The sequence below is a fragment of the Drosophila nasuta genome, chromosome 2R (assembly GCF_023558535.2).
Source record: "Drosophila nasuta strain 15112-1781.00 chromosome 2R, ASM2355853v1, whole genome shotgun sequence".
Lineage (NCBI taxonomy): Eukaryota > Metazoa > Arthropoda > Insecta > Diptera > Drosophilidae > Drosophila > Drosophila nasuta.
In genome coordinates this window covers 25,313,881-25,435,609 of record NC_083456.1, presented here as the reverse complement: position 1 = coordinate 25,435,609, position 121,729 = coordinate 25,313,881, and the positions used below count along the sequence as shown (strand labels likewise).

General features: G+C 39.6%; 30 protein-coding genes and 1 pseudogene across 44 annotated transcripts; 12 read left to right on the top strand and 19 right to left on the bottom strand.

The window, feature by feature from the left end:
* Positions 1-7,851: 7,851 nt before the first annotated feature.
* Positions 7,852-8,537, top strand: LOC132786473 (C-type lectin 37Db-like). The gene is made up of 2 exons (XM_060793011.1): positions 7,852-7,946; positions 8,008-8,537. The coding sequence occupies exons 1-2, from the start codon at positions 7,880-7,882 to the stop codon at positions 8,379-8,381; spliced, it is 441 nt and encodes a 146-aa protein (XP_060648994.1). The 5' UTR covers positions 7,852-7,879; the 3' UTR covers positions 8,382-8,537.
* A 163-nt stretch (positions 8,538-8,700) lies between these two features.
* Positions 8,701-9,324, top strand: LOC132786541 (C-type lectin 37Db-like). Its single transcript, XM_060793088.1, has 2 exons — positions 8,701-8,784; positions 8,851-9,324. The coding sequence occupies exons 1-2, from the start codon at positions 8,730-8,732 to the stop codon at positions 9,234-9,236; spliced, it is 441 nt and encodes a 146-aa protein (XP_060649071.1). The 5' UTR covers positions 8,701-8,729; the 3' UTR covers positions 9,237-9,324.
* Positions 9,325-15,724: 6,400 nt separating this feature from the next.
* On the bottom strand, positions 15,725-16,802 carry LOC132784267 (uridine diphosphate glucose pyrophosphatase NUDT14-like). Its single transcript, XM_060789768.1, has 2 exons — positions 16,330-16,802; positions 15,725-16,259 (listed from the first exon to the last, which is right to left on the bottom strand). The coding sequence occupies exons 1-2, from the start codon at positions 16,731-16,733 to the stop codon at positions 16,019-16,021; spliced, it is 645 nt and encodes a 214-aa protein (XP_060645751.1). The 5' UTR covers positions 16,734-16,802; the 3' UTR covers positions 15,725-16,018.
* Positions 16,803-16,815: 13 nt separating this feature from the next.
* Positions 16,816-17,603, bottom strand: LOC132784268 (uridine diphosphate glucose pyrophosphatase NUDT14-like). Its single transcript, XM_060789769.1, has one exon. It carries the CDS (start codon positions 17,601-17,603, stop codon positions 16,908-16,910), a length of 696 nt encoding a protein of 231 aa, XP_060645752.1. The 3' UTR covers positions 16,816-16,907.
* A 19-nt stretch (positions 17,604-17,622) lies between these two features.
* Positions 17,623-20,910, top strand: LOC132784266 (pyruvate dehydrogenase E1 component subunit beta, mitochondrial). 2 transcript variants are annotated; one of them, XM_060789766.1, is made up of 6 exons: positions 17,634-17,752; positions 17,832-18,081; positions 18,408-18,569; positions 19,757-20,168; positions 20,289-20,408; positions 20,473-20,910. In XM_060789766.1, exons 2-6 carry the CDS (start codon positions 17,887-17,889, stop codon positions 20,667-20,669), a joined length of 1,086 nt encoding a protein of 361 aa, XP_060645749.1. In that variant the 5' UTR covers positions 17,634-17,752; positions 17,832-17,886; the 3' UTR covers positions 20,670-20,910. The 2 variants fall into 2 exon arrangements, with proteins under 2 accessions (XP_060645750.1, XP_060645749.1); XM_060789767.1 differs by lacking the exons at positions 19,757-20,168; positions 20,289-20,408; positions 20,473-20,910 and adding an exon at positions 19,121-19,655 and having other exon boundaries at positions 17,623-17,752.
* Positions 20,911-21,713: 803 nt separating this feature from the next.
* LOC132784424 (beclin 1-associated autophagy-related key regulator) lies at positions 21,714-23,579 on the top strand. The gene is made up of 2 exons (XM_060790043.1): positions 21,714-22,159; positions 22,224-23,579. Exons 1-2 carry the CDS (start codon positions 21,831-21,833, stop codon positions 23,443-23,445), a joined length of 1,551 nt encoding a protein of 516 aa, XP_060646026.1. The 5' UTR covers positions 21,714-21,830; the 3' UTR covers positions 23,446-23,579.
* A 932-nt stretch (positions 23,580-24,511) lies between these two features.
* On the bottom strand, positions 24,512-29,309 carry LOC132784417 (yemanuclein). The gene is given in 7 exon segments (XM_060790030.1): positions 24,512-26,299; positions 26,358-26,597; positions 26,665-26,812; positions 26,871-27,648; positions 27,650-27,730; positions 27,791-28,012; positions 28,070-29,309. Coding segments are annotated over 7 exon segments (3,495 nt in total). The 5' UTR covers positions 28,319-29,309; the 3' UTR covers positions 24,512-24,522.
* A 296-nt stretch (positions 29,310-29,605) lies between these two features.
* Positions 29,606-36,623, top strand: LOC132784418 (choline transporter-like 2). The gene is given in 5 exon segments (XM_060790031.1): positions 29,606-29,696; positions 30,020-30,333; positions 32,522-32,665; positions 32,667-32,873; positions 32,943-36,623. Coding segments are annotated over 3 exon segments (2,373 nt in total). The 5' UTR covers positions 29,606-29,696; positions 30,020-30,333; positions 32,522-32,548; the 3' UTR covers positions 34,992-36,623.
* LOC132784421 (augmin complex subunit dgt6) lies at positions 35,263-38,442 on the bottom strand. Its single transcript, XM_060790039.1, has 4 exons — positions 37,430-38,442; positions 36,917-37,369; positions 36,347-36,855; positions 35,263-36,284 (listed from the first exon to the last, which is right to left on the bottom strand). The coding sequence occupies exons 1-4, from the start codon at positions 38,304-38,306 to the stop codon at positions 36,129-36,131; spliced, it is 1,995 nt and encodes a 664-aa protein (XP_060646022.1). The 5' UTR covers positions 38,307-38,442; the 3' UTR covers positions 35,263-36,128.
* Positions 38,443-38,727: 285 nt separating this feature from the next.
* LOC132784416 (zinc finger matrin-type protein CG9776) lies at positions 38,728-44,627 on the top strand. Of its 3 annotated transcripts, XM_060790027.1 has the most exons (7): positions 38,728-39,638; positions 39,774-39,983; positions 40,712-40,899; positions 40,962-41,654; positions 41,716-41,867; positions 42,173-44,235; positions 44,424-44,627. In XM_060790027.1, the coding sequence occupies exons 1-7, from the start codon at positions 38,861-38,863 to the stop codon at positions 44,432-44,434; spliced, it is 4,095 nt and encodes a 1,364-aa protein (XP_060646010.1). In that variant the 5' UTR covers positions 38,728-38,860; the 3' UTR covers positions 44,435-44,627. The 3 variants fall into 3 exon arrangements, with proteins under 3 accessions (XP_060646010.1, XP_060646011.1, XP_060646012.1); XM_060790028.1 differs by lacking the exons at positions 38,728-39,638; positions 39,774-39,983 and adding an exon at positions 40,383-40,612; XM_060790029.1 differs by lacking the exons at positions 38,728-39,638; positions 39,774-39,983; positions 40,712-40,899; positions 40,962-41,654; positions 41,716-41,867 and adding an exon at positions 41,990-42,103.
* Positions 44,628-44,891: 264 nt separating this feature from the next.
* LOC132784419 (myb-like protein Q) lies at positions 44,892-60,066 on the bottom strand. Of its 6 annotated transcripts, none has more exons than XM_060790032.1 (10): positions 59,543-60,063; positions 53,541-53,726; positions 49,074-49,552; positions 47,783-48,012; positions 47,499-47,725; positions 46,963-47,133; positions 46,767-46,851; positions 46,624-46,705; positions 45,982-46,565; positions 44,892-45,643 (listed from the first exon to the last, which is right to left on the bottom strand). In XM_060790032.1, the coding sequence occupies exons 2-10, from the start codon at positions 53,722-53,724 to the stop codon at positions 45,490-45,492; spliced, it is 2,196 nt and encodes a 731-aa protein (XP_060646015.1). In that variant the 5' UTR covers positions 53,725-53,726; positions 59,543-60,063; the 3' UTR covers positions 44,892-45,489. The 6 variants fall into 6 exon arrangements, with proteins under 6 accessions (XP_060646015.1, XP_060646016.1, XP_060646018.1 ...); XM_060790033.1 differs by having other exon boundaries at positions 59,547-60,063; XM_060790034.1 differs by having other exon boundaries at positions 45,478-45,643; positions 46,010-46,565.
* Positions 60,067-60,415: 349 nt separating this feature from the next.
* On the bottom strand, positions 60,416-68,603 carry LOC132784425 (UNC93-like protein MFSD11). Its single transcript, XM_060790044.1, has 4 exons — positions 68,141-68,603; positions 61,929-62,098; positions 61,410-61,867; positions 60,416-61,349 (listed from the first exon to the last, which is right to left on the bottom strand). The coding sequence occupies exons 1-4, from the start codon at positions 68,225-68,227 to the stop codon at positions 60,766-60,768; spliced, it is 1,299 nt and encodes a 432-aa protein (XP_060646027.1). The 5' UTR covers positions 68,228-68,603; the 3' UTR covers positions 60,416-60,765.
* A 260-nt stretch (positions 68,604-68,863) lies between these two features.
* LOC132784433 (retinol dehydrogenase 12-like) lies at positions 68,864-70,453 on the bottom strand. Its single transcript, XM_060790055.1, has 5 exons — positions 70,361-70,453; positions 70,053-70,304; positions 69,831-69,987; positions 69,513-69,775; positions 68,864-69,455 (listed from the first exon to the last, which is right to left on the bottom strand). Exons 1-5 carry the CDS (start codon positions 70,369-70,371, stop codon positions 69,218-69,220), a joined length of 921 nt encoding a protein of 306 aa, XP_060646038.1. The 5' UTR covers positions 70,372-70,453; the 3' UTR covers positions 68,864-69,217.
* Positions 70,454-70,748: 295 nt separating this feature from the next.
* LOC132784434 (retinol dehydrogenase 12-like) lies at positions 70,749-72,154 on the bottom strand (annotated as a pseudogene).
* Positions 72,155-73,100: 946 nt separating this feature from the next.
* On the bottom strand, positions 73,101-82,010 carry LOC132784430 (acyl-CoA Delta-9 desaturase). 4 transcript variants are annotated; one of them, XM_060790051.1, is made up of 5 exons: positions 81,878-82,010; positions 75,940-76,265; positions 74,651-74,987; positions 74,403-74,588; positions 73,101-74,337 (listed from the first exon to the last, which is right to left on the bottom strand). In XM_060790051.1, the coding sequence occupies exons 2-5, from the start codon at positions 76,250-76,252 to the stop codon at positions 74,019-74,021; spliced, it is 1,155 nt and encodes a 384-aa protein (XP_060646034.1). In that variant the 5' UTR covers positions 76,253-76,265; positions 81,878-82,010; the 3' UTR covers positions 73,101-74,018. The 4 variants fall into 4 exon arrangements, with proteins under 4 accessions (XP_060646034.1, XP_060646031.1, XP_060646033.1 ...); XM_060790048.1 differs by lacking the exon at positions 81,878-82,010 and adding an exon at positions 79,327-79,509; XM_060790050.1 differs by lacking the exon at positions 81,878-82,010 and adding an exon at positions 77,063-77,135.
* Positions 82,011-82,422: 412 nt separating this feature from the next.
* LOC132784444 (uncharacterized) lies at positions 82,423-83,164 on the top strand. Its single transcript, XM_060790066.1, has one exon. It carries the CDS (start codon positions 82,681-82,683, stop codon positions 82,939-82,941), a length of 261 nt encoding a protein of 86 aa, XP_060646049.1. The 5' UTR covers positions 82,423-82,680; the 3' UTR covers positions 82,942-83,164.
* LOC132784431 (acyl-CoA Delta-9 desaturase-like) lies at positions 83,150-86,091 on the bottom strand. Its single transcript, XM_060790053.1, has 5 exons — positions 85,873-86,091; positions 84,312-84,614; positions 83,918-84,254; positions 83,665-83,850; positions 83,150-83,602 (listed from the first exon to the last, which is right to left on the bottom strand). The coding sequence occupies exons 2-5, from the start codon at positions 84,610-84,612 to the stop codon at positions 83,287-83,289; spliced, it is 1,140 nt and encodes a 379-aa protein (XP_060646036.1). The 5' UTR covers positions 84,613-84,614; positions 85,873-86,091; the 3' UTR covers positions 83,150-83,286.
* A 586-nt stretch (positions 86,092-86,677) lies between these two features.
* LOC132784428 (probable enoyl-CoA hydratase echA8) lies at positions 86,678-88,214 on the bottom strand. Its single transcript, XM_060790046.1, has 4 exons — positions 88,196-88,214; positions 87,981-88,108; positions 87,126-87,914; positions 86,678-87,067 (listed from the first exon to the last, which is right to left on the bottom strand). Exons 2-4 carry the CDS (start codon positions 88,078-88,080, stop codon positions 86,799-86,801), a joined length of 1,158 nt encoding a protein of 385 aa, XP_060646029.1. The 5' UTR covers positions 88,081-88,108; positions 88,196-88,214; the 3' UTR covers positions 86,678-86,798.
* A 333-nt stretch (positions 88,215-88,547) lies between these two features.
* Positions 88,548-96,241, top strand: LOC132784422 (glutamate dehydrogenase, mitochondrial). Of its 2 annotated transcripts, XM_060790040.1 has the most exons (6): positions 88,548-89,088; positions 93,428-93,862; positions 93,922-94,241; positions 94,305-94,509; positions 94,989-95,027; positions 95,500-96,241. In XM_060790040.1, exons 1-6 carry the CDS (start codon positions 88,686-88,688, stop codon positions 95,769-95,771), a joined length of 1,674 nt encoding a protein of 557 aa, XP_060646023.1. In that variant the 5' UTR covers positions 88,548-88,685; the 3' UTR covers positions 95,772-96,241. The 2 variants fall into 2 exon arrangements, with proteins under 2 accessions (XP_060646023.1, XP_060646024.1); XM_060790041.1 differs by lacking the exon at positions 94,989-95,027 and having other exon boundaries at positions 88,549-89,088.
* LOC132784432 (uncharacterized) lies at positions 95,892-98,194 on the bottom strand. Its single transcript, XM_060790054.1, has 5 exons — positions 98,027-98,194; positions 97,786-97,959; positions 97,305-97,673; positions 96,969-97,237; positions 95,892-96,899 (listed from the first exon to the last, which is right to left on the bottom strand). The coding sequence occupies exons 1-5, from the start codon at positions 98,058-98,060 to the stop codon at positions 96,630-96,632; spliced, it is 1,116 nt and encodes a 371-aa protein (XP_060646037.1). The 5' UTR covers positions 98,061-98,194; the 3' UTR covers positions 95,892-96,629.
* A 158-nt stretch (positions 98,195-98,352) lies between these two features.
* Positions 98,353-99,412, bottom strand: LOC132784439 (uncharacterized). Of its 2 annotated transcripts, XM_060790061.1 has the most exons (3): positions 99,039-99,412; positions 98,603-98,984; positions 98,353-98,542 (listed from the first exon to the last, which is right to left on the bottom strand). In XM_060790061.1, the coding sequence occupies exons 1-3, from the start codon at positions 99,306-99,308 to the stop codon at positions 98,409-98,411; spliced, it is 786 nt and encodes a 261-aa protein (XP_060646044.1). In that variant the 5' UTR covers positions 99,309-99,412; the 3' UTR covers positions 98,353-98,408. The 2 variants fall into 2 exon arrangements, with proteins under 2 accessions (XP_060646044.1, XP_060646042.1); XM_060790059.1 differs by having other exon boundaries at positions 98,353-98,984.
* A 261-nt stretch (positions 99,413-99,673) lies between these two features.
* On the bottom strand, positions 99,674-101,656 carry LOC132784423 (cytochrome P450 307a1-like). The gene has a single exon (XM_060790042.1). The coding sequence runs from the start codon at positions 101,275-101,277 to the stop codon at positions 99,694-99,696; it is 1,584 nt and encodes a 527-aa protein (XP_060646025.1). The 5' UTR covers positions 101,278-101,656; the 3' UTR covers positions 99,674-99,693.
* A 126-nt stretch (positions 101,657-101,782) lies between these two features.
* On the top strand, positions 101,783-103,402 carry LOC132784429 (26S proteasome regulatory subunit 4). Its single transcript, XM_060790047.1, has 2 exons — positions 101,783-101,922; positions 101,994-103,402. Exon 2 carries the CDS (start codon positions 102,128-102,130, stop codon positions 103,310-103,312), a length of 1,185 nt encoding a protein of 394 aa, XP_060646030.1. The 5' UTR covers positions 101,783-101,922; positions 101,994-102,127; the 3' UTR covers positions 103,313-103,402.
* LOC132784443 (uncharacterized) lies at positions 103,089-104,103 on the bottom strand. Its single transcript, XM_060790065.1, has 2 exons — positions 103,962-104,103; positions 103,089-103,757 (listed from the first exon to the last, which is right to left on the bottom strand). The coding sequence occupies exons 1-2, from the start codon at positions 104,049-104,051 to the stop codon at positions 103,395-103,397; spliced, it is 453 nt and encodes a 150-aa protein (XP_060646048.1). The 5' UTR covers positions 104,052-104,103; the 3' UTR covers positions 103,089-103,394.
* LOC132784437 (probable DNA-directed RNA polymerase III subunit RPC6) lies at positions 103,935-105,253 on the top strand. Its single transcript, XM_060790057.1, has 3 exons — positions 103,935-104,068; positions 104,254-104,652; positions 104,717-105,253. Exons 2-3 carry the CDS (start codon positions 104,260-104,262, stop codon positions 105,203-105,205), a joined length of 882 nt encoding a protein of 293 aa, XP_060646040.1. The 5' UTR covers positions 103,935-104,068; positions 104,254-104,259; the 3' UTR covers positions 105,206-105,253.
* Positions 105,254-105,524: 271 nt separating this feature from the next.
* Positions 105,525-107,257, top strand: LOC132784435 (zinc finger protein-like 1 homolog). Its single transcript, XM_060790056.1, has 5 exons — positions 105,525-105,895; positions 105,961-106,072; positions 106,126-106,319; positions 106,379-106,571; positions 106,634-107,257. Exons 1-5 carry the CDS (start codon positions 105,794-105,796, stop codon positions 106,927-106,929), a joined length of 897 nt encoding a protein of 298 aa, XP_060646039.1. The 5' UTR covers positions 105,525-105,793; the 3' UTR covers positions 106,930-107,257.
* Positions 106,993-107,966, bottom strand: LOC132784438 (transmembrane protein 199). Its single transcript, XM_060790058.1, has 2 exons — positions 107,378-107,966; positions 106,993-107,315 (listed from the first exon to the last, which is right to left on the bottom strand). Exons 1-2 carry the CDS (start codon positions 107,964-107,966, stop codon positions 107,026-107,028), a joined length of 879 nt encoding a protein of 292 aa, XP_060646041.1. The 3' UTR covers positions 106,993-107,025.
* Positions 107,967-107,993: 27 nt separating this feature from the next.
* LOC132785169 (biogenesis of lysosome-related organelles complex 1 subunit 5) lies at positions 107,994-108,925 on the bottom strand. The gene is made up of 4 exons (XM_060791161.1): positions 108,881-108,925; positions 108,558-108,699; positions 108,225-108,496; positions 107,994-108,164 (listed from the first exon to the last, which is right to left on the bottom strand). Exons 1-4 carry the CDS (start codon positions 108,923-108,925, stop codon positions 107,994-107,996), a joined length of 630 nt encoding a protein of 209 aa, XP_060647144.1.
* A 1-nt stretch (position 108,926) lies between these two features.
* On the top strand, positions 108,927-110,728 carry LOC132784426 (bifunctional arginine demethylase and lysyl-hydroxylase PSR). Its single transcript, XM_060790045.1, has one exon. The coding sequence runs from the start codon at positions 109,051-109,053 to the stop codon at positions 110,302-110,304; it is 1,254 nt and encodes a 417-aa protein (XP_060646028.1). The 5' UTR covers positions 108,927-109,050; the 3' UTR covers positions 110,305-110,728.
* Positions 110,729-111,276: 548 nt separating this feature from the next.
* Positions 111,277-114,888, bottom strand: LOC132784442 (GTP-binding protein SAR1b). 2 transcript variants are annotated; one of them, XM_060790063.1, is made up of 6 exons: positions 114,794-114,888; positions 113,720-113,869; positions 113,237-113,356; positions 113,112-113,177; positions 111,737-111,972; positions 111,277-111,671 (listed from the first exon to the last, which is right to left on the bottom strand). In XM_060790063.1, the coding sequence occupies exons 2-6, from the start codon at positions 113,760-113,762 to the stop codon at positions 111,555-111,557; spliced, it is 582 nt and encodes a 193-aa protein (XP_060646046.1). In that variant the 5' UTR covers positions 113,763-113,869; positions 114,794-114,888; the 3' UTR covers positions 111,277-111,554. The 2 variants fall into 2 exon arrangements, with proteins under 2 accessions (XP_060646046.1, XP_060646047.1); XM_060790064.1 differs by lacking the exon at positions 114,794-114,888 and adding an exon at positions 114,635-114,760.
* Positions 114,889-115,489: 601 nt separating this feature from the next.
* Positions 115,490-120,382, bottom strand: LOC132784441 (farnesol dehydrogenase). The gene is made up of 5 exons (XM_060790062.1): positions 120,147-120,382; positions 119,917-120,082; positions 119,721-119,847; positions 115,848-115,983; positions 115,490-115,712 (listed from the first exon to the last, which is right to left on the bottom strand). Exons 1-5 carry the CDS (start codon positions 120,282-120,284, stop codon positions 115,539-115,541), a joined length of 741 nt encoding a protein of 246 aa, XP_060646045.1. The 5' UTR covers positions 120,285-120,382; the 3' UTR covers positions 115,490-115,538.
* Positions 120,383-121,729: the final 1,347 nt, after the last annotated feature.

The following is a 121,729-nucleotide window of genomic DNA, read 5'->3' as shown; positions in this document are numbered from 1 at the left end:
TTCCTGTTAATTTGGTTGCAATCACATAAAGATTGAAGAAGTTATTTATAGAGAAAAGGCTTCTTACTACGGTTTTTAGTTACCTTGGCTATCAATCTGGTATATTTTGTGCTCTATGGTAGATTTTGAATAAAGAACAATATCGACATAACAAAAATTCTCGGTATTTAATACATAATTTTGAATGCAGTACTACATAAAAAATATAACAATTGGTATATTTTAGTATTTTGTTATATGAATTTGGTATATTTTAATAATATTACCGCAACTTTTTTACTTTTATTCAAAAGGCGTAGCGGGTATAACACAGTCGAGCACACTCTAATGCTGATTATTCACTTGTTTTAAAGTCTCTTCAAGTTCAAGATTATGATATCAAGTTTATATTAGTTGGTCACTGAACTATAACACCCCTTTAGCTTATAGCCAGCGGGTATAACAGCAACAGCGTGCCATGCAAATAGCGCAACGGGCGAGGTTGCTGCACCCTCCCACTTGCCCCCCTTTTGAAGCTTCCACAAACTGCAGCTACTCCCCCTACAGCGCCCCGTCTTGTGCTTGAGGTCCGACGCGGCGGCCTCGCAGATAGTCTGGAAAATCGTTGTTATTATTTATTGCCGCCGATATTTTTATGTTTCGCCGAAGTCGTGACTTGGCCAGGTCACCGTTGCCAACGACGTCGTCGTCGGCGTCGCTGTCAGCGTCGCTGTCGACGACTAGACAGAAAGACAGCAGGAGCTAGTAGGTGTGTTCACTAGCCACCGACTGCTGCTGTTGCTGCTGTTGTTGTTGTTGTTGCTGCTGGTGAACTGACCATTTGATGGACACTCGATGAGCACACTTCTTGGAATGCTTTCGAAAAGCATAAAGAAAACGTTACGCTTTAACTACGCAAACGTTTGAATCGATTCGAACAACGCATGCAACCGGAAGTTGCTGCCACAAAATATATATCGAAAGCAGCGAGCTGACTTATTGTTTGTTATCCCCAATGACCAACAACATGAAAGCAGCTTGTTAACTGTTAACGCGCTTGACACAGGAAAGCCTTTAGACATCATCGATGCCTATTAGCTATTCCAATTATTCACATACAAATGCAACACGCATAAAACACACACACACACATATACACGCATGCTCATAAGCATGCAGAGGCATGCCCCAAATGGATACGAACAGAACCATCGAATGACAGTAACTGTTGAGTAATGCGTTCGATTTGGAGTCGAAAGCCAAGGCAAGTCGAATGTTTAATACTCTTTCTGAGGTAGCATTCAAATTCACTTGATTATTGCATATTTATACAGATTTCTTTAACTAAAGCCTAGAATACAGATAGTTTAAAATATTATTGAAACTTATTTGATCGTTGGGATCATGATAAATTGAGATCATTATAAAAAAAATCTTCATATATTCACAAATTTTAAATAATTGTAATAATTTAATTTGAAAAATCTTAATATATTCTGAAATTTTAGTTGATTATTGCATATTTAACTTAAAAGTTTAGAATATAATCTCTCACTTTAAACATAAATATTTTTTAAATTTATATACCAGAAATAAACACAAAGTGTTTAGAATATGTTTACAGATTATTTAAAATATTCCAGAATCTAATTTGATCGTTGAGATCATGATAAATTACATAAATCTTGATATGTTCACCAAATTAATCAATTTTTAATAATGAGCATATTTTGGTTTGCCATTTTATATATCAATTGAATTTAATTTGAATCGATAAGTTATATCAATCCAAAAGCGTTAATAAATTACACAAAAACTTGATATAATCCCATTACTAAAAGCAAGCACACACACCCATCAATTATAATACGTTTTAATGCCGCTAAAAACTGAACTCGCATAAATTACTTCAAAAATAATAATCTTAATTCGTAAGAATCGATAGTAATCGACATAGGAGAACTGCTCGCGTATCGATTAGTGTATAAAGACATCGAGATTTGGATGTCGTTGACGTTGTCGCGTCGCTGGTTGGAGTTCGATTTGCTGGACACGATCGAGACAAAGTCGCTTACTTTCGCTTGGTCATGAATATTAAAGACATTAAGTAGGAACAATAACATCTACCGACTACAAGATTGTGGAGGCAATAGGGAATAGGGAACAGGAAGCAGGGAGTAGTCGACGGACACACAGCACATGACTGGCGAAACTGAGAACAGGAACAGCCCCCAAAATAAAAAGATACAAAAAAATTGTTGTTGTTGTTGTTGGCAGTTGCACTTGATGCTCCTTGGCTTTATGGGCTTGTGAAAATGTCTGAGCATGTCAAAAGCATCGCAGCGTCATACAGCAAAAAGAAAGAGCAAGAGGGGGGGGGACAACAACAACAACTGGGAGTTGTAAGGAAGGCGAATGCTGAAAAGGATTTCGTGTCGTTTTGTCATCGCATGTTCCTTGTTTCGATGGGCTGGCTGGCAAATGAAAACGTGAGCCGTACTTTCAGCATTTGCTGTTTTTACTTATAAATATGCATTTCTCGATCTTTTTTTCTGTTTTTTGTTGTGCTTCCCCCTGCCATATAATTTAAACAACGAAACCCAATAAACAATGCCGCAGTGAGGTCGACAACCAAAGAAACTGAAGTTGCCAACTGAAGTTGCAATTTTGTTGTCAACAAAACGCCGTCGATCGAGTCGGCAGATGCCATCAAATACTTGAGAGAGATAGAGAGATGAGAAGCCCCTGTGGATGCTTGATGATCCTCTGGCTCCTCTGGATCATTTGAAGTTCACATCATTTTGATTTAAACTTTCATCCACTTCAACTCTCCAATCATCATCATCATCTGAACATCATCAACAACAACATCATCGACGTTGCCGCCGACTGTGTCAAGTGTCCAGACATTTGCCGCTTTCCTTTCAGCCACATTTGCTACATTTAAATCATTTATAAAAACGAAAATCAAAAAATGATAAAGAGCCCGAGTTGGTGGGGGGAATGTGTAAGAAATTTAAATCGTTTAGTTTTGAACTTTGTAAACTACGCATAGTATTTTACATATGAGTAACAAATTCCTCGATCCGATCATTAAACCCAATTGCCAATGGTGCGATCCCTTTTCAGTTCGATTATTAATGATTTCCGTTCAATTTTTCATAGATCAATGTATAGTGCAAGGTCATCAAAAGACGTGTTGATTACCAACAACAATAATATAACAACAATAAATTAATAGCAGACGAGCCAGCTCACGGAGTTGGACAGACAACCCGCGGTTACCGACCGATCAACGGATCGACCAAGACCCAAAGGCCTTTGTCTGCTTATATACCCGAACTGGGGAAGTTAAGAAGGGGATGATGATGAGTTGAGTTTATAGTTTGTGAAGCAAATAGTTTTGGAACATGTTTTCTTATTGATAATGAATCAATATTTAGAAAAGTTATTGAAATGTTTCTTAATTTCAGGATTAAATAAAAGTTAGAAATTTACTGTACATAAAAATCTTGTAAATTTATTGAATTATTCTAACATTTATTATATCCTAAAGTTTAGAAATATTTTTATATTCCATTATTATTATTATTCTAACTTTTATAATACCTAAATCAACATTCAGCAAAGTTATTGAAATATTTCTTAATTTCAAGATTAAATAAAAGTTAGAAGAAAGAAGTTAGAAAAGATCTTGTAAATTTATTGAATTATTCTATTATATTTCAAAATTATATTTCAAAATATTTCAATATTCTATTATTATTATGGTTCTAACTTTCATTGTAACTTAAAGTTTAGAAAAAATTCTAAACCTTTACTAAAATTTATTAATTATCAACAAGAAAACAGTTTTTGAAATAAAATATATTTTATTTGATATATTTTTTATCAATCTATTTCAAAGTCACCCCAACTATCACCTTGAAAAGTTTTTTTAAGGAATGTTAACTTTCAGCTCAGGTATTTTCAAGTCGTTACAAATTGAATTAAAGTCTTGGACCCTTTGATCGATTGCGCTTTGGCAGACAAATCTATTTTCCATGTACAACACATTTTACATACACAATTTTGTTTACCAAACACACAGAGAATGGGCCAAAAGATAAATCGCATTCCGTTTATTTATCACAATTTAAGAGGGCATCAAATCGTACAGTAATTTCCAACACACACAAAATTTGTCGATTCATTGCGCATTAATTTCACAACAACAACCAAAAATTTAAATAATGAAAATTGTGATGCTCGATAAATGGGTTAAATAATGAAATTTGTGATGAAAATTAAAGTTGCGGATATCATTGTAAAATCGTCGCGTGCAAAGCTGTTGAAATGATTAAGAATAGCTGAATGGTTGAAGTGAATTTGTTTGTTGAATAGTTTAGCTATTTTAATTCGCTTTGATCAGATCGGTTACAATTTGTGGCTTAAAAGATGGCTTGTAATTTGGGTTAAAAACCTTCTTCCTTTGGCAGAACTTTGCATTGAAATGTTTGTATATTTTATGGTGTCATTAAGATACAAAGCATTGTCAGCAGTAAGTTGCAAGCTTATGCCAATGAGTGGCAAATGTAATGCAACACTAATTGGCCGCTCATGAGGCGTCTAATGCCAAATGCAGTCAAGCTTGGCCAGACAATGGCCCAAAACCTGAGCCGAGACTGAAGCTGAGCTTTGCTCGCTGCCAACAGCAGCGTCAAATGCAACTCGTTAAATATTTATGAGGAGCACGAGGTGCATGCATACCACATACACACACACACACACTTGGACACACACACACATACTCAGGCAGCTTGTCCAGATGTGTAGTCCATAATTGTGCACAGATTTTGATTTGGAGTTTGCCAGCAGCCACAGTAGTTGCAGTTGCACCGCTGACGTTGCCTTGCCCCTGGCCAGGCAACACCTGCACACACACACACATACATACATAGAGACAGACACACACACACAGAGAGGCACACACACCCAGCATAGCTGTAAAATGCAAGGCAAAAGGCAAAGCCAAAGCCAAAGTACGTGGCACATAGCTCTCGGCCATGCACGAAAGGCGCAACACTTGAGCGCTGTTGCACGGACTCCAGGATCGTTGTTGCCACAGCCGCTGCAGCAGCAGCAGTCGAAGTCGAAGTCGAGTCGAAGTAGCAGTCAAAGCAAAGCAGCAGTGCCAGTGGCAGCCAAGCAACCTGTTTCGTGGGAACATTGCCTACTCTGGGGCCCTGACTCCACCTCTGACTCCCGACGTGGTTGTTGTTGTTGTTGTTGCTGTTGTTGTTGCATGCGGCTCGCGCTGCAGCAGCAGCAGCATCAACGTTGTCTGACCATTTGCTGCCCCCTCTACTGCTCTCTCTTTGTTTCTCTATGGCATTCAGCTTCGTCTGACGAACTGCGGCAAGATCTGCTGCCTCTTCTTCTTCTCTGCTGCCTGCTCTGCTGCCTCCTCTGCTGCCTCTGCCGCTGCTCTGCTGTGTTGCCGCTGCTCATAAATGAAACCTGTTAAATGAATGAAATAAAGTGTTATTTGCTCGACTCACAAATGTTTCTTGCTTGCTTCGTTCTTTTTGGTGCTGTGTGTGGATTATGCGAGCCAAGGCGCGTCTCTATGTGTGTGGATGTGTGTGTGTATGTGTGTGTTTTATGTGCTTGTTGTGCTCCGGTTCTTGGACTTTTGTTAGCTTTGGAACGCAGCCTCAACATGCCGCAACCTGTATGAAGTTTAATTTGATTTTATACTCTTGCCGGAGAGTAATATAATTTGAGTAGCAAATATGTAACGACAACGTCTACAAATTATATGTGCCACTATCTGTCTGTCTGTCTGTCCGTCAGCTTCAATTCCAGTTGGTCTTTTAGTTTTATAGTTCATCTGAATGAAACTTGTTGTATAGACATATTTTTAAAGTTCCTTCAGCTATCTGTATAAATTTGTGCTAGAAAATTCATTAACAAACAATAAATTTATATACATTCAATTCAAATGAAAAATTATTAATATTAAACATAATATATATTAATAATATTTAACATAAAATATAGTTATAATTTAATAATTTAGAGCAACATTCAAAACTCTTTTGTCAACTGCATTACAAAGTTATAAAATACAATTTGATAAAGTCTTTCAATTGCCTGTATCACAAAATTATCAATTAAACAATATTTGAAGAGTAGAATTTAATATTCTATTAAATTCACAGACTTTGACCTGATCAAAAAGTTCTTTTAAACATTTTTTGCATTTAAATCCTTGAACCATAATTTAACAAATGTAAAGAAGTTTGCAATGATCTTCATGTTGTATAAAAATATTTAGAAAATATATAATTTGAAAAGCAAAATATAATTTGTAATTCAAATACTTTTACCTAAACAAACAATTCTTGAGACATAAAATAAAAAAATTTAAATAATTAATTAATCTTAATTAATCTTCTTTATACGTTGGAATATTTGCAATTATGGAATTCAAAATAAATATAATTAAGTATGTATTTGTTTTTTAAGTAAAAGTTAAAAGTTAGAAGTTAGAAGTAAAGAATATTTACAAAATTTAAAATATATTAAACTTTAAAAGAATATTATCATATATATCAAATACAATTCTTGACATATAAATTCAAGAAAATTTATTTAAATTTAGAAGATTGTTTTAGAAAAATATGCAGCAAGTGTATAAAATCTTCACCGTATTGATAGGCATTTCTTTATAATTCTTTTTTCTCCTTTTTATTCAGAGCTCGCTTTGCAGCCCTGCCCCATGCACAGGGCTACCAATGACTTGTAAATTTTTGTATTGTTATTGCTGTTGTAGTTGTTATTACTGTTGTTGTTGTTGATGTTGTTGTTTTTGCTGCTGTTGCTGCTGTTGTTTTTGTTTACCTTCCAGTAGTTGTAGCTGCATGTTTTTTGCTGTCTCTCAAGTTGGTCTTCAACTTGAGTTGAGTTCGAGTTGGTTTTATTTTTAACTTAATTTCTTGACTCTCTCGGCCAATGCGTAATTCATATTTTTTTTTTAGTTTAAGCTCCAAGTTCCCCCATAATTCGCAACTTTGGCTGCCAAGCATATAATTTTAACTCGTCTTGGCCCCAAGTCGTAATTGCCTTTAGTCGCCGGCTTTAGGCCAATAAATGCGGGCTTTACATCATTTAAAGTCACTCGCCAGTCGTTTATTATTTTGGCTCTCGTCTCGTCTCAACTCTGAGACTGCGTCTGAGATTTACATTTTATTGTGTATGTTTTAATTTAAATTTATATGTATTCCGCTCTTCTTTCCTTTCTCTCTCTCTCTGTCTGTCTCTCTTCTCTCTTTGTCTTGGCCAGCTGTTAAAAATGTTGGCTTAATTCGACAATTTAATTTGGGTTTATGCCGCTAAATACGAACACAATCTCAGTGGCCATTGATCGAGTTTTGGCTTATAAGAAATGAGGAAGCTCTTCGGGGCGTGTTGACCGATTTTTTTTATATTTTTGGTTTTTGGGTGAAATCTTTTGAATTTGCTCATCTTATTTTATTGCGCCTTACACAACTATGAATTATGAAATGTAATCTTGGCAAATTGTTTACATGCAAACATCAAAATTGATTTTTTGCAACATTGTTTCAATCCTTATTCTTGCATTGCAAAATAAGTTTATTATAGTTATATATTTCTAATAAGTATAAATAATAAAAGTATTACTCTTTATCATGAATAAAACGGCTCTAATAACACGTTATTGTAGGTCAGTTTCTAATCTACAAGAGCAAAGCTTAAAGTTGTTAATCTTGTGACTTTTTGACAACATGCGATTAGTCCAAATATCAACTTATCAAAACGAAATTGATAAGCTGCATCCATTTATAATTCGCTGCCTGCTATTGAACCTCATCAGTTGTCATTAAAATATTGCAAGATGAAGACTTTGTTACTGCTTTTCAGCGCAGTTTTAATCTGTACATTGGCAAGTTCTGTCGCTGGAGGTAAGTTACAGATAGAAAAGATTAAAGTAAAAGATTTATATTAATAATGACTTTACCTCAGAAAAAATGTATCGCATATTGCATGACAAGATAACTTGGATGCATAATCTTCATGTTTGCCGAAGACTTGGCGGAGAATTGGTCGTTATTGAATCCCATGATGAATTAATTAGACTTTCCAATTACCTAAAACAACAAGGATATGGTGCAAACGATTGGTTCTGGACATCGGGCAATGATATTGTCGCTCCTGGTCGCTTTCTATCTGTGACTACTGGCAATGATTTACCCTATAAACTTTGGTCACATGGCCAACCCGATAATGCCGGTGGAAATGAGCATTGTGTGCACTTGTGGCTCAAGGATGGAGTATTCAAAATGAACGATTGGGGTTGTCAGCAAAATGCCAAAGGCATTTGCCAAATGAGAATATAGAAAAAAAGGTCACATATTTTGATAAGTCTTTGATCTTGTCAATTGAACTATTCTGAGAATTATACGTGAACATATAGATGCTTTCTTTAAATATTGTTTACGTTAATTTCAGTAAATAAGTAATAAATGAATCTGTTGTATTCTTGTGAAATTATAGCTTGGTCTTCTTATCAATAAAAAGCAAAGCTTAAAGATTGATTTTGTTGCTTGGCAGGCATTTGCTTATCAATTCTCTTTTAAATATAGATAACATAACATGTTATATGTACTGTTTGTTTAAACTTTTCACTATATATTTTGCCGATGCCGATTGTGCATCGTCAGTCGTAATTGAAATATTGAAGAAAGATGAAGATTTTATTTGTGCTCTTAATTTTTGCATTAGCAAGTTCTGCCTCTGAAAGTAAGCCACAGATTAAGAGGTTTCAATGAGAGAAATATAATATATTATTGTTTTGCTTTAAAATAGTAAAGTCATATCGGATTATGAGTGAACGTGCAACTTGGATTGAAAGTGTTCACTATTGCCGAAGAATGAGCGGAGAATTGGTCGTCATTGAATCCCAAGATGAATTAAATAGGCTTTCCAATTACCTACAAAACCAAGGCTATGGTGAAAGCGATCTGTTCTGGACATCGGGCAATGATTATATTTCACGTGGTAAATTTTATTCTATAACTACGGGAAATCTCTTGCCGTTTACGGAATGGTGTCGTGGCCAACCTGATAATTACGGTGGTAATGAGCGTTGTGTGCACTTATATTTTCAAGATGGATCGTATAAAATGAACGATTTGGTTTGTGAGGACAAAGCTAAAGCCATATGCGAACGCTATGTTAAAACTTATATCTAGATTAAAAGTGCAGATGCGTAACAAATTTTTGTGTAATCTGGTTAATAAAGATCTTTGGCCGCAACGCATATTAATCAAAGCAACAAAATGATCGTTTTCTCAATGTTTTACGCTCCAACAAAAGACTCCAATTTGTGTTGCGTTCTCTTCTCGCTCGCTCTCGCTCTCGCTCTTGTTGTTGCTGTTATTCTTTGCGGCAATGAAGAGATAGAGAGAGAGAGGGAGGAAACTGGCGCAGTCGGCAGACAAGGCGCCATACAATTTAGTTCCACCTCAAGGCGAAGGCGAAGGCAAGGCAAGGCCATACACTAGATAATTTCTCTATCTAACGTGTGTATCTGTGTGTGTGTGTGTAAGATGATGACTAACGGTCCCGTTTACATTTTGTTCCCATGAAAAAAAATATTTAATTTGATTGCGGTTTTTATGTCTTCATTAGCAAAACGCTACAAAAGCAATAAATTAAAGATTTTCGTCTTCGACTTGGACTTTTACACACACGCACATGCGTATGTACATGCGTATGTATGCATATAAAAAATACGTTTGGCTTATTCACTCCATGCCTAAAGATTAACGCTTGATTAATGAACACGATTATTCATAATTTGTTGCCGACTGTTGTTATCATTAAATAATTGAAACATTTTGCCCGCGTTCCTCTCTCAGAATGAGAATGTAAATGTAAATGCGAATGTGAATGTATCCAATGCTAATTCCCATTCAATTTGGATTTAACGATCATTAAAAAAAAAGTGAGCAGAGCGCGAGAGTGATCGCGACATTGGACATGCACAAACATGCGCTTCCTTTGCTGCCATTATTGATGTTACTTGTGCTGCTTCTTCCTCAGCTCCAGCTCCAGCAGCAAAGCAGAGAAGCACCTGCATACTTTTCTGTGTACATATATATGTTAGTGTGTGCATATGTGTTGCACGCAGCTCGTCAATCAATTGAAGAAGTCCAAACGCAACCGGTTTGTATTCAATTTTTTATAGGGTATCTAAAAGAGTATACATACTTTGATTGTAAAATCATATCGCTTTACTGCCAGCTAGATTGTAAATTAAAATGTTGCCGGCTAGATTATAAATATCAAGTGTTTGAATTGACAGCATTTGTGATACATAGCATTAGTGTTGCTAACCTACCTGCAAAAACGATCGAGTTTAGCAGCCATTTTAGTTTAGTGCTGCCAACTGATTGCAAATTGTAAAATGCACATACAGATTGGCAACAATTGTTAGTATTGCCAACTAGATTGCAGTTTTAGGCATTCACCGTGTTGCCAACGACAATGTAGATTGGCAACAACTTTTACTATTGCCAACTAGATTGCAGATTTAGGCTGCCAAAGTTTTTCTGCTAGTGTTGCCAACGACAATGTAGATTCGTCATATATTTTACTATTGCCAACTTAATTACAGTTTTAGGCTGTCGCCACTGATGTAGAAATGGAAATTTATATTAATTGGCAACAATTATACCTATCATGAAGGGTATTTGAGAGTGTATCAGTTGCCTTTTTGCTACACTTGTTCTTTAATAATATTATCTAAGCATGTGTTGATTTTTCCTGCTCAACGAGGCGGCGCTTTTCCAACGCTGACAACGACGACGGCGCGCACAACTCGTCGAATGATTTGCAGATTCTGTTTGACAGTCGATCCGGTTTTTCATTAATGAACATGGAGACACATGGCTGGCGACTTCAAACCTCAGAGGAAGAACACACGCACTTTTTTTTTGTCGAAGGGGGACCGAGGGGGCAACAAGATGTCGCCAATGGTCTATGGCTATTTGATTTATGGGCCTAGTTAAGGGGTTGCTTTGCAGCAGCAGACAGTAACAAATACTAAGACTGCTATTCTTCGAAAAATTCGAAATTCGAATGCGCTTAGTCAGTCAGTCAGTCAGTCAAAGAGTGAAGAGTATCAGCTGCAGCAGCGAAGACTCCCCTAATGAAGATAATTTATTATGCGATGCCGTTTAATTAAAATCAGATAAGCAAAGATCGTTCGCTTGCTCTCAACTCCTTCAAACTGCACACACACACACACACACACACTCTCACACACATGGGCAGCCATGGCCATCAGCATGTCGAAACGTTTCGGCAAGAGAGGTTTTGTCATCCCCTCCTTCTACTTCTCCTCCATCACATTCCCAGACGAGAGGAAATGCTGATGCTTGGAAGTTGCTGCTGCTTTTATTGTTGTTGTTGTTGTTATTGTTAATTTCCCAGGCGCAGGCCAACAAGATTTCGCGTTAAGTTCAACAACTTGAAGGCAACAAAGTTGTTGCCGGTCAACGTTGCGCTGTCGTCGTCGTCATCGACATCAACGTCGGTGGCAACTTCGGCTGCCCCTTTTTAATTTTTGTTTTTGTTTCGGTTTCGATTGCCATACATGATTGCTATTGGTTCTTTATCAGGATCTTGTTTAGGCCATCGCGCGATGCTTTGTTGTTCGACTGTTAATGCGGCTTGCTGTTTGGTCCAGTCTCTCGGCCTTCATTATCGTCTGCCGCCGTATGCAAATGATTTTTAATTGTGTGGCTTGTTAACCCTGCGGAAATCTCTATTTAAACGCTTGTCGAAATGTCAATAACGACTAAATGACGACTCAAGTCTCTTTTGGACCACACACAAACATATACAGGATGACACCAGCAGAAGCAGCAGCAGCAGCAGCAGCATGACTCACACACAAAAGTGTTTGGCCAGCTCATAAATATTAATTATAGCTGGTGCTAAAAAGTTAGCGCCCATTTTTGGCACTTTTCGCTACATTTAAATAGACACCCAGTTGCTAAAGGTAATTTCACTACACTTAGTAGGCGGAGCATTACATTAAGCTTAGAAACTTAAGAGCGCCATAAGCTAACGCTCTTAACGAGCTTCTCTTTAACCGCAATCCACAAGTCGAGTGCTAGAAAGAAAGAGCAACATCGGGCGAGCGTGAGAGCGACTTTGCTCGTGCAATTGCTTTTTTGAAGAGCGTGGAGTAATTAAACTCGCTGGGCAATGCAACTGCAGAATCAATCACAGGTGCAGCCATGCATGTACAGTTTGACAGTCACTGGAAATGCGTACAAGTTTCCTTGCTTGGCCACGATGTCGACGACGTCATAAATCAAGTCGAGCAAGAGTGTGAAATTTTTACCGACCAAGCTTGCAGCTTTTAATGTGTGTCGTGCGCATTTTTAACCATTTATGACTTAATTTCAATTAAACGTATTTGGCCAAATTATTTGTTGACACTTGCAGGGCAATTAAAATGGCAACACGTGCAGGATGCTAGCGGCTTTTTAATTAAAAGCACCACATTTGATGGGAAATGGAGCAAAATACATACAGCACTCAAAAATGGTTAATGAACGCTTAATATCAATTAAATATTCAGAGTTTATGGTGACACTGTTTTGTGATTGCGTGTTGCTCCTAATGGTTAACGAAAAATATTAATATTCTGAAATTGTGGTAACACTGTGACCAAGTGTTGCCTCAAATAGTTAATAAATAACAATAGTTAGAGTGGTTACACTGTTCACTGAGTGCTGTCAAATTATTTTTTTGCATTGTTGAACACTAGAGCAATAACTTGTTCTAATTTGAATGGTTCATAATTAAATATAGGCAAATTGGACAATGTGGCGCACCTTGGAATCAACAAGTGCCACAAACGAATGCAAGGTGCAGTTGCCTTGCCGATCGCAGCGACTTTCAAAGTGAACAACGCCCCAAAACCCTGCAAACGGTGGCATTGTGGCATCGATTTTAGAAAGTCGCTTAAGAAATTAAATTAATTAAAATTAAAAAAAAGAACGGTTTTAAAGCGCAAAGCCTTTTTTACAGGAGCGGAAAAGCGCAAAGCAAAAGCGAAGCCGACATCGCAAAAGTCTCTCCTCTCTATATATACAAGGTATATAACTCATTGCAGACATTTGGCCTTTTATTAATTGTTTGACGGCGCCCGTGCCCATGAAGCTGCTGCTTGCTTTTGGCTCTCTCAGAGAACTCCACTGCAGCCAAGCGCCCGCGCCACCCCCTTAAGCTCCCCTTGGTCGGGGCGTGATGAGAAATTTAATATTGGCAAACGGATAAAACCGCCAGATAATTATACATTTTGAGTGGCCCAAGCTGCAGTTGCAGTTGCTGCAGTTGTTGTTGTTGTTGGTGGTGGTGTTGTTGGCCCTGGCTATTTGGCTTACTGGCCAGCAGTAAGTCTGCAGTCTACAGTTGGCAGTTGGCAGTTCATGCGGCTCATGATAGTATAAGATTTCATTTCATTAAAGTGCATCACGACGGACGACAGACAGACAGACAGGCTGCTGCTGCTGCTTTGCTGCCTGGCTGGAATCAATGAGTGCTCCGCTACATAGTTCAGTCGGCAGTCATTGCCCTCACTGCCCCCTCACCCGTCTATAAGCAACAACATCAACCTTCCATGCTTACTTTTCTTCTTATTGGCAGATTACGGCGGCGGGGTGGCCGCTGCTGCTTCGAGCCAACTTATAATCAAATCCGATAAAAAATTTCATTATTGCTCCACAGCAGCAGCAGCAGCGGCAGCAACAGCAACAGCGCCCATAACTGTTTTGCAGGTAATCTTTCGTTGTAGTTGTTGCTGCTGCTGCTGTTCATTTTATTTTTTTTTTTCTACCGTTGTTGTTGTTATGATTGTTGCTGGCTGCACTTAATTTTCGCATGCGCACTGAACTCATGATCGCGATTTCTTCGTTTCATTCCGCTCCGGTTCCCGTTCCTTTTTGCCAGCCCTCGTGTGCGGACGCCATTTTGAGCTTTGGTTCTCAGCCATAGCAACGAACTGGGGTCAGCCAACAACAGCAACAACAACAACAACAACGGCGTCCAAGGAATAGAAAGAAGCTTTGATTTGAAATAGATGGCGCTGCTGTTGCTGTTGATGTTGTTGTTATAGCCGTTGCTCTAGCTACATAAATTGGGACGTGATTATGAAATAATTGCAGATCTCTTTGTAGTTTGTACTTTTGTTGGACTTGCACAACGTAGTAGAGCCAATCAGTTGTTGATTTAAAATCGGTGCAAGATGAGAACAACTCGACGTCTCGTTGTTGCACAACACCTTGGGGAGAGATCACGGCACCACGCACAGCAGCAGCCGTGACAGGCGTCAGTGAGACAGACAGTTGGCTGCTGACAGCCATATTCCCAATACCAATCGCAGCAGGCGCCTTTGGGGAACAACAACAAAAAACATTGCAGCGGAAACTTATTGATAAAACTGCATTTACGCACAAAACTAAAGCTCGGCCAGCTGCAGCTTTCGCTTGCTGATAAGGACGGCATTTGCATACTTGCTGAAGCTGTTTGATTTGTCACTCCTTATAGCACATACTTGCTAAAGCTCTTTGGTGTGTCACTCATTGTAACGGTCAGTTTAGAATGGTTTAGAATATCAAATACACACCTGATTAATAAACAGATCCCACTACGAGATTTGTGTGCGTCATGCGGCATATAAGTCATACACACACACACGCGCGCTCGTATGCAAATGAAATATAATTTCAACACTCGGATTTCTGTTGATTCTTTTCCTTTTTTTTCGCAGTATGTCCATAATTTACATGAGGTTAACACGCAAAGCGGGCGAGACGTTACTCGGCTCTCCTTTTGGCCTTGATTATCCAGCCAGCAAATCGAATGCACGCACACAACAACAAACAAACAAATAACAACAACAACATCAGCAGCAGCAGCAACAGGAGCGCAAAAAGGAAAAAAAACGGAAATCAACTTGGGGGTTAAAAGGTAAAAGAAAGCAAGCAAGAAATTCTATTGCAGAGTGTTGAATGTTGAAATATTGCCAAATCATGGCTTTGAAGTAAATAAATTTCCACGCTCGCCGCCGCTTGCCGTGACCGCTGAACTTCAGATGCAGCCACAGGAGCAACACCAACAACAACAACAGCAACGGCAGCTAAAATGTTTGGGCCGTGTATAAATAAGTAACCTGAGCTCTGCAACACGTTGCCCAAAAACGGCACACGGCTCAGCTTCGGATCGCAGCATCGCAGATCGGGATGGGATCGTTCCTCAACTTGTTGTTGCAAGTTGCCTGCCGAAGCAGCAGAAGCTGCAGATTGTTGCAAGCAGCGTTGCTGCAGCTCGCGTGTGCGCTTGGCGGCTTTTTGATTTATTTGCGATTTATACACTTGGCTTGGCTGTCAGCAGCGCAGAGCAGTTGCTTTCTTGGCAGCCACTTGACCGATTTCACAGCTGTAAACCTTACGAGGTGCAGCAACATCAAAGTACTATCGAAGCACTATCGATTATTTAACATTCTTTGTAAATCAGCGAGGTAACAACGAAGTATTATCCATATTTTAATATTTCTTCTCAATGCAACAAAGTACTATTGAATCTATTGATGCTTGCTTTGTAATGAAATGAAGCACTGTCAATTCTTCTTCCTTTCTTACTATCGATGACTCCAAACAACGCTGTTTTCGAACAGTTTATTCTCGATAGATGTGGAAGAATATAATAATAGTGGGTATGTCTCTATGCGTAATGTATTTTTTTGTTGTTGTGTAGACTCGGAAAGGCAATCTAATTGTGGTTGACGCTGTGCGCCAGTTAACTGTAGTGATTATGGGCAGGGAGAAGATAACTGGAAAGCATACGAAGTTTTGTGTGTCAACATTTCTTACGCTCGAGTGTTATCAACTGGATAATGCAGATAAAACGATAACACAGCTCTGTTGGTGGTTATTGAGCGGTTGGCGATTGGCGGTTAAGCGCTGGCTGCCTCAGCTGGTGCCTTGTTTGCCAAGAACCACATGAGGCCCATGAGACAACTGGGTGGACTGTTGTTGACGGCGCCCTGTTGCACCATACGCTTGACCTCGGGCAATGACAGTTCCACCACTTCGATCATTTCATCCTCGACGCCACCGCCACTGTTGGCTTTATCGGCATCAGTCACCTCACAGTAGTACATCGCTTGCTTGGCACCCGATGAGCCAACGCCAGATCTGCAACGAGGGAACACATTTAAGAGTTGCTTTCAACTCTCTCTGGGCAACTCTCTGCTGCTCCGCTCACCTGTAGACCATGACTTGCTCGATGCGCTCAACGCTAACATCGTAGCCGCATTCTTCCAGCACTTCCTCGCGAGCAATTTCACTCCAGCTTTTCGATTTGTCCACAATACCAGCACAAAGCTCCAAGGTCACGCCAATGGCGGGTGGAAATGCCTTTAGGTCGGCCTTGTCAAAGGTGCCCAGCTCGGTGGTGATGACACCGTGATAAACAGCCGGACGAAACTGTTTCACCAGCACGAGCTTCTGCCGTGTTGTGTTATAGAGGATGATGGCAACGCTGTCGTGCACCTTGAGCAAATCCCAGTTCTTTTCAACGCCATTCTGCACGTAGTACATGCGATGCGGTTGGACGTAGGGTGAATCAGCGGGCAGTGGACCCAGCCAAACCTTTGTAATGTTTTCCATCGCGAAACAACACAGCACACACCACTTTGACTACAGCTGACAGCTGATTGCGGCAAAACACACGACTGACCAAAACAGATGACACCCGAAAGCACAAATGAGCTTAAAGCTTTCACATTTTGACATTTAATGCACGCTACTCTAATGGTCACACTGCAATTTGAAAATTCAAATTTACGCCTTGTTGCTGAGAAACCAGAGCGTAGCCAACAATGTGCTAGGACCGCCTGAAACCGTTGCGCCTGTCTTCACATATTCCTTGGCCTCTTCTATCGATAAATCTACGACCTCGATGACTTCGTCATGCACTCCCCCACCGGCATTAACTTTTTGCTCATCGCATACCTCGCAGTAGAATAACGTTTGTGCAGCACTCGAGGCACCAACACCAGAACGATATTGGTAAATAAGCTGCAAACTTTCCGTGGGCACATCGTAGCCACATTCTTCCAAAACTTCAACACGTGCCGATTCCTGAGGACTCTTGTTTATCTCCGCGACCCCAGCACACGGCTCCAATGTCACAGCGATTTCGGGTGGATATTTAACTAAATCAATACAGCCCTTGGGCATTTCGAATGAGTTACCTGTTATTAATCCGTGGTACACTGCTGGCCTAAACTGTCGCACATAGATGAGTTTTTGGCGCGACACATTAAACAAAACAACCATTACTCCATTGAATATTTTGACGATATCACGATCTTTCTTCATCCCATTTTCAATGTAGTGCATCTGAAGTGGAGCAACCCATTTTGCATCCTTGGGCAACGGCGTAAACCAAACTTTTGTAATGTCACTTAAGGGCGCGCTTTGGCAAACATTTGTCGATAAATATCGAGATGCCCGCGCAATCAAATATTTAAACATTTTCGATGAACGATAAAATGCGAACAGCAGGTTGGCAGCACCAGCGTCAACAGCTGTGCGTGTTGGATAATAGTCGTGAAGAAAAACAGTGCTGTAAATGACGAAAAACTATTCTGACATTTCTGTTGAGGGCGAAAAGTCGTCTGTCGGTGTGTATTAAATTTTTTTTTGTTGCTTCTACAATTTTGCTATTAGGTAATGTTTGAAATTAATTGAATAACTTCACAGCAAGTTCCCGTTTGCAACAATTGTAAGAATCGGTCCGAACAACAAGAAGTGAATAATGCTACGCTCCAGACTCACACAGGCGGCTTGTGCCGCTCAACGAGCCTTCTCCACCAGCCCACGAGTGTTGGCCGCCGTCAAGCAGATGACGGTGCGCGATGGACTCAATAGCGCCTTGGACGACGAGCTGGCTCGTGATGATCGCGTGCTGCTGCTGGGCGAGGAGGTGGCACAGTATGATGGTGCCTACAAGGTAAGCAAATTGACTTTTGCAGCAGCAGTGACGATTACGTAAACAGCAAGCAGCAGCAGCAGCAAACCTGAAGTGACAGTTTGCCAACTGACAGCTGATTGCAGTAAAGAAGGGGGATGGAAGAAGAGCATAGCGGGGGTAGTAAACAGTTGGAACAGCTTGCGCTGATTCAGCTCGTTCTATGCTCTCCGCCACTAGCAATTTTTGCGTAGAGGTCACTTTGGAAGATTTACACGGCGATAACGCACATAACGATAAGACGCGTAAATCAAAATTCATTCAGTAAATTCGTGATAGTAATCATATTATTGTTTGTGTTTTTGCAGGTATCACGTGGACTGTGGAAGAAGTATGGAGACAAGCGTATCATCGATACGCCAATCACAGAAATGGGTTTCGCTGGCATTGCCGTTGGCGCTGCGATGGCCGGTCTGCGTCCCGTCTGCGAGTTCATGACCTTTAACTTTTCCATGCAGGCCATCGATCATGTGAGTAGCATGCCACCCCCTCCACCTGCCACAATCAACTTGCCACACCACAAACACAATGCCACTTCTACCAAGCAGTAGCTTAACTACAGTATAATGTCGGATATTGCACATCCAAGATAAATGCATTGCAGTTAAACGCACAATCGATTTAATCACTCAACAAGCAAGTTTAAGTTAAAAGCACAACAACTGTTAAGTTGCAGATAAATATTTAATTACTAATTAATTTAGCTTTTTGTGTAAAAGACGTGCATTTATCGACATTGTACTGTACTCATATTATCTCATGTACTTCTATTACCAAAAGAAAACGTATTGTAAATTAGCCAAATGCCCCGCGATACCAATTCAAGTTTGCCTCTTCCCCACAATCAACAACAAATTGCCTTCATTGAAACGTAATGGGATAATATGGGTCTAGAATCAGTTTGAGCTGCTGCTGCCAACAAATTCTCATAGATAGCAAAACAAAAAAATTATAGACAAAAAAAGAAAATGCTGAACGATTGAATGACTAATTTCCACCCATATTATCCAATTATGTGCAGGCAAACTTGCTTAAATCAGCCACCAACAACAGCAGCAGCCACAAGCTAAAGCCCTTCATCGGTGACCTGCAACTGCCACGCAACAAAATCATCATCGAGAGTCCACGCTCCACCTGGCTAACGGAGATCAACGATATACTGAATCGCGATCGCGTGGGAGAAATAATTGCACCACCGCTGGACAAAAGTAAACCCGACAAAATGGAGGCAGCACGTCTCATTGTCATTCGTCGTCGCAAGATGAAGAAGCATAAGCTAAAGAAGCTGCGTCGCAAGATGAAGTTCGAGTGGGCCAAGGTGCGACAGCGTCGTGAAATGCGCAAGGAGAAGGCATTCCAGGGCAAACTGCTCGCTCAGATCAAGCAGGCGGAAAGCTTCAGTGCCGAGCAGCATGTGGCAGAGACATTGCGGCAAGCAAACGAAGTGCCACTGCCACGCTACTGGAAGGGACGACGATTGCCGGCATTTATTATTAAGCAGAAACTAGGCATTAAGTAGAGCGAAACCCAAATAATAAAAAAGAAAAACAAAGCGAGTGCACAAAACTTGAATTGGTATCGTGAATCCGAGTGGCGAGTTTCGAGGAACAAATCCTCATTAATTAATCATTGTCAAAATCTATTTGAATTCCATTAGGTCATCAATTCGGCTGCCAAGACATTTTACATGTCCGCCGGTGCCGTCAATGTGCCCATCGTGTTCCGCGGCCCCAATGGAGCTGCCTCTGGTGTCGCCGCCCAGCATTCGCAGTGCTTTGCCGCCTGGTACGCTCACTGCCCTGGCCTGAAGGTTGTCTCGCCCTACGACACGGAGGATGCACGTGGTCTGCTCAAATCAGCTATTCGTGATCCCGATCCAGTTGTTGTGCTGGAGAACGAACTGATGTACGGCACAGCATTCCCTGTGGATGATAAGGTCACGGATGTTGATTTCCTAGTGCCCATTGGCAAGGCCAAGATCATGCGTCCCGGCAAGGACATTACCATTGTGGCGCATTCCAAAGCTGTGGAAACAGCGCTGCAAACTGCCGCCGAGCTGGCCAAGAAAGGTAACCAACATTTCATATACCATTGGGACTTAAACAATTTAAATCTATATTTTGTAATTGTGTAGTGTCCCCCAATGTATTTAATCCAACACAATTAATAATTTTGTATCTGATTTTTAGGCATCGAAGCTGAGGTCATTAACCTGCGTTCCATTCGCCCACTGGACATGGATACTATTTTCGCCTCCGTTCGCAAAACCCACCATTTGATCACGGTAGAAAATGGCTGGCCACAACATGGTAAGCTTGCACATAGAAATACCCGAATTTGTAATCAAAATTAATACGTGGTACTCATTTACAGGTGTGGGTGCCGAGATCTGTGCCCGCTTTATGGAGAATGAGGCGTTCTTTGAACTGGATGCGCCCGTCTGGCGTTGCTGTGGCGTCGATGTGCCCATGCCATATGCCAAGACATTGGAGGCGCACGCACTGCCCCGCGTTCCTGACGTAACTGAGGCTGCTCTTAAGGTGTTGGGTGGCAAGGCTAGGTCTAAATAGGCAGAATAGACAACCAATCGCTTACTAAATTACTTGTCATTGATAACGATTCGAAGATCCCCGCTGGAGGTCGTCTCTCAGTTGTTCCCAAATTGTGCAATCCGTTTGCAAAATCGAAAAAGTAAATTTTTTATATATTATTTTTGTCATACGGCGGTTGTTCATTTTTACCAACATTTTAGTTGAAATATTTGATTATCGAAATCTCTGCGAAAAATAAAAAATATGATCTAAAAATAAATTCGTACTATTTTTATTTGGCTTTAAAAAGGATGAAATTTATTGAAAAAAGAAAAATTCCGAATTTTGTGTATAGAGAAATTCAAATTTAAACGGTCGCTATCATTTCAAGCATATTTAAACTCAACGGTCACATTTCAATTGCGCTGCTAATGAACATTTGCTGCCTGCTACAATTTCTGTTCGCCTGATACTTCAACTGGCATTTCAGACTTTTTGACGAGCAAAATGCGAGCTCAGCGAAACGCACACACACACGCTCGACACACGTGCACATGTTCTCATTGGTGCTTGCATGGTAGTTGTTGTTGTACAAATTGTTGTTGTAGTTGTTGTAATGATTAATGTACAAGCAATTATATTGTTGTTGTTGTTGGACTCGCGATTGCTGTCGCGAACGGCTAAAAAGTGATAAATCAACGGCCGAAGTACCAGGCGAACAGAAATCAGCAGCAAGCAAAAAACTCATTTTGGCACCGCACTGAAATCACTTGAGTGAGAATGTGACCAATGAGTGAGAACACTTCCAAGCGATCGTTAAATTTGAATGCACACCAAACAGCTGACGATAAATTTTAATTTTTTTAAATAAAATAAAGTGTAATGCCTTTTTTAAATATTTATAATTTTTTTTAGAATATTTAACATATATTAAATATATTTTGCGCTCTAAACAACAGCTTTTTTACAAAGCCATTCCCATCGATTAGACTAAATCGAAATTGGCGCGCAAATCGTAATGCAGCCCTGGAATGGTAAGAGACATCTAACAACACTTAACACCAAATTAGTTTGTTAGTCAGCACTAGTCGAACGAGTGAGTGAGCTAGTGAGCAGAAGAGGGAAAAAGTATCAATAACAAAAACAATTATCAATGAAAATTAACGACTACGCATATTAAAGTGCAATGATTTGACTGTGATGGCAAACAGTTCCAGCTCCGATGAAAGCTCCAAAGCACCTGAAAACTTTCAATTATCCAGCGTCTCTGAAAACGATGACGACGAAGATGTGGTCGATGTCTGTGATGTTGGCGTTGTAGGCTACAATAATAATGCCACAACAAAGAAACAACCAAAAAACGTAAATACAGCACTAGCAGCTACAACAGCAGCAACAGTAAATACAACAACAACAGCAGCAGCTGGATTGCGATGCCCGCTATGTTGCAAGCATCAGCGTCGGCTGCATTGTCGAACGTGTGTTAAAAATGGCAACATTACTCATAGCTCTGCTGAGCGAACGGAAAGGTTGGTCAACACACAAACACACACATGTGGTGACAATAATAACTATTCCGTTTGTATTTTATAGCCTAACGGAGAAGCAACAGAAGTACATCAATCTGCAGGCGGGCCTGAAGAGTTACAGCAGTCGCTACGAACATCTCATCCAGCAGCACAAATGCAACGAGAATCGCATGATTGCCATACGCGCCAAGCGGGAGCAGCTGCAGCTGCTGCAACAGCTGATCGGCAGCACAACGCAGCGACTGCAGCGTTTGAACGAACAGCGCGATGAACTGCGTCAGGCGAATGCTGAGAAGCGCAAGAATCTGCCCAAGTATCCGACAAAAGTGAAGATGCTTGAGGACTATGTGATCGATCGCTCAATGCGCATCGATAAGCTGCGGCAACAACATCTCGGGCTGCTGGATAGCATTAAGCAGACGGCACGTCGAGACATACAGCAGCTTGTCACCTACATATTCCCCATCAGCGAGGTTGTACTCCGTGATGAACAGCAACGCAAAGTGTGTGCCGAACGCAGCGAGGAGGCGGAAACAATTGCAGCACTGGCGGATGCCAAGAACACATCGTATATTCGAGGCAAGTGGGTGTTTCATGGCAGCGGCATCAGTGAGGTGCAGTATCGCATTGTGGGTCCATCGTTGCCTGCCAACGGGGATTACTCGGCTTATCTGGACTGGTTGTCCGACAACAAAGACGATGTGCCTAAGGCGACGGCCAATGAGATTACCCCAAGTCGCTTTGAGGCCTATCGCATCGTTGGTGCTCTCACCTATACGGCCCAATTGACGCAGCTGCTCAGCTTCTATTTGAATGTGCGACTCCCACATAAGCTGGCCTATGGTGACTTCTGTCGCAAGCTGCTCAACGAGGAGCAATTTCTGCGCAAAGTGTGTCGCGTCAACAACAATATCATGTATCTGGCCTACACACAGCAGGTGAAGTTGCGTGCGTTGAATGAGCAGCATACGCTGGAGAATATATTGGCCATATTGGATTTGGAGCGCAGTGATTTGGGGCGTTATGGCCATTTGGATGTGAACAATGCGCCGTTGATGAAATCGGTGGATTCGCTGCTCATTGGGATTGAGACGGCCACCGAATCGGAGTCAGAGGATGAGAGTTCGCTGCGTTTGGACTGGGAGGCGGTGCCGAGTGTGAACAGCAGCGCAACGCAGCAGCCGGAGGAGTTGCAAGAGTCCCATTTAATACCTGCGGTGGCACAACAGTCCACCATTGCGATGGCCGCCAATCGCATCACCTCAATGCTGCGCTGGATCAAGTAAACACTAATGTACACATTACTTTTCATACCTGTCTCTTCACACTTTTAACATATTAAATTTTAACAAAACAAATTAAGTTTAAGTTGAGAGAGAAAGTTTCCAATCACAATATACTTATCATCTTCAAGTAGAAAAGTGTGGATTATTCAAAATTTTGCATTAATTTTACGTTTTATTTTTGTATTATATATATATAACTTATTTTGCTTTTATTTAATAAAAATTGGTTCACTATAGATAACTAGATACAACTAGATTGATACTTTTTTCATTCTTCCAGTTTGGTGGACTTGATGATTTTTGCTGTCATGCTCAACAAATTGTTTTGAGTCGAAGCATAACACCGACAGCTGGCATGCCCTTTCTTTTCATTTCTTTGCTTTTTGCATACACTGTACTGTACAACACACACACATGTAAATATATATATATTGAACAGGTTTCTTTCACTCTCTCTCTCTCATTTTAAACATTTCCCTTGAGTTTTGGTGGCAGTGATGCGACGCACACAGATCAACTGGTTATAGCTGGGATTTATAATGTACATATTGCCAATTTTGAGGAGTGGGAATTGGGGAGCGGGGAGATTGCAAAACGTAGTGAAAGGAAAACGGGCCTCTCGACTTAATTGTAATGAAACCTATAAACTATACGTCATTGTCGTCTTCAACTCTAGGAGATATATCTTGCATCTGCAGAGGAAATTTAGGACTTTATGTACTAGTTGTGTAAGATCTAAACATATTTTGTGGGCAGCTGTGCCGCATGCGCACTTGTTGCACCTCCATCGACGACAGCAGCAGCTGAAGGCGACGGCGGGGAAGGCTTCAAAAATACTTGTGGCAGTGTTGTTGTCGCTGTTGCTCCTGCTGCTGCTGTTGATGTTGCAATCTGCTGTGCGGCAGCCAGCGAGCCATTCAACAGACCCAGCTGCGCATCGTAGGCATCATAGCGTCCCGATGCGCTCATCGATGAGAGCACTAGGGCAGCAGCCACCGCCTGTTCGTGATTGTAGAATGCCGACATCGACACCGCTCCTGGTGGAGGAGGCTGTGTGGCAGCGGCATTCAGCGAATGTCATTGATGCGACGATGTTGTCCCACGACCAGCTGCTGGTCCGGCACCCGCGGCTGCATTCGTTCCAGCATTCGCGGCAGCTGCATTAAGCAGTGCATTTTGTGACCAATTCATTTGCTTCTCGAGTGCGGACAGCGTTTTCAATATCTGTGGATTGCTATAATCGTAGGCAGCCGTTGGCAACGAAGAGCGTATGACGCCAGCTCCCAGCTTGGGGCTGCTGCCATTGTTATTATTGTTGTTGTTGCTGGTGGGACCATAAGTGAACTTCTTATCCTGCTGCCGATGGCCTCCCACCGCCCCATTGAGTCCGTTAGCCACAGTGCCCGTTGTGCTAATCACAGACGTCGCTTTGCTCTTCTGACTCGCCTTAGAGCGCGGTGCCTTAGTGTTGGAGTGTATCACCTTGACTGCTGCTGGATAAACACACACGATTTCCACGCCATCCGATTCGCTGCTGCTCTCGCAACGCACAACAGCAGGCGGTGGCGCCGTCGCCGTCGTCGTTGTTTGCCATTTGTTGGCTGCCAGCTGCTGCGATGTCTGTAGTATTTCGCTGGGACTCTTGTAGTAGTCGAGATTGATGACATGCGACAAGGGTTTAGACGCTGCTACAACGTTGCTCGTTGTGGAATGTAATGCTGCCGCAGCACCACTGAGCAGTGCATTGCTATTGATGGCCGCCACATTGAGATTTGCTGCCGTCATAATGCTGTTGATGCTATGATCCGTTTGCTTGGTGGGCGATGCCAACTCCAGCATGCTAGCGGCAGCTGCCACAACAGCTGCATTCATTGCCGCTGCCTGCGCCGAGGTTGATGGCTGTACCATTAAATTGTCGAGCTGCGCCAAAGGTTGTTGCGAAACTTGCTGCTGCTGCTGTTTCTTCTTTTTGGGCGGCTTTGCAACAGCTGTGACCTTGGACGTTGTGGGTTTGTCCAACTTGCGTTTCAGGCTATTCGATGAGGCACTTGCAACCGAATCTGTATCGGAATTGGCACGCGATCGATCGATCTGCTGTGCTGTCACCGTCACATCATCCAATTGCTTCAGGTAATTGTTGACAGCGGGCTGTTGCAATAAATCAATTGGTTGCGGTTGCGTTTGCGTCTGTTGTTGTATGCTTTGTATGCTGTTCGCTTGTGACATCTGTGCCAGTTTGGCCTCCAATTGTTTTTGGAACTTGATTTTGGGTGGCTTAACTGTTGCCGGCTGCTTGGGCGCTCTTGATTGCTGCTGTCCATTGGCAGGCATTTCAAGTTTGCGTTTGAGACTACTTGATGAGGCACTTGTAGCTGAATCCGTATCGGAATTGGCACGCGACCGACTCTGTTCGATCAGCGTCAGTTCATCGTATTGCTTTGCATAATTGTTGCCTTGTGTTGTTGCTGCTGCTGCTGCTGATGTTGTTGGTGGTGCGGCAATTACACTCGTTGCTGTTGGAGTTGCGGTGGTGGTTATTGTGGTTGGTGTCGCTGCTGGTGTTAGTGACAACTTCTTTGCCTTCTCTTTCTGCTTTTTGCTTGCGTGCTTGTGTCGTTCAATCTCACGCTGCAATTCCTCGTAACGCATCCAGCCCGTGGCCCACACATCAACGACTTTGTCTTTTAGGTACCCATTGATGAATTGCTCCAGCGAATCCTTTCGCTTCCCCAGCACAGCATACGATATCCAGCGTGCTTGGTATACATCGTAAAGCAGTTCGCGCAATTCATTGCTCCACTGGAACTTTTTACGAGGCATCTTTGGCGGATGCTCCGAATTGACATCAGCCGCACTGTAATATTTGGAATAGTAAAAAACATCTCAAAACTATGTAATCATTTTGAGCTTACGCTAGTTCCGCAAATCGATGCAATTCGATCTCGTAGTTTGCAATGGCCTTGGGCATCAATTCGGCAACCGCTTTGCGCAGCTTCTCCAATGCAGCTGTAGTCTTGTTTTTCTCCTCTCGGGCGCGCAGCGCCTTCGCTCTACGCAGTATAAAATATTTGGGCAGTTGCAGCTGGTATTCCAGATGGGCAAATACCATGTTCCGTTCGTTGCGCTCTGAACACAGCAGTGTCTCGTAGATTCTAGAACAAATATTTGTGCACACAGATTAGTGAAGCTAGAAATAATGAAAAATTACTAATTACTCACTTTAGCAGCAGCGCTGTTAGCTTGCTGTCAAAATCAAATCTTCTGCCGCACAAATCTCTGCTTCTGACCATTTCCTTAAAGCTGTTGATGTTGCCCAGGATCTCATTATCCAGACTGGCCGGCAGTGTAGTATCCGCAGTTCGTTGATCTACAAGAAAATTTACGTTAAACCAACTTTGAATAGGATTCCAAACTGCTTTACTTACTGTCGTTTGGTTTTGATAACTTTTCGACTTTGCCTTGCTCGCTGGCAGAGTCGCTGTCATCGTCTTCACTGCTCGAGTCCACAATCAATGCTGTCGTAATTTTAACTTCGCCATTCACCACGCTCTTGGACGGTCCATCGACCTGACCCTGCGACTTAAGAAAGCTGTCTCGTTTCGCCTTTAGCATATCCTTCACAGTTGTCGTTTTGACCACCTTTTTGAGCGCCTGCGATTGAGCTTGAGCTTGCTGCGTCTGCCGCTGCTCTTCGGTGTCTGAGTTGTCGATGGCATTGGGACGTGGTGAATTCGATGATGAGGATGAGCCAATCACATTCAGTTTGCCGCTGGTGCTGCTCGTTTTCTTACTGCCTGTGCTCGCTCTTGGTTTCGCATCCGCACTGGATTTGGGCAGTTTGACAGTATTAGGTTTGAATTTACTCTTTACATTCGTGTTGACAGACTTTCCGCTCTCTTCATCATCTTCTAGGCTGTCGGTGTCACTGTCGGAGCCATCAATGCTTTCGCTATCGCTGTCTGAATCATTGTCATCATCATCGTCGTCATCCTCCTCGGCTTCCTCGTCGTCATCATCGTCGTCGTTGTCGGCATTGTTGTTAGTTTTAGATTTATTATTGGCCGCAGCTTCCTGTTCGTTTTCACTGGACGACTCCGACGTTTCCGAGGAATCATCTGAGCTTGTGGATACCACACGTTTACGTGATCTTTCTGGCATTTTAATGATGGCATCGGTGCGTCTGGTATGTGACTTTTTTGACGGGATTCTTAAATTCCAAGGTGCCGCTATTAATATAGAAACCACCCTCCAAAGTCTCCACCTCCTCGGGCAGTATTTCATCGTACTATAAAAAGAAATACGTTGACAAAATAATCAAGCAAGCAATCATCCAATTGCAGCTTACCGCCTCGGTGTTGTCGATAAACGAATCGGACTCGTCGTAACCCATTCCAATGTCGACAAAATCATCCTTCTTGCGACGTCCACGTCCGCGTGCATAAGAGTTGCCATATTTGGCTTCCAGCTCCTTGGCAATGCGCGCAACATCATCATCGTTGTCGGCGAAGGGATCATTATTGTTGCCATTGTTGCTGGCCGCCTTCTCTTTCAGCATTTTTGCCTTTTTTTCTAAAGATTACGAAATGTTAATAAGGAATGGTGGCAGTTTGTTGGTCAAACTTACCTTCTCCAGATGCAACAGTTTGGAGTAGTTGAATTCGGGATAACGATACGAATCCGTTTCAAACAATTCCAGCTGCAGACGTATCGTTTTGTTTGAGTTCTTGTTGCCCTTGCTGTTGGACTGCAGCGCGGTATCGGTGTCGAGAAAGTCGCCGAAGCGCGACAGCATCGGAGGCACAGCATTATGGCTGCTGATGCTACTGCTGATTGTGGTGAGTTGCACACGCCTGTGCTCGCCCAGCTTTGACATTTCTTACGCCGCCGTCGCCCCCCAATCGTGAGGCTGATGGAATCGCCACAATGCCACGCGGTAAAATGCAACGAATAGTTTACACACACACGCACACCGAAGGAATTGAAATAAATAAGCGTAAATGATTTTAGTTTGCCTTCCCGCCCTTTTCGCAGACTGCTGTACGCCGCGTGTTCTTTTTTTTTGTGTGTGTGACAAACAAAAACAACGCACGGAAAGGCAACAACAACAAAGAGACGACGGTAGTGACGACGACGCGACTGCGACAGCGACGGCGATGTCGGGCCCCACCTCCTGTGCAATGTCTGTTTGCTGTTACTGCTGCTGGTTCTCTGCTCTGCTTGTTCTTCTGCACGTACACCACAAATACTCTTTACCAGCTTCCTATGCACTGTTTTCACTTTCTGCTAATAAAACAAAAAAGTGTCCCGACGAACTGCTAAAAAAACATTTGCGTTAATTGCACGCTTCAAATGTGCAGCACACACACACAGACTTTTCTTTCTCCTATTTTGTCGTCACTTCACTTCACTTTTTTTTTGCAATTGAAAATAAATTTTTGCAGTTTTGGCGTCCAGCCGGCGGCAACAAATTCAAATCACATTGGCCAAAACACAGTTAGATTGGCGAGCTTTTTAATGTATTATTTGCACACGCGCTTCTTTAATTGCATTAGCTGTGTGGCCTTTGCATAATTTACGCACAGTTTTTTACAATTGTTAATCAAATCTTTGCTTGCGCTGTGCCGTCGTCTTCAACGCTAAACATTTTCACTGCACTCATGCCGCCGACCCCGCAATTAATGCATTGGCGCGCTTCACAGCACTGGGCAAAAGATTTGCAATATGTTTGTCTCGCTTTTATTGCTTCCGCGAGCCGTTCACACTTGGTGCTTGAAAGCGTCTAAAATTTAATTTTAATACAAGCTTCGACTTGCAAAAAAATAATGTAGGACTAATTTTGTTCCTAGTCTCGTAACTTGAATTTATAAAGCTATAAAACACATGACCCACAGTGTTTTACAATATTTAAATTGTTTTATTTAAAGTGTGTACATATTGCTCATTGCAAATTTTTTTAATAAAAATTATTGTACAATTGCTGTTTAGGTTATTCTTTATTGGCATCTATTTATTTATTGGTGACAAATTTGTTAGCCGGGCTAGGCTTGCGGTAAAAAATATCCCAGCCGCAGGTCATGTTTCAGTGTGCACTACACTTTTTGGTTTTGTTTTGACTACCTTTTGAGCGCTGCACAACACTGCGCATGAAACAGCTGAGAGCAAGTGGGGAGCTGCTGTCTTCAGTACCAGTGTCTCCCCTCTCAGTGTTATTGCGTGCATCGGAGCTGAATGCTTCGCAAAGTGTACGCCAAGTGAGTGTTACAAATTATAATTAATTGAATTTTCTTTTTTTGGTTTATAAGTGTCTGCGCGTGTGTATGTGTGTGTGAGAGATACTCTATTTATGTATGTATGTATGTGCATGTCAACTACAAAATATAAAGTTGCATGTTAAGCAATTCGAGTGGAAAATTGCAAGCCAGCCATTAACAAAAATCGTTGGTCTTATCAGAAAATAGTGTGCAATAAATAAAAGTGTGCCACCACATGAGTGTTTAAAACTCGGTAGCCTGTGGTTACCTGCTGTGTGAATGTGTGTTTTGGTATATTTATGTTGTGCCCTTTGTGCTTGCAGTTACAAACAACTCATTCGACCCCCCTCTCCATAATTGTGCCCGTGTTGTTGACATCGAGTGACCGAGAGCAACGTACGCGAAATAAACTTTAACAAAGGCAACCAGCAGCCACTTAGTCGTTAAGTGACTTTCGCCTGAGACGCAGGAATCGCGCGCCTTGCAACGCAGCAGACAAAGTTACAGCTCACCCACACATAACGGTAAACATAGATATGTGGAGACAATAAAGAAGAAAGAGCCACCTTGTTCATTGTCTCAATACACAATAACTGTTGCCTGCCCAACTGGGAGTAAAAAACACATACGCACGTAGGTGAGTAATAGTGCCATTAGTAATTAATATGAACAGTGCTCGTGTTCATTACTATAAAAACAAATAGTCGAAGACAATTGTCAATTTGCGATAAGGACCCGAAGAAAACAGCGGCAATTACTTTTTGACTTTTATCTGTTTGCTATCTCTGGGAAATTTAAATGACTATTAAATGATTAAAGGCAAACAAAGATGACAGTACTTTCCAGCACTCTCTGTCTCCACTCTTTCCACCCACACTTCCGCTCAGCCTCTATTGCACTGCATTTTGTACAAAACAGTGTTGCAGAGCTGCGCTCAATGACCTTGAATAGTGTCATAGTTGTCGTCGCCTTGTGTTTTCTCCCCATTTCCAAATGTGGTGCAATGAATTTCAATTTCATTGGAAAGCCAAAGGCATTTCAATGAAAAATATCAGCGCTCATTTTGAGCGGCACCCGTTTTAGGCCCCAAAAAAACAAACTGGTTTCACATCACTTTTGTTTTTTGGTCAACAGTGGCAAGGCAGACAACCACACAGAGCAGTAACAAATTACAACAATCGCAATCACAACAATCGCAACATACCAAAACGTGCAACAAGTTGGCTTGTATGCGGTCACAATTCATTTAAATTTAACTCACTTTTAATGCGTCATTTTATTGTCAATTTGCGCAATGCTTTTTGCGCTATTCTTGCTCTTGCTTTGTATGTTTCTGTATTTTTGTTTGCTGCTTTGTTTTGTTTGCTGCCGGTAGCTGAATCGGCTGATTTTCTCGTGGATCACGTTTATTATTATCGTAGAGCAGCACATCATCAAAAGTCATCTATAAGTATGTATGTATATATGTAGATATTGTTTGTCTATTCAGGTTCATTTGTTCCTAAACATAAACAAAAGAAAATCGTTGCATTTTGTGCGCCGAAATTTGAATACCCTTTCTTTAGTTATTTAATCACATGATTTTTATGCTAGCCCAACATCGAGATGAAGGTTTTGTAATTTGTAGATAAAAATAACCACGAGATTGCTTAAACTTCTAGATGAGTAAGTAATACTAAACCTGCTTGACAGGCTATGATTTAGTATTTGTTGTAGTTTTAGCATTAGCGATAACATTGCTACAGTACAGAGTGTTTAATTTCTACACTTAATTCTTATGTGCAATTAAGTGTAGAGGCTGCCAATGAAACTACTCAAGTATTTATTTTAGGCGATTCAATTTTATTTAATTAAGTTAATTTCAGCTTTAGGTTTTTTTTTCCAATTTTAGTTGCGGTAGTTGCATTAGCAATAGTGTTACTATATTAATATATAATATTCATATATAAATATAATATGAAATATTTTAATTTGAGTTTCTAATAATTTATATTATAGCTCTCAGAACAAGCGTAATCAGTATGTACTATATATGTACATATGCTGACAGCAGCATTAGCATGATATTATAAGTATTATAAATATATATTCTGAAATTCCAGGGAAAAATAAAAACCAAATAATATACATATATATATAACGCGTAATTATGATTCAAAATGAACTTTATTCGCTCAGCTGTTCAGTATGCTCAGCAAATAAGTAAATAAATCCCCCTGTGCGGTGGAGAATGAGGTTCAACTGCGTTTTTGCTGAAATTGCATTGGCTTCGCCATCGTTGTGGATGAATCATCAATGTAAAGTATCTTTTTATCATATCGTTTCGAGAAGTGGTCTTACAAGTGCAGACATATACAGATATCTATGTATGTACATATGTATGTACATATAGTATGTGTATTGTCAAAGAACACAAAAATAATATCGTTTAGAGCATAAATAGCGTAGACGAAGCATTTGTAGTATTTTATCATTGAAATGAACAAGTGACGCAAATCCTAAAAAAAATCTAAATTACAGCAAACAATATTATACTATAAAGTTTAATGTTGAGAGTAGTTTTTGAGAACATTTTTTCTACAAAAATTCAATGAAGATTGTTCTACCTTCATTATCACGATTTGTTTTTGTTAAAAAAAACCCAAAGAAAATATATACATATATGTCTTATATTAATACATCTAATATATATTTACATTTCCAAACATACATACATACTTGTGCCATCAATTTTTGTGATGATGGAACACACAAGAAACGTTTGACGTGTTTTCGTTCAATTCTAGAGACTAATGACAGCTTTTCAATTCTATATTTGACTCCAGAGAGCGACCAACACGACACAATACACGATGACTGAGAACGTAGAGCTGATGAACAAATATGGTGAACCATTGCGATATGATCGTAATTTTCAGGGACCACGACAACGAGATCGCGGCTGCACCGATGTTCCATGTCTAATTATCTTTTTTGCTCTTCCTGGGCGGCTGGGCATTCATCGCCCAGTATGCGCTAAGGAATGGAAATCTCAACACTCTTATGATCCCAACGGATATGTTCAATCAGAAGTGTGGCAAAGACTCCAGCGTGCTGAAGAAAAACTATTTATTCTTCTTCAATCTGGACCAATGCATCGATCCGTTGGTACCCATAACGGGCTGTAACACACCGCAGGCAAGTGAAGAATTAATAAATAGAATCGAAAGGTTTCACTTAGTATAAAATTTATTTATTTTTTTGTAGGTTTGTGTTGAGAAGTGTCCCTCGGAGACATTTGTGTGGGATAGCATGAAGAATACAAAGACTTTCGAAGACCTGAAGCAGCGTCTTATCTGCAAAACAGATGCCGATAAGGCGGCCATTTACTCCAAGACAGACATACAACGAGCCATTGACGACAATCGTTGTGCTCGCTATTACATCAAAAGTGAACCGTTTCTCAATCGTTGCATGTTCGAGTTCTCGGATCAACTGTGTGAACTGCTGCCTAGCGTATTGTTTCGCAATCGTCGCGACTTGTCATTGCTGCTGCCGGGAAATGCGAGCCAAAGCCAAGAGCTGGAAATGCAGGCAATGGCATTGACTCTGCAAAGCGATCCACAAGCTCTTGTGGCGCCACAAACAAACCCACGACAGGTGGCAGTCGATGAGCAGGTGGGACAATGTCGTCGCCAGCAATTGAATGGTGCTGTCATCAGGGAGAAGATGATGCAAACGGACACGCGATTTGCCAAAATGGTAGGCAACCTGGTGGCTCATTTTTACAATGGCACACACGATGCCCAACGACTGGGCGAGGAGATCGTTGAGGATCTGGTCAACTCGGCAACGATTGTGCTCACCACTTTGTTGCTGACAATGATTGCTTCGCTCATCTTCATTTCACTGATGCGTTGGCTGGCTGCACCCATACTTTGGTTCTCCATCTTTGGCGTGCTCATAGGACTGCTGGCGGGCATCTACTACAGCATTAAGAAGTACACATTCTGGAAGAATACGCCGACGGTGCCGCACCACGCCTTGAATTTGCACAGTCAGATTCAGAATCTGCTGCAGAATGCCAACAATTGGTTGTATCTGTCCATATTTCTGTGCGTTTGCTTTGTGATCATCCTGTTGCTTGTGATTGTACTGCGCAAGCGCATTCGCATTGCCATCGCACTGACCAAGGAGGGCAGCAAAGCGGTGAGCACCGTCATCAGCACCGTTTTCTTTCCCATCTTCTCGTGGGCACTCTACATCGTAGCCATTGCGTTTGCCATTGGTGTTGGCCTTTATCTCGGATCCATTGGCGATCTATCGTTTCGCATGGTGCGACGCATTGGCGAAAATGGCGAAGTGACCAAGGAGCAATGTGTCTGCAATGGTCCAGCCATCAACTACACTGTGGGTGCAGCCTGTAATCCAGAGACATTCCAGCAGTATTGTTACATCAACCAACGTCTTGAGTCGTGCATTGAGACTACATGCAGTTTCAATGAAATATCCAATCCACCGAAGGTGCTCTGGTCGATGGCATACAATATCTTTGGCTTCCTCTGGCTGAGCTTCTTCATTTCGGGCTTTAGTGACATGGTCTTGGCAGCCACATTTGCCCGTTGGTATTGGACATTCAAGAAGCGAGATGTTCCATACTTTACGCTGACGCATGCCTTCTGCCAGACAGCGATCTATCATCTGGGCACTTTGGCATTTGGCTCGCTCATTTTGGCCATTTGCCGGGCGATTCGTATAATACTGGAGTACATCGATCAGAAGATAAAGAAGTATGATAATGCCGTCACTCGGGCCATTTTGTGTTGCATGCGTTGCTTCTTTTGGCTGCTGGAGAACTTTTTGCGATTCCTCAATCGCAATGCGTACATTATGTGCGCCATTCATGGCAAGAATTTCTGCTCCAGTGCCAAGGATGCATTCAATCTACTAATGCGAAACTTTTTGCGAGTCGTCGCCTTGGATAAGGTCACCGACTTTCTATTCTTTCTGTCCAAAGTGCTGCTCACGGGAGGCGCAGGTGTTGCTACTTACTATTTCCTGGACAACAATCCGTCTGTAATCCAATTAAATTACAATGCCGTGCCAACGACAGTGGTGGTAATTGGCGCCTTTCTCATAACCAGCGTCTTTTTTGGCGTCTACTCGATGGCCGTGGACACGCTCTTCCTCTGCTTCCTGGAGGATTGTGAACGCAACGACGGGACACCCGAGAAACCATATTTCATGTCCAAGCAGTTAATGAAGATATTGGGCAAAAAGAATAAACTGCCACAACGTCAGCGACGTAGCAAATAGAGCGGAAATGAAGAATGGAGTAAGGAGTTTAGCAATAGAACGCACCACCAAAGCAATATGCAAGGAACCATTGAAAATGACAGTGCAAAATGTAGTTGAAGAGTTGAAGAATGAGAAAAAAGAGCTTTGCTTGGCCGACATACGAGTATATAAGACATATTTCTACAAACATATATAGATATATATATATATATACAAATATTTATTGTACGTTATAATAACCAACGGGTTGTGCGCGATTATTGCTCATGATAAATTTTTGATTAGATGGTGGCAACATTTGATTAGGGTCAGCTGCAATTCAATTTTTTTATATTACATGCTACATGTAAACAAAATGTAAACCATCTTATGTTCCACATTTGCCAATATGTATTCAAAAAGAACAATATCATTTGCATCATCTCGTAAAGTGTAAATAGAATAACGAGAAATTAGTAATTCATGCGCATATACATAGTAGATTAACTCATATACAAATGTTTATGGCTCAGCGCGATCATTGAAATTGGGTGCTCAACAAATGAAAAAATGATGTGATAGGCGCAGAAGAGGCATAAATCTAAATATATACAACATACTATATATATATATACAAATTCTAAAGACAACTAAAGCAATATTGTGCAATTCGTTGCGAAGAACTTAACTTAAATCTCAGAGATATCAATAATGAAACGACTTGAAATGAAATGAATTATAAGGCTAAGCAGTGACAAATTGTTAGCGAGATAAACTTGAAGATTGAAAAAGAGAACATACCATAAGGTATTTATTTTTGTTTAACTTTTACAACTATTTATGCACATTTTAAATTTATTTTTGAGTTTCTCTTATTTTTTGTGAGCATAATACATACTTGAATTTAATAAAATTGAATTCAAACTTGAATCACATTCATAAACATAGTACTATATTTTATCATTTTGCTAAGCAAATGTTCTAATTATATAAACTGGTTGAAAAATTGATTTAAACATTAACACAATGGCAGTAAACAGCGCAAAGTAAAACACATATATTCATACACAAATTATATGAATACATACTACTTACTACTAATTAGAACAATAAGTTTTACAATTTTCAATCTGATATAATAATAAACATGAATGGAAAACTGTGTGTTGCGGACAATTATATTAATATATCGTTGAGCACGCTATCGCTAATGTTCTGCAAGTCGTCGTTATCGCCAAACGCATCGAAGTCATCGCCAAATTTGGAACAGTTCAACTGATTGAGCTGATTGCCATCGTTTTCGTTGCTGATGCACTGCGCTGGTTCCGAATCCTAAAATAGAACACAAATCATTAACAATACAAGGGGAAATGACTAGCTTTAGTTATGTATACTAAATCGTTGAGCAGTATAATCGGTGTAGCTGCCTTCGGCTCTATCATAGGCACCAGTGCCTCCAATCGTCCCGACGGCGAAGTGCTGAGATTCTGCACATTGAGCGATGCATCCAGTACTTTCATTACGGCAGCGCTTTTCTTGGAATACAACGAGTTGTTGCTGCTTGTATCAGGCAGTCTTTCAATGCGTGTATTATCGTTGATATTCAACGGTGTGAACGGTGATTGTGGCATGCAGTTATTGGCCTTTGGCGAGGTTGGAACAGCTGTGACATTGACATCTTCAAAACCAAACGACGCTTGCATCTGTTTCCATTTGCTACCCAAGCTTGAGAGATTGGGTTGCGCAATTGTTTTGGGTTGCGCGGACTTCTTGTTGATGGTGCGTAACAGTCGCATGGGATCGAGTATCTTGGAGCGATTTATTGTGTTGTTCATGTCCGTGTTGTTCATGTCCTCTTCATTTTGTTGCTTTATCTTGCGAGCTGAACGTGGCGGCACTGGCACTGCAATATATAATAATGTTTAGCAAAGTTTATAGATTCATATAGGGTTGCAATCGTTTACCCAACAAACTGTTGCATGTGGTATCGAACTGTTTGACATTGAAGTCGTCCTGCAAAGGCAACCGCACCTGAAGGCTGCGCACTCCACTCGCTGCATCCAGTTTGATGGGTGGTGTGGATACGAATTTCATCAGCAGCGTATGACTATCGATGTTAGTTGGAGGCTTTAGTGAACGCAATGGGGTATTGGGAAAGTTCTGCATCGTGTGCTGCATTTGTGATGCATTGCCGCTAACATTGCCGGTCTGCTCTTTAAAACGCAAGTTCAAGTTCTTGTTTACTTCGTTTACTTGTTGTTCGATCTGTTGCAGCTTATCGCGCAATTCTTGTAATTCTGTAGTGCGAAACTCATTGGATTCGTGATCATAATGATTATTGGCATCCAACTGCTCCGCAATTGTTTCACTGATATCATTTAAAGCGGACAACATGGTGCCAAGTCGCATGCCATTACCTGCAAGAATTTATTGTTGGTTTACTGCTACTTAGATTAAAGTTCGAGTGGGCTTCTCACCTAATGCGCTGCCAGCGTCTGGTGCAGCACCAAAGAACTTTTGAATGTTGCGCAGCGTACTGTCGGCAGCTTCTTTGTGGAGTTTTTGTTCCGTCAGTCTGGCCAAGAACTGTTCCATGTCCTCTTTGAGCTGACATTGTGGTGCCTCCAGCATTGAGATTCTTTCCAGGGGCATGCCTATCTTTCGCTTGCATTTAAGACGATTGTATGTTTCGAAATCCTCCAAAAACTTATCATGCAACAACAGCGTTTCGTCGACTCCAGTTTTGTTGGCAATCTCAGTGAATATGTTTCTGATCTGTTGAGTGTTTTGGCGTAATCGAACTGTTAACTGCTTTGTTTCATCTATATATGCCGAGATATACTCTTTCATGAAGACATTTTGCCTGGACATGCTTTGCACACTCAAATCCCGCAAATTTGCCATGTCGCTGTCCAATGACAAGGCTTTTTCCCGTTGCTTAATTAGTTCTTGGACAACAAAGCCTACCAGATCTAAGAGGAAATTGATGAACTTCATGCCGCCAGGCATAACAACCAGATACGATTTGATATTGGACCAATTGAGCTGATGCTTCTCATTCAAATGCTTGAGATAATCCACAGTACTGGCTCGAAAATTAGCTTCGGACTTCTTGTCCGTGATGGGCCAATAGAAACGGCGTTTAAACTCAACGGCATCGATGATGCGAAACAGATAGTGCATCACTTGAAAGAAGGCAGGTTGATTCGACTTCAGAAACATATCCCAAGATAGCAACTTGATCATTTCGTCCGTCATGGGACACAACAAAGACAAGCCTTGAAGCTTTTTGTGTAGCTTTTCACTTTGTTCCTTTTCTTCGGCCTTCCAAGGCGCAATTGTTGTGCGATCCATGTTTCCAATTCACTAATACTATTTTACTACACTGTAATTACTTTATTTACTCAATTATTTAGTAATTTTCGATAAGGTAATAAAGTGGCGCTACTATTTCAAGATGACGGACTTGAAGTGCAACAACAAGCATAGTATATCGATATACAAGGAAATCGATTTAGTCTGTTAATTTGAATTTAAAAAAATAAGGTGTGGTAGCACTGTACTCAATCATATATATATCGATATGCCATTTACAATTGTTTGATTTTCGTAATTAAAATAGTATTAAGGTAGTGCGAATAATTTATTAAATAGCCTTTTCAATTTGCTTACAATATTATAAAAAGGCAAACAGTGGTATTTAAAAATATTGCAAGCCATGCGTGTTTGTTATCGATATTAGTATATATGATAGCGCACAGCCTATCGATAATATCGACATTCTTTTTGCAGCTCTACTGCCAATTTCGTCGGAGAAAAAAAAGACAAAACGTATAAAAATCAAAAAGTGTACGTCCGTTTGCAGCGACAAGTGACTAAAGTGGAGTGTTTGCGCCACTCTATACAAAATGGCTGACGGCATTGCGTTAAACCAAGCAGCAGCAGCAGACAAGCGAATGGGCGCTCCGCTGGACGACGGGCCGCCCGGCGTCGATGGCAATGATGCGAGTGAAAAAAACGAGGAGGCCGCTGCCGCTATCGACGGCGCCGCAGCGCAGCGCGCATCATCACGCAAGAGCAGCAAAAGCAAATCAACGTCACGTCGACGTTCAACATCACGACGACGCTCAAATTCGCGCCACGGTGCCTCATCACCTCCACCCATGCGTCGCCGACGCTCACATTCATCTCGTTCCCCAACACCTCCGCCCGCGCATCGCCGCGGTCGCTATGATTCGCCGGAATATGGTCGCTATCCGCCACGACGTCGATTCGATCGACGCCGCTCGCCGGATCGCGACCGTGATCGTCGACGCTCGCCACCACGTCGTGGTCGTGGTCGTTATGGACGCTCCCGATCTCGTTCACGCTCCAGATCACGTGGCGGCCGAGGCATGAGTCCGTCATCGCGCTGGTCACCCAAAAAGAAGCCGGCATCGCCGCCAATGCCAGCGCCACAGCCACAACTAACACATCCAGCCCAAGCCGCCGGCTATGGCGTCATGCCTACGGCGATGTATGCTCCGGGACCGTATGGTGCGCCCGATGTGTATGGTCATCAGTATGGAATGGCACCGCCAAATGCGTTCACGCAGCAAGGACCGCCCCCAGGCTATGGAATGCAGGGCCCGCCGCCCACGCAGGCGACTGACTTCAATACGGGCTATGGAGCCTGGGGTGTTAATGGTAAGCAAACAGCGTGTGTGTAGCAATTAAATGAGCTCGAAATTAAACCTATAGCACAAGGTTTAGCAAAGTGCTGCTTGTGCTTTATTGAATTGCATAATTAACTTAGTGACATTTGCCTTTTTTGCTCTCTAGAATATGGACAGCAAGTATGGCTACCGCAGACGTTAGCAACCGTGCCTCAAGCAGCGCCAGATGTCATGGGACAGCAGCCACCACCGCAGCAACAACAACAACAGCAGCAGCCGCAACAACAACAGCAGCTGCCGCCACAATCGGGCATTATGGAGGAGCAGCAAGCAGCAGCACCGGCGCTTGAGGGCGCAGGTTTGCCACCACAAGATGGTAAGTGTGGAAATGAATTTTAACTTGGCTACTTGGCGACCATTCTCACATACAAACCTCTCACATTATATATTCTATTATTGTTGTCATGGTTACTACGCGTCCCTAACAAAATGCAAAACAAAAAAAACAACTTGTAAATGTAAATTTGTATACTCGTTAATTGTAAAACGCGCTACAACAAAATAACAGGAAAAACAGACATTAATATGCATTGTAAAGACATTCAGTATCTAGCTATAAAATCACAACAAGAGCTCACACCAACAGCTCTTAATATATATACTACATATTTATTGTATTCGTTAAATTACTTAAACAAAGCGCAACAGTTTTGTCGTTGTTTTTGTGTATCGTATTATTGTGTCTAAAGACTAAAACACACACTTCTCGTCCATCGCGTGGTGAGCGGCATTCAGTCACCAATAAAACGTCGTCACCGTCAGCCCCCAACCAAAAGCACGCACTACAATAAACCCAAGAGAGGAGACAGCAGATACCCATAGAGCCCATCAGACCCGCATTTGCGCTACGATCCGATCCGATCAGTTCCGGCAAAACGCATCCGCCAACGTTGGTTGTGTGTGTGTGTGATACTTGGCCGTGAAATGCACTCGAGATTGCATTTTGTAAATGAAATTTGAACTTTTTAAATCCACCACTGGGAATATGCATTAATTCATTTCTCTTTCTTTACCCCTCGCAAAATCTTCGATAAATCAACTCAGCTGTGGCCCAGGAAGCGGAGAATCAAAAGGAGGAGCTGAAGAAGCAACGCACCAATTACGTGAAGAAGGTATCGCTGTTGAAGAAGGAAATGAAAGTGCTGAAGGAGCAACATGATGATTTAACAGCTGGTGAGGCGCCACCATCGCCAACCACTAAGAATTTCATTGAGGAAAACGATCGTCTGCAGGTCAGTATCAATCATGAGATACCATTCAAGTCTACATACTAATTTCAACATCTAAATTGCAGGTACAAATCAAAAAGAAATTGGATACCATTGAAAATGTCATCGACATGTTGAGCGGCATCATTGGTGATGAGGAGGCCGACGAGGAACACGAGGAGACGCCTAAAAGCGAACCAGGTCCAGCGGGCACAAAAAGCGGAAATGCGGCTGCAACTTCCACAACGAGTGAAAGCTCTGGCGACAGCTCCGATTCGAGTTCGTCTTCAAGCAGTTCCTCGGAATCATCGACGGATGAGGAGGGTGATGAGGAGAACGGTAATGGCGATGGCAGTCCAACAAATCGTCTCAAGAATCGAGCGATGAAGTCGATGAAAGCAAAACAGCGACAAGCTGAGGCTACAGCCAAGACAACGGTATCTCAAACCCAAAGTTACAATTATGTATTTTTCGATTCGGAGAAATATTGGTGTGAGAGCTGTAGCGTGTTCCCAAAGACGGCACGCGACTATCTTAAGCATCTGCACGCCGAAGAGCATATGAATCGCGAGACCATGGAGACACCTTGGCATGTGGGCATTGATCACGATCCCTTCCCTACCATCGAGAAGGCGCCGACAATGCGTGTGCCAGTTCGTGGCCTACAATTTCTGGTGCCTGCCAGCGCCTGGTACTGCAAATTGTGCAGTGTCTGGATTGGTGACTTGCACTGCGCCTCATTGCATCTCAGGTCCCGCACTCATGGCAGCAAATACGATGTACGTGTGTACTCAATTAGTGTTGATTGTTCTATGATTGCTAATTCGAATTTAATTGCAGGCGTTCGTTAAAAAGCAGATAAACTATGAAAGCGAATGGCTAAGCAAACGTGAGCGGGCACAACAGCAACAGCAGAAGGAGGGCGAGGAGGCGAAGCTCAAAAAGGCCAAGAAGGATGAAGATAAAACAACCAAGAAGCGCAAAAAGAAGAGGTCTGTATTACCAAGAAGAGTTGTTGCCGCACCTAAATAGATATTATTTATATAGAGTTAGAAAAGAAACACGTTTCTTAATATAACTAAATTAGTTAGCAGTGAACACTTTCCTATCGACTACTGTTGTACCTAACAATTTCGATTAAGAATTTTGGCTATAAATTTTGATTGGTGTTCGATTTGAGACTGTTTTGAATTACAAATGTCAAAATGAGGTGGGAAACCAATCGTTGGTCAGTTTATATTTCATTATTGATTTTCATAAATGTCTATATCTTGCATATTTTCTCTTAATCTTTCAGTGGCGATAAAAAGAAAAAGAAGCGCAAGCATAGCAAGAAGCACAAGCGGAATGCGAATAGCACATCTTCATCAACGGACAGTTCGTCATCAGATGAGGGCGAAGATGGGCAGTCATCAAAGAAAGCGGAAGCTGCGCCGGCAGCCAATGCCGCCTCGATACGTGTAGCAATGCGTAAGCAGGAGGCACCCATCGTTGGCAAGCCGGAGGTGGTTGCTCAGCAAGTCGAGGCACCGCCGCCGCCCAATATTAAGGATACGCTTGGCACAAGCGAGCGCGGCAGATGGACACAAGCGTCGGGCGGCAATGATGCGAAAGTGGAGGACGAGAAGAAGCGCGACGAAGCGATGATGCAGCAATGGAACACGGTGCAGCCGGTGATTAGTGAGAGTGAGAAGAAACTGCTCGAGCAGCTTAAGGGCAAGCTGAAAGGAAAGCCGCGCCCCACGGAGGAGCGAAAGAACGCATTTGCGGTAGCTGATGAGAAAGCGAGTCGACGCAACAACTCCAAGCGACGCAGTCCCTCGCCGCGAAGTGGCAGCCGCGGTCGCTCTGATCGTGATCGACGCGACAGGGATCGGGATCGTGATCGCGAAAGGGAAAGAGAACGTGATAGAGATCGTGAACGCGATCGCGGCCGTGATCGTGACCGAGAGCGTGAACGTGACCGTGATCGCAGGCGCTCGCGTTCCAGATCACGCAGCCGTACACGCAGGAGGATCTCGCGTTCGCCAGTGCGTGGAAACAATCGACGCAGTCGCTCACGGGATGCACGCTGGCGTCGCAGTCGCAGCCATTCGGAGGAGCGCGTGGAACGGCCCGTGGTTAAGCATTCCGAGTTCCGGCCACGCACGGTGCCCGAACGCAAACCGAGCGAGGTGAAGCGGGACAAAAAGGACGTGACCGCGAAGCCCAAGTCAAGCAAGACAAGCACCACAGCGAGCACAACAGCAGCGGCTGGCGGCAAGAAGTTGCCGTTCATTGGCAAGATGCCCGTACTTAAGAAGCAGCCGCCTCCCGCAACGACTGCGTTGACGGCAGCCGGCTACAATGAGGCGGGCATCTATACCAATGGCGGCTCAGTGGATGGCATGGGCGTGGCTCCGCCGCCACCACCTCCACCGCAGATGGGCATGGCGCCGTCGTCAGTGCGTCAGAATGCCCCAACAGCGGCACAAATTCAAATGGCCATGATGGAGGATGCCTTTGGCAATGCGCCACCGTTTCATCCCGACGCTGGCATGATGATGGACTACGATGAACTGATGCCCGATCCTGTGCAGTTTGCCAACCTCATTACCCATTGTCCGCCACCACCGCCACCTGGCGAAAGTACAAATGCAGACGGTTCGGATGGTCTCGATGGTGATCAGTTGGGCAACGAGGACCATGGCGAAGAGGATGTACTACCGCCGGGCATTGACGAGGTCGAAGCAGATCTGGAACCGCAGCCATTGGTGACTGGCGCCCCATCACAGGGCGGCGAGCTGCCCAAAGATCTGGCCGAAGCCCTCAACATTATATTCCCAGCGGATAGACCAGAGGAAGATGCCGCCGATGATAACAGTCAAGTACCTGTGGTGCCGCAGACAATCACCACCATTGTGAACGATGAACCGGTGCTGGACGAACAAAATCTGCATTATCTGGCCAGGCAGGGCATACATATGGTGACCATTGAAGAGACCACATCAAGCTCAATGCCAGCTTCTGTGCACGAGGATACCTCCAAGTCAGTGGACTCGCCCATGCCGATCAGTGGCGATGAGGTGTCTCAGGGCGCCTATTCCCAGCTGGCCAATGGTAATTCGGATAATTCCGTGTCGCACACAAACAGCGTGAAACAGATGGCAGCACAGGACATCCCAATGCCCTGTTCTCCGCCAGCAGAGTTGCCTGGCGACGCTGTCGAGATCAAATCAAAGACCAGTGAAGTGCTATTGGATGTGGCCGATATACCACAACCGCCTGCTTCACCCACAGACAGCGAGAAGCTGCGACGTCAGGCAGAGCTGGACGAGCTGGCCATGCTGGGCATTGACACCAATGACATGGCCGCACAATGTATGTAGTTAACGAAATGGTGCATCCTTCATCACACAACGTACATTCATCACATCCATAAATCGCATATCGCACCCACATCTTCATAAACACCACACTCAGTACACATATTCTCAGCTCTTAGAATTTACATAGCATCCGTTCTAATCTCACAATTGTGTACTATATATATATACTATTATCCATAGATGCGTTGTAAGCTGCGATTTGACATCAGAAGCTGGGTGGATGAAGGATCATTGCGGCTGCAGTTTGGGTGGCGCGTCCACAAAATTTCATTCACTTTTTTATTAGTTTTACTTTATGCCTATGTATGATTGTGTTTATGTGACGAAATGTTCTTAATAAATGCACATATATGTATGTAATATATGTATGATGAGACCACACAATTGTTGTCACATTATTAAATGAATAAAAAAGATTCACTGCGGAAAATCTAGTAAGTTATTTTTTGTGTAAGATTAAAATAATCACATTTAATTTTGTTTTTCTTTATTATCAAATGGCACCTAAAACTGTTTTATTGTTAATTTAATAGTTAATAAAAAATAGTGATGCTACAACAACAATTATGGATGAACGATCGAACGTACGTACGTATTTGTATGTATATAAAGTTGATTGATAAACCCCTAACGAAATTTCCATTACAATTGCTATTTAAATATACACTATATATAGATATATTTTGATTTCTCGTTTGTTCTTTTGTTATAGGTACACGAATTTCAATATTAGTTACAAATATTTGCTCTTGTCAGTATGTGTATGTATTTATATGTCTGTATGTGTGTGTGCATTTCTATTAGTAACAAATTTGTGCGGCCTTTTTTTGGGAGGGGGCTAGAAGGTAAAAGGAGTCACAGTTATCGAAATGCTGGGCTCGGTTTGGACTTTTGGCTATGTGGATATGTTTGTTGTGTCGCGTCGGTCCATCATGTCGTATACTTAACATACCTAATACCACATGACTTTTGGCTTAATATGCGTATACAATATATATATTAAATGTATTAAACAATTGTTAAATGTATAGTCTGCTGATGTTTTTCTCCTCTGCTATGCAAACGTCAGTGAGTTATAAATAATTTTGAAGCGAAATATGTGCAATCGCCGCTGTTGCCGTTTGCCCCGAGGATGCGCTGTCTGCTATAAATGTGTAACGCGATAACACTTCGATGGGCCACAATCGTTATTGGCCACGACGGGGACGGGATTGCAGCTTGTGCCGCTGCCGCCGGTTAGCTAGAACTATAAGTCCGTAATTGGTCCGCCGGCGACGCTGAGTTTGTTAGTTGTCGCTGTCGCTGTTGCTGCTGAAGTTGTTGTGGTTGTTGTATTTGGATTCCAATTTGTTTGGCTGCTGGCCACCTGGGCGCTTAGGTCTTTAACCAATTTTTCGAGACTAAATCGTGTAAGAAAACACGCGCGTCGCAGACACAGAGTTACACAGAGAAAGAGAAGAGCAAAGAGAATGCAAAAAAAAAAAGAATAATATACTGGTAAGTGAGAGAAGAGTTACGATAATGTTTGTTGTTTAGTTCTTGAGTTAGTCACATTATGCAGATATGCCGATGATCGGAAATATGGGTTAATTGGTGTTGCATGCAGAGCGAAATGAAATGTGCGGTGCTGTGTGTGTGTTCCCGTTTAGGATATATCACATTGGACATCGTATATACACATAGGTATGTAACATAGATATAGAGATAGAGAACCATATAGAGCATAGACTACACCCACGCTATGATACGCTGATTGGCCTCCTTACGTGCGCTGGTCGCTTCGCTAAGTTCTCGCTTCAGTTGTGCATGCTCCTTTTTTCGCGGCAACAGCGGCGGCGGCTGCGCTGTTGCTGCTGCAATCGCCACCTGCTGCTGCTCCGTGATTAGCGCAAACTTGGGCGGGCTTTGTAGCTGCTGCTGCGGCTGTTGTGGCATTTGCTTTGTGGTGCCATTGGTGCGGGATTCATTGCTGGAGCTGGACAAGCGTTTAAGCGTGCCGGTCAACTGCTCGTTATCGTCATCCTCCAGCTCCACTTCATCGTCCTCGTCCAGCGATTGCGTTGCCTGCGCCGGTGCCTGATGCACAGTGCCATAGTGTAGATTCAAGGATTGAGAGCGTCGTGCGGCGCCATTGGGAAACGGCAGCGGTGCCTTGCGTGCGCTACGTGCGCGATCATTCTCGTAGATGATGTCATGCTGCGACAACTGCCGCTGGTTGTACAAGCTGGCCAAAGCCTGACGCAGATATTTGTTCTCCGCCTCGAGATGATTGAGACGCTTGTTCGTGTCCTTGCGCTCCAGGCGCAGCTGCATCACATGTGACTACAAAATGAGAAGGTGTTAGAAGCAGAAGACGAAGATAACTCTATCTACGACTCACCTTCAGCTCATCGATATCACGTAGAGTGCGCACATTGCCCTCATTCATTGACCACTGACGCTCCTCCACCATTGATTTGACACTGCGAAATAGGTGAATATATCTTAGTTGAAACGAAACATGTGATAGTTGACTTCACTTACCGATTGAGCATGGCATCTTCACGCACGCGCGCCGCTTCCTTCACCTCACGCACCACATCCGTCATCATGCCGGGCGTGTAGGCACCTGCAAACAGCAAAAGGCCAAAGATCATTGATTAATTACACAGAGAGAGCGCGCGATGAAGATAGTTTGAAAGAGAGAAAAAGTTTAAGATATATCGATAGTTGTGTGTACCTGAATGAAAGGTGGGCGCTGGACTGTGTGTGCCACCGAATCCGCCGCCGCCAAATACCAAGGGTTGACTTTGTGTGCTTAATCCGCTCAAGCTATCTCTACGGTGACGCATGCCCCCGCCTCCAGCCCACAGCTGGCCATTGGGAGCGTGCTTCAAAGCTTCAATATCGACTATGTGTGTGTTGTGTTGTGTAGTGTAGTGTGGTGTGGTGTGGTGTACAAAAGTGTGCAAAGTGTGTGTGTGAGTCAAGAATAGGAAGAGGCGGAAAAAAGGTATAAAATGAAAATACGCCACAAACAAATACAAATACAAGTCAACAAATTACAAAATTACACAATAATACAAAAGTACTTTAAACAATAATAATCAATCAATCGCAGTGAGAGTATACAAAGATAGTTACAACAATAGGCAATAGACAGAGGGGAAGAGCATACAGTGATGCTGTGTTGACTTTACTATTTACTGTATATACAAAAAAGTAAACCCTTTATAGGATCACAAATTGTTGCTCTGTTGCTCCTGCTACACGCACCTTTTGTCTCGTGCAGATTGCGACAAATCTTCGAATTCGTTTCGTGCAATATGTTTATCTGCTCCATCAGCGCGGCAAAGAACTTGTTCTGATGATCCAGATCCCCATTTCCATTTGTGGTGCCATTGCCCGAGGCGTTGCCATTGCGACACTCTGGTGTATTTTGGCCACTCAGCTTCGAGTCATTATCCGAGGGATTCAGCAGACAGGGATCACTAAACCGAAAGCTGTAAAGCACGAATGAATTAGTAAGTTTCTATGAATAACATAAAACAAAAACTTACCCTCGACTAATGTTGGGATTACTGCCGCTGCCATCGAGCACATCCGTGGAGTTTTGATCTTGATCGGAGCCAGCGCCAAAGCCTCCCATCATATTGACCAGCGGCGGCAAACTGGCGAAATCCTGACCCCCATCCGCATGCATGGCCGGCATTCCAAAGCTCATGCCATAGCCATTGGTTTGGGCCGGAAACAGCATCGGGTAGCGATAGCTAAGCGGCGGCTGCGTGTGCTGTGCAACAATAACAATAATCATAATAATAACATTAACCGGTCAGCAAGCTAAAGTCTAGTGGGACCGACGGCGAGATACCCGCAAAAGTATTTTAAGCTGCACCTGATTTCTAACTATGTTTTCTGAACGGGAAAATGCTGCTTGCAACTATCAACTATCTCTGATGATTATAGAATAATCTTACAGAAGTAAAGGATTCATTTTTTTAATAATTTCAAACTATACTCTACAATCGTTTGCCTTAATATGGCATTAAATTCTAAAAGAGACTTAGTCTGCTTGCAACACTCTGAGGTATTATTGAGAAGGTTAAATGGAAAATAATAAAATTAAATTAATTATTGATAATTAATTATTAATTATTGATATTAATCTGCACATTATTTCTATTGTATAATATTTATACTGAAACTTTATACTTTTTTTACCTGTTCATTAAGAAGTCAGTAGAAACCTTGCAAAATAAAGCGATTAATATTTTGATTTCAAATTGTACTTGCTTAAAAACAAAATTATAACTTAAGGCGATTACAACTCTCAAAAGAATTATGCATAAATAAAAAAAATTTTAGCTCATTTCAATCCTTAATGAATATCTTTTACGTTTAAAGTCATAGTCATGTTCATAGTGAAATTTTCACAATTAATGAAGAAAAAATGAACTTATTATCACTTTACAATATTAATAGCTATTATTGTAAAGTGATAATAAGTTCATTTTTTGTTCTCTCTCTCTCATTTTATGTCCCAATTCTAAAACAAATGTGTTGTATATCTAACACAGCATCTGCCTATTCTAAAACAAACTAAAGCTGTTTACAAAACACAGAGCTATAATGTGTTGGATATATCTGACTACTAGCTGTTTATACAGTCGGACAGATGACAGATGTAGAGACAAAACATGTCACTATTATCTCTAAGAATAATAGATTCACTTAACGCAGCCTCTTCGTGATTTTGTTGTTTGTCACAAAGTGCAACTACCCTTGTAATTTGTATGGAGTGCGGGTATAATAATAGTGTACGCATTTGCTGCTTTAATGGCAATCACTCACGCGTTGTATGCCCAGGCTAAAGGGCGGTGCCGCGCCCATATTATACGGCTGCGATTGCGAACGCATGAGAAATTGTTGTTGTTGCTGCTGCCGTTGTTGTTGCTGCTGGTGTTGTTGTTGTTGCTGCTGCTGTTGTTGCTGCTGTTGTTGTTGCTGCTGCTGTTGTACTGCTGCTGCCTGCGCTACGAACAGCGATTTGTTGGCAGTCGTTGTTGGATTAAAGTCGAGAAACTCTGACGATGACGAGAGCTGTGCATTCGTTGCATCCCTCAGGCAATTCTCCAGCCATGCATCTAAATGATCCTTGGAATACTGTTCTCGTGTGCTTCCATTTGTACTGCTGCTGCTCTTTTGCTTGTTCAATGGCAACGTTGCGGTTGCTGCTGCTGTTGCTGCTCTAGTTCCAGCAATTGTTGCCGCTGTCGCTGTTGTTGCACTGCGTGATTTTAGCTTCTTGCGCTTGGCGGCGGCTTCCGCAGCTGGAAATGACAAAAAAGCGACATTCAATTTAATTAAATTGGCGCTCTCAAAACAATGCTTACCACTGTGTGTTTTTTTTTTTAATTAGTGACTAACAACAAAATTGTGCTTTTGAGTATTGTGTGTGTGTCTGTTTTGGGTTGATCTCTCATTGACAAACTGCAATCGCGCGTTGCGAAAATACAAATGAGTCAGACTGTTGGCCAGGCTTAAAGCAACTCACAGCTCAGCTCAGCTCAGTTTGCTCGCCAGTTATTTCGCAGCCCACAAAAAAAATGTCGCGAACCGCATTCTCAAAACAAGTTTCTCAGCATTGACTCCTATATTATTGTTGTTATTGTCAAGTAAATATTTGAATATTTTGTTGGTAATACGACTCTAAACGGTTTCTCTCTCTCTCTCTTGGCACTCTCTTTGAAGCTGTTATAGTTTCAAACCGGTAATTATATGTGGGCGAAATCGAGCGAGAGAGAGGAAAGGGAGAGATTCCCATTCAATATTCAATTGAGTCGCGCTTGTTGGAGTCATATGTCCCGCACATTCCACAGTCATGACTATTCCAAGTATTACCCTAGGGGTTTCTTATGCCACTCAACTCCCCAGTTTAAATTTAGCTCATGTGGTTGCCTGTTCTTGTTGTTCTTGTTGTTGTTTGCTGTGATCAGAACAGGGGCGTCAACACTTCTTTTGGCGGCTCAGGGTGGGTGCTATAAATAGCATGTGAGCGAGTTATTAAAGCGGATGTCGAACGACGGACTCAAAAAAAACATAAAACAGAACAAGGAGCAGCCTTGAATGCCTGTTTTTGCTTCTGGCTAGCTGCTTGGCCACAAGCACATCACAAATTTGCAGTACTATTGTGTTTAGTGGTGGTTGTCTGTCCAGCTGAGCTAATTCATATGTATGCGCTTGCCTTAACTATAAACACGAAGTACATTCGACTGCTCAAGACCCTTTTTGCTACATTTATTAACCAAATTTTATTTTATATAGAATATAGTAATACTTTCTAAAGAACATATTCAGTCTTAGCTATCAGGAAAATACGCCTACACTAACTTTAAACCCGTCACACATTCGACTGCACAAGACCCTTTTTGGTATATTTATGAACCAAAATTTACTTTTACTTTCTCATAGAAATTCTTTCTAAAGAACATATTCGGTTTTAGCTGTCATTTTATTATAAAAAACTAAATAAAATACACCCACACTAAATTTAAATGCGTCGACTTTCGACTGCACAATACCCTTTAGGCTGCAGTTTAATACACTACAATTTTGAAGTAAAGAAAATGTTTTTTTCACAGTATAGATCATGTTCTGTCCTTAGCTTATATTTATTTATGAAAAGTACAGTGAAATGCGATTCTACTAACTTTGAACATGGTGTACATTCGACTGCACAAAACCCTTTATGCTGCTACGCTATAAATTTTAATTAAAGAATATGTTTTTATAAGAGTGATTATTTGTACAGACAACATTCTTTTTTTAGCTTAATTTCATTTATGACTGCTTTAGGCCCTGTATGCTGCAATTAAATTAAATAACTTTTAAGTAACAAATATTCCATTTCACTGAAAGAAAATACTTTCATCAAATATTTCTACTTTATTAATACTGTGAATAAACCTTTTCTAAGTATTTATAAGAATAAATTTCTTTAAGAATTGCTGCCAAGAATGCGCACGTAACGAAAATATCAAATGAACGTGATCAGCATATAAAGTGTACATCAAACTTGGTGTTCTACGCTTTTGTTGCTGTATGAGAACAGTAACTTTGCATAGATGGAAAATGCTGAATCAAATTCATTGTTGAAGATAATGAAGAATACATCAAAAATATGCATATTTAATTGGGCGTAAACACTAAACAGTTTAGCTCAACGTGGATAATTATGGAGATTAGGGAGAAAATACGAAAAAGAAGTCGAACCAAATTTTTAATTTGCTAATGTTAATTTTTTAATTAAAATCGATCTATTAAAGATGGCAACTTTCTAAAAGAAATATAAAAAAACTGCAATATGAAATCAATGTAAAGTAAAAGAGCAAATATAGATTAGGGAAAGAAAATTCTTTCTTCATTACTTCATTAAATATTTATAGAAGAACTATTTGCTTCCCCATCTTATCTGCAGATATATTAGAGCGTCTGTGAGTCTTTTAAACACCTGCTCGCCATTTGCTATCGCATGTACAGTGCCATTTTGTGACTTCCGTGCATTATCTGCGCCTATAATCATGGGCTAATGGTTACACCATCATCAAGTATCAAGTACCCCGCGAGCGACCTCCAATCGGATTTAATTAGCATCCATTTAGCTCATTGTTCCAAATTCGAATTTCGAATCGCATTCACATCGCTTACCCAATTTCAATGTCAGATCGCGTGTATAGATTTCATAACAGTCCATCCGAAATTAAATCAATCACTGACCGTGAACTCAGTGCCCACCTGGCTCTTTGGCTTGCACCTCTCTTAGCCTTCCCCATATGGTGCCCCTAATCACATCAATTAAAGTTGGGGAACATTTTTGTTTTTTTGTTGAATGCATCGATACAACTTCGGAGCTATCATTTGCATTCGAATGTTGCACAATTAAATTGGCAAATCAAATGTTTGGGAAAAGCAAACACAACAAACAGATTTTTATCTGGCTGGGGAAATTGAAAAAGGAAATGAAACAGCAACAAACAGAAAGAGTTAATGAAGAGCAGACAAATATGCTAATTTCACTAATGAAACTAACGAGAAATGGGAAAACTGACAATAGCCTTTTTATATAAGCAGCAGAAGATTCCCTCCTACTGAGATACGCGTGTGAAGCGAAAACTGTTTTGTCTGGCAACAATAAAAAAACCAGAGTCAAGATTGTTTTTCATTTAAATAAATTAGATGATCCATAAATACAAGAGAGACAAAAAAAAAGAGTTGAGAGTCTGCAGAGTTGTATTTTAAATCAGTTCAAGGCTAAGTTTGAGACAAGCTAACAAAAGCTTGACTGTATTTTCATTTAAAAATATCTGAAAGGTACACTTTAATCTTATCACAGTGTTAGTCACGTAAAAAAACATATTTTTAAAGATATTTAAATCGATTTCCTTTTTGCACTCGGATGTTATTTGAACTAATTTAAGTTGAAATAGGTAAGAAAGCTACAATCGAGTGTGCTTGATGTCAGACGTTCTCAATAGAAACAAAACAATTCGGTATTATCAATTTAATATACCAAATTAATATATCGATAAAGTACTGAAGAATACCGAAATATATATTTAGTATATTGGTATAATATGTGCTGTCAAAAAAATTTCAGCTCTAACTCTTATAGTCTCTGAGATCTATGTATTCATACGGACAGACAGACAGACGGACAGACAGACATGGCTTTATCGTTTCGGCTGTTGACGCTGATCTAGAATATATGTGTACACTTTGTAGGGTCATATATTTCCTGTTGGCTCAAAGTTAAGACACCCATCTACCCTATTATCTTTGCCATTTTTCCATCCTCGACAATTACAAATAATCTGAGGCTTAAATTGCAGCAATTTATATCACTTTAAAGCTATTACTCTCGATGCGAATGATCTATATAATTGGGAGTCTTAATTAATGATTTATTGTGACAAATGTTACGCGTCTACAGAAACGCTTCTCTATCTTTACAAATAGCTCAACTCGACTCCAATTTATATATATGTATATTCTCCCAAATATATTTGGCGTTTCATTGACAAATAGCTTCAGGCTTAAGCAGTTGCTTGGCGTGTTGCGTGTGGCCAACGATCCACCTAAAAGATACTAACTACTTTGTTAGTTGCTCAGCTAAACGATGTATTAATCTAGCGTTTTTCATTCGTTTTCGTTTTTTTCTTTTTTTGGGTTGAAACATATCGCGTGTGTGCTTGCCACAAAATGAATGCAAGTAGTTCGAGTTGGAAGTCATTCAGTTAGTCAGTCCACTTGCTTGCTTACCTCTTTGTGTGCCTGCCACGCCCATGGCGCCCACATTCTTTGGCATTGCGTTGACCGTCGTGCTGGAGTTCGTTGTGCTTGTTGCTGTGACGGCTGTTGCAGTTGCAGTTGCAACTGCATTTGCCACATGCTGATGGTCGTTGCCATTCGTATTAATCTCTTGCGTCTGCGTTGTGGTTGTCATTTCTATATATGCAAAAATGGTAAAAAAGAATGAGTGAGTCGAAAGAAATTCGTTTTATTTTCTTATTGTTTAGTTTACAAAAAGGTTCCCCTTCTTCTCTCTGTCTCTCTCTGTGCACAAAGACAGCAGCAACTCGTCTGCATTTCAAGGCTTTGGCTTTGGCTTTGTGTCTACTCAACCCGTTGGCATTCGACCGTGAAAAACTTGCTAAACACAGTAGAACAGCTAAAGAATGCCAAGAAGTTTATCGAAGCGAGTCGACTTTTCAATACTCTATCAGCAGAAAATAATACTAAGTTCAATATGAACTTTAAATGTAGCTAAACAATATGAAGACATGAATTGAAAGTTTTCTTTAAACAAGTTGGAAATTAAGGAGATTTTTGTATTATAAATTTGGCACAAAAAGTAAATAATTTTGAACCTACACTTTATTAAGTGTATTAATGATCTGGTATACTTCAGCATGATAAGCTTATAATATATTGTAGTACATCCAACTTTTTTGATAACATCAATTTATAGTTATCAAACATTAAATTCTAAATACAACAGTTTGAACAGATGAACAGATATTAGCAAAAATGTAGTATTCAATTTAATTGTGCAAAATGAATATTTCGTAAAAGTCCCATTACTAAAATAATGAATTAATCTCCTTCATTTCAAATTATGGAGACCCCGAACAAATTTTCGAACTTAAATTAAAAAATCTACACATTTTCAGCTGTCTTCAGAGAAAGTTCCATTACTAAATTTAATAATATGATTTTAATGAATTAATTTCCCTCATTTCATCTTCATAATAAATTCAATTCAATAAAATTATGAAGACCCTAACAAAATGTTAAATTAAAAAATTAAATAATCTACAAATATCTCAACAGTCTTTCCGAGAAAGTTCCATAATTAAATTAAATAATATGAAATAAATAAATTAATTTCCTTTCAATTTATAAAGAACCTACAAAATTTTAAAACTGAGTTAAATAATCTACAAATATATCAAAAGTTTTTAAGCATCGAGCTTTAAGAACTTTAGGGTTTTTACAACAAGATGCAGCTCTCAATTATAGAAGAAATAGAAGAGAGTTTGCTATCTATAATAAGTCTACTTTTTACCCCTCATGAACACTAAACTCCTCTACTCAAAAAGTAAATGATTGAAATGCATTCACACCCACTACTCTCTGCATTGTTAGGGTATAACGGGTCTGGTAACTGAGTAGATACGCTGTGTTTACGCTGAGCGAGAACTCAGAGTTGGGGATTAGAATGCGCATATCTCTGTGACTGAGACGGATCGGAACGGAACGCCACGAAAGACAGTCGCCAAGAAGAAAACGCCAATGCCGGAAAACACCTGTCTGTGTTTTTTTCTTTCTTTCTTTTTCTGACTTTTGCAACAAAGTGAACCGAGCTGAATGCAGGTGACGTTGCTCGTGTTGTTTTGGCTGTTTGATTGTTTGCGTAGCCGTGGTGCTGCACAAACATTTTATTGATGAAAAGTAAACAATCATTCATGCTTCACCCGTGTGTTGTGTGTAAACATATCGCGGTCTCTAGTACGTGTATCTAGGAGACAGCCAAGCGATAAACAATTTGAAATAGTTGAGGGAGGAGTAGGGGCAATTGCATTGTGTAGATAGAGGGCAAGTGAAATGCACTTGAGCATAAGTTGTCTTCTAACGATAATGAAGTGCCCACTTCAATGCAATCCACATTCTCATGCGCACATTAGAGAACTCTAGTTGAAGACCGCTTTATGCGGTAGATCAAGATAATAATTATATAGAGCGATGAGGTTTTACTTCCCAAATTTAATTTCCGATGAAAGAGAAAGCAAAGTTATGTGTTTAGATATTAAATTTACATTTCTTTTTTAACTAAAGATATGAAAATAGTATACATCTATATTGTTTTAATATTAATAATAATAGAATTTTAGATGAAAAACAACTTTTGCTGAAAGCAAAGTGATTTAATCAGTAATTAAATTGAAATTTTGTTATGCTTAAGATAACTTTAATTTATATAAATTGAAAGATTGGTTTAGATATTAATATATTTCCTGAATAAGGATCAAACAGAACTTTTATTGAAACCAAAGTTGTGTCTTCGAAAATTTAATTTAAATTTATTTTTACTAAGAAAATCGAAATATTAAATAGCTATATTATTTTAATATTTTTAAATTTAAAGCATAGTTTAAGAATTATAATATACTTCTTTAATGGACAACTTTTGTTGAAAGCAATGTTTTTTCAGTCAGTAATTAAATTGTTTTAGATATCAATATAGGATCATAGAAAATAAAGTTGTTTATTCAGAAATGTGAAATTTAATTGTGAGAAATAATTTTGTATAAAACATTTCGTTGCTTTAAAATGTACAATTTTGATATATTTTCCAAATCTGTTTTGGGATGAAAGAGAACTTTTCTTGAAAACGAAGTTATTCAGAAATTTGAATTGAAATTTCGTTTTGTTAAAGTTCAGTTATCATTTTTTTACTCGAAACTATCAATAAATTATTTTTTAATATACATACATCTGAAGATGTTTTTATTAAGATTTCGAATTGAAAATTGCCACTGTTGATATTAAATTAAATGATGTTGTATTAAAGACGCCTTCATCGACTTTTCAAATTGAATCCCCTTTTTGCATTAGCAGTCAAAAGCTAGAGTCCTCACATCAGTACAGTTGTTAGCTGTCAGACAGCTAGACAGACAGTCAGGTGGACGGACGGACAGACAGATAGGCAGTCAGGTGAGTACATATGAGTGGACTGCATCATTAGCTTAATGGTTTAACTGCAACATTTGTTGTTGTAGTTTTTTCACTGAATGCTGAGTGTTGAATGTTGGTTGTGTTGCTTGGCTGTTGTTTGTGGGGGCCTTAAAGTATGAGAAAGTTGAAGGTAAGAAACATTTGCATGCCATTAAGAGTGGCAAAGAAGAAAACTTGAATGCTTGGCTTGTTTTAATGTAGCTTCCTCATTTATGACAACATAATTGCCAAGCAGCCGCCGTTAGTTGTAATGTACAAATTTACATACATATATGTGGTATATACTTTCATATATTGTATTCCCAAGTGGTGTTCGGTTCTGTTACAGAATTAACAGAGCGATGCTACGGTTTAACGCTTCGCTAACAGCAATTATGAGGCAACAAAATGCAAGTTACAATTGTAAGCACATTCATAAAAAAAAACCTGTGAACAAGTACATATATAAATATGTCTATGTATGCAATATGTGAATGTATCTTTCTAAACAACAATTGGAAATGCCAAAAACTTGTTTTTGTTTTTTTCTTTGTACATACATCAAAGTGCCAAACTAGGCGCAACGAAAGTCAAGCGACGCTTGCCACAGCTCGTTACACAGCCAAAGATAAAGACACAGATAGTGCAGATATAGACAGACAGATAGCGAGACATACAAATACAGATACAGCTAGAGATGCCTTTTGTGTGTGGGATCCAATGCCAAAAAAAAATCCGTTCATGGAGAAAACAAATTAAAAACTAGCAAAAGCAGACAAAGAGAGCAAGAGAGAGAGAGAGAGAGAGATGTGGTTGTGGGATCGGCACGTTTGCCCATTAAGTACATGTATCTATAAGATACACATTGCCCATTCACACACACACACACACATACACATACTATATAATGTATCTGTATCTGCTAACGAGCGAAAAAGCTGACTTTGCTGTGAATAATGCTATGATTGTGGTTGCTGTTGCTATTTTTTTTGTTTCGTATAAACAGGCCGGCAAAAGGCCTTGCCACTTCACAGTCAAGTTGAAAGTGAATTAAGTTTTTGCTTTTCTTTGACGCCAAAAAGGCAGGCGAAAGGCAAAACAACACAGCACAACACAACACGCAGACAACAACAACAACAATGGGAGCAACGGCAACGGCAACATAACAACCTAACAACGTTTGGCAACCAACGATTAATTAAATTAGCGATAGTGCGCAAAAAATGTTTAATATCATGCATTGATAAAAATACATTTTTCTGTAAACAACAATTCCCAGATATTTTATTGCACCTAGCACCAAGTAGTACTTCTATCACAATTTCCAGATACTTGCACTGCCATGATATACACATATGTATTTATCATTATATATTGCAGCTGTAAACAATACACTAATTAACAATTCATTACGTCGCACTAATTGAATAGCAGTCAAGTGGACAGTCAGTCAACCTTAATCTGCCGTAACCTTTGCCTACTTTATGCTTTGATTAACAGTTCACTGTTAAGCTCTACAGCGCTGCCTACAGCTGCTAAGCCAGAGAGAAAAGTAATCGATAATTAACGCAAGATCTGTGTACGTTGAATGTGCATGCGATAATTATCGCTAGATCTGAGTAGTGATGTATGTTATCGCTGTTTCTCAGTTCTGTGAAGTTATTAACAGGGTATTTCGCTGTCGACTACAGTTATGCTCACACAAACAGTCGAATCTAATCTTGGTTAGCGGTGCACTTAAGTTGGCTAATAAATTAGGGTACTACGCCTGACAGACTTGACGCAGTTTTTGTTTCTTTGAGCTCTTGTGACTCCTCTCCCAAATTAACACCAATGACAGCAGCGAGCTTTGAAGCTTGAAGTTTTTGTTGACGTTTTTTTAGTGAGGTGGCCCTGATTGCCTTTTGGCGAAGTGAGCCGGCAACAAAACATTCATTACTGGCAAATATTTTGGCATCTCTTTGGGCTTTGGCTTTCTTTTTCTATTTTTTGCTCAAGTTCTAGGCTATTGACACGATGCCAAGAAAAAACAAACAAAAAGAGAACTGATGACTATCTCTCTGGGAAAAAGAAATCGCTATACGAACTTCGGGAATTGCAAAATGTTTGTCTGTGATAATATTGGGGCATCAAAACAATAATAAAACAAAATACCGGTTTTTTCTAATAGTCAAATCTCTCTTGCACCGAATGTGAGTGTGTGTGTGATTGACCTTTCCCATAACAAACCCAACAGCAGCAACAACAAGCTGAGTTTTTAATGACACCAATAAAAACAAAGCAAAGTGAAAAAGGCGACAGCGACGTTGCTGCTGCTTCCCCAACTACCAAATCACCGGACGCGATCAATGACTAAATACATAGAAGATAAACAGACACATACACGTTCGCTCACAGGGGGAGAGACAAAGACAACAACTACGAGGAAGAAGCAGAAGACAAAGTCATTTGGTTTGTTGACCCAAGCATAGAGCAAGCAGTCAATAAATTGAAGAAAATGAATGAAAGGAGAAAGACACTCACGATGATAGTCGCTCACACACACAAGCACAGATGCGCAGCAACGAGACACAGATGTAAAATCGTAAAAGCAGCGATGACCAAGCAAAAGCAACCAAGGAGCAGTTACTCACACGCATACAGGCGCAGAAGCAGCGGTCACATGGGCACAGTTTTGCTCAGTGAGCGAGAGACAGACAGACAAACTATCGAGTGTTTGTGCCCCCTTCGCTTGCTCCATCACAACGACAAACGGCAAACGAACAAGCACAAAATGAAAAGCGAAATGCGTTCAGATGACGTCGTCGCTGGCGTAGGCGTCGCTGCTCGCAGTTGCTGTCAGCTGAAGCAGCTGCTGCTGTTGCTGTTGCTGTTGCGTTGTTGTTGCGCCTGCATGAGTTTGGAATTGGAAATGCTTTTGTTTTTATGCTGGCACTTGGGTTTTTTTGTTGTGCTCATACCAAACAAATTCCTCAAGGTTTAAGCACACACACACTTATTGTAGGTGTATAAATAAAATATTGCTAATTATTGAAACTGTGCTTTACCTACTCTTCGTTTGCAATTGGAGCAGCAATTATTGAAGTGCAATGTTGTTGCTGTAGTTGTACTTAAACTTGTCCCGCTTCAAGTGTTTTATAAGTATTGTTCACTGGGCTGTTAATGCTAATTTTTTATTAGGAACACATCTGTTGGCAGCCTTTTTTTTTGCTTAGCCATTTCAAATTTGCACAGACAATTTACACACACACACAGACACACGCACACATTGCTGTTGTTGTAGACGCTACGCGCACAGCGGCAACTTAAAAATTCTCGACGTCGATATCGCACGCGCGTTTAGTAGTTATTGAATTTTTTTGGTTTTGTTTCGTTGGCTCTTTTTTTTTCAATGAACTATGTCCGATTTTGCAGTAGTAGTTTTATTTGCAATTAGTTTTAACAACAACACAGGCGCAAAACACCCGCAATGCGACGACGTTCGAAAGATCTGCGCAGCAACAAAATAAAACGCGTCCGCTCTCGACAAGTGTTGCTCGACAACAACATTGAAACGGCGAGATGTGAAACAGCAGCAACTCAACGAAACAGTGGAATGCGACCAAGCGCAACTTGACGAATTCGTTGCGGCGTTAGGTCGAAAACAGTGTTGAAGAGCGCGAGATGATTTGGCGCGCATTGTCTTGAATTTAAAAATGTAACTGAAAATTGAATTTAGTTGAAAATAGCTACTTAATTGAAATTGTAATTTTGCGAGATAAATCAAACTGCAACTTGTTCAATTCAAATACATTGTATATATTGTAGAAAATATCAATTTACAATTGCACAATTGGTGCTAAAAATAAATAAATACACACATACACACATATTCAAATCGTATATATATAATATAGTATATCGTATAAGTAAAAACTGAATTAAAACTAGAATTTATAATTACGTTTTGGAAGTTCAACTTTTAAAATACAATACATTCATACAATATCTAGCAACATCTTCTGTGTACAACATTGCCCAACAAACAATTAACTATTATTGCATTATTACGCATTACGCATTAGGAAGACGCCCCCCTCATGTGTTGGGTGAGTTCAACAAACAATGGACACGACGCGACACGACACGACACGACAAGACACGTCACGATCTCTCACTTTTTGTAGAAAAAACAACAACTCGCTATGTGTGTGCTTGGTGCTTCGCTTCAGCTAATACTAGAATTACTCTCGTACATGTTGGTATCAAAAAAGTATGACATTTGCATCTTCTAATCCTCCAGCCGGTGCTGCCGCTTGAAACTCCTCTCGACAATCACAAATGCAATGGTGCCAATGGTGCCGGAGACAACCAAAATGCCCAATTGCACATAGAGTCCAAGGAATGCCGAGTAGAAGAAACTAATTGCCGCGGCCACCGACTGCATGAATTTGAAGAGTGCAAATGCACCAACCGCATTGTTGACATACTCGCCACCCAGCATCGAATAGACCTGGGTGTTAATGCAGGCATCGCCTAAGCCGAGCAGGAATGCACAAATTAACGCCATCGTGGCGCTGGGCGGATCCAAGTATGAGATATCGGTGGTATCCTTGAATGGTGCACTATTCGGCAGATTGAGGAATGTCATGAAGAAGGCAGCCATGTGCATCACATAGCCGGCAATGACAATGGGATCGCGACCATAGCGCGTGGTCTTCGATGCCAGAATGCCAAAGAAACCGCCGCCAAACACTTCGCCAGCGCCAATGCAAATGCCCACAAGACCAACAATCTCCTTGGGAGTGGCTGCAATCTTGGTGGTGAAACCAATCGACGAACCAAAGACTCCGCTAAAGAAGGAAAGCTCCAAACCTGCAATAAAAAGTAGTTAATAAAAAATACTTTAATAAAGTTACAAAATTCTGTTCATACCTGTGTAGAAAAATGCCAAGCTGAGCAGCAACATTTTCTTGGTCATAAACAGTTTGCCAGCGGACTTTAAAGCATAGACAGCATGACCACAAGCAGTTTGCTTTGATTCCAGTTCGTTGTCCTGCTCCGCATTGCTGGCCATGAAGCGCAGGGCCAGCAGAAACACAATTCCGAGCACAGCAACCGCTGTGAGTACGCCAATGACAAGATCTCGCGTCTGTTTGTCAATGTGCGTCTTGTCCTGGAACTGATAGTAAACAAAGAGATTGCCAAAGAACATGCTGCACTGCAGAAGCGCCCAAAAGATGCCCGAGTTACGGGAGATCGTATCCGCATTGCTGCAACGTGCCAAATACGTGCCCTGCCCCGTCCAGGTGAGTGCGGCACCAACGCCAATGATGGCACTGGCCACATAAAGCAGCGTTGTCGAAGGGAACAGAAACGATATCATGAATCCACTGTAAATCAGAAATGGAATTAGTAAAGGCTTTAAATATTCTTTAATCATTGTTAACTTACACGTAGGTCAGGGCGCCCACAACGATGGAGACGCGTGGTCCAGTCACCGACATAAACGAAGGCGCCAGCCAATTGGAGAGCGCAAAGAACAAATAAATGATCGCCAGACTGGTGTAGCCCTCGCCCTTGAAGCTCTCATCGTCCTTAGAAATGCTATCCAATATGGTTTTCTATAAGGAGAAAGAAGAAACACAGTTGTAGAGGAATTTGTGCAATTCTATAGTACATTTTAAGTGTGACCAGAGCTGGTAGAGTGTTGCAGTCACATTTGTTTGAAGCCCTGGTCAACCTAATGTACAATTGTAAAGACGTGTAAAATTACTATTATTCTTTTCTAAGCTAGACTTGAAAGAAATAAACGCCAATTCACACAAACTAATTTAACACAGAAGCATTGTGCATTCATTCTTTCATTCAAAAATTTTTGAGTCGTAAAGTACATCAATAAAAATAAAGCAAGCAGCATTTTCAGTTGTCAGATTAAATTGCTGAAAACTACACAGTTTGAGAAGGATTTACACAAGTTACGGCCAGATTCAAAGTTCATCCTTCAACTGTCAAAAGCAAAGTCCAAAAAGCAGATGAAACATATCAGCAAGGACAATTCTAAGACCCACTCGAAGACCAGAGTTTAAAAATTAACTAGAGTGGACAGATTAACGTCACCAAATCGTTGGAGGATAATCGAGTCGATCAGATACTTCAACGTTTTCAATTTCTAATAATAAGCTGCTAAAGTTAATCAATGATAATAAGATTGTGACGATCAAGGATCACTTACTATATAGCCTGAGGTGTGGACTATAGGTTATATTATTTATCAAAGAACCAAGGAAAGCAAAGAAAAAACATTATCATCACTTGAATGAAAACGTTACTAAATTTATCACATGATTTAATATAAAAATTCTAATGACTATATTAATTTTCATTTGTTTGCTTTTAATTTGTTCCTGTTAAATATGTTTTGTTTAAACAACTTTTCTTTAACTAATCTCACATAAACGACGTCACGCTTATTTTGCAATTTTTATTAATTCCCTCCAAATCAAAATCATCATAATTGTTTTGGGTTGCACTGCTTTTTATTTTTGGACTGTGAAAATAATAAGCACTTGTCGATAATAATAATTCAGTTTATCTCGAAACTTGCAAGTTTTTATTGCGATCGTAAATTATTAGGATACATTCTAAATGTTGTTATTGAGTCGTATACGTAATCTTTGTTGGGAATGTTTTAGATTTACTCGTATATATGGGGTGTATTCAAACATAGTTGCCTAATTTAAAAAAAAAATGTGACTTGAATACATTTATTATTGTTATTTTATTTTAAAACGTTATACAGAAAACGTGTTGAGGTCTTTTAAGCATTTTGTTCAGGGTCAAATAAAGTGAATAAAGCGTTTCCTATGCGGATGCGACAGCGCTATAAAGTAACTGTATATTTTGGAGTATATAAAAAAAAAAGATATATATAATAATATCGATTGCATATACAAGTATCGAACCAAGTCTTGCAGATAACCAGTTCAATGCAAAAACTTGTAATGAGTTCAAGTGCAATGACAATCGACGTAGAGCGAAGTTGTAACTGGAAATTCTTGCATGTCCAGAATATTTGCATAAAATTAATGCGAATTAGCATGGAAAACTACGCACACGAAAAAAACGTGTTTTCGATTCGGTTTTTTCCACAAGGTAATGCGTAAGGATGTCCAGATGCGAATCGATATCGTTATCTGTGCCAACTTGACTCTGACATCAATTCGCTGCATTTTGATTGAGAATGCAACTCTGGACGGTCCTTGAGCCCAATATAAAAACTAGAGTCGCATGCTTGCTGTATTATCAGCACTCAGCAGCAGCTGTTTATAGTAATTGATATAATAAGCTCAAAACTTGCACTCGGACTCCAAAGCGGCATCATCATCAACTGTTTGGTGCCTCTTGAGACTTGCGTGAATGGTTGTGGAGAAGGTGCATCAAACCCAATGACAGCTGAGAAAGTGAAAGCAAACATAAAGCCAGATAGCGAAAACTTAAGCAACTGAGAGAATACTAAACGACTTGGAGATACCCTGTAAATAAAATTGAGTACTGAAGGGGGTTGACAAATTTAACTTAAATAATTATAGTCATTTGTAAGTATCATAGGTACAATGATTTCATAACTTTAAATAAAATATAAACAAGAAAAAAATGGAAATATTAGGGATCTTTTTTTTAAATAAGATTCCTTGTAAAATTAAAATTAATTAAAATTTACTGAATGTGTTTTAAGGATTTTAAGGACATTTTTTTTATATTTAATATTTTTATTTAATTTTTCCTATATTTCATTACAACCCTAACCGAAAATTTTACTCAATTTGATGTAGTATAAATCATAATGTATTGTCATTTTAAATTTGTTACCAACCTCTTCAAATCAATCAGATATAATTTAAACAGTGAATATAAATTTATTATTTAATAAAGATTTATTTAGTTAGTTAATGTTGTTACCAACCTCTTCAAATCAATCAGATATAAATTAAACAGTGAATATAAATTTCTTATTAAAATTTATTTAGTTGATCTTTAAGTTCTTCAGAAAATAGTTAGTTCTTCATAGTAATCGAAAGACTTTATTAGTCAAATTTACGTCGACGACAATTAATCAGTACATTGTAAATTCCTGGCCATAAATCCATGGGAAACAATCAAGCGATAACACATATTACCACTTTATCAGTAAAAATCGCAAGTGTTTGAAGAAAATACGAAAATAAAAGTAAATAAAATGCTGCAGTTGCAGGCCGTTAAGTGAAACTGGGTCAAAATGATATTTCCTGAGCATTTCTACAAAAGTCAATGGCCAGCTTAAACCCGATAACCATATAACAGGGAAATCGTAGGCCAAAATTGCAAACCTATAGACTTGGAATTTCTTTTAACTTTTTTTTCTATTACGCAAAATATCAACTGGTACCACAACTCTCAATCTCGATCGGCATGAAGTAAAAAAACAAAATAAAAATGCAGAAACAAGTTTCACTCACTTTGTTTTGGCCAACTTCACATTTTAGTTGAACGACTAAGGATGGCAATGGGGGTAAGAGGCAGGGGTAGTAAGTAGTAAAGCAGTCTGGGTGGCTTGTGGGCTCGTCGATAGCACACCCACTTTTATTTTTTTGTTGGTTAGGTAATGACGTCGTTGTTGCCCAGAGGCAGCATTTGAAATGGCAGCGACGCGACGTTGGCGTCGACGCTTGCCAAATATATTGAGACATACATACATACATATGTATTTGAAATGCATATGTTGGTCAGCTTGGCCTTGAGACAGACATTGATGCATGTGTGTGTGTGTGTGGAATGAACTTGCAATTGTAATGGCATTGAAAGACCTGACGTTGATGCGTTTACAACACACGATGCAGCGCCAGACAATTTATTGCGTTTGATTGCGCAATCAGTTGGTAAGCTAAGCCAACAAGCTATTACAATTTTGATCACGGTGCCCCTATTAAACAGGATAATCGATAACTCACTGCAAACTAGTTCAGAAGTTAATGTAAATTAACAGTGCGGCGTTAACAGTAGTCCACATTTCGATAGAGATCGTTATGTTATTGTAATGTTAACAGCAAAGGTTTAACAGCGACGCTTTGTTTACTGGGATATTTGGTATTTCCGCAGGGATATTTCAAACATTGACCCACATGTGATTATACATGGATCTTTGAACCCCCATGTGAATCACATAGCATATCTTGTTTATAGACAAATGCATATTCTGTATAAATTGTGGAGTGAACAAAGCTTATAAGTGTGTCAGTTTTTTTTCCAGAAATAGCAAGATAAGTGCGCTGCATAGCGCTGGACTATTGGATTGTAGCTTAGTAAATAGTAAATGTAGATAGATTACGACACAAGCCAAGGCCTTTTGCACAAAGCAAAAATTGCGCTCTAATGGGCCATACTGATATAGAGACTTAAATATATATAGTATATCGATCGCATGGTATTGGCCGGCTTCAACTTGTCGATTGATCGCGTTTCGTTTTTGGCCAACAACACGCCCTGTTTGGAATTCCAGCTCACTCATTGACTTGGCTTTAAGTGTGCGCGGGGTATTAAATTGTTAAACAAAAGCAAACCAATTGCAGCAACAAAAACAACAACAACAACAAACTAACCATCTTGAGGGCATATTGTGTAAAACACCAAAACATCGAAACAAACTTTGTTGAAAGTGAGAGTGCATTAAAATGAATAGCATTAATTGGAATCTGCTTAAATAACGGCGAAAATACAAACAGCAAAACCAAAAAAACAACAACAAAAAAACGATGTATAATATTTCGATACTGAAGCGGACGAAATTGTTAATGTGTCGCCAAGGTTCATTGAACCAAATAAGTTATGAGTATACATTTATTTCAAGACTGGATAAATCGGTATTCAAACAGAAACAATTACACTGAGAACAACGCTACGATCGTTGAAAATGAAATGCTTAGTATTCACAATACGCACAAAAACCTGAAAGTAAAACAAAACCACAAAAAACAAAGCTAAGTTTCCCACTTTAAGATCGTCGAAACTTGTTTACTCTTTCCTGTTTCAAACTATAACCTACTTTTATGTATACTATATCTCATCTGACTGCAATATCAATATAAAATATTTATTGAATGTAAACTATACTTTTTCTAAATTTAATAGCTTCTCAAATACATGCTTTACTAAATCTTGATATACTCGTATACATATGTATATTTAGCAACAAAATTGTTTGTTATTTACTAAAGGCATTTATTAACTGTTATGCATATTTAAAAAAAAAAAACAAAAAGACAAATTATTTAACGTCTCTACCATATGATTACAGATGCTTGCTTACGCCATTGTTTTTTTTATGTTGTTTAGTTATTTATTTAACACCTGCTAAACATGATTCTTCAATTTGCTACATTTTAATACTTTTATTTTGAAAGTATAATTGAATACGTATAAATTAAAAAACACTCTCAATTTCTAAAATTACCGCAATTTCAGCTTTTTATAAAATGATTTTTGTTTTGTTTGGCACATGGCAAAAAGATCATTCATTAATTGATTTCTATATAGCCTATATGCTAAACATGTTTCTTCAATGTTATTTTAGAAGGCTCTACAAGCACACTGACACTGACTTAATTTCAAGTTAATTCGCCAACCGGTAGAAGACACACAAGAATGTCATTCCAGTTCCAACTACGCGATTAATTTTTGCGTAGATGCGACCTTCAATCTTAGCTCTGAGACTCTGATAATTATAAGAAAGGCAAAACCCGGACAAAAGCTCAGAAATAATACGGTAAAAACGAAGGCAGTGAATGAACGCACACAGAAAATAAACACACACATGTACATATGTATGTACGCATACAGTAAGCTTTTTAATCATTGTAATTATTGTTGTTGCTGCCGACTAGGCGAGAAAACACAAACAAAAAAGCACTCGAATCTTATTTTGAAATTGTGTGGGCGTTGTCTGAGATGATATCGCTCATTATTTTATTATGGTATTATTTGCCTATCATAAAAGAAGCTACCAATTGCCCTTTAACAAAGAGAAGTTAACTTTGCTGGGCAATAATGTAAGTTGACTTTTGGGGTCATCAATTCAGTGGAGTTGTTGACTTCAATTGCATTAATCAAATTGAATTATGGGCTGGCTGCGTTACTTGCTGATAAGGTTACTAGCCAATAAACAATTGTTATCAGCTGTTTGAAGCTGCTTCAGAACTAAGAAATAAACACAAACACACATACATATACATATAAATGCCAACTACTGCAGTGAAAGTAGTGAAGAAACTGAAATCAGTATAATTTACTCAATTGGTAATTGAACGAAGCTTTTGCTGCGCTTTGTTCGCTAGCAGAATAAACACACACAACACACAGTCAGAAACACATGTAAGGCAATGTAATGTGAATGTGTGGGTGCGTCTAAGTGGGAGAAAGAAAGGGGCAGAGCGACAAGCGACAATAACGACTACGTACATACGTGTGCCAAGGCTACTACAACGTCTATTGGCAAGGACAAGGACGAAAATAGCCCTTCCCCAATGGTTGGTCGTGGGATGTCAACAACGCCCACGCATACACACACATAACACACTCATACATACATGTAAGCGCGGACTCGCAGTTAGAAAAGACCCGCGCGTACTCACCTCAATATTACTCATTGTTTGAAATGCAGTGAAGACAAACATGAAGCCAAATCCAAGAATTAATATCATTATAAATTGACGATCCATTTTGCTTGATTTTTTTCGTTGTTTGTTTGTTTAGAACGTGTAACTGTTGTTTGTAATTTGTATTTATTTATCTGTGCATATTAAGAGACGCGCCACAAGCACACAAAACAGATGATGCGACAGCGGGGGTGTTAAAAGCGATGCCAGAGATTGTTTTTTTTATGTCAAATGCGCGAAAACTTAAAATCACATCAACCTGTTTGTAACTTAGTTGGATAAATTTATAATCTTGTAAAAACACTTGATTAAACAATATAAATCAACTCGAAAGCAAACTTTGCACGAAACTTAAAACCGAAACGAGCAAAATGCTTGTTTGCGTCGACGGCAGACAGGTTGGTGTGAATGCGATGAGGTCTGAGAGTGGATTAAAAGAGAAATAATCATAAATGGCCACAATTGCAGTTGTTTTTGTTTAGTAGCGCACAATAGAGAGCGAAGCTTTCTTGAAAGCTTTTCAATTTAAGCATCTGTTTCGTGGTGTGACCGAAATATACACTTATTCGTCGATGAAATATACCAACGTATAGCAGCCCTGATAATACTAAACTGGTTACACATAATTGAAATTTGTTATCTGGATACCTTTTGTTTCTCCACATTCCATTAAAAAATATAATATTTTTAGAAATGGAGAAAAAGAAAAACGGCTTTGCTTTTAATGTGGGCAGAAAGGATGCTGAGTAGTTTTTGTATACCGAAAAAAACCATTTTACACAGTTTACAGTTTCATTGTATTGCGACACATTACTTAAGATATTATTTCTTCTCGAAAACCATTGATGTTAGTATTAATAAAACTTGAGAGTAGATTGAAAATAGAAGTAATTTTTAATGACCATAGCGCTGTGCTTTTGCAATTTTTAAAACGGGTTATTGGCAATGCATATTTTTCGCTGTTATTGAAAATCGCGCTTGATTCGATTGCATATCGGCCGACCACCACATCTTCGCATTTCGAGTGATCGATAACAAATGAAACTTTGGCGGTTAATTCAATGGAGCAGTCGGGGCTCCTGTCCACTTTTCGCTCTCTGCCCAGAGAAACTTTGCAGTTTCCTCATTTGTGGCTGCATTGGATGCATTTTTTGGTCTGCAATCACTAAAATATAAACCAGTTACATGTTCCAGATCCGGATGAAGAGCTGCATACAAAGTAGTTTGTGCGCCACTTTTGGGAGTCTTTATAAATGGCCGGATGAAAGGCTTGGCAATACATTTCAGAGCTCTGAAAGCGAAATAATTATTTATTATTATGACACGAATAATTTTACGATAAACATACTCTCCACATTTGTTGTTGTTTATGAATCTGACATTCCTGAAAAGATCCGTATCGACAACACCGGGATGCAAAGAATTGGCCGTTACTCCAGTTCCTTCCAAGCGTGCTGCCAACTCGCGTGTGAATAATACATTCGCCAACTTGCTCTGGTTGTAAGCGCCAACCTCGCTGTAGGATTTCTCACTATTTAAATCCTGTGTGTTGATCCTGCCATAGCTATGCGCTACGCTGGAGACATTGACAATACGACTGGGTGCAGATTTCTAAAAAAACAATGGATTAAAATTTGAAATTTTGTTTGTTTTTATCTTATCACACCTTCAGTAGATCTATTAATAGGATAGTTAGTAGAAATGGGCCCATATGATTAACACCCAGCTGCCATTCAAATCCCTCCTTTGTCAGCTTGCGAGGACCAAGCATCACTCCAGCATTGTTAATCAGAACGTGGAGTCTATCTTGTTTTTGTTTATATCTAAAACAAATATATATTACTCACAATAAAAAAACATTTTAAAAAAAATTGTGTAGTCTACTCACTCTGCAACAAATTTGCGAACAGAATCCAGAGATCCCAAGTCGAGCTCAATAAAATGAATATTATGGTTTTTAGTATCCACAATAATTTCACGTCGCGCCTCTTCCGCTTTGGCTTTGTCTCGACATCCCATATAGACGGTGGCTCCACGCCGTGCTAGCTCCCAGACTGTCTCCTTACCAATTCCCGTATTGGAACCGGTTACAATGAATACCTTGCCCTCTTCATTTGTTTGTTCTGTAAACTGACCCGCTCTATAAAATGTGTAATATATAGTATGTTTATATATAGTATATTCGTTATAGTTCACCTGCAGCACATTTTTATTTTTTTGCAATATGTTGATCTTGACTTTAACTAGCTATAATGTTGACTGAGACGCAGAATATAGTTCCGAGCTTCTTTTATAATTTTTCCCGAGCTGCAATTAAGCACCTGGGCAAAGTGCAGAATCACGATAATCATATATTATACGAGCAACCGGTTTAATGGAGAACAAAGGCAGCCCAAAGATTGGATACCCTAGAACATGAACGTTGTATGTCAAGAATAAGCTCAAAGATGAAAAGTGAAAGCTTAACTAGAAATTAAGTTTGGCAAATATAATCGAAAGCTCATTAAATTAGTAAAACGAATTTAACTTAAAGTACATTATTAAATGTTTTATTTAATACTCTTTGTTTTTAGTTTCTTAGGTGATAAATTGATCGGCACATACTATGTTGAAGTGATCGATTACAAATAAAACTTTGTCGGCAACTACAAAACTCAATTAAAGTCAATTTAATGGAACAGTTGGTGCACCTGTCCACTTTTCACTCTCTGTCCAGAGAAATTTAGCAGTTTCCTCATTTGTGGCAGCCTTGGATACATTCTTCGGCTTGCAATCGACAAAATATAAGCCAGTTACACGTTCCAGATCCGGATGAAGAGCTGCATACAAAGTAGTTTGGGCACCGCTCTTAGCACTCTTTATGAATGGCTTTGCCATGTACTTCACACCTCTAAAAGTGAAATAAATATATAATTTACGATTAGCAATGGTTTTTGCGATAAACTTACTTTCCAAAATTGATTTTTAAGAATATGATATTCCTTGTAATATCGGTATCGACAACACCGGGATGCAAGGCATTGACCGTTACTCCAGTTCCTTCCAAACGTGCTGCCAACTCGCGTGTAAATAACACATTCGCCAACTTGCTCTGGTTGTAAGCGCCGACCTCGCTGTAGGATTTCTCACTATTTAAATCTTTTATGTTAAGATTTCCATAGCTGTGCGATACGCTGGAGACATTCACAATCCGACTGGGTGCGGATTTCTTTAAAAACAAATGGATTAGAATATAAAAATATTTCATATTTTATTTTAGCATACCTTCAGAAGATCCAGTAATAGAATAGTTAGTAGAAATGGTCCCATATGATTAACACCAAGCTGCCATTCGAATCCTTCTTTAGTTAATTTGCGAGGTCCGAGCATTACGCCAGCATTATTAATCAAAACATCCAGTCGATCTTCTTGTTGTTTATAACTATCAATATATTGCATTCATATTGAAATAAAGAAAAAATTAACAATTTATTCCTAGACTCACACTTCGACAAATTTGCGCACTGAATCCAAAGATGACAAGTCAAGCTCAATGAAAAAAGATATTTTGATTCTTGGTATCCTCAATAATTTCACGTCGCGCCTCTTCCGCCCGGACTTTGTCCCGACATGCCATATAGACAGTGGCTCCACGCCGTGCCAGCTCCCAGACTGTCTCCTTACCAATTCCCGTATTGGAACCGGTTACAATGAATACCTTGCCGGTTTCATTGGTTTTTACCGTAAACTTGCCGCTTCTAAAAATGTATGATTACATATGTTAATTTATTCATAATACTTGATGCCGTTTCACTCACTTGCACATTTTTTTGCGACTTGTTGATTTGAACTATAGCTAACTGTAATGTTGACTGTCACGCAAAATACTGTCGGAACGTTTTTTATAGTTCTACCAAATACTTAAGTGCAAAATCATCATGAATATTGGTAAATTATCACACGGCTAAACAAAGTGCGATGGTAACCCAAAATTTGAAGCCCCAGCAAAACGTTCAAACAAATAAAAAAGCTCGATAAAGCTTTAAGTGATAGGTCAACTAAAGTTTAAGCAATAGGTCGTTACTCTAAAGCTTATTGACTAAATGAAATTTATTGAACCTAATAACTTTATTTAACGTACTTATAACAATTCAATTTTTAAGCAGTAAAATTTAACATTTTTGGTGGTCTTATGGGTTTTCTTGGGTCTCCTCGGGATCCGATTTTTCTTTCTTAACAAAATCACTGGGAGAACCTCCTAGATTCAGAGATCCCATTGATCTAGTAAAGCGTCTAACAACAGGCATACATTCATTGCACATCACAGCCGAATTTGCCATCGGAAAATTTTGAATCCGTATCGGATTTGGAACATCACGTTCACCACGTTTCTTAAGTACACGAGTTTTTGCCTTAGTGACTCTGCCTTTTTTGATGGCAGCATCCAGTTTCTTTTTTCTTGATACTTTTGCCTTTACCAGTTTTTTTAAGTCCTTAAATAGACCAGCGGGGTTCAAATAGTGGCTAACGGAATAGTTCGAGGAACCAAAACAAGTAATAATTCCCAGTTGGGCGAGATTGAATAGCGATTGATGAATTTCCATGTCAGCACAATCCTTCTTGCCTCGCATTTGCTTTTTTACGCGGTTAGCAATCTCATCTTCAACAAGAAAACTCTGGTTAGACGACTGCAAGAATAGCATTGCCTTATACACATTGCGATTGATCGACTTGCGTACTCCAAATTGATCCATGGTAAATCACAAATAAAATAAAATCGATTGACAAAATAAATTTGGTCAAAAAATAAATATAATATCAATAACAATAGAATTGCTCTAAAAACGTTTCGTTGTTTTGAGTTTGGATACGTTTCGATTGAGCTGAGGAGAAGTTATGCCGACTTTCAATAGAAAACGTTTTCAAATAACAGATTGAAGAAAAAGTCAGAGCATACTTGGGATTACAAGCTAAAACGAAGAGTTTTTCGATTTTATTTGTAACAATTTTCTTTGTTTTTTTGGCGCGAAGCTTTTAGTAGGGTGTTAGTAGTTCGCTTATATTTTGTTTGTGTGTTTTTAATTATATCGTAAACGTATAATATATATTTGTATATATAATGATTTCTTTCGTATTCCTCTTTAGTTTTTGGCTTAATATAATTACTAAAATCTTTCGTAAAAGTGTTGCAGGTATATTATGTTTTCTCTGTGTGTGTGTATGTGTGTGTAAACTCATAAATTTTCATTTTTTGTATTATTTCAGATTCATTAAAATTCAACTAAATTTCGGATTTGTTTCTGATTGTGCGGAGCTATTAGTGTTCGTGGTGGAGGGCTGCAAAACATAATCGATTGATTGTATCGTGAATACAACTTATGATTAGAGTATAGAGTAATCTGGGGATAAATATAAAGATAAATTTTTAAGCCGTCGACAGTGTTTATGTTGGTTGCCCAAGTACTCTGTACTTGTGTTGGCTTCCATATCCATATGTTCAAATCGACGGCTTGTATGTGTCTCCAAATAGCAATTACGGAGCGATAAAACATTCCAGAGCTGGTTTAACACAGACGGTATACAGTTATTGATAAACAACAGATATTTATCATCAACATTATTACTTAAAATTATTTAAAGGGGTTTTTTGTCTTAGCTTTTTCATTTCCTTTTGTGTTTAGGTTGCTATCTTAAACATCTTTCACATACGGACATAATTTTTTAATGAAAATCTTCTTTCCATCTGTTTTTACTCTCTTTTCTCACATTACTTCTTTTCTGTTTTGACTTCATATGCTTAATTTCTTCCCCTTATCGTTTTGATTCAATTTCAGTGAATGTTGGCTAAAAACGCGTATTACGCAATTCCATCCGTTTATTCGCTCTTCTTGTGGGTGATCAACGCATCCTCCATCTCCTCCTTGGGCTGATCCTTGTCACCCCAGCCCCAAGTGGCATGAGAGCCATCGCCAGTGCGCTTCACACGCTTCTTGATGATGTCCACGGACACGCTCTTCAGATCGTAGGCCAAACCAATGCGAGCAAAGAAATCGATGAACGCTGTGGTCAAGTTCAGAGAGTAATTGCCAAACTCAGCGGTCTTGTAATCCCAGGGGAACACATGATGATAGTTGTGCCATCCCTCACCGAAAGCGAGCACTGCAACCGAAACATTCTGAGCAGGGTTGATGTCTCTGTAATAAGGAAAGAAAAATCAGTTAGCCAATTCGCCAAAGAAATCGCAAAGCTAATCACTCACTTGTCATAGGGACGGTTGCCGAATTTGTGGGCAGCACTGTTCACTAGCCAGGTGACATTCAGAATAAAGCACCAACGGAACATGGTGGCCACGAACCAGGCGTTCATCAACGATTCGTTCCAGAAATACATGGGAGCCAAAGTGGGCAGAATGAAGCAAGCCAGAGGCATCAGAATCATGTAGTGTCTGAAATTAAAGATAGAAACGTGAGTCAGTTGAACAATGCAATAGATAAAGAGATCACTTACTTCTTCTGGAACATCAGGATGGGATCAGCACGCAGATCAGATAGATCAACACCCTTGCCCTTGGCCTTAACCTCGGGATGCTTCTTGCACAGCAGCCAGCCGATGTGCGAAAAGAAGAAGCCACGTGTGGCATTGTGGGGATCAGCATCGGTTTCCGAGTATTTGTGGTGCACACGATGATCGCGGGCCCAGTGGTAGGCGGCATCCTGGAAAGCAATCGTGTTGAAGATGACCAGCAGCAGACGCAGTGGCCACTTGGCCTTGTAGGAACGATGGGCCCACAGACGATGGGCTCCAGCCGTGATGCCAAGTCCAGAGGCGACATAAAGACCGAAAGCTTTAAGAAATACAAATTGAAACGCAATTAGTTCAATTACTTTTATACATTTATTTCTATACTACAATTCTAAAAATTTAATAAATTCTATAAAATGGGCCTCGTCTCTGACTCTAATTGATTCTTGGCTAGTATATAGCTAACATCCTGAATTCCATACGCTGTTCCGTCCTCGTTAACAGAGAGAATGTCCAAGAAATTCATGCTTATTAGCGAAGATCGAACCAATTCCTTCAAATTGGGAACAGGATTCGTATTACGTATGGTAAAGCGCACCTCATTTAGTACTTCATCAAATGGTGCATATTCAATATTTTTTGTATTGGTTATATAACTAACTGCCTTGAACACATGTCGATTTACTTTGCGCGGAACGTCGAAATTATCCATTTAAAAAACAAATAAACAATACAAAATATGTAAATACTTGGAAATAAAATAAACTATAGAATTTCATATGACTGCTTAGCTCGTTTCTATTATAGCGCAACGAATTTAAATAGAAATCTGAAGTTCTCTGGCACTAAAGATTAAGGTTTAAACACATGTCGATTTACTTCACGCTAAACGTCTAAACTATTCATTAAAATAAACAAAATATGCGACCACTTGACTAAACTCTTTAATAGTTAAGCTAATGTGGAAATATTTACGATATCTGTTTTTGGGATCATAACGGAAATGAATGGAAAGTACTATAGAGTCTGAAGTTCTTTAGGGGCACCGAGGGCGCATGATTTCGTTGGCTATTTGCCATTTGTCTGTCTAGCCGACATTGTTCAAAGTTATCAGCGCCAAATTTGGACAAAAAAACAACGCTGATAACCTCGGAAAATATTGATATGCACGTCGGCACACGCCAATCAAGGATGGCAACACTATGGACACACGTACACACAACAGTCGAGCTACGTAGGGTTGTCAAGCCATCTACAATCGAATAGTTTCTTACCGAGTAAGCCTGTCTGCCATTTGGCGGAGGTGATCATTAGCCAGGCACCGTAAACAGCAGCCACATGGAGATATCCAAAAAGTATAATATTACGCCAGACAAGTTTAAGTTTTCGTTTATCCGCCTTTTTCATAGAAATGATATCCTTGACCAGCCCGCCATCGATGGTCTCGGCATCCTGCTCGAAGAGCACACCAGTTGAATCAGCCTGCAACTTGGTCGGATTCTGTTCCGATTCAGCTGCAGCTGCGGCAGCGGCAGAGATAAGCGAATCGGTGATCGCTTGTCCACCAGCAGTTGCGTTGGGCGGCATAATTAAGCAGTTGCTGTAATCAAAAAAACACGCACATTAAAGTATTTTTGAATGCATTAAGGCAATGGTAATTAACTATGCTAAGCTAATGTGTTAATTTGAACTTGACACGCTTTGAACTGCAGTCGAGACGAGCACCTTTATTTTTTATTGCAGTTGTGTGGTCACACTTGCAACTCTACAAGTGTCTACACACAATTGCTTTAACTAGCTAATAAATAATTGCCAAACAATGTGTGCATTATTCAAGCACTTTCACGCTAAAATTTTTGACAAGCGGCTTTGGCACAGGTCGGGAAAATCAATAAATTCGTGGATGTCCTTGTCGAAGGATATCTGCAAACGCTACTCACACAAACAAACACGTAGGTAGATTGGCACAATTAAAATGCCGGCATAAGGGAAAGAGAGACAGAGAGAGAGCAATAACACCTACTGACAAAAGCGAGGGGCGGCACTTTTAGTTTTTGGCACTCTTCGTTCACGCACACAGCCTCACACTTGTGTTTGTAATGCTTGTTAGTGTGTAGACAATTGCACATTGTGGGTCACTGGGCGCACAACACAGTGTGAAGGCCAAGCATTAAGCATTAACCTCTCCGTGTATGTGTGTTCGCAGGGTCATGGAAAATTTTCAACTAAACTGTTATACACACTCACACACACATCCGCAAACAAACATAAACAGTGAAGTTTAGCTTGCGGTAGACTTTAATTTGAACTGACAGTCAAAAGCAACAACCATTAATTGCGATATGCATTGCAACTGTCACAATTAATTTATGACCATACACGGCATCTTTAATTTACCTTCTTTAATGTCTCACTAACAAGTCAAATTTTGTATTTCTGACTACCGAGCGAACAACAACCGGCCAATCGAGCGTTAAGTTTTAAACTGTTGAGGGGAATGCGAAAAGCAGTTGTCGACAAGAAGCTTTCGCTCTTTCGCAAGCTTCACGCAAAGTCAAATGGTCTTTTTCGTGTGTCGAAAGCTTTTTAAAGTGTGCGATAGTGGCAAATATATACAGACATATGTATGTTTTATAACATTGCGATGTCTGCAACTTTTCTATAATGCTAAATATGAATCCTAAATATTTATACATTATTCAGGGTCAGGGTTTTATAAACGGCAAACACGTTGCCATTTAATGTCCAATAGTCAATAGATTGGTAGCTTATCGCTTGGTCTACGTGATTTAAGGTAGCAAAATGCCGGTTCTTAAAAAGATGACGAAATCCAATGAGTCTATGTACCTTCAATAAACTGAAGACAACAACCAAATACAAATTTAATTACACGTTGGCTAAAAAACAAGTCAACACAATGCTAATTTGCACGACGTATGCAACTCTTGCAAATGTATGTGTATATAAGTCTTAAAGGTGTAAATTGCTGCAGCAGTGAGTACAGCACCCGCACACACACACACACATGTTCATATAGTATGTAGGTGCATACATACATAAGTAATTCATATTATTGAAACTTGAACCACGTGAATACGTGTACAAAAAATCATACGATGTCCCTCCCTACTACGAAAGTCAAGTATAAACAACAATAATGGCGCGCCATTGGAAAGCACACGAAAAATAACATGAACAAGAAATCTAGTTAGATTTTTACTCATACAAACACACACACATGCAAGCACATTCCCTAATACATACATTTAAAACAAACAGCAGATCGCCAACGCCAAGCCAAGTTTCAACGAATATGGCGCACAAGTGAGAGCCAGCGCCCAGAGAAAGAGCGAGAGAGTGTAAACAGCTGATTAGTCTGGCTCTCAAAATGTTACTAAGAACCGGTAAGGGATTGTCTGTCTGCCTGTCTGTCTCTTACAGCCTATGCCGGCTAAATAAACTTTTTTGGTCGCGTTTCCATGAAATTTCACGACCGGGGTACGAATCTGATAAAAGCCATATGCTTTGATGCTTTGATATTGAACTTGAAAAAAGACCATGACGTTGTGTGCCAACGACAAAATGCTTTCAGCGGCGTGTAATCAAGAGAGCAAAGCACACAAACGAAGAGAGATGGCAAACGGCAAAGAGAGAAAAGTCATTTACCCGGCATAATCACACTGCAGATGCGTGATACGAACGAGACGGGCGGATGAATATTGCGACTCTCACTCGACTCAACTCGGTCAAATTCTAATGATGTGTGTCTAATCTACTATATTTGGCAAAATTGTTGAATGCATTGCAAAAAGCAAATTCAATTTGCTGAATTCTACTCAAGACACACAACGAACGACATTTGTGTCAAAACACACGTGAACATTTGTACGATTCCTATGGAAATGTATGTGCATATGTTATACAACTAGTACACGATTAATTTTGTTTAAAAAAAAACAAAAAAAACAAAGGTGGCTCTCAACTAATTTGATTACAACGCAGCGATGGGGTTCGACGAACCCGAATAAATAATTAAGTTGCGAATAATTTTTAAATTAATTGCGAAACCCAATTTTAAAGAATCGATATTATATAAAACATACCTTTTTAGAATAGTTTGAATAAACAGCTCGAGTATATGAATGTGTTTTTTTTTTCTTTATGTTTTTTTTAATGCGCAGCGCCCCAAGCTAACGTTAATGGAGGCTTTTATCTGAATGTATTTAACCTTCGTCTACTCACAATGCGAGCCCTGACCGTTAAAGTACAGCCTTCAGAAAAGTTCGAGAGATCGAGAGTAGAGGAGCTTATAAAAAGCTACTTAAAACATCGTTTAAGAGCTTCAATGCTTTTCATGTGCAGATTTCAAAGCACCATCATCACTGACTTTTTGCTTGCGAAAGCATCTCGCAAACAGACCAAAGAGCCAGCTAAACACAAGAACTACCTAAATGCGTAAATACACAAACGCACACATATGCAGGCAGACAGACAGTTGCATGTGTATGTGTGGGTAGTAGAGGTGCTTTTTTTTCGACTACTTTATTTGATCACAAATTGACGTTAGTTGGTGCTTGCTCTTGCTGGCTGCTTTTACGTAAACTCTTGCAAATCCTGTCGTGTAACCATTCAACTGTCGCATGCACAATATAAACACCAACCTGTTTTTCTTTTAAATTTTGCAACGATTCCAAACAAAAAACTTTGTTTTTTTTCGCGGTTTTTCTTGTTTCAGGAGGGACACGCGGTAGTAGATTTTCATATATGAATTTCACACACAAGAAACGCGAGACAACACGTCAACACGTCCACACGCTTTACGCGCTCAAGTCAAACTGAGAGCACTTGTGGAACGGTTGCGAAAATTTAAACGTTTTTTCAGTCGCGCGATTGACGCGAGACGCGACGCCAGAAAACATTACGCAGCCCCTTTCTTTGCAATTTGTTGATATCGCCGACAATGTATGTCCATATGTATTGGTTGTATGTAAGACGTCGGTTTCAATTTGTGATTAAATGTCATTAGAATGCACTCATTATTTGTGCTTAGATAGAGCGCAAAATTCAAAACATGCATATGAATGGATTTTAAGGATGGCTCAAACTTTCGCTCAATTTTGTTCAATTAAAATGATCTTTATTGACATTATCTAATTTTTTTTCCATTAAGTCTCGACCACTTGACATTCAAGTACTTAGTATTCGAAAGTACCATAAATGAGATTATACTAACTGCTTCTAATCACACAAATACTAGGGGTCAGAGTACAAGTCTGCTACCAATAATCTGGTTTTGTTTGCCTTTTAACCAATTTATTAACTTTTTCGATATTGTACTTTGGATTGATACAAGTTAGTCAGCGAGTTTGTAAATAGTCAATAACTCAGTCACTATTAACCGATCCAAGGCGTAGCACATGGATGAATAGATCTGCATACGTGTATCATTAACAATATTGTACTTTGTCACACACTTCGATTCACTTTAAATCTGCATACTTGATAATTTACATTAGCGCGTCGCTGTGTGTACAATGTAAAAGTTTACAAAATAATTAACAATCCGAACAATTTGTTCTTTAATATTATTTTCCATATACAATTGAATTTATATCGAAAAAATTTATTTTTGTTTTATTAGAATAGATTCAATGATCTAAAATCTTATATCATATTCTTAACTTACTCAAATATGTCAAATATTTAAATTTATTATAAACAAAGTCGTTCATATATGTTATTGAAGGGTATTGAGCGTGCGCATATTAAAGGTAAATTTGATAGTTTGTTGTCAATATTCAAACCCGACAAGCTTTAGTTAAAAGTTTAACAAAAGAATAAGATTTGCATTGATAATAAGCGCGGAAACATGTTCTTTTGGCTAAATCAAAGACCTCTCTTTCATTTAAATTAGTGTTTGTATTGGAAATGTGTGTTTGCGTATAAACAGGGTATCAAAAGATTGTAAGCAATTTACTTTGGTATTCTTGATAAATTATAGAACTTGTGCTCGAGCAGCTGCATTCGGCATAATATACAAATCTATTCACATGTATCTATCGTATGTAGTTACTGTACATTGCATATGTGCATATAGATTTCATTTAATCATCACAACTGCGAATTCAATTGCGCATTGATCATCAGCGTGGAAAAAATAGAAGGGAGATGAACTCTAAGATCTGATAACGACAACATGACCTCTAATAATTTGCCTGTCAATTGAATAAAAACCCTCTATAACTAGCTGCATATGTTAGAAAATTATTACCTCAGAGAGGCAATTAAATAGACGACTTCTACAAAATCACATTAGCCAAAACAATAACTGAAACATTAATTTTAATTACTAGTGAAGATTAAAAAAATAAAAAGTCTTATATTATAAGATTATTATACTGACACTGTCCTATAGCCTTGAAATTTAATATACTTAAAAACAAAACAAATGAATTAAAATTTATTTGATCGTTAGAGTAATCTGGACTATAAACAAAAATGTATTAACTTACTACACTTTTTGTAAAGATTCAGAAAAATTTATATAAAGAAAATCAAATCTACTTTAGTGATTTATATCACTTTATTTATTTATGCAATAATCCAATGCTATGATTTCCGCAGAGAAATTTGGAAAATCAGATTGCGAAAGTTGTATACAAATAGGTGTACAAATTAAGCAAATTTATGATTGTGGGTGCTTTGAACATACACAATTATATTTTCAATTTCACCATAAAATACCACATGCTACCATCCTAGCAATGAGTATTAACAACAACAAGAGCTTTGGCAGATTGTTATAGTGTATTCTGAAGTCAAGGTTATTCTAGTATGTAACTTGGAAATGCTGCGCGTCATTCAAACAATGTAAAAGGGAATGAAATAGAAATCCTAGCCTTGCGTCATTTGAAATTGAAATGATGTCACTGAAGGAGTGTGCTGCGCACACAGAATATATAGAAATATTATGGACGACAACATTCTAATCTTTTAAAACTTTATATATTCAAATAAAAACAAATCGGAAAAAAAAACAAAAAAAAAGTAACTATCTGATTTGATAATATGGCATGTTCTTTTAATCAGAGCAAATAAAGCGCGTGCTGCTTTCGATGCGGTGATTCAAAAATTGCATGTTCTACGAAGATGCTCCAGCTAATGGCATTGCACAATGTCACTAGAAAAGTAATTAACGAATTGTGCACTTACTTGTTTCACTTTTGTTCCAATGGGATTTTTTCCTTTTCTTTTTGCAATAAATTTCCAGGGAACTTTTAATGAAATAATTAATTAGCAATGTTTTTACATCGATAACAATATTGATGCATTAATCAATGAGTGTTATAGCATCTAAATAATATTATATATTATAAATATAATTCCAAAAATTGTTTCTCTGGCAAATTTAGTTTTTGTTGTGTGTGTGTTTCGTTCCTTCCGTGTCAAAGCTGTTTTCTTTGCCGGCGTGTGACCAAAAGCAAGATATCTAAAAATATTCGTTTTATCACAGATGGATATATACCAAAGTGCAGAAATCCCGACAATTGTCACTCTAATCAGTTTATTGTATCCGTGTTTTTACAAGCAATCTAATCATTGTGTAGAACATTTTATCCGCACTTGAATAAATGCTTTCCCCCGCTATTTAGTTTACCTTAAAATTAAATTTTTCTGGTATTTTTATACCAAAAGGATGCTGTTTACGATCTCTTCACGGTAATATATCGAATAATTTATTCGATAACTATTTTAATAGCGTCACTCAGCTGGTTTTGTAGCAGTAAATGTTAGTTTTATAAACAAAGTAACTGCTTCCGTTTGAAAGTCTTTGCTTAACTCTATTAGAACTAATAAATTTTTACGGCTCATAAAAATAATCTTCAACGTTTGCCCGCTACATTTGACCTATTGGGAGGCAGCCACATCGATTGCAAAGATCTCTGGAAACTTTTGATGCTGGCGGCGTTCTTATCGCAATCATCATCAGCGGAACAGACGATAACAGCAACAACATGACACAACAGAGTGATCGGGACGGCAATAATCCCGCTGTGGAGGGAAATAACGATTTAAAGCAATTCGTTAATAATTCGCCAGTGCTGCGCATTGCGGTCTATGGCATGTCGGAGCTAATCAACACGCGACTATCTGCTAAGGCCCTCGACATATGCTTGGAACTACTTGGAGCAGGTGTCCATCCAAAGGCGCTTGCCGACGTTATATTACACACCATGGATGCCAAAGAGAAACGTTCCGGCCGTCCATTCGTTTAACTAAACTGGATTTCACCAACTAATATGCGTGTTATCAAAATGAAAAACACACTCACGTATAATGCGAAACTTGAGATTAGGTGAACAACAATCAGCGGATGGGCCACCTGCAAACGTCTAGACAATTATACCTTCCATAAAAACAAACAAACCTGATAGCAAGCACAAAACGTTGTTAATCTGTTGTTAAGTGTTATAAAAAAAGAAATTGTTATATTTAGTATTTATCAATTTTATTAATATAGTATCCTTTCCCCTAACTCAAACTTATCGTGCATAAATAAAAAAGTATATATAATATAGAATAGTATAGTATAATATATAATTTAAGTACTCTTTCTCTCTCTACTTCGTCTTGTCAACGAACAGCACATGCTTAACATCCTCTTCGGTGAGATCCTTGTCCCCCCAACCCCACAGTTCATGGCTGCCGTCGCCAGTGCGTCGCACACGACGCTCAATTGTCTCGGGTGCCACCGATTTCAGATCGTAGGCCCAGCCGATTTTGGCAAAGAAATCAATGAACGCGGTGGTCATGTTGAGCGTATATCTGCCCCATTCGGCGGTCTTGTAATCCCAGGGGAAGACATGATGATAGTTGTGCCAACCCTCGCCGAAGGTGAATGCGGACACGTAAGGACTCTGGGATGGATTGATGTGCCTGCAAAGAAGTACAAGATTAGTTGAGATACACTAGAGCAACAGCAGGATAAAGCCACATACTTGTCATAGGGACGTCCGCCGAATTTGTGAGCAGCACTGTTCACCAGCCAGGTCATGTTGAGCTGGAAGCACCAACGGAACATGGTGGCCACAAACCACGAGTTCATCAGCGTCTCATTCCACAGATACATGGGTGCCAAAGTGGGCAGAATAAAGCAAGCCAGCGGCATGAGAATCATATAGTATCTGCAAGGCATTTACAAACAAATTAGCAAACAAGTAAATTTGGAATTCAAATTAAGTTGACACTCACTTCAGCTGGAACATGAGAATGCGATCGGCACGCAGATCGGACAGATCCAAGCCTTTGCCCTTCGCCACCACATCGGGATGCTTCTTGCACAGCAGCCAACCAACATGTGAGAAGAAGAAACCACGTGTGGCATTATGAGGATCAGCATCGGTTTCCGAGTACTTGTGATGCACGCGATGATCGCGTGCCCAGTGGAAGGCGGCATCTTGGAAGGCGATCGTGTTGAATGTGATCAGTATCAGGCGGAGTGGCCACTTGGCCTTGTAGGAACGATGTGCCCACAGGCGATGGGCACCTCCAGTAATGCCGATCATGCCCATCGTATAAAGTACAATAGCTGCAATTTAAATCATCAAGTTAATTTGAAATGTAAAATGTAAATGTTTTGACTTACAGAATGCAACCGTTGCCCATTTTGCTTTAAAGAGGAACAAGTATCCACCGTATAGAGCGGCCAAATGCAAATAGCCGAATAGAATAATATTACGCCAAACCCATTTCAATTTGCGTTTATCGGCCTTCTTCAATTGCGTTATGTCACCAGCCAGGGCGCAGTCATTAGTTTCTGCATCGGCCTCGAAGAGCACTCCGGTTTGCTTGGATGCATTTGGGTTCTCCTTGGATTGCAGCAGTTCCTGCTCGTTGCCACAGGCGGGCAACGAGTCCGCTGGTCTAGAGACGGCGTTTGGCGGCATCGCTGCAAGTGCAATAAATGTATTAGATCAATTGGCGATTTTATCTACATATATAAGAGAGATTTGTAGGTATCTTATATTGAAGGGATTTCTTTATTATTCTACATCTTGAATATGATCTTCACACACTTTCAGAAATTTGTGTTATATCTAAAAACTCTCGAGTATTTAATTATTTTAAAGGGATTACTAAATTGTAATATCACAGTTTTAAAACAAATTTTATTTAATAATACATTTGTAGGTATCTTCTATTGAAGGGATTTCTTTATTATTCTTCATCTTGAATATGATCTTTACACACTTTCAGAAATTTGTGTTGTATCTAATAACTCTCGAGTATTTAATTATTTTAAAGTGATTACTAAATTGTAATATCACAGTTTTAAAACAAATTTTATTTAATAATATACATATACTATGGTAGGGATTAATTGAAAATTTCACTAACCTATTTTTGCATCACTAAATAAATTTCTTGAGAATCATTAAAATTAGTATTTTGCTACTTTATAGTTTATTAGATGCTTAGCTAAGGTTAAAGGGATTTCCTTATTATTTTATATTTAGTAATAATTTAAAGAATTTCTTTATTATTTTGCTATTTCATTTAGAATTTGTAGTTTATGGCTTTATTGAAAATTTAAACCATTTATTACTGTTTTATAGTCTAACTGAATAATATGCATAATTATTATAGTGTAGTATCACTTTCAAAATTATGAAATATTTTTAATACAATTTAAATTTGGAGTACGCTTTACTTTACTTTCACTTTACTTTAAATGCAATTTGTATTCTTCATTGTTAAAATGCTGTTCAATACCTTTTACTACGAAAGTTCTTATATAATTTGCATAATTTTAGTTACATTGTTGTCTGCACTTAATAGATTCATTTGAATACCAAACAAAGAAAAAGAAAATCCAATAGCAATTCTAATTCACCTTAAACTTGTAAAAATTCCGCCTTTAATTGATCATGAATTTCTAATCTCAATCTAATTAGTCGAACAAATTCCACGTTTAATTCCGTTGTTTACCAAATTTTGTTAATGGGGGGTCTAAATGCTTAATTAAGATATCTATAGAGTAATCTTCTTGGCAGATTCAAGGTCCAACAAGGTTAAAAATAATGGTTTAAAGTTTGCTTGACATCCGCTGTGTTTAACTAATCAACAGGATATTTGCACTTGGGATAATTTTGCACAAACACTTTTGTTATCTCTCATTGATGTATTTTTCTCACTAATCGACTTACCAAAATTCTTGTCGCGATTTTAAAATAGGTTTCTTGTGGTAGTAGAATATATTCCAAAAGTTTGAACCACAACCGTTCCCGATGGTGGCTGAGTGTCCACTGTGAAGCTTAGAGGCGAACGTGCCTTCTTTTGAATCAATTATAGTGCACTCAAGTCGATTGTTGAGGAGAGTTTAGTTAAAGGTGCGTCTATAACACTTGACGATTTCGAATTGTTAGCATCGGAATTGCGCGACACGTCGTATTTAAGTGAAATAATGATCTTCTAATCTAACTATGACCTGATGGTTTATTACTGATGTAGATTATTTTTATTTTTGGGTTAGATGATCTCCTGATGAATGACAGACATAGAGCGCATGAGAATGGGTGCGGATATTATATCATTTATTGTTGATTTCCGTTATTACGATGCCGTTATCAAGCCACTATCAAGGCGTATATACCTTAATTTGCCGCCACTTCACATTATAAGAAGTGTATTAATCTGATTTTTATTTAATTGCTAGGGCAATAAGACTTTGAACATGCACCATCGAACACATGTTCAATAAAGAAGAGCACAGTTCAAGTATTGCATCGCTGTCTGGGGATGATCATTTAATCGAATGCATCTCATCGGCAGTTCGGTCTGAGTCACAGCCGGCAAAAAAACCGCCTGTTCGTTCACGTATGCGATTGTTTGCTTATCATTATATGCGGTAAAACCGAAAGCTCTGTCCTTCAAATGTTAAGCTTGATAATGAAAGCGCCATCTACATGCGGTAGTTGCCGTTAGCGCGCGCCATCTAGTGTTCACAATACGTTTTGTGTTTATGGTTAGTATGTATTTAAATAATTTAACAAATTCAAATCGGTCAGTTCTGAACTGCTTGTGAGGATGTTCTTATATATTATATATACACAGCGTTATCTATTATGTCATCTTATTTCTTTGGGTCCTCTTCTGACTTTGGTTTCTCGCTGGTTTGTTCGCCTTCCTTGACCGCCGCTTTTTCCTCAACCTTTTCGGTCTTTTTCGACTTCTTTTGCGCCTTCTCTGCTTGTTTTTGCTTTTCAGCCTCCACTGCAGCGGCTTCCTCCTGTTGTTTCTTCGTTTCTTTCTCTGCAGCTGCCTCTGCCACTTCCTCATCATCCCAATCGGCCATTGAGCGATCCCGTTTCAGCCAGGAGTGTGTTGTGTCCGCTTTGAAGGCTGTAAGGGGAGTATGATTTAAGAGTTTTGTTTAAATATATATTAGTTGTCTACTTACTTTGATTGAACCACTTGATGCCGTTCTGCATATCCTCAATTATTTCGCGAGATGTGTACATCACCTCATTCTGCACTGCCTGATGAAACGTCGACGTCTCGAAGGCAGCCGAATAAACGGAGTTGCGATCGTGATTCAAAGCACGCTGTGGAAACTTCGCCAGACAACTGGCCAACTCCAGCGCATTGCCCAGAGCAGTACCCGTTGGCACAATGCGATTGACTAGTCCAATATCATGTGCCTCCTGTGAGCCTACCGGCCGCCCAGTCAGTATCAAATCCAATGCACGCGACAATCCAATCATGGCGGGCAATCGAACGGTGCCACCATCCAGCATGGGCACTCCAAAGCGTCTGTTGAAGAATCCCAGCACGGCTGACTCCTCCATGACACGAAGATCACACATCAGGGCCAGCTCCAAGCCATTGGCTATGCAGTAACCGTTGATGCCACACACTACAGGTTTTTTTATTTGACGCCTTGTGGGACCCACAGATCCCTCAGGTCGCATTAGTATATCCACGCTTATTTCCTCTTTTTCGTCTGTGCTCATTTCCAAAATGTCGAAACCAGAGCAGAATGAGCCACCAACGCCATAGAGTACAGCCACTGGGGATGTGTCATCAGCCTCAAAGGCAGAGAACGCATCGCAAAGTTGGGCGGCGGTAATCGAGTCGATTGCATTGCGTTGTTGTGGCCTATTAATACCGATTACGGTAATATTTTTGTCCTTTTCAACTAGAATAGACTTGGGCGGCGTTGGCTCCGCTTTAGCATCGGCTGCAGCATCTGCAAAAATTGCATTTTTATTGATATATTCCGTAGGTAAACATTATGTCACGTTATTTTAACTACCTTTGTGCAGTTGGTTGGTTGTGCTCAGCATGCGGCCGGCTGAAAAGCGCAACTGCTGACCAACTTGGTGGCCTAGCTGCCGTCCAATTTTGCGCAACATATTTAACGTAGTCCTTTGATGGTAAAACCTTTAATTTTGTATACGTAAATTATCAAAAACTAAAAAAAAAGTGCAAAGCTATCCTGATTTGCAAAACAATTTATAAATGTCGTACCGGAAAGCGTTGCCACTAATTTTGACTCCACAACGCTGCCAATGCATTCGATTGCTAAAAGGTTAACTTTAATCGATAGTTAACAACCGAAATATTCGTGAAGGTAATAACCGTGACCTTTTAATTTTTAAATTAAATACCGACAATGGATCTTTATATAATTTATTACTATTTTCATAAATTGCAGTCCTATCTAACAATATGTTTGGTGAAAAACAAAGCTTTCTTTGATTTGTGGAATATACCACTTTTGTAACGATATGTAGTATATATTGGGCATTGAGCTTACAGCCACACTGAAACTTAGCGCGGTTTCGCTGAGAAGGCTTTCTGCTGAAGAGCGTGCCCCCAATATACTCAGTTTGGAGCGGCGTCGAAAAGCGAGCGGTTGTGCATATTTAGCCCAACAGCCAGTTGAGGAGCAGCAGCACCAAATTTAGAATTTGAATACATTTGTGTGAGGCGATTGTGTGTGTGTTTGCGTCGAAGCATGTATCACCTGAAGAGTTTGGCCCGCCAGGGCGCCATGCGTCAGCAGGAGTTGACCGCATTGGCCAAAGCTTTGCCCACAGCTGTGCTCCAGACGCGCAACTACCAGATTCCCGATCGCCTAAAGGATGTGCCCACTGCCAAGGATCCCCGTTTCTTTGATATGGTTGAGTACTTCTTCCACCGTGGTTGCCAAATCTCCGAGGACCGCCTCATCGAAGACATGAAGGGCAAGATGTCTCTGGACGAGAAGAAGAAGAAGGTTAAGGGTATTCTCATGCTTATGCAACCCTGCGACCACATCATCGAGATTGCATTCCCATTGCGTCGCGATGCTGGCAACTACGAGATGATTACCGGCTACCGTGCCCAGCACAGCACACACAGGATTCCCACCAAAGGAGGTAAATAATACTATCTTTTATAATTTCAATATTACATACTGTTTTTTAACCGGCATCGAACGAAAACTTTGCCAACTGTTGGTGTAAAATCGATTTTTCTATACACAAACTATTTTGCTTGCCTTTCTCCCAATTATGTAACTGTGTGACCAACATCCTCCCCCAAAACCCGCCCCCAGTATTTTTATTTTTTCGCGCATACTCCACATTCATTATTTGGTTGTTTACATTGTATTTTTCTTTCTGCCCGGGACACAAACAAACGAAGCAAACAAGAGATATTTATTCTGTCTATGCTTTGGGCCTAGTATCTAAATTGCATAAGAAGAGAGCGAGAAGGCGTCCGTTACACGTGTTGCCATCTGATTTCCAAGCCCTTCAAGTGTTGCCACACTTCACCAAGCTAATCTGCCTAAAAGAATTCTCACAATTTATTTCAACGCTTATAGCGACGTTGCCGTTGGCGAATTTTTGAGCAATTTCTTTTTTCATCGTAGCCATTTCATTTGAGTTCTATTTTTAATAACACACCGAGTACACAGCTTTCGCTATGTATTGTTTTGTTTTGTTTCTTATTGGAACTAGAACAGTGTACCCACATCATAGCTCACAGTGTGACAAAATGTACAAGTCAGCTGTTGTTCTCGCTTCTCAGGTACATCCCCATACAAGATCCAAATATTGCTTAGTTCCGTTAACTTGTTAGATTGTCTAATTATAGTAACTGAAAATCTTAATGGTTTTATCAATCAGACAAACTGGTGCGCCACTGTACTTATCTGACCTTGGTTAGCGACGCGTTCCAAAAAAATATAAAATAAAACACGTATCATTCGTACATGTGGTTGTTGTTGTTGCTTATTGTTATTGACTCTGGGTTCTGTTGTTGATAAAGCTGACGCTCACGAGCCTAGAGCATAAATAGACGATTCATATTGTTTTTGTTTTTTTTTTTATGAATTTATTATTGTTATTTCAAAATCGTGTGGAACCTCGTTCAAATTTTGATAGTAAACAAGTTCGACAATCTGTTGCTAACCGATAGTGCTTGTGCTTGTTAATTATACCTCTAAATATTATGATGATATTTTAGCAAAATAACATTTGCTTACTCATTTCGGGGTGCTAAATTGATTTTAGTCATTTGCTAAATGGGATAAGCCTTTTAGTGGCCATATTAAATAGCACATATTCTACAATGTGTACACAACATTAAACCGTGCCTGTCTTCAACATATTATACTACAGCTCTAATTAATGTTAATTGCTCTACAGAGCAGCAGTCTCTCTGTCTGTCTGTTTGCATTTGATCGCACATTTATTGACACAAATGACTTCATAGCTGGACTTTTGAATTCGGTAAAATAATAAAATTTCGCAGCTTATTTTCAATTCAACTTCGACGCGTTGGTTGTGCAAAAAAAAAAGGTGAAGAAGAGAACAAAATGCGCCAAAGGCAAATATTAAAACCGGTTTTTCAGCGTAGCGCTTTGAATGTACATTCGTATAACTACCTAAATGTATCTGTCAATCAGCGAACTTTATTTGCTTGGTGCTCACGTGATGGTCACGTTGCGCCAAAAAAAATGTGACGCGGCACACTGTGCAGCGCTTTGTGTTTTGTTGTTTCGTTTTCGGTACAGCTTTCTATGTCGTTGAACTGTTTCTCACTTAGGGTCGCAAATTGCTTGCACTTGTGTATGCGCGTGTCTTGAAGTTTAGTTGGCATCTTAAAAGCTTAATTTGACGTAAAAGCACAATGCAGCTGATAATGCAAATGTTATCAGCTGTCGCAATACCGGTTCAGCTGATTCTAATGCACAGTATGTGAAGAAACTATTTGCTAAACACAAAAACATGAAATTTAAGTTTCAATCAAGTATCTACACTTTTAGAATTCGATTTCAATATATTGTTTTGCAATATAATTATAAATACAACTATTAATATTTATAAGACATTATATACATATATGTATGTATATGCATTGTTTATTTACAACTACAAAGCGCCAAGTTGCAGTTTGTATGCAAATAAGTTGTGTCAACATTCAGCACCAAATGCTTTGTTTGCATTCTCGTTTCTTGCTCAAGTGGCAAACACTTCAGATAAGGAACAATTCGCTACGCCCCTGATACTCCCTGCAAATACAGAGATATGAGAATTACATATGTACATTTATTATTATATAATTATCACTTTATATAGTCTAGAGAAGTTACCCTGAATCTGTTGAAGTTGTTCACAAAAATCTAGTTTGTTTTCTTCCAAGTTCATGCGTCATTTCCTGCGGTAGGTGCGACGTGTATATCTTATCCATTCTGTAGTATATGTTAAATACATATATTCATACATATGTTAGCACAATAGCAAAACATAAGATGCCGTCAGCCCACGCTAGAAATATTCTTTATCATATGGCCAAAATGCTAGTCAGCTGACGCTCACTAGGGGGGAGCAACCAACCGGTTTTTTCGGTCTATCTCGAAAGATTGCGGTTTGCTGTTGCCAATGGCGTATAATGTGCTCTTAGACGTGGCAATATATACACACAAGCATATACATATATGATATTCTATACTATATTCGTATACATACACGCCCCATACTCGATCGAGCCCCCAAAAAAGCGAAAAAACTTATCGCACTGATTGTATAAGGTACACTAATACATATATACGGTCATAGACAAAAACAAATACATTGACAAGCTATACACAAATAGATTTTCGCACGTAGAGCTAAGCGACTTGTTGAGGGGGATTGTATTTGCTATATGCCAAATACAAAAAGTCACGCGTTTTCTTGTTTTTTTACCGAGTAATTTACTACAAAACACAAAAACAAGTTAATTGGTACCCCGTTAGTTTTTTTGGTTGATAAAGCCGGTTGTTAGCAACATCTTTTCAAGAATTTTATAATCGGTTTTGATACGCAAGCTATTGAAGTACAGTACAATCGTATGAGTAATATTCTGCGATAAAATGAAATTTTATTTAAATGTTCTTTGGTAAAATTGGGTTTACTTTGTGGGAAATTAATAATAAATATATATTTTCAATAAAAACTTATTTATACATTAGGTTTGTGAAATTATTTAATATTAATGATGTCGACTCTTTAAAACCACTTGATTAAATGGAACATTTGTTTTTTTTTCGAATTTTTGTACAGTAAGCATTTAATATATAAAGTCGTCTAAACTCATTTCAGTTTTAACCGGAAATAAGCTTTAAATCTATCTGCATATTCATGAACAACAACTTTGTCTTATCTACCGCTCTCGTTCGCAAAGTTCACATTAGCTAGCTAACACTGTAGTCGAAAAACAGGGACAGAAAAACAAAATGCTTGCTTTGGCGCTGTTGTTATGCGCTCACACAGACACACGCATATGTATTGCACAAGAAAGCAAACAAAACCAATAGCAGACGAAAGAAGGGAAAGAACAAAATTGATGGAACACAAACAACAAAATAAATATGTATACTGAAGAAAAAAAAACAATTGAGGCAACAGGCAGTTGGTTGGGAATGCGAATCGAATATGCAGCAAATTAATTCCAAGAAGATCATTAAGCTTAAAAGCTTTGAAGTCTCAGCTAGCGATGCAGTTGACAATCGATAAGGGCAAGCTTTTGTGACTTGTTGTAGGAAAGGCAAAGTTCAGGCGACCTCATTAAAGATCAATGCTTGGCAACCGCAATGAATTTTTGTGGGGGCCTGTCGATAACTTGAAAATGATAATAAATTTGATATTTATCGCAGGCGCACTTTGTGCCTGTCAGATAATTGTAGCTGTTGGTTGATTGGTCGCATTTATTGTATTTCGATTACATCGTAAAGTTTAGAAATAAACTTCTCGGTGCAATTGAAAAAAACCAAAAAGTTAGCGATAAGCGAGCGAGGAAGTCGCTTTATCTAATCAGATTTCTCAAAAGATATCAAGATATCAAAGGTGTGTGTGCAAACAAACAACATAAAATATAAAACGTATCATAAAGATACGAGAATACGGGCTCTCCAAGTGTTACGACATTACAAGTACCCTTACTGACCCACTTTGGCACCAGCCGAAATAAAAAATGCACGTGAAACCCAACAGAGAATCGACAAGCAACTTTTGCTTTCAAAATGTAAATTCTTTCGTCTGTTTCAATTGGATTGAGTCCAAAAAAACGAAAAAATTAAACACAGACTGCATGGGAAACATAAATAGAAATGTACTTAGTTTTTAAGTCTTTCAAGGTTTCGCTGTTGTTCTGCGGACAGCACACCTGTCGTATACGTAATATGCCTTAACTTATTTGATTGATTATGCAATTGTTGCTGATTTGCAGGCATCCGTTTCTCGTTGGATGTGTCACGCGATGAGGTGAAAGCCCTGTCCGCTTTGATGACCTTCAAGTGCGCCTGCGTCGATGTGCCATTCGGCGGTGCCAAGGCCGGTCTGAAGATCAACCCCAAGGAGTACTCCGAGCATGAGTTGGAGAAAATCACCCGTCGCTTCACCCTTGAGTTGGCCAAGAAGGGCTTCATTGGCCCCGGCGTCGATGTGCCCGCCCCCGATATGGGCACTGGCGAGCGTGAAATGTCCTGGATCGCTGATACCTATGCCAAGACCATCGGCCATTTGGACATCAATGCCCATGCCTGTGTCACCGGCAAACCCATCAACCAGGGCGGTATTCACGGTCGTGTCTCGGCCACTGGTCGCGGTGTCTTCCACGGTCTGGAGAACTTCATCAACGAGGCCAACTACATGAGCATGATTGGTAAGCTTAACTTTTCCACTTGCTAGTTAGACATCTTTAACTTGTCCTTCTCTTGACAGGCACCACTCCCGGCTGGGGTGGCAAGACCTTCATTGTGCAGGGCTTCGGTAACGTTGGTCTGCACACCACCCGCTATCTGACTCGTGCTGGAGCCACCTGCATTGGTGTGATTGAGCACGATGGCACCCTCTTCAACCCCGAGGGTATTGACCCCAAGCAGCTGGAGGACTACAAGAACGAGCACGGCACCGTTGTCGGCTATCCCAATGCCAAGCCTTATGAGGGCGAGAACCTTATGTTCGAGCAGTGCGACATCTTCATTCCTGCCGCCATTGAGAAGGTCATCAACAGCGAGAATGCTCACAGAATTCAAGCTAAAGTGAGTCTTGATTGAGTTGTGATTTGTATCATCAATATATTCATTCATTATGTATTTAATTAGATCATTGCCGAGGCCGCCAACGGTCCCACAACACCCGCTGCCGACAAGATTCTGATTGATCGCAACATTTTGGTCATTCCCGATCTGTACATCAATGCTGGTGGTGTCACCGTCTCGTTCTTCGAGTGGCTCAAGAACCTCAACCACGTCTCATACGGTCGTCTGACCTTCAAGTATGAGCGCGAGTCCAACTATCATCTGCTCGGTAAGTTGATCTTGACATCTCTCTACTTTACCTTCTCTTACACTATCTATATAAACATTTATTTTATCGCTGGCTTGTACTATCGAATCATGCCATACCATTATTTATCTAGTAATTCATTTAAATAAAATCAGGGTATATGGTTTCAAAATTCCTTTAATTATTATTATTATTCTTATTAATTTCATTAATTAATTTGCGTTAAGTTGACGACAAAAAAACCCTTACAGAAAAGCGGCTGCTCTTGTAGCATTTGCTCTTCCAGTAGGTTAAAAAAAAAGTAAATCTATCGAAATTCATAGAATTATTAGTGTTTCTTATTTCTCACAAGTTCGTAGTATGTGTATTACCCATATTCAATAACGTAATTTGAATACGTGTAATATGTATACAAATTGATAATATTGCCAACAATCATAGTAATTCGTTGTTTATTCTATTTCTTCTTTTTTTTCCGTTTCTCTCTATCACCAATGTAGACTCAGTCCAACAGTCAATTGAAAGAATTATTAACGACGGTACATTATTATTAATTCTTCTTTTCTATTACTTCTATTATCTCCTCCACCACCCACACCCTCTCTTGCTATTTTACCATCCTACCCAAAAAAAAAAGAAACACAAATCGCCTGCATTGGTTCTTGTTTTAACTTCCTGGTTATCTTTTTTTTTAATGCTGTGTAAAAGTTGTTACAACATTATTTGTTACTTGTAGTCCGTAGAAATGATCCTTTTGTGTTAAGCAAATCCTAAACTATATATTCCATTTTGGTTGAGCTTATTGTGATCAGATCATGCCTGACTTATTGATTATCGCATACACACCACGTACACATATCCCAAATGTTTTTTAACAGTGCTGCCATCGATCTTCTAACAAACAATTTCTATATGTAGTTTACGTTTCCAAATTTGCAATACTTGTTTCTCCAGCATGCGGCATATATTAACTATCTCTTTCGATCTCTCTCTGCCTGCCTCATCATTTAGAATCCGTGCAAGAATCCTTGGAGCGTCGCTTTGGTCGCGTTGGTGGACGCATTCCCGTTACACCCTCGGAATCGTTCCAGAAGCGCATCTCTGGCGCCTCCGAGAAGGACATCGTGCACTCCGGTCTGGACTACACCATGGAGCGTTCGGCTCGTGCCATCATGAAGACAGCCATGAAATACAACTTGGGTCTGGATCTGAGAACCGCTGCCTATGTGAACTCCATTGAGAAGATCTTCACCACATACCGTGACGCTGGTTTGGCCTTCTAAGCGCAGCTAATGCTGAACAACTTAACTAGTTTATTAAACCACAAAATCGAACTCAAAAAGCAAACGCAAATAAGCATTATTGCATCCCACACACGCGCACCTCCGGTTTTTTAGAGAGTCACAAACAAACATAACTAAAAATGAGATGAATTTTAATTTATATATGTCCACACAACAATTTGTTCAACTTTTTAACTTTACTTTCTTGTGTGTGTCTTTTTCATTGTATTAAGTGAAAAGAGCGAGCTTGAATTGCTTTCGCAATGATTATTTTTTGTTGATTTTCTCTAAGTTTTAAGTTAAAAATGAAAAAAGAATAATTAATGAGCGTAAAAGTGAAGCAATTGCATTTTTTCAATTATGTATCGTAATTATACGAAACGCTCCGTTGCCGCAACTTTTAAATGAAACTAAATATCAAATATACACATTAAAAATAACAATAAAAAAAAAAACAATTAAAACATAAACGTTTGATGTAAATGCATTTTTAATTGTCAATTATCGTTCGTTGGCCACTAAAATGATCACAATACAATCGTTGATACAATGTTTTTTAGTCTCAAAAATTTACGTATACATTTTGTTGTATATAAATTGGAATGGAATGTATGCATATAATAGTTAGTTGTATAAAATATATAGTTTACTCTATATATATATATTGGGTCTACACATAATACTATAAGTACACTTTTTCGCAAAAAACAAAAAGAATGTTTGAGGGAGGACAAATACCAGGTATAAATTGGAAGATTGTTTTGTTGGAATATCAAAAAATGTTTCGCTTAAACTAATTAAAATCTTTGCTGAGTGCATATTAACGTAGTGCATTATTCCCTGTCGATTTATAGCGATTCAGAGTGCCAAGGATTTGGGAAATAACTGCTGTTTCACATAATCATCGATCATTTCGGTTAAAACGTCGCGTGTAATGCGCGGCACTTGCAGCACGTAGCCAAAGTCTTTCAGTTTCGTATTGTCCAAATTGAGATGCTTATGATGCAGTTGCTCCTCATCCAAATACGGCGTTAGCGGTGTATTCTCGATGCCATTGCGTTGACAAATCTCGGCCCAGGGCGCCATGTGCTTGTCGTTGATTTCACCCACTGTATCGCTTGGATAGAGCTAAAAAACAATGCATGTTTTTTTTTATGATTATGACTCATACAACGAATGACGAGATTAATGACAGACCTTAGTTAAATTGGACATAACAATGCCAAAATATTCAACATTGATTTCGAATATGTCCACAAGCAAATCACTAATACTGCCCTGCGTCGACGCTGAGTCATCCACAATGTTGTAGACCTGTCCAGCGGCTTTGGGATTTTGGGCTAATTGCCAAATCGCAGCACACACATCGATCACATGCACCGTATTGAGACGCATCGCATCGTTCCACAGCAGTTTCATTGTCTCACCGAGGTATTTGTATATGGCCGCAATAATAATGCGAGGCACTGCAAAAAGTTTTCATTTACATTATTTAAATAATTATAAAGATTACAGAGTTAAAGCGATACTCACTTAAGTAGCGCTTATCGCCAATGCCATAAACAACGGGCAATCGCACCACCGTATAGCTAAGACTGTTGATTTGCGCCAGCTCCTTCTCCACCTTGAGTTTTTGCTTGGCCACACCCGTCCATGGCTCCAGCTTGCAGTCCTCCTTCAGTGGGTTCTTCTCACTGCTGTTCACACAGCCCGAGCTCAGCTCCACATAGCGTTTAACCTGACGATTGGCTGCCTCGTTGGCGCAGTTGAGGCTCAGCTTTTGGATGCCCTCTTTGTAGACGGCATCGTCCTGATTGGCACGCGTTTCAGCTGCACAATTGATGACCACATCCCAGCCACGATGTGTTGTTGGGTGTGGTGCAAATGCCGCCTTGCATGAGGCTGTATGTGCATAGAAAAGGACAAAGTCAAAAACAAACAAAAACCTGTTCCGCTCGCACCAACAAAGGAAGTGTGTGTGAGTGGGTTGTATATGTGCGTGTGTGTGACATACCGGCATTAATTAAATTGGCGCTGCAAAACTCCACTTTATCGCTAGCAAAGTCATCGGTTTGTTGCTCATTCAACCAGGCCATTTGTGGTGGCGTCTTATCAACAATGCGTATTTCCTGTGTCAAGTCATTCTTCAGCAAGTAATTCAGCAAGTTGCGTCCAATGAATCCGCAGCCTGCAGTTGAATAATTTAAGAGATAAAAGTCTGAAGCGATATCGCTGCGGCTTACTCTTGAACTTACCACCCAAAATTAAAACAGTCGGTTTCTCGGACATGCTTGCAATGACAATTGACTAGAGACTGCAGGCCTTTGTATTTACTTAAACAAATCTTTGCGTTTTTCTTTGTGTATGTAAAAAATAAACGGAGCCGCTCCGTACGACGCTCCACACTCAAGAATGCACGATAAACACACAACAAGACTTTACATGACGCTGTTATTATATTGACAGAGTAATTGCATTTTCTTAACAGTGCCATATCGAGCAGAAAACCATGTTGTACCAAATCGAGCACAACAATGATAGCATTTATCGTTATCGATTGTTAATAAAAACCCAAAGAAAATTTAAATTGATAGTAAATCTTTGCAGTTTATTGAATAAAAAGAATGTAAAATTGGATTAGCTAGACCATAAGTCGTATTTGGGCGCCCTAAAGCCACGAACTATTATATCAGATTGCCACCAGCCACTTACGTGCTCACTTTGCTTGCAACACAGTTCCTCCTCCTTTTTCACTTCTTCCTGGATTGTATCTATATTTAAATTATCTAAATCTTGAAAAATAACTAGCTGCTTACAACAAGTCAACTCACGGTCATTTTCATTGACATGTGACAGATGCAAATGTACATTCTTACAACTACGCGGTAATTGACTGACAACTTCCTTAGGATACAATTTCAATGTCTCGCACTGAGGCTCATCATCGTTGGTCAGCAGCTCTAGCTCCAGATATACATTGGTAGCCTTGAGTTCTGTGGACCAGAGAGTATAGAGCTCCTCGCAAGTGAGTAAACGCAGCAGTGTTTGATTCATGGGGCCCTCTGGCATGACATGAATATCCCCGTGGTTTTTTGAGATGGATGCATGCGGTATGTGGATAGTATAGGATTCGCTGGGCATAAACGTGTTGTTGCCGAATAGAAATCGTAAACTTTTGACCCCTTTACTGCTTCTAAACGCTTGTCGTATCATCTGAAAATAATGTCTAATTTAGTTTTACTCCTAACATGTAAAATTTAAATTTACCTCTCGCATATTGCTGATCGACTCCTTGGTTGCCTTGGCCAGGAAGCGTTGCTGCTTAACTTGATAGTTTTCAAAAGATTCAGTCTGCGTTTCTTTATTTTCATCCCATTTTTCTACATAGTATTTGTAGGTTTTATATACAAATGGAATTTGACTACGATGGAATAGGAGGAAATCTAGTATGCCGTTCACAAGCTCCGCCAGGATACCTGTGGTCAAAACGTCCACATCTTGCAGCTTTACGTCAACATTTTTAAGATTATGTGCCATTTAAAATAATTGAATGCAAACAATTCGCGGGTTTACAATTTTCAACAAACAACAACAAACAAACAAGCTACAGTTGTTTTCGATAACCAACGTGAGCGTCTGCGTGACGGCAGGTAAAAGAAGAAGAAGCATCGATAAAACTATCGATGCATAGATAGATTTTAACATTTGTGAAAGCATCGATTTTTTTCAGCTTGCTTAAATCGTTAATCGGAATTCGATAACATAAATCCAAAATATTGATCAGGAGAAATATAAAATATAATAAATCGATATTGCTATATTCGATTTGTTCGCAGCAAATAAATTTAAAAAATGACTTTAAATTCGAATGAACACAATTATTTTATTTAACATTCAATATTGAAAATACTTAATAGATGTTTTATTCCGTAGGTCTTGGAGTCAATTGGAGAGGAAAACAGTTAGCGGGCAAAGCTAAGCTAGCTGGATTAATCTTGATCATCGTTAAGTCGGGACACTTTATATCGTAGCGCAATAAAATGTTAGTTAACAAAATAAAACCAAAGGCACGAACCAAATTTTGTCCAATGCAAGTACGTTTTCCAATGCTAAATGGCAAAAAATGTGAAACGTTCTTCCTGAGTTGAAATTGCACTCGATCGTCAAGAGTTTCCTCTGAATTGTTTAATTGAATTTCCAGAAATCGTTCAGGTTCAAATTTTTCCGGATTCTTCCAATATTCGTTACTCATATTCAGTACATAGTTATTGATGAAAACAATAGTTCCTTTAGTCACACCAAATCCCGCAATAACGGAATCTTCGGTAGCAACATGGGGAACAATAGGCGAAGATGAATACCGCAATACTTCGTATATGGTAGCCATAGTATAGGGCATATCGTCCATATCATGTAGACCAATGTTCCGTACTCCATTATGCGTTGCTTGATCCGCTTCACGTTGAATTCTTGCTGCAATAGTCGGATTTTTAGCAATATAGGTTAGGGTGAGCATAACTAAATTGCCAACAGCTGAATGGCCACCTAGAAAGTCTTCCAGCATAAAAATAATCGTATTGCGAGACATATTTTTATCCTCGTTTAAACTTTTGAGCAGCACATCTGTAAAATCATTGTCTGGGGCATCAGGATCAATACTTAATTCCCTCTCATTAACAATACGTTCCAGAATAAATTGACGTATAGCTTGAGACCAATAACGAAGGCGTCTCATGTGATGTCCATAGAAGGGCAGGAGCCAGGGCAGAAAATCTAGTGGATGCCCTTGGTTCACCTCCCAGAAGATCTCGTCGAAGAAAAGCACAAACTGTTTGAACTCTTCATCATCATAATCGTGGCGCTTGGAACACATGTATTGACTAAACATATTTGCACAGGCAGCGTGAAGTATTGGCTTGATATCGATGGATTTGCCAGGCACAATATCATGCCTTAACTTGGCCATCAGTTCATCGATCTCATGGCAGCCTACAGTTGACATTTTGGTGTAATACGCGGACGACTCCCGGGGAGAGCAATGTCGCCGTGCCAAGTTCCTGCGTTTCTTCTGTAACTGTGACCAATTGCAGAGAGCAAGCGAATTATTTCGATCGCCACCAAATAGTTTGTCATAGCGCAGAAAGTCTGGACGACCGCCAAAGAATTTGCCATTCTTATTGAGCACCTCTCGTATGAGCTCCAAGTTGTTGACGATCAGGCAGCGAGTGTGACCAAGTGTCAGTGAATAAATGTCTCCATATTGTTGCGCCAAGGCTCCGAATCCTTCGAAGGGGTTGTCAAATCGACCAATTATATCCAGATTGCCAATAATTGGCCAGGGATGTGGTCCAGGTGCTTGCATAAATTTCTGCTTGATTTCTCCGCCATTTTTCAATGTATTTTTAACAATTACCTTGCATTTGCAATTATAAATTATGTGAATGTACGATGCTAAAGTCAAGATTGATATAATTCCAGCGATCGCGAGAAAACATTCAAATATCATTTTTAACACAATTTACAATAATAACCAATAACAAAGGAATTGAAGACGTCTGCTCAGTTTGGATATAGTTTCAGGACTGTGCTGTTGCTATGTTCGGCAGGATTATTTAAAGCAAAAGTTGCATCTTAAAATTTAATTTATGTCAAGTTTACAATCGGTAATTAACATGTCATTATTGTTTATTATTTTATTACACTGCACATGCTGTCGTCTTTCTGCCATGTTGCACGAATTTTGTACCTGTGCATAGTTAAGAAAGGGCAATTTTAGGGTATCCTTACAATTGTCCATAGTTTATTTGCAGTGTACAAGGCACAGATAAGTAACGACTTTTAGTATTTTTAATATTGTAAATCGGAACAAATAATAAAATAAATTATAATTTTGTACTCAACAAAATAATATAACATTTTTATCATAGATCGATATGAAATTTATTTGATGTTAACTATTTTATTAATTGTATTTTTGTGCGGCCGCTCATTTATCGAATAAATCAATATTTATGTGTGTAGTACACACTGTGTACACACTGACAACACAGCCGCAGCCAACTTCACGTTGGTTATGACTAGTAGAAATCTGTTTGTGTTGCCGACAAAATAAAATTCGTTTAGTCTGAAAATATAAAAGAAACGCAAAATGGTACAGCGCACAGCCGTTAAATTTGCTTTATTGTTACTAAAATGTAATTTATTTTGTTTCGCGAATTGCAGGGCCAAAACCAATCGGCACAGGGAGGAGCAGGCGACAAGAAAGATGACAAAGACAAAAAAGAAGAAATACGAGCCACCAATTCCAACTCGCGTTGGCAAAAAAGAAGCGTCGCGCCAAGGGTCCTGATGCGGCCATGAAGCTGCCCCAGGTGACGCCTCACACGCGCTGTCGTCTAAAGCTGCTAAAACTGGAGCGTATTAAGGATTACCTGATGATGGAGGACGAGTTCATACGCAATCAGGAACGCCTTAAGCCACAAGATGAGAAGAATGAGGAGGAGCGCTCCAAGGTTGATGATCTGCGCGGTACACCAATGTCCGTGGGCAATCTGGAGGAGATTATCGATGATAATCATGCCATCGTGTCCACTTCAGTGGGTTCGGAGCATTATGTTAGCATTTTGTCCTTTGTCGATAAGGACCAACTGGAGCCTGGTTGCTCTGTGCTGCTCAATCACAAGGTCCACGCTGTTGTCGGTGTGCTGAGCGACGACACAGATCCCATGGTCACAGTGATGAAACTAGAGAAGGCGCCACAAGAAACCTATGCGGATATTGGTGGTTTGGATACGCAAATTCAGGAAATCAAAGAATCTGTTGAGCTGCCTTTGACGCATCCCGAATACTATGAAGAAATGGGCATTAAACCACCCAAGGGTGTCATTCTCTATGGTCCACCAGGCACTGGAAAAACGCTGCTGGCTAAGGCGGTAGCTAATCAGACTTCGGCCACTTTCTTGCGTGTTGTGGGCTCCGAGCTGATACAAAAATACTTGGGCGATGGCCCAAAGTTGGTGCGTGAGCTCTTCCGTGTGGCCGAAGAGCATGCGCCCTCCATTGTGTTCATCGATGAAATCGATGCTGTGGGCACAAAGCGTTACGACTCCAATTCTGGTGGCGAGCGTGAAATTCAACGTACTATGTTGGAGCTACTCAATCAATTGGACGGTTTCGATTCGCGGGGCGATGTGAAAGTCATCATGGCAACTAATCGTATTGAGACACTCGATCCGGCGCTTATACGTCCGGGACGTATTGATCGTAAGATTGAATTTCCACTGCCTGATGAGAAGACCAAACGTCGCATTTTCACCATACACACTTCCCGCATGACGCTGGCCGAGGATGTCAATTTGAGTGAACTGATTATGGCCAAGGATGATCTGTCGGGTGCGGACATTAAGGCGATTTGCACAGAAGCTGGATTGATGGCATTGCGCGAACGTCGTATGAAGGTGACCAATGAGGACTTTAAGAAATCCAAGGAGAGCGTTTTGTACCGCAAGAAGGAAGGCACACCCGAGGGATTGTATTTATAAGCCAATTTTTACATAATTTTCAGTTAATCTACAATATAATTCCTAATCAACCACAACACGAAACATTAAACCAGGTTAATACTTAAATTACATTTTGGCTTTCGTTTTGCAATAAACTTGTTGTAACTGGCAGGTCCTTGGAACAGCGCTCCGAAAATTCGTCTACATAAGCCTTTTGTTTTTCGGACACAACGCTGAGTGACTCAGTTTGATGCTTCAAATACTTAAAGTGACTTTTATCCGTCGCCTTTGCCAGCTTCATTTCTTTGTATATCTCGCATTCCTTTGTTAATTTCTCATTTAATTCTTCTGGCTTCAGTGTCTCGTAGAACGATTGGAGCTTAGACAATTCAATGCCAGTTCTTAGACCATCTACATAACCCTGATCAAAGCTGATCTGGAAAACTTGCTCTCGTCCATTGGCAATTCCATCCGCATAGCTGATCTGTATAAAAATTCAAGTTTCAAATTATATTGAGTGGCGCCACAAAAAGACTACAATTGCTGTGACTGTCAAATGTTAATGCGTTAAATAGCAGCTGTTTAGAAAAGAACTGTAGTCCTCTAACAGCTTGCTGTTAAATTAACACGCTGTCCGCGCTAGCATGCAAGCAATTCGGTACTGTTTTTAAAGCACGCTTTGTCTTACCTTTGCTACTTTTTGCTGGACTCGCTCGTAATTAGCTGTATTGACGGCTTTAAAGTCGCTTTCGTCGTCGGAACTGTTGGCTTGTGACATTGTTGTCGCTTAAAAACGTAAGTTTATACTATAATTGCACCAGCAAATTCAACTTCAACTATTGACAACAAAAACATTCACGTGTCTACGTTGTCTGCAGCTTAACATGCGCAAAACAGAATTGCTCCACACGTATCAAAGTACTCCACACTATTCTTAAACAAATTTGGTAAATTAATTTCAATCGATTATTTTTGAACAGCTTACGATGGCTGCCGAAGTCGCTCAACTGCTGCTTTCTGTAATCCAGGGGATTCCCGGTGGCGCTACAAACGATGATCTGACTAAAGCTCTGTCTGACATGCCTGCTGCAACGCGAGTTGAGGGTCTCAATATATTGTTGCAGCAAGGCGGCATAGAAGTGCTGAAAAAGGGCGAAAAACTAATATATCGTGCCAAGGATCCACAAAAAAAGAGCGCATTGCCCAAAGATGCTGACAACGAGGAAAAGATCGTCTACAGCATTGTTGAAGAGGGCGGCAACAAAGGTATATGGATACGAGATATTCGAATCAAGTCAAATTTGAACATGACACAGTTGAATAAGATCCTTAAGAACTTGGAAACAAAGAAGCTCATTAAGGCCGTCAAATCTGTGAATGTAAGCAAATGATATGTTCATATATATATGTTTAAAAGACTTTAACCGTCATTATTCATTGTAGGCTAGCAAAAAAAAAGTTTATATGCTGTATAACTTGGAGGCTGATCGATCTGTAACGGGCGGCGCTTGGTATCAGGATCAGGACTTTGAGGTGGAGTTTGTTGATGTGCTGAATCAACAATGTTTGCGGTTTCTGCAGATGAAACGTGAAACAGCCGAGAAGAAACGGGATGGTCCATTGGCCTTTAAGCAAATGTCTTGTTGCTCAGTAAAAGATGTGCACAAATTCATTTCAGACTTGGGTATTAGCAAAGTTAATTTGGATGAAGACGATTTGGAGACCATATTGAAAACCGTCGTCTATGATGGTAATGCAGAGCGTATATTGCAATCCGATGGTGCTTATGTATATCGCGCTGTAAATATGCCGCTGCCAGCGCCGGGCTTGGTGCAGATGCCTTGTGGCATCTGTCCTGTGATCAAGAACTGTTCCGATTGCGGTGATGTTACTGCAATTAATTGTCAATATATGAAGGATTGGTTGGATTAAAATAAATTATTTATAGCTACACAAATTAGTTAACTTTTAAAATCGTATATAGAGTAGTTGAACAGCTTTCAACTGCAGTTTGAAATTGGCGCTCTTAACAATTTACACTATCGATATATTTTTATCGAGTAATTTAATTATATAAAACTTATATGTCAAATAAGACTAGAAAATAAATAAAAAGCTTACATATTTCTATTTCATTTCATATATTATTTATTAGTTTAAGTTATTTATGCAGTGATGTGTGATATTTTTACGGCTTTTATTAACAGCAGCTCAAAATAGGCCGTATCGATTAATCGCCATTTCGATAACAAAACACTTGCTATGGAGACAAGACAGTGGAAATACGTGGCTGACAATTCTGTGATTGACCAGACGAAAATTCCAACAAAAGCCAACTAAAATCAATTTAAGTACATTTTAATTAACATTAAATATGCGATAACGCTATTTGGTCCGGAAGTGCGCTTCTAATACACTCTCAAGTGCAATAATACGAACCCAAATATTAAAGTAATCGAACGACAATAAGCTCACAGCACACGCCACCGCCCCCGAGCAGCAACAGTAACAAAAACCGCAATGGGTCTCTGCAAATGTCCAAAACGGTTGGTGACCAATCAATTCTGCTTTGAGCATCGCGTCAATGTTTGCGAGCATTGCATGGTCCAGAGTCATCCCAAGGTAAGAGAGAAAGAGATAAAGCGGTTGATTGATCTATTAATCGATGTTGCGCCCTTCCTGCTTAGTGCATCGTGCAATCCTATTTGCAATGGCTGCGGGATAGCGACTATATATCCAATTGCACATTGTGCGGCACCACGCTGGAGCAGGGCGAATGTGTGCGTCTCGTCTGCTATCGTAAGTAGCTATACAATCTATTTTGAATCCCTACTAACTGTTTCTCTTCTTAGATGTTTATCATTGGGACTGCTTGAATGCGCGACAAGCCGGCTTGCCTGCCAACACAACTCCTAGTGGCCACAAGTGTCCCAGCTGTCGTGTGGAGATCTTTCCCACATCGAACCTTGTTTCGCCCGTCGCAGATGCACTAAAAACATATCTGTCGCAAGTCAACTGGGGTCGCAATGGACTAGGACTTGCTTTGGTAAAGCGACAGGAATTCCATTTGTTTGCTCAGCATCAGCTCAATAGCCTCTTTTGCAGCTTTCAGATGACCAGAGCAATGCTCTGAAGGCAAAAGCAATTCAGGCTGTTAGCAATATCACCAAAGTGCATCATCATCAACATTCCGCTGGAGAACGTGAGCGTGTGAAACCAAATGGCGCAGATGCCTCCAGTCCACATTCCGTGCTCTTAATGGATGCTTTCAATCCGCCCAGTTCTGGCGATATGCATGGTTTGTTTAAACAACTGGTCATTAGTTTTTATTTGTGCTTATTTGCATTTTGGTTTTTATAGCCACAAGCAGCCGACGTCCGTTATTGCCACGTCAATCGCCAATTGGCGGCACCGATCGCGATGATAACAAATATCAGCGCCGCACACCAGCCGAGCTTTTCTCACGCTGGACACGTCGCTTCTATGCGCCATCATCGCGACCACCTTGGCGACGCACCTGGTTCCTGGTGCTCAGTGGGATTTTGGCATTCATTATGTTTGTGTATTTGATGGCGCTGCTGGGACGCGGCAGTGGCAACGATGGCTTGGACGACAGCTGGAACAATCCAAATCCCAATCCGAATCATTATGAATAAGTTGTGCTCGTTCTCCCTCCCTCCCTACACACTTATTTATGTAATCCAGATATACGAAATCTATTGATAGCTTTTCAAAGAAAACAAAATAATAATTTATTCAATATGCGGTTTGACTTTCTGCACACCGCTCGACTTGACCGATTCTTCGGCTTGTTTGCGTTTGGGTGCATCAAACACCTCGTCGTATTCATGCAGCTTCTTGGCCAGGAAATACATCTCCGCCAGCGCAATAACGAGGGCCACAATCACGCCCAGTAGAATGCGAAAACCAAAGGGCAATGGTCCCACCATCAAGTTGACGCCAAAGAAACCAAATGTGAAGCCAGCGGCAACCGAAAAGATGAATTGGGCCACCGCAATGATCTGCTTATTAATGCTTTTAACTGTAAATATAAAGTAAAGTTTGGTAATTTAGAAATTAAACGTCTATAAAACTTAAACATACGTTGATAGGCTATGGTGTCTTCGGGATAATGCTGCAGTGTTGCATCCACATTCTTGGTCATTTTCTGGTATTCGCGATTCTGTTGCTGTTCGCGGAGGCGCTGGCAACGTGCCTCCAGCTCCGGATTACGCGGCTTGAACTCATTCTCAGGCAAGATGAGCTCACAGCTTTCAATCAGTTCATGTAGAAATACATTTGTAATGTCCTTAGCGCGGAGCTTAATCATAACATCGTGCAGCCAATGCAGATCAGTCAGATACAAGTAAGAGCCATCTACAGGTTGTGGTTTCTCATCCTCCAACTCCTCCTGCTCTTCCTCCTGTTCAGATTCTTCTGTTTCAGTCAAATCAGGCACATTGGAAATTAACTTCGCCAACAGCTTTGTGTCTATAGCAGGCCGCTTTGTACTTATCTCACTATCCTTTAAGATGGTTGTCTTCTCGAGCAGTTTGTAGCCATTCTTTTTAAGTATTTGGGCCAAATTAGCTGGCGCCTCGTCAAAATGCTCTTTGTGTTTAGCCAGGAATTCTAATACTTTTTTCGAGGGACGCAGGCGGACGCGGGTATCGACAATGGTTGATTTCAGCATGTTGATTAGGTACTGTTTATAACTTTCTTATTTGGTAATGTTGAGCTTCAGCTGCAGATCCGAATAGAGTTCGGCGATTTCTTCCTCCTTCTCTTCGAACGAGTTGTCAATGCGTTGATAGCCGTGCTGTAAATTATTCAGAAATTCCGCTTTGCGTTGCTCACGAGCACGTCGAGCTTCTTGTAGCCTTGTGCTAGGCTGCGAATTTATACTTCATTATTTTAGTTTACACTAATTGAAACTTTATTTTCTACTTACGACACGTTCAACTTTGGCCTTTTCTAGCAAAGTTTCGACACTGGCCAGCAATGTGTTGACTTCTGTGGAGAGCTGGCTGAGATTTTGATTACCCAATGCAATGCAACGGTCGGATAAATCGTATTTAAGTGAGCCCACAGTTTCGGTGACCTGAAAAAGCGTCTCTACTTCGCTATCGTTGCGTTGCACTTCGAAATTGTCGAGAAATGCTTCGATTTCGCCGTTAACAAATACGCGATGGTCTAAAATGCGATGCGGCACTTTGTACAACTCTATTGAGAAATATAAAAAGTCAATAAATCATGCAGGTGTGACTTTTCAAAACACACGTACCTCGTCCAACCTGGCTTATCATTATTTTTCCCCAAAACACCCTATTTTCTTTACCGTCATGTGAGTGGGTCAACGATATTAATACGTTGTGTGACCACAAATGGTACGCCAAATTATCGAAAATGTTTAGAATATACCGAATCTAGCTGCACTGTTGATTAAATTATCGATAATTTAAAAAAGTTAATAAAATAAAAAAAGGAACTAGAAATAGCTTTTAAGATATTTTTTATTAGTTATTATTTATTCCTTTCAACTGAAATAATTTAACAATAATGTGTAAGTTAAAATAGAAACTTCTAGACACTCAGTCGTTGAATCACCAAAATCGTATTTTCTGGTAAATATTTCAACCAAAAATAATACATTTTGGAATGCATTCTGCGGTCACGTTGATGTGAAGCTCCCGAATGCGACGTGCGAAAGTCAGCGATTCTACATTAGTTTAATTGAAATTACCTATTGCAACCCAATTTACTTAATTTTGACTACAATGAGCGAAGAATTCAAGCTGCCTAAGCGCTCACGCAAGCGTACCCGCGATGTGAAGCGCAAGGCGCGCCCCGAACTCGATGGCGATAACGCATGGATCGCAATGCGGTATTATGAGAAGTTTGAGCCATTTTGGGACTTTGTGGATAACCTGGAACGCATCGAGAACGCAACCGTAACATGTGATGAATTCATTGAGCGCTTCGAGCGACCCTATCTGCCCGTCATTATCACTGGATGTGCCGACGGTTGGCTGGCGCAAGAGAAATGGACGCTCTCGCGCCTGGCCAAAAAGTATCGCAACCAGAAATTCAAGTGCGGTGAAGACAACGAAGGTTATAGCGTCAAGATGAAGATGAAATATTATGTGGAGTATATGCAGGGCACTCGTGACGACAGTCCGCTCTACATATTCGACAGCAGTTTTGGCGAACATCATCGCCGTCGCAAACTGCTCGAGGATTATGCCGTGCCCAAGTATTTTCGCGATGATCTCTTCAAGTACTGTGGCGAGGATCGTCGTCCCCCATATCGATGGTTTGTGATGGGTCCTGCTCGCTCCGGCACGGGGATACATATCGATCCGTTGGGCACGAGTGCGTGGAACACTTTGATACGTGGCCACAAGCGTTGGTGTCTGTTTCCTACGCATACGCCCAAGGATCTGCTAAAGGTGACGAGTGCTATGGGTGGAAAGCAACGTGACGAAGCCATCACCTGGTTCAGTACCGTCTATCCGCGCACTCAACTCCCCTCGTGGCCGCAGGAATACAAACCCATCGAGGTGCTACAACGTGCAGGTGAAACTGTTTTCGTGCCCGGCGGTTGGTGGCATGTGGTGCTCAATTTGGACGACACGATCGCCATTACTCAGAACTTCTGTAGTTTCACCAATTTCCCTTGTGTGTGGCACAAGACGGTGCGCGGTCGGCCCAAATTGTCGCGCAAGTGGCTGCGTGTGTTGCGGGATCAGCGACCGGAGTTGGGTCAAATTGCCGACAGTATTAATATTAATGAGAGCACTGGCTTTGCCTCAGATAGCTCCAGCAATTCCAGCTCCTCATCGTCCTCGAGCAGTTCGTCGTCGTCGGAGAGCGAAGCGGATGCCGATTCAAATACGGATAGCGGCCAAGAAAGTTTGACTGCCAAAAAGAAGAAAAAACGACGCATGGCTGGCAATGCGACTGATGATGATGGTGGAAACGGTGGCGATGATAAGAATGCGACATCATCTTCATCTGCGACAAGACCTTGATGTCGGCACAAAAAGACGAAAAGAAATGGTCTGCTGCTGCGACTGTTTCATCGCCAGCTGTTGTTCTGTCGCCGCGTGCCGCGCTTTCAACGTCCATGTCGCAGTCGCAGAGCCTCCTGCCACAGTTAACAAAATGCAGATACAGATGCAGATCCTGATCCTAATCCATGTTGCATGTTTAGTAATATTTTTATACAATTAGTAAAGTAACTAAAAAACAAAACGAAAATAATAATGCTGCTGTAAAAAATAATGATATTTGAATTGAATTATCGTCGGCTGAGCCAAAAACACAGTCCGCTTAAACATTAGCCTAAAGAACGGAAACAGTTGATGATTATTTCTATTTAACTTCAACTATAATTAGCCAACGACTTAAATGCAACATAAATAAACTGAGTATATTTGTAAAAAAACAAAACAACTGCATTTTTTTTATTAATTTACCCAACTAATCTTTATAAACAAAAATAAAACTTACATTCTTTATTCAATACCCCACCTATTACCTCCTTTTGCATAATCAAATACTTGACGCTTTTGTTTTTATACAAATTAATTATATTTTCTTTTATTTTCAATCTTTATACAAATTGTTTTCGAATCAACTTAAAAGAAAATCATGTTCAAAATCATATAACTAGCCTTGAGAAGGATTGGAAACTAAAATTGGAAAGTGTAATATTTTTGACATAAACAATTGGACAAAAACGAAATATTTAAATAATAAAATTTATTTACGGAACATATAAGTAAGCACATGTTCGCTTTTTAAAAAAATCACCTTTAATTTGCTACAATTTGTTATTCATATATAATTATTTAAAAAGTTGTATTCCCACGCACTTTTCAATTTCAATTTGCCCGCATTGTGTTTTTTGTGTTCTGTTGTTGTTTTGTTTCTTTTGCGAATTGGTTAGAGAAGAAAATTATTTGCATTTTGTTTTGTTTGTTGGTTTTTTAAAAAATAAATTTTTAAAAAATATTTTAGTTTTTATTTTTAATTTAGTTGCATCTGTTTTTTTTGTGTGTTTTTTCTTTTTCATTTATTAATTATTGTTTATAATTGTGTATAAATTAGAAATTGCGCTCCCAGCATCATTTTGCTTTCGATCGGGTTCTGTGTGGGGTTTTTCTCTTTTTTTGTCTGTACTGAATTTTTGTGTGTGTTTTTTGCTGTTGCTGCTGTTGATTTCTGTTTGTTATTTTCCTTTTTTTGTTTGTTTTGTTTTGTTATGGTTAATCTTGACTTAATCAATATACTGCGCTAACCAACGGAAACCCTCGCCATAACCCTGTCGCTTCAGTACAGAGCACATGAACAATTCTAACGGGCGACCAGGCAAATCGGAGCGTGCAACTTTGCCCTGCAAGCAAAGAAGTTTTCGTCAATAAAATAGTTTTGAATAATTTAATGTGTTTTAGCATTTACCTTGCCGGTCGTTAACTGATACAGTCCAAACACATTCCTCAGCTCATCCTCGCTGGCCGCACCGGGCTTATCAATTTTGTTGCCCAATATGAGCACGGGGCAATTGGACAGCGCCTCATCCGTGAGCAGCGAATCCAGCTCGTTTTTGCTCTCCTGGAAGCGGCCACGATCCCAGGCGTCTATCAAGAACACGATGGCATCCACAGCGGGGAAGTAATCCTTCCACACACGACGTGCTGCAAAGATAATTCAAATTCAATTGTTACGAACACCACTTTGATAATTAGCTTATCTAAATATTGTTCAACAGCATGCAGGCTAATAGAGTAAGACAACAAAAACTTGTTCCTATCAGTCTGTCGACGTCATCGAATAGACACTGCAACACTATCCACAAAAAAATCAAGCGTAACGCTGACAACAACTATAGCATCTATATAGAGTCGTATATGTGTTTGTTATACGTGATCTACGTCTTGCTATCGTTTCGTTTGCTTCGTTTTTGCTTATCAATGCGATGGCAATGTGTTTGTAAATTCTACATATAACATATAAATATATAGTATACATTCTCAGCAGTTGTTTGCGCCATGTCATGCTTAGAGGAGAACCTGAATAAGTATTAATTTGCTTATAAGCTATTACTTGAGGTTTTCCTTATACAGTTTAACAAAGTGCCATTGTTATTGTTATTATCTATACTACGTGTTTGATATAACGCCATTTATTACATATACACAATGGTTATCAGAAAAAAATATGCAGCAAATTGCTTAAGAGTCGCATTTTGCGTTTTGTTAATTCTCTGACAATGTTTTCTTACATGACCTCCCGAAATTGTACTGAATTCTCTGATTATTATATTCAATTTGCTGTTCTTATGTTGTATGTATGCATTGAGTTATATTTAGATGTGAGCACGTTTCATGGGCATTATTTATGATTTAATAAGAGCACTTAGTGACGAAATAAAAGATTACCCAACTATTTCGACGTAATCATTATAAGTTATATTCTAAAAAGTACTTCGTAATGATTGTATTTTAATTTTCGGTTCTTTTGCAACGAATTTATGAAAATTAAATTATTTTTATCTATGCTGAGCAATAATGATTGTCGATTAATAAATACATTTTCTATAATACAAATTTTTGGAATAAGAGATGCCTTGTAATTCTTTTATAAAGATACTAATTTTTATAAAATAAAAAAACTCATTACTATCAATTTATATTTGTTTAAAAGAAAAAATTCTGATATAAGGGTGATTCATTTTCTTTCAAAGTCTATTCCAAGATTGAGATTATTATAAAGAAAACTTATCATTATTTCCGATAACTGCTACATATATAGCTTTGAAGAGTCTTTAACTTACCCTGAGTGTGGCCACCCAAATCGAATGTAGTGAAACGCATATTGCCAATGGACAGCTCCTCGGATGCTGGGGAAAGATCAGCACTTATTAATGAATGCGCGTAATTAATGGCAATTGAAACTTACTTGGATGCAGTGTAGGCACATGCTGTGCAAGCTTGTCATCTTTGAGCATATGCAATAATGTGGTTTTACCAGCATTATCCAAGCCAAGGAACAACAGTTTGCCGGACTTTTTCCATAGACCTTACGAACGAAAGATTTTCAATGTTATTCATTGAATTTTGTATATGTTGAGCTTGAGATTGAGCTTGAGCTTTGAGCGCTTGCCTCACTAAGCGTGTGTTAAGGTCACACTGTTAACGTCGACGTCGTCATTAATTAATACAGTGACCACAGCAGCAGCAGCAGCAGCTTCACTAATACATGCACGTCAAGTAGTCGTCGATACGTTTTCATTTTCTTTTTTGTACGCAATTTGTTTTTGTCGTGTCTGCTGTTGCTTTGTTGGCAAACGCTCAAGAAATTCGCCCATGTCGCAATGTCAAATTCCAAATTTGTATCTTATTTTATTTAGTTATTTTTTTTTGATGTTTCGTACACACTTACCTAAGTATCCCAGAACACCCGTGAACCAGTCCCAAATGAACATCTTGGCTAGCTGTTGTGTGCTTTTGGTTTGCTTGCGGGAGTGAGAGTCTCAGCAGTAGAGCGAGCGAGAGTGTTGCAGGTGTTATAGGGGGGAAGTGCGGTGCTATACTGAAAACCAAAGCAGACACAATGGAGAACAAAAACAAAACGAAACGTAGACAAGGAAATTAATTTTTTTTTTTGTTATGGTTGAGTGACAAGTTCAATGTTCAGCATGCAGTTTGAGGCGGCTCACTACACTGGTTCCCCGCTTAGCCCCTTTGTGAGTAACTCTTGTTGATTATTGATAATCGAGTACTATTTTCATGTCCGTAACCTAATTTGTTGTCGCCTGATCGAGAGCGAGGCGCAGCCTTGACATAAATTATTCTAGACGACGACGAATATGCCGCCGTAGCAGTTGGTTATTTGCGTTCGTCAAACTAAAACATCTAAGCGATTATAATTAGGTTAAAAACCTGTTTCGGTTCTTTGTCAAGCGAGCTCTTCGCTGGGCAACACTTTCTTTCTACGGGCAAGTGTATGCCTATCTGTGAGTGTATGTGTGAGCGACTGCGACTATAACTTTGTATGTATGAGTGTGTCTGTGTGTTTTGTCTTTGTATGTGTGCACGCTGAACTATGTACGTGGTACACGCATATAAAAACATTTTTGTAATTTCCTTAAAATTTTGTCAAGTTTCGTAATCTCGCACTTTGGAGCCAGGCATACTATGTACATATGTATGTACAATGGGATGCCACACTATCACATTAATGTCGCCGCACCCTTAGCGCTCGCGCCATACCACTTATTGGACTGCGTTTTTTTCATATAAAAAAGGCACCGAGCCAGTAGACATGACATTCGGATTTTGCACTACGTGGACACACATTTCTAGTTGGACCGTTTCAGTGTTTTGGCTGCGCGTTTGTTAACCCGCTATTGACACTTCGGTTCCCTGGAATGTCTAGTTTGAGCCGCCGTTATTTGTGTAACACTATGCGTATGCAATAAATGCATTTTTCGTTTATTTATTAGCGAGTTATTACTTTTTCTGCACACGTTGTATTGAATCCAGCGTGACCGCAAACTAGTTTCCAAATATACCACTTGTCTGCGTGGAAAATATACCAGTTCCTAAAGGTAGCGAATCATCGAAGACGCTATCGATGTTTTACGGAACTTTTTGATGTTGCTTATCGGTTTTTCAGTGATATAAATTAATTTTTATTTAATAAATTATAGCTTACCAGGAGTTCACAATCATTTTAAATAATGTTTTTTATTAACAACTGTGTCCGAGTCTGATGGCATGACAAAATTACGTTTTAAATTACACTTCGATAGTTATAATATTAAAATGGTATATTTCCAAAAGCCAAAGAAGGCGCGCTTATTTAAACTGCTTTTGATTTAGGTTATTTGAAATCATTTAGATGTTTTGAACATTTTTCGTACTTTATAACATAATTTACAATATATTTGCTATTTCTTTATTGCTTTGCAATAAAAATGTAAATTTAATTATTTTCGATATATTATTCGATTACGATATATCGATGATCGAATAACTTTTTAGACGTTAAGTTGGCTGTGGTTCATATTATGAACCAGCTGAACTAACAAAATGTTCCGAAAAGCGCGGGATTCAAATGTGTCGAAAGCCTTCCATTTTCAAACAACTGAAAGAATATAATGTTTGCTTTAAATACTGCTCATTGAAGAATAGACTAAATAGTTGTGAATTAGTTAAGAACAGTTTTATTAATATTCATGGTTAATATGAGAACTTTATTAAACTTTTCGCATTTTTTGCAGAATAATGTCCTCCACCTGGACACCGTCGGGCGTGTCGAGGGCATAGAGGACTGCCTTGGCCACATCCAACGGCTGCAGTTTGGGCAATTCATCCACAGCCTGTGAGTAAACATTGAGAAAATCGGTGTCCACCATGCCGGGGCAGATGCTCTGTGTGTGTGTGAGTGTGTGCGGGTGGGCGGGAGAAAAGAAAGACGCGTCACGCTTGTTTGTCTGGCATATGCGGGGTTGCCACGCCCCCCTACCAACTGCATGGGTGCAATGTATGCAGTGCATTTAACTTACCGTTAATTTAATATTTAATTTGAGAAAATGTATTTCCTGGCGGATCGTCTGGCAAAGTGCTGTAATTGCATGCTTCGTGGCCGGATAAACGCTGAATAAGGGCACCGGCACTTCCGGTATGCGATGTCCGAGCACGCTGTCCCCAAAAAACAAAAAGCAGACAGACAGGGGGGATGAGAGTGAAATGGGGGGTAAATAAATAAAGTCAACGTTGCTACGCAATGTAATCACTTGAAACAACAACAACAACAACAGTAAAAGAAATGATGGCCAACAGCTGTCGTTGCTTTTTGCGTGTGAAAAAAATTTGCGATAGGTTCACCAGGTGAGCCGAGGGTTGAGGGGTAAGGAAGTGAAGGACTCTTTTGGGCCCCGGGATGTCGCTGTGCATTTTATGCAAACATTGCGTAAACTTCTTTTAATTTAACAGTGACTGAGGCATTAAGTGCAAACAGCGGTTGTTCGGCGACGTTCCATGAAATGCTTCGAGCTTCGAGCGTTCAGTCTGCAGTTGCTGCAGTTTCAATTAATTAAGTCTTAATATTATTGCATTGACATTAAGCGAAATGCATATTGACGGACATACCCAAAAAAAAAACAAAAACAAAAAAGAAGGAAATAAATCGACGCCTTAATACATTTCTCCCACCTTTTGAACCCCCCGACAAACTCATTAGCAACGCATCATCTCCTTTGCTCTCCACTTCTGTGCGCTTCTCTTTGTTTTTTTTTTTACATCAATTTTCTCATTAATTAACGTGGAAACTCTTGTCTTTCTTTTGTCGCACACCACATACGCATTTTGCTCAATTGTATTTGATTACAGTTGGCATTCAATATGCGCTCGCTCCTTTTGCTCATTAAACTGCAAATTATGCAACACGCCTGTGGACAACAATTTCAATTCACAGGCAAACAAAGCGAACGGTCATCCAAAAAGCCCCATAAAAATATATGTATGTATATTGATAATTGTGGTGCATACGACAATTAAAAGAGCTTTACGTAGTATAGTAAATTGATGTAAAGGTTGTGTGTTGCCACTTTTTTTTAAGTAATGCAGAATAGTGCAGAATTTAAGAAAAGAATGAGTTGGGAATAATGATTGCGAACTTCATAAGTAAGCAGGCGAAACATGTTTAAGTAATTGTAAAGCTAAATACATTTAGTTACTATGCGATTTTTAGATGAAAAATTTAGGAAAAGAATGGTAAAATTATGCTGAAACTATTTAGAGCTTAATTAATTTCCATAATAATTAAGTTTCCTAAGACAAAACTCATAAAAAAGGATTTCGTGAGCTATGATTAAAGTTTTCCGAAGTAAACTCTGATTTTAGCAAGTAAAAACTTACTTCGCAATTCTCGAATTTTAAATAAATTTAAGACTGTAAATTAAGACGATGATTTATGAAGGAAAATTGAAAAAATTTTTAAGAAATTTTATATCTTAATACATTTAACGTCTACTTTATTTCAGCTTTGTAAATTGAAGAAAAGATATTTGCGATTGTTTTATATTAACTTTAATTTCTCTAAGTAAAAAATCAAATAAATAAATATGAATATTAAATAAATTATCAATACTTATTTCCTTTCTGTTGGCAGTAGCAACGCGTATTACTTAATTTCGATACTTATTGGTTTTCGACTGTTCGAAAATGAATATTTAGTTCACACACACTGCGTATGCGCAATTTTTATTGAAATTTGCATTTAATCGCATGCTACACTAATTGGTGAATGCATGGACACGCCGTGTGTGCGTGGCAGAGGCCAGAGATTCAAGTAAATTGCATTAAAATGAAATCAATGCAATTTTAAATTAAAGCCAAAACGCGTATCAAACGATGCGGCTTAATGCGCAACATTTTGATTTTAAATGCATTGCGCATTGAAATTCATGAAATAAAAATCAGAATACAAACACACACACACACGCACACACACTGCTGTTTAATGCAAAATACTTAATTATGTTGAATAATTGAGTTGTTGTTGATGTTGCCGATGCAGTTGATGCTGCTGTTATTGGTTTGCTGTTGCTGTTGCTGTTGCTGCTGTTTGCGCAAACACTTTGGGCCATTTCGATGCAAATGCAAAGCTTTTAATGCACAGAGCAACCACAAAGCAGCAGTAACAACAACAACAACAACGACAATAACAAATGAAATTCAGCATTTAAATATCAATAAATGTTTTTGTATTGTGCTGTTTGTTTGTCGTCAGGCTTTTAATTTAATTTAAATAACGCACACACAACAATCTGCTGCGATTCTCATGAAAAATGCAGAATGCTGCAGCACAGCAACACTGACAGCTGACAACACTGCAGCACGGCAACACTGCACTACTCTACACACACACACACACACATACATATTTGCACTTTCATTAGGCACACACACACAAACACATACACATGCTTAGGCTTGGGCAAATGTTTTGGCACTCAAGACAACTTTGGGCCAAAGAGCTAAGTATATAAAACAAATACATACACAGATTACACACACTTTGCATGTTCGTGAGTGTTGTGTGTGTGTGTAAGTGCATTGTGATGGTGCTTAGCCTAAATTCGGCTATTTTAGCTACACAAACATCATTTACAAAATGTGATAACAAACTCAAACTCTCTCTCTCTCTTGCATATGTCGTCCGTCTCTGCCGGGCGATAATTGTGCTAATGTTGTGGTGCAGTCAGCCAATTTGAAGGCAAATTTGTGCTCAACATTCGTATTTGGTAGTTTATTGGTTTTAGCCGCTTATTGCAAATGCCACCCAATTCGTCTGTCCTCCTCAAATTATATTGCATTAAGCTAACAAACTGATCACGTTGGCAGTTTCAATTCAATTGCAGGCTAAATCAACATTAAATGTCAGCATGCGAAATGAGTGCGAAATGGTAAGTGGGAAGAGCGGCGATTTACGATTCATGCATGTGAACATAAAAACAAGAAAGTGGGTTATAATGCATAGATAAATATATATAGATAAACTCAGTTAATAAATGTGCAATTTATATGTTCAAATATAAACAGAATATTTAAGTAAATTATTGATGGCGAAATGGGAAATCAGAACATGCATTAACATTAAACCAAATAAAATGAAAAGAAAATGTAGAAAACGTAAGATATTCATTAATAATTAAGCAAAAAGCTAAACGTTGTATTGTAGAATTTAATTCTAGAAACTTAAGCCAAAACAGTTAATAACATACATTATTTAAGTAGTGAAATGGGAAATCAGAACATGCATTAACAAGAGAACAATAAAAATGAAATGCAATTAAGAGAAAACAAGATATTGATTAATAATAAAACATCTAGCTAAACTGTGTATTATAGAATTTAATTCTAGAAACTAAAGCAAAATCAGTTAATAAATATTTGTGACTGGTGAAATAGGAAATCAGAACATGAATTGAAATGGAAATTATTATAATGTATAGAAGAATTGATGGCTATATTTTTAGAGCTTGCTGCTTTAATAAAGCCATAATATTAATTGGTAGTATTGGTTTAAAAAAAAATAATAAATAATAATAATAATAAAATTGATTTTGAAGTAAATAAAAACTTCAACAATAAAAGAAGAGTTGAATTAATGCCCCAAGTTCTTAGTTCAGACTTTGTACTGTAGACTAGAATTCTAACAATAACTTAGTTGAAATTTTAACTGGAATAAGTTGAAATATTTGCCTAAAAGAAATGCAGAATACTGCTAAGGCAATCCATAAAATTTATACTAGATGATGAAATTCATATTTATCACTCGTTTTACCTCAATCAAATCAACTTGAACTCTCTCACTCTCTCGCTTCTCTAAATATTCCAGCCTGATAAATGTTTGTGGTTAGAGATTTACCCACCTGTTGATGACCACAATGTGGCATGGCACTCTGATCTTAGCCATGTGTTTCAGCGTCTCCCGCAAGCAACTCGCAGTGGCGACCACATTCACATCGAACAGCTCCTTAATGTCCTTGGTGGGCGATTCTAATAGTTTTGTTGAAGAGAAGGCAATGCTTAAGCGGAGCCAACTGCAGTTAAATGATTTCAATTTACCACTCAGAAAATTGGCTTTCAGTATGCCTGCATTGCAGATAACCACATGGATGCAATGGAACTTCTCCTGAATCCAATTGAAGCTGCTGATCAGCTGCTCATCATTGCTCAGATCACATTTTCGGCCAATGATTTTTCCCTCGCCCGTCACTTGTGAATTCAAGGCCTATAAATAACTGCCACTTACAGAACTATTTCTTCAGCTTGTGCCAAGCACAAAAGTCAATCACCTCGACGAGTTCCTGGCGTCTGGCCAGACCAATAACCACCATTCCAGCATTGGCCAAGGCAACTGCGGTGCTGGCTCCAATGCCCACGGAAGCGCCCGTGATGACGGCCACTTTATTGCGCCACTGGAAGTTCTCCATGTTGATAGTTAGCTAGTTTTATAGAGTAGACAGCGTCAGAGATACAAATCCAAACAGCTTCGCGTTCTGCGTGCAACTGATTCTGCAGCTTCTTTCATGCAGTTGCAATTCTGAATTGTGAGCTCTGAGTTCGCAGTCACCGGCTTTTGCTTATTGAGTGCGGTTCATAGGCCGAGCTCTCTTCGATTGAGCTTTGCCGGTTTAGCTTCTTTTTTTGCTACATTTAATTATTTTCAATTTACTGCAGTCGCATTGTGATGCACTTTAAATGCCACTTTTTGCATTGTCTGTCGCATTTTCGATGCCTCTCGCTGGCAGCTGCTTAGCTCAACACCCTGTAGAGATGGTGCATAGGCATGACTGACTGAGTGACAGGGCTAGAAACGTTTTCGAACTATCTAAGCAAAGTTTAAATTCAATTGTCAAACATTAATGTAAGAAACAATTAACATAACTATAAAAAAGTTATTAAAGAAAACTTGTTACTACAATATTTAGTTTAAATTATTATAGCAAATATTAAATGTAGAATTCATATATTAAATTAAATGGTTATTGAAATATTAAATGTAGTATTCAAACAACTTATTTACAGGTTCTCAAAATGAAGAATTGAAATGAATCTTTCGAATATTAAGCACATAAAGTAAATATTACTTTTAAAATATCCACGCCAATATAATATTTAAAGCCAACTATTTTTGGCCATATTTAAACTTTTCCATATACTGCATGCAATGAGTTTTCTGATAACAATTTTTAATAACTTAATTAATATAAGTTACTATAATTTAAGAATGCATTTTCAATGCTTTTTCTAAAAAAAGATTATTTTTCCAAAATGTTAAGCAAATATTGTTTTCATATTTATATTTATTGTTCTTTTTTTCTTAACTACACCATATCTTCTAGTCGATCAATCTTCACATTTCCAAATGCACTCGTCGAGCACTTTCTGGTTGAAATTCGATACAAAATGCAATACTCAGTTCATTTTGCGGCTTTGGTTTAGCTCTATCATTTTTGTCACTAATCCCCTTGCGGTTGCTGACAGAGCACAGTAAACACTCGATAAGCGCGCACCCAGAGAGAGAGTTCATTATGTCATAGGTCAGACTGTGACTGCAGACAATTGTTGTTTGGCTATCGGCTTTTGTTTAGTCAAGCTTAAGCTCTCTATTAGCAATTGATAATGTCAACAGCCAGAAACGTCTCGAAACGTTTTCAATGAAGCGTTAAGACCTTATCATATTTTTGTTATTACTTAAGAGCAGCTGTAAAAGTGGCAGCAGCGGCAGGATGCAGAAGGAGGGGGAAGCATAAAGCAGCTGAAACCGTAGCTGCTGCCTACCGCGTTCTTATGGCTTCCTGGCAACAAAACAAAGCCAACAAAATAGAACCTGCCACGCCCGACTGACTGCAGAAGAGTACGACGCAACAGCAAC

What these genes read in the sequence shown, in the direction of transcription:
- LOC132786473 (XM_060793011.1), top strand. Translation starts at nt 7,880, where the DNA reads ATGAAGACTTTGTTACTGCTTTTCAGCGCAGTTTTAATCTGTACATTG. An exon ending in GGCAAGTTCTGTCGCTGGAG is followed by an intron (nt 7,947 to 8,007) that starts GTAAGTTACAGA and finishes ACTTTACCTCAG; the next exon opens with AAAAAATGTATCGCATATTG.
- LOC132786541 (XM_060793088.1), top strand. Translation starts at nt 8,730, where the DNA reads ATGAAGATTTTATTTGTGCTCTTAATTTTTGCATTAGCAAGTTCTGCC. An exon ending in AGCAAGTTCTGCCTCTGAAA is followed by an intron (nt 8,785 to 8,850) that starts GTAAGCCACAGA and finishes GCTTTAAAATAG; the next exon opens with TAAAGTCATATCGGATTATG.
- LOC132784267 (XM_060789768.1), bottom strand. Translation starts at nt 16,733, where the DNA reads ATGGAAAACATTACAAAGGTTTGGCTGGGTCCACTGCCCGCTGATTCA. An exon ending in GAGCAAGTCATGGTCTACAG is followed by an intron (nt 16,260 to 16,329) that starts GTGAGCGGAGCA and finishes CCCTCGTTGCAG; the next exon opens with ATCTGGCGTTGGCTCATCGG.
- LOC132784268 (XM_060789769.1), bottom strand. Translation starts at nt 17,603, where the DNA reads ATGTTTAAATATTTGATTGCGCGGGCATCTCGATATTTATCGACAAAT.
- LOC132784266 (XM_060789766.1), top strand. Translation starts at nt 17,887, where the DNA reads ATGCTACGCTCCAGACTCACACAGGCGGCTTGTGCCGCTCAACGAGCC. An exon ending in AGTATGATGGTGCCTACAAG is followed by an intron (nt 18,082 to 18,407) that starts GTAAGCAAATTG and finishes GTGTTTTTGCAG; the next exon opens with GTATCACGTGGACTGTGGAA. An exon ending in CGCCGAGCTGGCCAAGAAAG is followed by an intron (nt 20,169 to 20,288) that starts GTAACCAACATT and finishes TCTGATTTTTAG; the next exon opens with GCATCGAAGCTGAGGTCATT.
- LOC132784424 (XM_060790043.1), top strand. Translation starts at nt 21,831, where the DNA reads ATGGCAAACAGTTCCAGCTCCGATGAAAGCTCCAAAGCACCTGAAAAC. An exon ending in TCTGCTGAGCGAACGGAAAG is followed by an intron (nt 22,160 to 22,223) that starts GTTGGTCAACAC and finishes TGTATTTTATAG; the next exon opens with CCTAACGGAGAAGCAACAGA.
- LOC132784421 (XM_060790039.1), bottom strand. Translation starts at nt 38,306, where the DNA reads ATGGATCGCACAACAATTGCGCCTTGGAAGGCCGAAGAAAAGGAACAA. An exon ending in AGACGCTGGCAGCGCATTAG is followed by an intron (nt 37,370 to 37,429) that starts GTGAGAAGCCCA and finishes AAATTCTTGCAG; the next exon opens with GTAATGGCATGCGACTTGGC. An exon ending in CACATGCAACAGTTTGTTGG is followed by an intron (nt 36,856 to 36,916) that starts GTAAACGATTGC and finishes TATATATTGCAG; the next exon opens with TGCCAGTGCCGCCACGTTCA.
- LOC132784416 (XM_060790027.1), top strand. Translation starts at nt 38,861, where the DNA reads ATGGCTGACGGCATTGCGTTAAACCAAGCAGCAGCAGCAGACAAGCGA. An exon ending in AGGAAAACGATCGTCTGCAG is followed by an intron (nt 40,900 to 40,961) that starts GTCAGTATCAAT and finishes TCTAAATTGCAG; the next exon opens with GTACAAATCAAAAAGAAATT. An exon ending in CTCATGGCAGCAAATACGAT is followed by an intron (nt 41,655 to 41,715) that starts GTACGTGTGTAC and finishes ATTTAATTGCAG; the next exon opens with GCGTTCGTTAAAAAGCAGAT.
- LOC132784419 (XM_060790032.1), bottom strand. Translation starts at nt 53,724, where the DNA reads ATGACAACCACAACGCAGACGCAAGAGATTAATACGAATGGCAACGAC. An exon ending in TTAGCCTGGGCATACAACGC is followed by an intron (nt 48,013 to 49,073) that starts GTGAGTGATTGC and finishes ATTGTTGCACAG; the next exon opens with CACACGCAGCCGCCGCTTAG. An exon ending in AATCCCAACATTAGTCGAGG is followed by an intron (nt 47,726 to 47,782) that starts GTAAGTTTTTGT and finishes CGTGCTTTACAG; the next exon opens with CTTTCGGTTTAGTGATCCCT.
- LOC132784425 (XM_060790044.1), bottom strand. Translation starts at nt 68,227, where the DNA reads ATGGATCGTCAATTTATAATGATATTAATTCTTGGATTTGGCTTCATG. An exon ending in AAACAATGAGTAATATTGAG is followed by an intron (nt 62,099 to 68,140) that starts GTGAGTACGCGC and finishes TTCTCCTTATAG; the next exon opens with AAAACCATATTGGATAGCAT. An exon ending in CTTGGCATTTTTCTACACAG is followed by an intron (nt 61,350 to 61,409) that starts GTATGAACAGAA and finishes TTTTTATTGCAG; the next exon opens with GTTTGGAGCTTTCCTTCTTT.
- LOC132784433 (XM_060790055.1), bottom strand. An exon ending in GTTCGCAAATTTGTTGCAGA is followed by an intron (nt 69,988 to 70,052) that starts GTGAGTAGACTA and finishes TATTTGTTTTAG; the next exon opens with ATATAAACAAAAACAAGATA. An exon ending in TATTAATAGATCTACTGAAG is followed by an intron (nt 69,776 to 69,830) that starts GTGTGATAAGAT and finishes TTGTTTTTTTAG; the next exon opens with AAATCTGCACCCAGTCGTAT.
- LOC132784430 (XM_060790051.1), bottom strand. Translation starts at nt 76,252, where the DNA reads ATGCCGCCCAACGCAACTGCTGGTGGACAAGCGATCACCGATTCGCTT. An exon ending in ATCCTGATGTTCCAGAAGAA is followed by an intron (nt 74,589 to 74,650) that starts GTAAGTGATCTC and finishes CTTTAATTTCAG; the next exon opens with ACACTACATGATTCTGATGC. An exon ending in GGCAACCGTCCCTATGACAA is followed by an intron (nt 74,338 to 74,402) that starts GTGAGTGATTAG and finishes TCCTTATTACAG; the next exon opens with AGACATCAACCCTGCTCAGA.
- LOC132784444 (XM_060790066.1), top strand. Translation starts at nt 82,681, where the DNA reads ATGACACAACAGAGTGATCGGGACGGCAATAATCCCGCTGTGGAGGGA.
- LOC132784431 (XM_060790053.1), bottom strand. Translation starts at nt 84,612, where the DNA reads ATGCCGCCAAACGCCGTCTCTAGACCAGCGGACTCGTTGCCCGCCTGT. An exon ending in ATGGGCAACGGTTGCATTCT is followed by an intron (nt 84,255 to 84,311) that starts GTAAGTCAAAAC and finishes TTTAAATTGCAG; the next exon opens with CTATTGTACTTTATACGATG. An exon ending in GGCGGACGTCCCTATGACAA is followed by an intron (nt 83,603 to 83,664) that starts GTATGTGGCTTT and finishes ACTTCTTTGCAG; the next exon opens with GCACATCAATCCATCCCAGA.
- LOC132784428 (XM_060790046.1), bottom strand. Translation starts at nt 88,080, where the DNA reads ATGTTGCGCAAAATTGGACGGCAGCTAGGCCACCAAGTTGGTCAGCAG. An exon ending in AACCAACCAACTGCACAAAG is followed by an intron (nt 87,915 to 87,980) that starts GTAGTTAAAATA and finishes CAATTTTTGCAG; the next exon opens with ATGCTGCAGCCGATGCTAAA. An exon ending in CATCAAGTGGTTCAATCAAA is followed by an intron (nt 87,068 to 87,125) that starts GTAAGTAGACAA and finishes CTCCCCTTACAG; the next exon opens with CCTTCAAAGCGGACACAACA.
- LOC132784422 (XM_060790040.1), top strand. Translation starts at nt 88,686, where the DNA reads ATGTATCACCTGAAGAGTTTGGCCCGCCAGGGCGCCATGCGTCAGCAG. An exon ending in CAGGATTCCCACCAAAGGAG is followed by an intron (nt 89,089 to 93,427) that starts GTAAATAATACT and finishes GCTGATTTGCAG; the next exon opens with GCATCCGTTTCTCGTTGGAT. An exon ending in CTCACAGAATTCAAGCTAAA is followed by an intron (nt 94,242 to 94,304) that starts GTGAGTCTTGAT and finishes GTATTTAATTAG; the next exon opens with ATCATTGCCGAGGCCGCCAA.
- LOC132784432 (XM_060790054.1), bottom strand. Translation starts at nt 98,060, where the DNA reads ATGTCCGAGAAACCGACTGTTTTAATTTTGGGTG. An exon ending in TGGCGATAAGCGCTACTTAA is followed by an intron (nt 97,238 to 97,304) that starts GTGAGTATCGCT and finishes AACTTTTTGCAG; the next exon opens with TGCCTCGCATTATTATTGCG. An exon ending in TTATGTCCAATTTAACTAAG is followed by an intron (nt 96,900 to 96,968) that starts GTCTGTCATTAA and finishes ATTGTTTTTTAG; the next exon opens with CTCTATCCAAGCGATACAGT.
- LOC132784439 (XM_060790059.1), bottom strand. Translation starts at nt 99,308, where the DNA reads ATGGCACATAATCTTAAAAATGTTGACGTAAAGCTGCAAGATGTGGAC. An exon ending in CGATCAGCAATATGCGAGAG is followed by an intron (nt 98,985 to 99,038) that starts GTAAATTTAAAT and finishes CATTATTTTCAG; the next exon opens with ATGATACGACAAGCGTTTAG.
- LOC132784423 (XM_060790042.1), bottom strand. Translation starts at nt 101,277, where the DNA reads ATGATATTTGAATGTTTTCTCGCGATCGCTGGAATTATATCAATCTTG.
- LOC132784429 (XM_060790047.1), top strand. Translation starts at nt 102,128, where the DNA reads ATGAAGCTGCCCCAGGTGACGCCTCACACGCGCTGTCGTCTAAAGCTG.
- LOC132784443 (XM_060790065.1), bottom strand. Translation starts at nt 104,051, where the DNA reads ATGTCACAAGCCAACAGTTCCGACGACGAAAGCGACTTTAAAGCCGTC. An exon ending in TCCAGCAAAAAGTAGCAAAG is followed by an intron (nt 103,758 to 103,961) that starts GTAAGACAAAGC and finishes ATTTTTATACAG; the next exon opens with ATCAGCTATGCGGATGGAAT.
- LOC132784437 (XM_060790057.1), top strand. Translation starts at nt 104,260, where the DNA reads ATGGCTGCCGAAGTCGCTCAACTGCTGCTTTCTGTAATCCAGGGGATT. An exon ending in AGGCCGTCAAATCTGTGAAT is followed by an intron (nt 104,653 to 104,716) that starts GTAAGCAAATGA and finishes TATTCATTGTAG; the next exon opens with GCTAGCAAAAAAAAAGTTTA.
- LOC132784435 (XM_060790056.1), top strand. Translation starts at nt 105,794, where the DNA reads ATGGGTCTCTGCAAATGTCCAAAACGGTTGGTGACCAATCAATTCTGC. An exon ending in TGGTCCAGAGTCATCCCAAG is followed by an intron (nt 105,896 to 105,960) that starts GTAAGAGAGAAA and finishes CTTCCTGCTTAG; the next exon opens with TGCATCGTGCAATCCTATTT. An exon ending in CAGTTCTGGCGATATGCATG is followed by an intron (nt 106,572 to 106,633) that starts GTTTGTTTAAAC and finishes TGGTTTTTATAG; the next exon opens with CCACAAGCAGCCGACGTCCG.
- LOC132784438 (XM_060790058.1), bottom strand. Translation starts at nt 107,966, where the DNA reads ATGCTGAAATCAACCATTGTCGATACCCGCGTCCGCCTGCGTCCCTCG. An exon ending in AGACACCATAGCCTATCAAC is followed by an intron (nt 107,316 to 107,377) that starts GTATGTTTAAGT and finishes TTATATTTACAG; the next exon opens with TTAAAAGCATTAATAAGCAG.
- LOC132785169 (XM_060791161.1), bottom strand. Translation starts at nt 108,925, where the DNA reads ATGTATTATTTTTGGTTGAAATATTTACCAGAAAATACGATTTTG. An exon ending in TACCAGAAAATACGATTTTG is followed by an intron (nt 108,700 to 108,880) that starts GTGATTCAACGA and finishes CAGTGCAGCTAG; the next exon opens with ATTCGGTATATTCTAAACAT. An exon ending in AGGCCAAAGTTGAACGTGTC is followed by an intron (nt 108,165 to 108,224) that starts GTAAGTAGAAAA and finishes ATAAATTCGCAG; the next exon opens with CCTAGCACAAGGCTACAAGA.
- LOC132784426 (XM_060790045.1), top strand. Translation starts at nt 109,051, where the DNA reads ATGAGCGAAGAATTCAAGCTGCCTAAGCGCTCACGCAAGCGTACCCGC.
- LOC132784442 (XM_060790063.1), bottom strand. Translation starts at nt 113,762, where the DNA reads ATGTTCATTTGGGACTGGTTCACGGGTGTTCTGGGATACTTAG. An exon ending in TTTGGGTGGCCACACTCAGG is followed by an intron (nt 111,973 to 113,111) that starts GTAAGTTAAAGA and finishes TTATCTTTGCAG; the next exon opens with CACGTCGTGTGTGGAAGGAT. An exon ending in ATCAGTTAACGACCGGCAAG is followed by an intron (nt 111,672 to 111,736) that starts GTAAATGCTAAA and finishes CTTTGCTTGCAG; the next exon opens with GGCAAAGTTGCACGCTCCGA.
- LOC132784441 (XM_060790062.1), bottom strand. Translation starts at nt 120,284, where the DNA reads ATGGAGAACTTCCAGTGGCGCAATAAAGTGGCCGTCATCACGGGCGCT. An exon ending in GACGCCAGGAACTCGTCGAG is followed by an intron (nt 120,083 to 120,146) that starts GTGATTGACTTT and finishes AGTTATTTATAG; the next exon opens with GCCTTGAATTCACAAGTGAC. An exon ending in CACATTGTGGTCATCAACAG is followed by an intron (nt 115,984 to 119,720) that starts GTGGGTAAATCT and finishes TTTTGGGGACAG; the next exon opens with CGTGCTCGGACATCGCATAC.